The sequence below is a fragment of the Macrotis lagotis genome, chromosome 6 (assembly GCF_037893015.1).
Source record: "Macrotis lagotis isolate mMagLag1 chromosome 6, bilby.v1.9.chrom.fasta, whole genome shotgun sequence".
Classification (NCBI taxonomy): domain Eukaryota; kingdom Metazoa; phylum Chordata; class Mammalia; order Peramelemorphia; family Peramelidae; genus Macrotis; species Macrotis lagotis.
The window spans coordinates 67669195-67791090 of record NC_133663.1 but is presented as its reverse complement, the minus strand read 5'-3'; the positions used below and the strand labels follow the sequence as shown (position 1 = coordinate 67791090).

The 121896-nt window shown below is 49.4% G+C and overlaps 8 protein-coding genes and 2 long non-coding RNA genes across 19 annotated transcripts in view; 6 read left to right on the top strand and 4 right to left on the bottom strand.

Annotated features, from left to right (window-relative positions):
* Positions 1-309: 309 nt before the first annotated feature.
* On the top strand, positions 310-5879 carry GMPPA (GDP-mannose pyrophosphorylase A). The gene is made up of 12 exons (XM_074191290.1): positions 310-490; positions 602-699; positions 974-1077; positions 1301-1487; positions 1786-1845; positions 2170-2300; positions 3319-3453; positions 3581-3678; positions 3828-3874; positions 4099-4191; positions 5046-5214; positions 5580-5879. Exons 1-12 carry the CDS (start codon positions 451-453, stop codon positions 5678-5680), a joined length of 1263 nt encoding a protein of 420 aa, XP_074047391.1. The 5' UTR covers positions 310-450; the 3' UTR covers positions 5681-5879.
* Positions 5880-14534: 8655 nt separating this feature from the next.
* On the top strand, positions 14535-38860 carry ASIC4 (acid sensing ion channel subunit family member 4). The gene is made up of 11 exons (XM_074191289.1): positions 14535-15026; positions 15340-16258; positions 33361-33505; positions 33882-34009; positions 34395-34557; positions 34760-34816; positions 36120-36273; positions 37473-37564; positions 37716-37795; positions 38081-38185; positions 38330-38860. Exons 2-11 carry the CDS (start codon positions 15677-15679, stop codon positions 38441-38443), a joined length of 1620 nt encoding a protein of 539 aa, XP_074047390.1. The 5' UTR covers positions 14535-15026; positions 15340-15676; the 3' UTR covers positions 38444-38860.
* A 737-nt stretch (positions 38861-39597) lies between these two features.
* Positions 39598-42857, bottom strand: CHPF (chondroitin polymerizing factor). Its single transcript, XM_074191288.1, has 4 exons — positions 42486-42857; positions 41653-42226; positions 41374-41556; positions 39598-41278 (listed from the first exon to the last, which is right to left on the bottom strand). The coding sequence occupies exons 1-4, from the start codon at positions 42779-42781 to the stop codon at positions 40019-40021; spliced, it is 2313 nt and encodes a 770-aa protein (XP_074047389.1). The 5' UTR covers positions 42782-42857; the 3' UTR covers positions 39598-40018.
* Positions 42858-43134: 277 nt separating this feature from the next.
* Positions 43135-50597, top strand: TMEM198 (transmembrane protein 198). 2 transcript variants are annotated; one of them, XM_074192554.1, is made up of 6 exons: positions 43135-43466; positions 43975-44185; positions 47911-48080; positions 48171-48486; positions 49617-49819; positions 50168-50597. In XM_074192554.1, the coding sequence occupies exons 2-6, from the start codon at positions 44020-44022 to the stop codon at positions 50303-50305; spliced, it is 993 nt and encodes a 330-aa protein (XP_074048655.1). In that variant the 5' UTR covers positions 43135-43466; positions 43975-44019; the 3' UTR covers positions 50306-50597. The 2 variants fall into 2 exon arrangements, with proteins under 2 accessions (XP_074048655.1, XP_074048653.1); XM_074192552.1 differs by having other exon boundaries at positions 47911-48486.
* Positions 43671-44787, bottom strand: LOC141491683 (uncharacterized). Its single transcript, XR_012469705.1, has 3 exons — positions 44748-44787; positions 44001-44106; positions 43671-43844 (listed from the first exon to the last, which is right to left on the bottom strand). It is a non-coding gene; the product is annotated as an uncharacterized LOC141491683 (long non-coding RNA).
* Positions 50598-51248: 651 nt separating the features above from the next.
* On the bottom strand, positions 51249-76444 carry OBSL1 (obscurin like cytoskeletal adaptor 1). Of its 2 annotated transcripts, XM_074191286.1 has the most exons (23): positions 76122-76444; positions 74804-75956; positions 74208-74477; positions 73856-74116; positions 73209-73511; positions 72803-73099; positions 69455-69727; positions 66434-66706; positions 64264-64536; positions 63064-63336; positions 61586-61858; positions 59040-59315; positions 58669-58956; positions 58201-58476; positions 57417-57686; positions 56443-56715; positions 55359-55625; positions 54986-55098; positions 53706-53862; positions 53328-53489; positions 52865-52969; positions 52178-52447; positions 51249-51410 (listed from the first exon to the last, which is right to left on the bottom strand). In XM_074191286.1, exons 2-23 carry the CDS (start codon positions 75939-75941, stop codon positions 51403-51405), a joined length of 6099 nt encoding a protein of 2032 aa, XP_074047387.1. In that variant the 5' UTR covers positions 75942-75956; positions 76122-76444; the 3' UTR covers positions 51249-51402. The 2 variants fall into 2 exon arrangements, with proteins under 2 accessions (XP_074047387.1, XP_074047388.1); XM_074191287.1 differs by lacking the exon at positions 58201-58476.
* Positions 76445-76897: 453 nt separating this feature from the next.
* On the top strand, positions 76898-86232 carry INHA (inhibin subunit alpha). The gene is made up of 2 exons (XM_074191285.1): positions 76898-77300; positions 77699-86232. The coding sequence occupies exons 1-2, from the start codon at positions 76898-76900 to the stop codon at positions 78505-78507; spliced, it is 1212 nt and encodes a 403-aa protein (XP_074047386.1). The 3' UTR covers positions 78508-86232.
* A 607-nt stretch (positions 86233-86839) lies between these two features.
* STK11IP (serine/threonine kinase 11 interacting protein) lies at positions 86840-97265 on the top strand. Its single transcript, XM_074191284.1, has 24 exons — positions 86840-86977; positions 88127-88332; positions 88517-88591; positions 88831-88926; positions 89045-89152; positions 89247-89318; positions 89519-89645; positions 89744-89847; positions 89984-90082; positions 91302-91343; positions 91552-91698; positions 91888-91972; positions 92432-92785; positions 92903-93117; positions 93246-93353; positions 93456-93624; positions 93860-94087; positions 94382-94485; positions 94580-94677; positions 94802-94980; positions 95237-95318; positions 95655-95725; positions 96246-96493; positions 96888-97265. Exons 1-24 carry the CDS (start codon positions 86926-86928, stop codon positions 97035-97037), a joined length of 3219 nt encoding a protein of 1072 aa, XP_074047385.1. The 5' UTR covers positions 86840-86925; the 3' UTR covers positions 97038-97265.
* An 11444-nt stretch (positions 97266-108709) lies between these two features.
* LOC141490897 (uncharacterized) lies at positions 108710-113713 on the bottom strand. The gene is made up of 3 exons (XR_012469388.1): positions 113499-113713; positions 109432-109546; positions 108710-109313 (listed from the first exon to the last, which is right to left on the bottom strand). It is a non-coding gene; the product is annotated as an uncharacterized LOC141490897 (long non-coding RNA).
* SLC4A3 (solute carrier family 4 member 3) overlaps positions 112555-121896 on the top strand; it is a 17127-nt gene continuing 7785 nt past the window's right edge. Inside the window, exons 1-10 of one of the 8 annotated variants that reach the window (XM_074191277.1) lie at positions 112555-112793; positions 113118-113239; positions 113527-113689; positions 114353-114642; positions 114873-114988; positions 115737-115936; positions 117575-117723; positions 118832-119045; positions 120599-120734; positions 120877-121060. In XM_074191277.1, the coding sequence (XP_074047378.1) occupies positions 113189-113239; positions 113527-113689; positions 114353-114642; positions 114873-114988; positions 115737-115936; positions 117575-117723; positions 118832-119045; positions 120599-120734; positions 120877-121060 (1503 nt within the window). In that variant the 5' untranslated portion in view covers positions 112555-112793; positions 113118-113188. Of the gene's footprint in view, positions 112794-113117; positions 113240-113526; positions 113690-114352; positions 114643-114872; positions 114989-115706; positions 115937-116825; positions 117211-117574; positions 117724-118831; positions 119046-120598; positions 120735-120876; positions 121061-121896 lie in introns of those variants that run through there. The other 7 variants (XM_074191278.1, XM_074191276.1, XM_074191281.1 and 4 more) reach the window with 7 other exon arrangements.

Below are 121896 nucleotides of genomic sequence, written 5' to 3'. Positions count from 1 at the left end.
CGAGGCTCTCCCGGGCCCCGAGGCTCTCCCCGGCCCCGAGGCTCTCCCCGGCCCCGAGGCTCTCCCCGGCTCCCGCGGCTCCGGAGGCCCCGCCCTTCTCCGGACTCGCCCCGCCCCCTCGGGCTCGCCCTCCGAAACTACAACTCCCGGCAGGCCCTTCTCCCGGAGTTCTCGCGCAGTCCGAGAGGACACGTGTGCGGAAGCATTTGGGAACCGTCGAGGGCTCTGGGGCGGCGAGTGGAAGTGAGGGGCGGCGGGGACCCGGGAGTCGGGCCGCGGCCCTGCCCGCGCGCGTGCGCGTGCGCGTGTGCGTGCGCGCCCCCTCCGCGCTCCCGCGCGGGCGGTGGGGGGAGGCCGGGACCCCCGAGCGCAGGGTCTGTGGGGTTCGGCCCGCGCACCCCGGGGCCCGCCCCGTCCGTGTGCGGCTTGCGGGGACCAGGCGGCCCCACCATGCTCAAGGCGGTGATCCTGATCGGCGGCCCCCAGAAGGGTGAGGCTCCCCGGGCTGGGCCGCCTGACCCCCCGGGGGGACCCCGGCGGGCTGGGCTGGGGGCCGAGGGGGGGGGGCGGGGGGACCCTAAGCCCCTTTCCCCCCACCCAGGCACGAGGTTCCGGCCCTTGTCGTTTGAAGTCCCCAAGCCGCTCTTCCCGGTGGCGGGCGTGCCCATGGTCCAGCACCACATAGAGGCCTGCGCCCAGGTACCCCCAGCCCTGCCCCGGGGGGCCCGGCTAACGTGGGGGGTGGGAGCAAATGAACGAGGAGGGTCTTTCCTGAAAAAAGGCAAATACACAGCTTCGAGACGCCGCCAGCTGTGTGGTTCTAAGGAAATCACGTCGTCTCTGCCTCGGTTTCCCCAACTGTAAAATGCAGATAACAGCAGCATCCGCTTTAGAGGGTTGTGGGAAGGGCCCAACGACATCATTCCTCCCCCAGAACCCTAAATATTTCTCTTCCTCACCTTATCCCTCAAAGGTTCAAGGGATGCAGGAAATTCTCCTCATTGGTTTCTACCAACCAGATGAGGCTCTGATGCGATTCCTGGAGGCTGCTCAGCAGGAGTTCAACCTTCCCATCAGGTGCCCGGGGAGGGGGTGGAGGTTGGGGCTCAGTGCCCTTCAGGCGGGGGCCACTTAGGTATCTGTAAGTTTATCACCCTCCGTGGGAACCTTTCATTCCGTTGAATTTCCACAGTCTGAATAGGAAGGGGTGATTTGAGTGGAGATGTCCCAGGCATTAAGATGGGTCAGGGGCTTAGGCCCAAGGGAGGATGCGATTCTCATTGTCTCTTCTGGGCTTCAGGTACCTGCAGGAATTTGCCCCTCTGGGTACAGGGGGTGGTCTGTATCATTTCCGAGACCAGATCCTTTCTGGGGGTCCGGAAGCCTTCTTCGTCCTTAATGCAGATGTCTGCTCAGACTTCCCATTGAACGCTATGCTAGAAGCCCACAGACGTCAGCCCCATCCTTTCTTGCTCCTGGGCACTACGGTGAGAGAGACTTGGGAAATGATTTAGGGAGGTGCCAGGGTCAGTAGCACTGGGGGGTGGAGGGGAAGGGCTTGACTTTGTTTAAGAAATTGAAGAGGCATTCACTTGGGGAAGTCACTAGAGAAGCCACTCACCCCTGGGTACTCTCTTGTTGTTCTTCCTTGGGCGAGGTATGCGGAAGGCCACAGTTAAGTAGCACCCTTAATCTGGCGGTTGTTATTGTGGAGGTGTCACAGCTATAAGGGATGGCAGACAGAGTCAAGGCCCTGCCTGCTGCTCATGGGTCTTTGTCTCCTAGGCGAACCGGACTCAGTCCCTCAACTATGGCTGCATTGTGGAGAATCCAGAAACACACGAGGTAAGGAGTTCCTTTGGGGGCTCTCTGTCGGTACCCTGCAGGAATTTTGTTTGCATTTTTTTCTTGTAGGGTGTTCCCTTAACAGTCAGTCTCTTTGCTGCTAATCATAGCAACTACCCCCAGGGGGAGCTCTGCTCAAACCTGAACCCCAGTGGCACCACCAAGGTCTTTAGGGGAGCCTGGCAGTCAATCCTTCTCACCATTTGTTCTAAAGTGAAGCCCTTGGTTTCTGAGCCTCGTTGATTCTGCTGCTTTTCAGCAGGACATGACCATAAATCTTGGGAGCAACTCTTCCCCTGCCTCATTTCTTCTCATCACCTTTAGGTTTTGCACTATGTGGAAAAACCAAGCACATTTGTGAGTGACATCATCAACTGCGGCATTTACCTCTTCTCCCCAGAAGCCTTGAAGCCTCTGCGAGATGTCTTCCAGCGAAACCAACAGGACCGACAACTGTGAGATGTGTCCCAAGTCCAGCCTTTCCAGCCTCCTGCTCCTTTTCTTTTTGGTCCATTCTGTCTACCCACTTCCAGCTCCTGTTCCCTCTCCATCTTGCCCACCCTCTTCCCTTTTGGGTTTACCTCCTCTTGGTCATGTGGCTTCAGAAAAATTGGTACCTTAGAGCCCCACCTCACCCCCTAGCCATCCCTGGGATTGTTCCTGAATCATACTGTTCCCTGATCTCAGCACCCTAGGGTCCCTTCATTCTCTATTGGATTCTTCCATCCATTTTCTCATCTCATGTAGCCCCTGTTCATGCCTCATTCCTTCACGTTTACCATTCTTATTCTGCCTCAGCTTGTCGTTCCATCTTCTTTTGCTTCTCTGTTTATTTCTGGTGTCTTTTGTCTCTGCCATCTCCCTCTTCATCTCTTTCTGGCCTCACCAGCTGCCTTGATCTGGGGTGAGTGTCTATCTCTGAATCAAGGGACAGGGGAAGGGATAGAAATTGAGTCTGACTTTAGGGCCTGTGAGTACATAAGGAAAAGAGTAGCAGAGGCAAAGGGGAATCCAGCTTTTTTGGTCATTCCCACCCCAGGCTTTCCCAAGGGTTGGGGCTGCATGTGATGGGAGGAGAAGGATGGAGGATAGTGGTGTGATGACCTCATCTCCAACATATCCCCAGACATGCTATAGGGCAGCGGGTGTCAAACTCTAATGGAAATGGGGGCTAGTATACCATATGGAAGCATCTCTGTGGCTGCAACTGACTAAGAAAACCACATATGAATATTATCTATGTAATATAATATTTTTATGTATTTTGTTAAATTTGGGAGTCTTTTGGGCCACAGGCATGTTTGACACATCTGATGTATGATTCTAGGCCATCAGATTTTTGGAAAGTGCCCAAGAATGTGGACAGTTCACACTGGGGCTAGAGAATGTTCTTGGAAGGGTGAAGGGCTTCCTCAGACATCACCACCAAACCCCCACATCCCCTGAGCCCCACTCTCCCTTGATTCCCCTTAGGGACGGCTCTTCTGGCAGTTGGCCTGGGGCAGGGACTATCCGGCTAGAGCAGGATGTTTTCACAGCACTCTCTGGACAGGGCCAGATCTACGTCCACCTCACTGATGGAATCTGGAGTCAAATCAAATCTGCAGGGTATGGAGAGACTAGGAGGAGAGATGGCAATTGGAGTATACCTTGGAGATGTCATATGGAGAGAGCTTGGGTGGAAGGGGATGGGGTCAGGACTTGTTTGCTTTTGAACTCCTTTCTTTCACCATAGTTCTGCCCTTTATGCCTCTCGCCTCTATCTGAACCGATACCAACTCACTCACCCTGAACGGCTGACCCAGCTCACCCCTGGAGGCCCCTGCATCCGAGGTATATCTTTTTCCTCCCTGGAGTCCCCTGTTAAGTGAAACATAACTCTTCATATCTTTCTACATCAGAGATCCCCAGGTTTTCCCCTTCCCCCTCCTTAGGGCTGGTTTGGTATATTTTTTTCCCCAGGCTTTCTCTTTTGTTTGTAGGAAATGTTTTTATCCACCCGACAGCTAAGGTGGCTTCAACTGCAGTGGTGAGTAGAGTCATAGTTCCAGGGAGCATAGGGAGAGGAAACAATGGGAGAGACCACTGGACTCTGTTTCCCCTTATGGTTTTTGTCTCTGCCCCTACCTAGTTATGTGACTAGTTATGTGATTCATCTAAGCCCCCATTTCTCTTGGTATTAGTTTCTTCATATGTAAAATTAAAAGCTTGTCCTAGATAATCTCCAACTCTAACATTGTGTTCTCTCCATAGCTTGGTCCTAATGTCTCCATTGGGGAAGGTGTGACCATAGGGGAGGGGGTTCGACTCCGAGAGTCCATTGTCCTCCATGGAGCTACTCTTCAGGTATGGGCTGGGGACTGTGAGGAGTAAGAAAATAGGGCATGGGAGGGCTGAGTATTGCCGGTGGTAGAGAGAGGAGAGTTGACCATTGGAAGTCACAGCCCTTTAGTTCTTTAGTCCTTGCTTGATGAGCTTGGAAGGGATCAGGGTCTGGACCAGAGCCTCCTTTCAGTCCTGGTTACTGCTCCTAATAGCTACCATTTACACGGTGTTTTCAGCTTGCAAAGTGCTTCACACATATTATCTCCTTTTATCCTCACAACCACCCTGTCAATAGGGTCCTATTATTATCCCCATTTTACCAATTTAAGTATTAAGTGGTTCACCTAGGGTCCCTCCCACATGGCTAGTGGGTATCTGAGGCAAGATTCAGGTTTTCCTGACTCCAATCTATGGTGCCCTGGCTGCCTCCCACAAGACTGAAACCTCAGGAGCTTGAGGTCAAAGCTGAAGATTTGACTTGAGAGGAGTCAGGAAGAAAGGTCCTTAAAAAGTGTGAGGCCTTGCTATTGACCTGGGGCATTGGGATTTACCCTTTTTGAAACACTTTCCTATATGTTTTCTTGTCCTTTCTATCAGAAAACCCTTAAAAAACAACCATGAAAGGTGGTGTGCTGTTTTTCAGGGAAGGAGGATAAATGGTTGTGACTTCTCTTTCAGACTGAACCTGGTGGTGTGACAGTAGACAGAAATGTCCATAAGAGGCACCAGTGAGCAGAGTTTTTGGCCTCAGCATTTAGGAAGGAAAGAAGGGCTTGGGAGGGGTCCAGGGGGTCAGGAAGCTCTCTTGGGTTGGAGGGCTGAGGCCTTTCAGTCTCCTACCCCGCTCCCTAATCTTCCCCCCCCCCCCAACCCAGGAGCACACCTGTGTACTGCACAGCATTGTAGGTTGGGGGAGCACAGTAGGACGATGGGCCCGAGTGGAGGGTACTCCCAATGACCCCAACCCCAATGATCCTCGGGCTCGGATGGACAGTGAGAGCCTCTTCCGGGATGGGAAGTTGCTGCCAGCCATCACCATCCTAGGTATGCGAATTGGTGCCCTGTGGTGGGGAGGAAGGGTTGGTGCTGGGGGAGACTGTCTAGGATTGTGGCTGTTTGCCAATGTCCTGATGAGATAAGAAACTGCCATTATTGTGTGTGTCACCCATTCTGTGCTGAAGAGGTGGCTTAGTGGGAGCACCCATAGAAATGGCCCTGGGCATTGCCAACTTGTAAGGGACACTTCCTCTAACAAGCCTCCATTGCCTTCTCTGCCCAAGCTAGGGGAAGTAGACTGGGGCACCCAAGATAGGTGTCCCTCCCAGAGGCCAGTGACCTCTGGCTCTTCCCTGAATCCTTCTTCCTTCCTTTCCTGATGTCTTCTGGTGCCCATTTTACTCACCCTGCAGGTTGCCGGGTTAGAATCCCTGCTGAGGTTCTGATCCTGAATTCCATTGTACTGCCACACAAGGAGCTGAGCCGGAGCTTCACCAACCAGATCATCCTCTGAAATGGGGGACTTGGGGAAGGATGCCCCCTCCTCCCCCATGAGCCTTGCTGCTCGGCCTGACTCCTGTCTCTGGAGAGAAGAAATGGAGTCAGTTGAGCTGAACCTTCAACTGACTGGTACTCTGGGGTTGTGGGAGATATGTGGGTGGCCAGGGCACTCCTCCCTCTCCACCTCCCAATAAACCCCGATGAACCTCGGAGCTAGGACTGTCTCCCGCCTATGACTGGAGTGAGGGGGGCAGCTGAGTCAGGGCCCCCCCCACCCCCCCCCAAGCACATTAGCATTTAAATTGGAGTCTCTGGACTGCAGGCTCATGAATAATGAATCTGGATTCGTGGTAAATCTCCCCCCCTTCATCTTCTTCTGCTGCTCAGGAGGGAGATACACATTGCCTCTTATCCCATCCTGTCTTCCCCCCCCCAAAAAAAACTTCACCCAGTAAACATTCCACTCTCAAACCCCAACTGTTGCCCTCCCCCCCATTGTTGAGCCTCTCCTTTGTGGGTGGTGTCCTTGCTTTCCTCAGGCTCTGATTAGGAGCAGAAGGATTCCCAAGGAGAGTTTGAAGCATCTAGGGTGGCTAGTTGGTTGGTATTGGGGAAAAGCTGGGACTGGAGATTGGGGCCTGGCCCAGTGTGTTATGGACAGGCTCCCCCTTCTTGGGAGCTACACTCCAACCCCCACCCTTCTCCGCTTTGCTAGCTCCATCTGCTACCCAAGTTGCACTGTTAGCAGAGAAGAGAGCTTGCTTTCTAACTCCATCTCTCTGTGTCCCCATCTTCTGCTCCTTGGACTCGGGGTGGGAGATGCTGCCATGGCTGGGTGGCTCACTGGGGAGGTACTGCTGAGTACGGGGTGGGGGCAAGGAAGTCTATTGGCCAAATTTCAGCAACTATTGTGATTAACTCTGGTCATCACCCTCTTCCCTGCCCTGACCCGTCTTCATCTCCCACACCAAAGGACCTGAACTTGGGGGAAAAAAAACAAAAAACTTTGTCCCCCACCTTGAGTGCCTGTGACCCCTATGTGCTCCCCCCTCCCCCTTCCCCCAGCTGTGGGTTCGGAGCTTAGTTGCCAGATGAGCTGGTAATGATCGTAATCTGCTAATTGAGAGGAATCTAATTACCCGAAGAGAATGGGGGGGGGGTAGGGAGTGGGGAGGAGGAGGGGTACTAGCAGCAGGAGCCTGTATGTTTTGGGGAGGGTTGCCAACTGGAGAGCCAAAGCCTGGGCACGAGTAGGGTTGGGGAGACTCAGAATATGGGCAACTTTGAGGGACCCATTTGAAGGCCAGCCACTAGGCAAATGCAAGATTCAGGGGTTCAGAGAAATTAGATTGCTGTGGAGAATGGAAAATGTGTTTTCCTGGCCCTTAACCCCTACAGGCTGCTCCTGAAGGGAGAACAGGAAATATCCACCACTTTCCCTATCACTGTCTCTACCTTTCTGTCCTCACTGTTGCCTCCCTTTCCCTCTAAAACCTAAGGTTTTTCTCCCCATTTGGGAATGAAGCTGTAGTTTTCAGCTTGGTACTTGAATTCCCTCCCAGGTGCAGCCCACATCCTTATGTATGGAGGGAGTTGAGGGGGTGCAGTCTATGGGACTGGGGTCTTGCCTCCCCTACTGACCCCGCTGTTCTTTGTGACTGGTAGAGGCCATGGCAGCTCCATCATAAATATGATAATTTAATTATTTTCTCAGCAAAACACCGTGAAATCCAATAAGTCTGTGTCAGGCCCTGGCCTCCGGGACAATCCCACCCCCCAGCCCCCACCACACACACACACACACACATACACAACACAGTCTCACTCATTGGTGGAAGGGGGAGAGAGGGATCTGGACATTTTGAGTTGGGGGCTGAAGGAAGAGAATAGGAATGGGAGGGAACCTCAGCTCTTTTCCTCACACCACATCTCTCACTTTAGAGTGGGAGTTGGGGGGGCGACATTATGTTCCTGTGGGGGCAGGACAAGCTCTTCAATGGAAGAGAAAGGCATGGAACAGAGGGGAGAGCGTAGACTAGTATGGGGAGACAGAAGGAGAGAACTGAGAAGAAAGATTCTTTACTGGGACCCAGCTTCCTTCTTGTTTCCAACCTGGGGTGAAACGACCTCCAGGACAGAAGAATGTTGGGGTGAAGGGAAGTTACTAGGCCATAGAATAGGAGGGAGTGGGTGAGTAATGGAGAGTAGAGAGACAGAACACAAGATCCTGGGAACAGGGTTTGAAGATGGGGATGGGTAGATTGATGAGGGGTGGAGGAGGGGAGAGCGGTGCGGGGGAGGTGAGCGATCTTGCCATTAGAGCTCTTCTCCTTTTCCATAAAAAGATTATTCTGTAAAATCAGAGAGGGGGAGAAAGTACTAGTGCGGGAGAGAGGGATGGGGTGACACATGGGAAGAGGTAGGGACAGGATTCCACAGGGAGGTAGATTTGGACATCACTGCTCTGGGATGGAAGCAGACACAACCCAGAAGGTGGGTCAGAGAGAGCCTGGGCTCAAGATGAAGACAGGAACCGAGGTCCAGGCTGGAGGATACGGGAGGAGAGGGGAGCAGAGCCTGGCCTGAGATTCCTCGGACCCTACTCACTGAACAACTAAGTTACTCAGAGCCTGGCTCCAAGTTCCCTTCCCCATCTCCTTCCCCCAAGCACTTAGCAGCCATTAGCTGGGGAGCAGATTGCAGCACCCCCCTTCCACCACCCTATGGAAGCTGGCACAGCTGGGCGCTCCTCCACATCTGCCACATCAGCACTGAACACAGCTGGATGCACCCAGAGCAGCCCCCCCCGCCTCCCCCAAAGGAGGGAGGAAGCTGGGAAGGGACAGTTCCGGGGCCATCCCTCCCCTTAAGCTTTCTCCCCAAGTCAGAAAGAGACACGTAGAATCACACTGTGACACAGAGGCATACTGACACACACACAATGAAACACAGATACACCCCCTGACAGACACACAAACGTGATGTACTGATAGACACAGACGTGAAAACTGACAAAAACACACAATTACTCTGACAGGCTCACACACCTTCATTTTTCTCTCCCACTCTTTCTCCTCCTTTCCCCTATGCCTTCCTCACTAGTCTGTTCCCTGCTTCAGCACCTTCTTCTTTCCCCTCTACTTCTCTTGGGACCTGGGTCCACAGGGAAACACAGTATACCCTGTTCCTAAAATTAGCTTCTTTTGTTTTGGGGCTGGGGGGGGAGGCAGCATCCCAGCTAGCTCTCAAACCCCAAATTGCTGGGTAGATGTGCTAGAAGCACTGAAGAGGGGAAGCAAAATGGGGTAACAACCACTTGCACCCTCACCTTCACATGTCACATGAAGGCCAGCCAACCCTCCTTGCATAATCATATTAAAGACAGATTCCCCCCCCCCCCCAACCTTTCTGCACCATCCCCATCGGTATTGACTACATCTCTGGCCTCACCTTGGGTCTGCCCTTGACTCTTGAAGGAATTGGTGGGAGCCTGAATTAACTTATTTCTTAGGTTTCTCTGTTTCACTTTTCTAGCATGTCCCCTAAGGTTAAGCACCTGCCCCTCAGCAATGTAGGTTCTGTTATCCTTCTTCCTGAGCAATAGCTGCTCTCTGGAGTATGAAAGAGTTCTGGGCTTTGAGCTTCAAATTGCCTCCCTTGTCAGCTGCCCTACTCCCCAGACCCTTGTGGTTCTCTTTTCCTTAGGTCCTTCTCTAGCAGTTCATCCATCTATCTCTGGGACTCTATTTTATTTGGACTGAAGCTTCCCTGGGAGGTTGGAAGAGGCAATTCTCCAATTGATGGGGAGATTTCCCTCTTTTTTCCCTTTTCTGAAGGACTCCCCATTCCATTCCCCCAAATCACTACAGATTGATTGTCTAACCGCAAGCATCTGGCTCTGTCTTCTCTCCTTTTTCTTTTCCTGTCCCTTATGTTCTCTCTTCCCCACCCCTGACCTCCCTGTCTACACACACACACACACACACACACACACACACACACACACACACACACACACACCACACAATCACCACACACAGATTAAATCAAGACCCACTTCCCTCCCCCACCATTTTCCTTCCAGATCTTCACTTGGTTTTCCATCCTTCTCCTCTCTTCTCCCTCCCTCCCTTTATCCTTTCTCCTCCCTTCTTCTCCCCTCCCTTTGCTCTCCTGCCCCTTAGAGCTTTAATCCCTCCTGCTGCTTTGCTGCCTTATCTTCTCCCAGCAGCTTTCACTGCTGCAAAGCCCTCTCCCCCTCCTTCTCCATCTCCCTCCTCCCCCACCTCTTTCTCTTTTTTTGCTTTCTTTGACTCCCTTTTGCTCCCTGACCTCACCTCTTTTCCTTCTTTATTTCTCCACCACTTCTGACACTCATCTTTTCCTTTGTCACCCCTAAATTTCATTCCGTTCTCTGAACCCTCATCTCTCTGCGACCTCCCCCCTACTTCTATTCCTTTGACCTCTTTGCTGCACCTCAGCTCTTCCTCCACCCTATGTCTTTGATTTCAGCTCTGCATCTTACCCCATTTATGTGACTTCTGCACCTCATCTTTCTGAACTTCCCTTTCTGAACCCCATCTTTTTCTCATCCTCTCACTTCTCTCTTGTGCTCCACGTTTCCCTGTGTATCCCATCTGTCTTTCCACTCCATCTCTCTGACATCTCTGCTTTTCTATTTCTCTAACTCTTCCCATCTGCACTTCTCTCTAACCTTCTCCTTCTGCACCCCTACTTCATAGCTCTGACTTCTTCCTCTGCACCCCATCCCTCCCTCCACATTTCTGTGAGCTTTACTCCCTTTGAATCCCCTGATCTCTCTCCCGACCAGATCTGACCTTTCCTTCATCTTCTCATTTCCTTCTGACCCTTCCCTCTACACCCCTTCTCTCTGATCTCCATCTTCTCCAATGTTTCCCATCCACTCCATCTCTATTTCTGACCTCTTTCCAGCTGGATCCCTCTCAATAATATCTCTTGCCTCTGGTCTCTCCCCATCTCGTCGTCCTTGCTTTCTGTCTCTGTCCATCTATGGCTGTCTTTCTTCTCTCCCTCCCCCCTTGCCCTGGCTCTTCTCCCCAGCTCAGTGTGGTAGTTCCCTCCCCCCACTCCCCAAGTCTTGGCTCTAACCCCTTTCGACTGAGTCACTGTGGAGTGGATTTGGCTCCTCGGGAGGCTAGGGGTTGGGTGGGGGGGCAGCACCGGTCCCCAGAGCAGGGGATTGGGGTGTTTGGGGTGCTTAGGGAGGGCTGTGCGGGACCCGGGAAGGGGCAAGGCGGGGTGCTGCCAGGGTGGGTGGGCTGGGGGGCAGAGCCGCTCCTTCCGGGACTCTAACCCTCTTCAGTCGCCTCAGATCACGTCCCGGCCTCCCCGCCCTCCCTCCCCGGGACTCTCATTAACCGCTTCTCCTGCCTCGTCCGCGGCATAAATAACCCAGATAAATCAGCCGCCGTCCGCCCCCCGCCCCCCGGCCCCCGCACCGCCCGTTTGTCACCGCCGAGCTCGCCAGCCCCGCTCACCAGCCCAGCCCGAGCCTGTCCCCCCCATCCCCTCCCACCCGCTCCCCACTCCAGGGCACTGCCTCAGCACCGCCTCCCCCCTTGGGTAGGTAGTGGGGATCACTAGGGGCTGGTGGGGAAGGGAAGCCCTGGGGGAGGGGTGTCCTGAACGGGCGTGGGGGTAGAGGGTGGGAATCCTTGGAGGTGAGGAATGAGAGTCGGCCTGAAGAAGGGAGAGAAAAATGAAGCCCTGCAGTGGAGGGGCTTTTAGAGAAGTGGGTTGTTTTGTGGGGGGCGGGGGGATGACGATTGTTCTGCCCTTCATTGTGGGGAGGCAAATACACCTATTGGGGAAGAGATCAGTTCTGTCACACCAGAGGCTTGGGGCCGGGGACCATAGTCCATGGGAAGGACTGGGGTGGTGGTGGTAAAATAGGCTAGTATGGGGTGGGGGAGGAGAAAACCCCATCAGTTCTGAAGATTGGTGGAAGCTCTTCTCCTAAAAGGGGGGGCAGTCCCAGGGAGGAGTCCTGCGTGGTCCCTGTGACGGTTGGTGGGGTGTAGCTGTGTGTAAGGGGGGCAGTTGTAAGGGATTGACATGGCTCAGGGGGATTGAATAGAGCTCTTTGCAGCTGTTTCTCAGGTCACAGGGTCTTCCTTTCAGGCAGCTTGCCAGAACTGAACCACAGGTTTTCAGATGGACCCCATTCCAACTGTGCTGAACCTACCTACCTGCTTGTCCCCCCAACATGAATTTCTCTGTCCCTCCCTCCCCTTCCTCTCCCCACCTCCTCCGATGCTCCCAGTGCTGTCACCCAGCCTAGCTGTGCAGATGTCCCTCCTCTAATCTCTCCCTCTCCAGTCCACCTTCTATTTTTCTTTAATCACTGTCTCAGAGCCCAGTCCATCATCGGTGGGGGGGGGGGGGCTTCTGGGAGGTGGGGGTAAAGGGGAGGCGGACTGGAATGTCTGCCCGCTTCCACAACAGGGAAACATACCCTGTGGGCTTGACGCTAACTCCCAGCAGAGCCAGGTCATCTCTCAGGAGATGCCTTCTTCATTCAGAACCAGGCTCTTCAGGGTGCGCCCACCCCTCTAAGCTAGTCCAAGGCCACACCAGTTCCAGCTGACCCTGGTGCCCCTCAAAGAGGACTTCCAGAGATGGGGGGCTGTATACATGGATGTGGGACAAGCCTGCATTCATGTAGGGGAAGCGAAAAAGGGACTGGGGAGGGGAGGATGGGCTGTAGGGATTGGGGAGGGGGAGGAATCTGGGCTGGGCCCCAGGGACCGGCTGGGCAATGAGCCGGGGAAGCAGCCGGGAGGCTAAATGAGGGAGATTATCACCCAACTGCAGCCGGGCAGGGAGAGAGCAGAGAAGAGGCAGGGAAGCGGAGAGGTGGGGGGAGAAGGAATGGGGGCTACAGGGAAAATGGGGGAGCAACCAGGGATGAAGAGTTAAGAAGATGGGACTTGGGGAGGGTAGTTTTATAGAAGCAGTGGGGGTATGGTGGCAGATGAGGTAAATAAGCAAAAGGCATGAGGAGTTGAGTGTATGGGGACATTTCCGTGGAGCTGGGAGACAGGTGATGGGAAGACTGGGAAATAGTGGAACTGGTCTGTGGTGCAGAGGTTGTTGGGTGGGTAAGAACTGTTCATAATTGCTTTGTGTTCTAAGGATCTGAGAGCTGTCCTTCGGTGGTACCAACTCCTCTCCACCACAGAATCCCCCCCTCAAACACGGTGATACCCCCTCTTTCCCATCTGCATGTGGAATTTTACAGACACATTACTGTTTGAGATAGAACTTTTTGCTGCTTTTCCCTTAGGGGAAAAGGGAGGGGTGACATGGACTTAACTATGCATGCCAATGGGGAGCACGGAAAAGGGGATCTGAGGTTTTGGCAAGACTTGAAATCCGGGGAGCAAGTTAAGACTATGTAGGTAATTGGGAATTAGGTATGGGAGCCTGTGGGAGTTTAAGCTGGAGATGGGGAGAGGTGGCCAGGCCCCTCATTTCCTTGGCAAAGACCCAGACTGAAGTAACCTTAAAAAAGCAATTAAATCACCTTTAAAAAAACCCAGTAAAGAAAAATCAATACTGGGAGAAAGGGGAGGAGGAGAGAAGAGTGTGTGTGTGTGTGGGGGGGGGGGTGGACTGGAAAGGAGAGGGAGAATGGAGTGGAGATAGGAAAAGAGGGGCAGTTGAGGACTAGAGAGAGTCGGGCATTGCCAGGGAAAGGGAGGAAAGAAAAAGAGGGAGATTACCCCATCATTCGGTCACCTTAGCAACATTTTCATTTTCCACAACGCATCACTTCCAGTTCTCTGAAGTCCCCGTGACGGACCCCTCCCCGCAAAACCCCACATTTAGCCCTCGATAGGAAGTTGAGGCCCATGGATGCCGAGAGTCTTATCCATAGGGAGCCTCCAGCAAGATGAGTTGGAGAGCCAGGTGTCCAAGTCCCCGGCTACCTTCTGGGGACATTGCTCAAGATCAGCTTCTGGCTCCCAGCCTCCCCGCCGGTCGGGCAGGGGAGGTTGGACCAGGACTGGGGTCACAGTGGGTAGAAGGGAAGACGCAGGGTGGGCATGCTTCTGCATGATGTCCTCCACCTGGCGTCTCCAGGGAGGGTCGGAGAGACTCAAGATAGGCGTGGAACACGGGCCATTTCTCCGACAGGGACCCCCGGGGAGATATTCTCTTCTCTCCCTGAAGGGCTAAAGCAGGGCTTGAGTGCCCCCGTCCCCAGAAATGCCCGGGCGGGGGTAGGTAGATGGGCAGGCCTGGCGCATGGGAGGAGGGAGGGGGGTGGCGGCAGGCGGGCTTTGGGCTCTAATCCCCAGCAGCTGCCGTTTCCCTCAGATCGATTCCCTTCGCACTTTTTTTTTTTCTGCTGCTGGTTGCGCGGCGCTGGATCGATGGAGCGGCCTCCCCCCCCCCCGCCCCCCGCCCCTCCGTGCTTCCTCTCCCTGCTGCTCATTAGTGCTCCGATTAATCACCCCCCCTCCCTCGGGACATGTGCTCCCTCCCCTCTGAAGGCACATGCTCCCACACACCGCTCTTCCTCACCCCCAGCATCCCCTCCCCAAAGCGCCCACCATCCCCGTCCCTGGAGGGCCCATGCTAGTACTCCCAGGCCAACCCGCGCGCCTCTCCCTGGCCACAACCGCTGGCGTGTCTCCCTCACCCCACCTCAAGACAGTCCATGCTGTCGGGGGTTCCCCGGCTAGGATTCGGGCCAGGCACATTTCTGAGCTCGGCCATCTGAGCCACACCAGCCCTCCGCCCCCTCCCGGACCCGCCTGGCGTGGCAGGGAGCTTTCCACATCTTAAACTGCTGGGGGAGTCCCCAGTTGTGAAGACAGCACCCTTTCCGCCCCCCCACCTTACAAAAGCATTTTCATCCTGCCTCCCTCAACCCCACAGCCCACAGCACTCTCTCTCCAGAAGTTTCTCCTCACTTCCCCGAGGAAGGCCCGCCAAACCCTTGCACACTCACACCTTCCTCGCCCAGGTCGGACCCCCTCCCTCCCCGCCTGCCTCCCCGCCTGCCTCCCCGCCTGCCTCTGCTTCACTCTCTACCTGAGCCCAGGCAACACTCTCACCAGCCTCGCCATACCATCTGGGGAGGCAAGGGAGTCCCAGCTGCTGCCAGGCAGCCGGGAGGCCCCCCTCTGCTGCTGCTCCCTGGGAGGGTCTGGGGACTTGGGGTGGGGGGAGCTGGAAGAGAGAACAGGCTCCTGCCTCCTGGAGGCAGAGGCGAGAGGGAGCCCGAGGGAGGCGAGGAGGAGTTGGCTCGGCTTCGGTGCCCTCTTCCCTTCTCACAAGTTCAGGAGCTATTCAAACAAGTGGCTCAGGTAAAGCAGCTCGGGAAGCTGCACATGGGGCAGCTGGGGCGGCGGAGGAGTGGGGAGGGCGGAGAGCTGGGCGGGGGGCGGCGGCCTCGAGTGGGGCCTGCCGGCTGGTGGGACCAGCGTGGGGGCTGCTCAGGGCCACGGCCTCAGGCCCAGCGGGCACCAGGAGGAGCAGGGCAGAGCCGGGAACCCGCCACGTGATGGGCAGTGCGGGTGGGGGAGTCGGGGGGTCCCGCGTGAGGAGGGGCGGGCGGGGCCCCCCGGGCCGGCCGCCGCCCGCCGGTGCGAGGCTGTTGACACGTCCTGAATTATTCAGCGCGGGGTGGGCTTCGGAGCACATGCTGAGCGGCGCGGGCTGAGCGGCGTGGCGGAGCGAGCGCTCGCAGGGACACACGCAGGGGCTGACAGCTGTGCTGCTGCTGATAAGCGGAGCCACAAGGAGACGATCGAGGAGAGAGACAAGCGGCGGCGGCGGCCGGGGCTGCGGAGCTGCCGGGGCCGCGAGCTGCTCCCCTCCCTCGGGCCCCCCGCCCCCTCCTCGGCTGGAGTTTGCAGGAGCGGCTGCTGGCAGCGCCACTTGGGGAGGAGAGAGCCCGGGCGGCCAGGCGGGGAGGGGACTCCGGGGCTGGCCAGCTCCGAGCAGCCGGGGACAGATGCCTATCGAGATAGTGTGCAAAATCAAATTTTCCGAGGAGGATGCCAAACCGAAGGAGAAGGAAGAGGGGGACGAGCAGAGCCTGTTGGGGGCAGCGTGCCAGGGGGCGCCCCCGAGGGACCTGGCCACCTTCGCCGGCTCCAGCACCCTGCACGGCTTGGGCCATGCCTGTGGCCGGGGGCCTCGAGGGCTGCGCAGGAGCCTGTGGGCACTGGCCCTTTTGGCCTCCCTGGCTGCTTTCCTCTACCAGGCGGTGGGCCTGGCCCGTAGCTACCTGGCTCGGCCTCACCTGGTCTCCCTGGACCCAGCCGGGGTAGCCCCTGCCCTGGGCTTTCCAGCAGTCACCCTTTGCAACATCAACCGCTTCCGCCACTCTGCTCTCAGTGACGCTGATATCTTCCACCTGGCCAACCTGACGGGGCTGCCCCCTAAGGACAGAGATGGCCATCGGGCAGCGGGCCTTCGATACCCCGAGCCGGACATGGTGGACATCCTGAACCGCACTGGCCACCAGCTGGCCGACATGCTCAAGAGCTGCAACTTCAGTGGCCACCACTGTTCCGCCAGTAACTTCTCTGTGGTGAGTCCCACCAACCGGCTAGCCCCTGGCACCAGCGGGCCCTCTGGGTAGGGGTGGTGGAACGGGGTAGGTGTCCTGCCTCAGGATTCCCCATTTCCTTGGCCACCAGAGTCCTTGCTTGGTGTCTCCCCTAGGCTCCACTCCCAAGCCCAGAACCATAGCCGTGGGCTCACCCTGTTCTTGTTGCTGTCGCCCCTGCCACTGCATGGGTTGGAGGGGGCAGCCTGGTGCCAGGGGACAGGCTTGCACTGAAGGGATGGGGCAGCTCCTGGCTGGAGTACTCTGGGAGATTTCCAGCTTCTACCACTCAAGAGAACATCCTCTTTCAGAAAGTCAGGGTTTGTGTCTTTTCTAGCCCCCCACCCCTCATTTTTACCCTTCTTAGACTCCTGCTCCCCACCTTGCCTTGGGCAACATTGTCAAAGATTAGGGGCTCAAAGGATTGAAAGGGAGCAGCTGTGAATGGGTTTAGGGTGGCATCTTGGAGGGCTGGCATAGGCAATACCTAGATGGACCTCATGGACATTTACACAGTACCAGTGTCTTCTCTTTTTCTCTCTCCCTCACTCCTTTCCATGTTGTCCCCCTCATGCTCAGCTCTGGCTTCTTCACTCTGGTTGCCACTGACAGCTCTTTCCCTCTTATAGTCTCTCTAGCTCTTAGACTCAGACTCACTCATTCATTCTTAGGTGTATAACTCCTCACCCACCCCCTCCAAAAAATCCCTTATTCTGGCCACAGCTTTTTACACAGACTGGTTCTTACTACTACATTCTTTAGAGCTGGGTTTGATGTGTATCCCACATGGCTTACTACTCATTCCATGCTCTTACTCTCAGGGTCTTGAAACAGGAACAGGGAGGGCCATTCTCTCACATGATAACCATGATCTCTCAGTACTCACACCTTACATGTCAGGATCTCTCTCTCAATCTCTCTCTCTCTCTCTCTCTCTCTCTCTCTCTCTCTCTCTCTCTCTCACACACACACACACACACACACACACACACACACAGAGAGACCACAGTAGGCTGATGGAGATGACTCTATATATACAGCCACAGACCCAGACACTCTATACTGGGAGTTTCGATTTTTGTTTCTTATGTACACATACACATCCAGACCCAGTAATGTCCCTCTGATGATGCACGAAAGCCCTTTGCCCACTTGTTCATATATGTGTCTCACATATGGTATTTGTGATGCTTCACATGGTAACTGACATTTTGGGTACCCGTGTCTTTAGCACAGTCCATGTTCAACTCACACCATGCTTTCTGTGTGTATTATTCTCCTGGGTTTTTTTTCCCTTACCCAGTGTCTATACAAATATAAACACACACACACACACACACACACACACACACACACACACACACACATACACAACCACATACAGAATCATTCTCCTGCCACTGAATCAGCCACAAGATGGAAATGCAGATGGTAGAAGAATTAGGGTTCCCTATGAGGTTCTCTATATAGACCCTGCTTCAGCATCAATGGGACACATGCCCCAAATAGAGTAATGTATTCTGTCATAGTTGCAGTCAAATTTGGACTCCTCCACTGCTCTCCAGAAGGAACTATGGGCTATAGGACAATTTTGAAGAGGGACACAGATCAGAGATGTCAATCTTCTTGCCCATTGGCAGAAGCAGAGGCAGGGTTAGGAGAGAAAGGGGCATGGGGTGGGGGAGGAGGAGAGGTTTGTGAGGAGAGTGGGAATAGAGTGGATAAAGGGAACATCAGTGCTTTGAGGTGAGGGATTTAAACAATGAGCTGGAAAGGGGCTGTTCAGGGAAATTGAGGCAACATGCTACTTCTCTCTCATTCCCCTTATCTTTTGTGATATATCCCTGAACCTCATCTCTCTGCAGAATCTGGGAAGGATCAGGAGAAGGTGAAATATAGAGTTGGGGGGAAAGGGGGGGTCGCAATTCCATGGGAAGTTCCCACTCATGTTTTTCATCCTCCTGGGATAAGATTACTTTGCTCTCTCCCCACACCCCCCTCAAATCAGAGAGGAGCAGAGACTGGTCCCAGCAGGTGCTGATGGGGGCCAGAAATCAATGGCATCTTTGTGCTACTGAGGGAGAGTTTGTATCTCAAGGCCTGAGGGGGATGGGAGGGGGGAAAGGAAGGAAAAGGAAAGGAGGGGGAAGACTGGAGGGGAGATAAAGTTGAGGGGGAGGGAGGCAACTAGAATAGAGGAAGGGGGGGAGAAAGAGGAGAGGAGTACAGTGGGAGGAAAAGGAAAGGTGAAGACAGAAGAGAAGAAGGAAGAAGGGAGAGAAAACTGAAGGAATGAGGGAGAACAAGAAGAGATTTCTTGCTGTTTTCTGGAGAAGAGCTGGCCAGAGCATTTGGAAGCAGGAGTATCCCCATTTAGGGTCAAGGAAGCCCCTGTGAGGAATTCCTTGGACTCATAGGTCTGGTCAGAGTAAGAGTTATTGGGGTGGGGAATGTGGAAGGTACATTTCTCTTAGGTCTTTTTAATACTGGATTAATTTGGTGATTTGAGGATGATGGGAGTTTTGGGGGGTCTCTTGCAGGACTGACTTCAAGACAGTAAAGGATTGGATGGGAAACAGCAGACATGTAGGGGAGAATATCCATTCACCTTTGGAGATTCATTGTCCCTTAGCTGTTTCCTTCCCACCCCGCCCCCCACTCCCATCCTTCTCTCTTAGAACTGGAAATTCTGACTCTGATGCTGTTTTTCACATTCATAGAAAAATTAGGGGATCTGTGATAGGAATTGATCAGTGATAAATATGACATCTAGAATGGGGATGGGTCCATCATGGGGATGGGGTCCACGATAGGAATGGACTTTTAATGATAAAGGGAGTTCCGATATTGATTGGGTACCAGGCAATGAGATGGGTCATCGGATTAGAGAAATGGGGCTGAGGAGGGGGTTATTGTCCCTTTTTTTTCCTCTTACCTTCCTTGATCTCTCCTTCCCCACTCCCCACTATGCTGTGACCTTTCCTCTGGAATCTAAGTTAATAAATGTCACATTTTCCAGCCTATTTTTACTTTGGGTAATGCTCCCTCCCCCAGTCCTCCTCAGATGCTGCTCTATCTAGCTGCTGCTACCACTTCAATCTCTCACCCCCACACCTTGTTACCTCCCCCACTCCCCCAACTCATTTCCCGTCTCCCCATTTACTTTTCCCCTACTTATCCCCTCACATACTTTTACTTATTCTCACTCTCACCCATTATCTCTGCTATTTACTCTCCCTATTCAGTCTTCTCCATCCATTATGAACATCCACTATTGGGATGGATGGGTCTGTGCCAGACACTCTGAGGGATTAAAAAAGAAGAGATGGTCCCTGCCCTCAGGGAGCTTACAGCCAAACACATCCCAAGTGAAATAACAATGAAAGACAACAGATGTCACAAGACAGCTGGTGATTAATCACCAAATGATGTCTACAATCAGTAAATGCTATAAGTTGAGAGAAGGGAGAGGTCCTTTTTAGGTTGGGGAGGCCTGGGAAAGGTTAATTGAGAAGGTAGAAGCACAAGCTGAACCTTGGAAAATGTAAAAAATTTGGAAAGGCAGAAAGGAAATGTCATTCCAGCTGGGGGGGCGGGGAATGCATTTTTCACCCCTCACACCCTCAGTCCTTTCTATTCTTCCCTTTGACTAACAAAGCACAATTCCAGTTGAATCCACTGTCTGTCCCTCCTTCAGTGACTCTTATTGCTTGCCAAATAATGGAATGAGTTTGAAATGGGACTGTTTTGAGTGGGGATAGGACTGAAATTTAAAGTATTATAATAATAATGATGATGATAATGATGTTTGTCCTTTGTTTTTGAAGAGCGCTGAGACATCAGGAGGTGATGCCATGATAAGCACGTGAATTGGATTTGAGTGAGGGGGCACTGTGCTAAGTCACCAGCCTCACACTCTCCTCTAGAACCATCTAAGGTTCAGTAGCCAGATATGGATTAGAAAGATTGGAGATGGCCCTGGATTTGAGGTAATCAGAGTTAAGTGATTTGTCTAAGGTCATACAGCTAGGAAGTATTTGGGGTCGGATTTTTAACTCAGGTCCTCCTGACTTCAGGGTGCTCTATCCACTGCACAAAATAGCCATATTATATTATTATAATAATACTAAACTTTGGACATTGGACATTACTAAGTTTTTTACAATCATTTTCTCATTTGATTCTCACAATAACTCTGGGAGGTAGGTGCTATAATTATCATCTCCATTTTACAGATGAGGAAACTGAGGCAATCAGGGTAAAGTAACTTGCCTCACCCAAGGTCACACAGCTAGTATCCGAGACTGGATTTAAACTCAGGTCTTCTTGACTCCAGACCTGTGCTTTCTGCATTTTGATTCCACTTCTCTGTCTCTGCACTCTGTTCTGGGAAGGTGGGTTTATTTTGTGCATGCCAGTCTCTCAAAGGACATTTCTTGCAAGAAGTGGGACCCAGCCAGGATTCAATTGGTATTTTTTAGAATGAATAAATCAAATAATAATAATACCACCTTTTCTTTCTATTGTACTTAAAGGTTTGCAGAACATTTTCCTCACCACAGCCCAGACAGGTGTGCAGGACACATATCATTAGAACCATTTCACAGATGAGGAAACTGAAGCTAGATAGGCACAATGACTTGCCAGAGGTCCCAGCATTAAGAAGAGGTGGAGACGGGATTGAAACCCAAGTCTGCTGACTTGAAGTATAGTTTTCTTTCTGTTACATCTCACTGCAAGAGTAGCTAGGTGGTGTAGTGGATAGGGTGCTCAGCCTGGAGTCAGGAAGACTCGAGTTCAAATTCATCTTCAGGTACTCACTAATTGTGTGACCTTGGGCAAGTCACTTAACATTGTTTACCTCAGTTTCCTCATATGTAAAATTAGTAGTATATCTGTCAAGAAAACCCCAAAAGTGTGTTACAAAAGAGTAAGAAATGACTAAGTCTTCACAGGATATATGAGTTCAAACCTTTTAAGGAGCCTAGTCTGTGACTGGATCAATACTCCAAGCCTTTCCAGCCAGAGTTTGAGATCCATTGATGTCACCTTCAGGAATTTAGGGTAACTCCTACCTCTTGTTGCAACGTCGGGGTAGAACTAGAAGTTTCAGCAGTAACATACATCTACAGAGCATTTTACACTTAGAAACGCTTTACCTAAGTCATATTATCTGATTCTCATAGAAACTCTGTGGTGAAGGACTAGGTTCTTTTGTAGCTGAAGAAACCCAAGATGAAGATTGGGTGACTTGCAGGGTCCACACCGCAACAGAACAGGCAACAGGTGATGGAGATTTAGGCCTAATCTGTGTCAGTCTTTTAAGGAGACCAAAAATCTTCTTGGTGTGGTTGTGAACTCTAACATAGGGAAATCCTGTAAATAAGATTCTGTGGGGATTGGGATGTGATTGTGTAGGCTGAGAATATATATGGGCAGCTAGGTGGTACAGTGGATAGAGTACTGACCCTGGAGTCAGGAGAACCTGAGTTCAAATGTGACCTCATATTTATTAGCTATGTGATCCTGGGCCAATCATTTTACCTCAATTGAAGAAAACACATACACACACACACACACACATCCAGATTGTGTTTTATTTCTACCTCATGGTTAGGATTGTCTGGAGGGTGACACTGCTTCATTTTGGAGTCAGAAGATAGGGTTAATTCTCTACCTCTTTATTTCTTGGCCTCTTTGCCTCATTTCTCTCTTACCTAAGCTTAATAACTGAAAGGGCAATGCCTTAGCCAAACTGTGACCCAGGAAAGACATATCTTTAAAAAAAATCCAAGGTCACCCAGTGCATCCAGGGCCATTTCCGGTCGTCCTGATCCATATCTGACCACTGGACCCAGATGGCTTGAGAGGAGAAAGTGAGGCTGGTGACTCAGCACAGCCCTCCTCACTCAAATCCAACTCAATTGCAAGTCATGTAATCATCTCCTTGATGTCATCGACTTCTTCAAGAACAGGGGATAAACATCCCCACCTTGGAAACTGGACCTCTCTAGATCTTAGTTTCTATAGCCATAAAATGAGGTGGCTGACCCAGTCAGCTTTAAGGTCCCTTTTAGTTCTGAATAATTATTTTCCTGAGATGGGGAAACCGAACCTGAGAGCAAAGAAAATTTCTCAGGAGTAACAGACTCACGATGCTAGAACCAAATGGACTCTGGAGGTCCATGGATCTAATCCATTTTTACAGATGAGAAAAATTGAGACCTCGGAGAAGTGACTTCTTTTGCCCAAGGTCAGCTGGAAGGTATCCCAGCCAGGATTAGATTTCAGTTCCTTGGGATTCCCAGAACTTTGTTCTTAGTGTGGAGGCTAGAGCAAGAGAAAAAGTTCCCTTTTCTCCTCTCACCAGACTCATTCCAGCACCCCTACATCCCCTTCCTGACCAGGCCCCAGCCCGACCCTTTCTACCTACATTCTTTTCCTATGCTCCTGTGACTGGCGTGACTGTTAATCACTCACCTGGCTCTCCTTCCTCTCTGCTAATCAGGCACAATTAGACAAGGCCACTTCCAGCTGGGCAGTCCCTGAGACTCCCCCTCTTCCCACAGATTATTTCTCTCATCTTTCAAGTCAGCTTCTGGACAGAGGGGACTGAGCCTGATTTGGGGTCATTCTCCCCCAATGTTGAGGCCCCCCCAAATCTCAGTTTCCTTCTTTTTTCTGTATATCTGGCAGCTCTGGACCCCTCACCCTTAGACCAACACAGATAATCTGACTGAGCCTCTGTTTCCTTTTTACTACCCCAGGACTTCTCCTGGTTCCCCCAATACTCATCTCCTTTTTCTATTGGGGCCTGTTAGATGCCAGCCTGAGATGCAGGAGGCTGCTGGGTCTTGGTTGGTCAACCTGTCTAAGCTGCAGCTTTTTGTCCAGGTCCCTGTTTTCTATTGGATTCTGTCCCCTCCCTCCCCAGCCTGTCCCTTCCCCCCTTTCTCTCCAGGGATGCTGCCTTCATTTTCCTGGATTCTTCTCTTTGCTCTGACACAGCTGTACTCACCCTTCTTTTAAGGGGCTCCCTGCCTGAGTGGGGGTAAAAGGGAGTTAGACTTGAAGGGTGACCCAGTGAGGTCTGGGCTCCTTATTGTTGGAGGAGATCAGGGACTGAATGGGGACCTGCCTCAGAGGGTGGGAGGGGGCCCTGCAGAGCCAGCCGTGACCCGGCCCCACTCTGCAGAGGCCCCCACCGGCCTCTTCATTAATCAGGAATCAACCGGGAGCCCAGCTCATTATCAGCTCAGCTCTATGGAGCTGCCGGAAGACGCTGATTAGTGTTTGTAGCAATGCTCCCTACTTCCCCCCTCCTGGACCCCCACCCCTGCTCCTTGTCACTCCTTGCACTGCTCCCCACCTGCTTCCCCCCTCCCTCTGCAACTTTCCTTCCTGTGCAGCATTAACTCCCCAAATTGTCCCTCCCACCCCCACCCCACCTCCTCCCACTGCAGTCCCAGGTCTGATGGGCTACTAACATGACAAGATCGGGGTTTGGGGCAAGGAGGACTGGGCTGGGGGATTGGGCTGGTGGTGGGGGAGATTTGGCTTGGAGGAAGGAGCAAGGTTTTGGCAGGGAATACCCAGGTCCCGTCTGTGATTTGGTATCCAGTGACGCAAGGCGGTGAGGCTGCGGCCGCTCCGAATCATGTCTATTGGGGGCTGAGGGGGTGGGGTGGCCAGTGGCTTCCAGGAATGAGGGGAGAACCCCCGTGGTTCCCCCTGAATGACGAGGATGTTGGGGCTTCCTCAGTCCATCTCTGAGTCTCTCTGATCTCTACAGCCCCCTGCCAGGCAATAACCAGAAAGGAAGGAGGGTGGTAGTTTGAACCCTGGAGGCTGGCCTAAGGAGGGGGGTGGGGACCGAGTAGGGAAAGACCTACCTGTCATCTCCCATGATCAAGGCAGGGTCAATTTTGGGGGGGGATGACACCCAGCAGGTACAGTCAGTCTGGGCTTTTTCTTGGACCCACCATCCTGAGGGAGGGAGGAGGAATCTGAGGGAATGAATGATGGATCTGGAAACCAGAGGGGTGGGGATTGTGTGTGTGTGGTTGTGTGATTCTGTGATTGTGTGTATGTGTCTGTGTGTCTCTGGGATAGGGTCTGGGGATGGAATATAAGGGACCCCAAAAGGATGGAGAGTTGATTCTTCACACAAGGAGGGCATCTGTGAAGGTTTTAGGGATGGGGAGGGCTGGAATGTTTTTCCCTCCCCAGCATGAAGGATTGGGGAACTGGCTCTCCCCCAGCTGAGTGTGGAAATCCCTCCCCCACTTGCCCCAGCCTTTCTCCAGGTCTCCCCTGGCCCTAGGATGCCCCATTCTGGCCATTCCGGTTGGTGGGGGGAGCAGCCCCAGCCTCAGTGAGACAGAGCCAGGGCTGCAGTGAGTGAGTTCAGGGAAGAGCCATGGGATGATTAAGGGGAAATGGAGGATTGATTTAGGAGGAAAGATTAAAGCAGCTAAATCCGTGGCGCTTGGCTCAGCGGTGACTAAGCGTGGACAGGATAATAGCTTACAAATGTGTGAAAGGTGTAAATACCAGGCAGGGGGAGGGGAGGGGAGGGAAGACGGCTTGGCTGGGTGGGGGGAGCAGAGGGGCTGGGGAGCCATCTTCTAGGGGCAGGAGGCCCTGCAGCCACTGGACCTTTGGCCTGGAGATCGGTCAAAGGGGAAGGTGGCTAGGGGATAAGACTAGCAATCAACCTGTCTGAGAGAAGGAAAGACAGTTCTCCAGGCTGGGCTGGGGAGGTTGGGAGAGCCCTGCTCCGACCTGCTTCTCAACAGCAGGGTGGTCAAGTGATCTCAGCTGTCCACCCCCTTAGCCTCCTGACCTCATGAGCAAAGGAAAGGAGTCCTGGTTTGAGAAGCTGGGTGAAAATCTGTGTCTTCCCACTTCCTTTGTCCTTCTTGTCCCTCAAGCTCCCTTCTGAACCCCAAGATTCCCCTGTTCCTTTTCTCTAGTCCTGGCCTACCTCTTCTCCCCTTTATGGAAGACCCCTCCCCCAACACATCCATTTTGATGTCGGTCCTGGCCATCATTTCCCAGTCAAGGCCTCTTAACTCTCTCTCCATCCACCCCCCCACCCCCCCACTGGCCACCTCCTCTTAGAGTTCCCCTCCCCACTTCCCCCCCCCCCCCATTGGTCGCTGTGGAAGCCTCTGGCGCTTCTTGAGCGGAGGTCACTTTGCTGAGGAGCTGGGAGCCTGGGGAATGCAAATGAGGCAAACCCAGAGAGGAGAGAAGAGGAGAGAAGACAGGAGGGAGGGCGCTGCATGTGTGATGGATGTATGCCAGACCATGGAAGTGTTCAGGAGAGAGGGGCCCAGTGAGTGTGTGTGTGATTTTGTGTGTGTGTGTGTGTGTGCGCGTGGACTTGGATGGGTGCAGGGCTGAGGGGATGGATCTGGGGAGGATGAGTTTGTGGGGGTATGAGTGTGCTTTGGGAATGGATATCATAGCTAACAGTGAAGTGTGGGGCTGAGTGTAGGGGGTGCAGGTAGGGATGGGTGTCATTATGCAGGACTATGGTGGTCCCAGATCTCAACTGGTATTTTATGGGTGTGGGTGTTGCATAAGGTTGAATGAATGTAGGGGTGTGGGGTTGTATAAGTGTAGTTGTGTAGAAAATTGAGTGGGTACTAGGGACCTGGAAGTATGTGAGTGTGGTTGTTGAGGCTTGTAGGAACTTAGTTGTACAAGGCTGGGTGAGTTGAGAAAGTAGGGCTAGGTAGGTGTGGTTGAGTTAGTCCTGGGTGCCTTCAGGAATGAGTAACTGTGTGGATGCAGAGGTATTAGGGGTTGAATGGGTGCTGAAAGTTCTGTGTGTAAGTTGAAAGTTTAATGGATGTGGAAGTGTGGAGAATCTCAGGAATGTAGATTCCCCAGATGGGAACCTGGCACTCCCACCTTGCCTTGTATTCTTGGATTCACTTTACATACTATTATCTCTTAAAATGTGGGCACTTTTCTCTCTTGAAGGACAAACTAGGTCCTACCCTGGATCCCACAGTCTCCCCTTCCTCTCACACATCTCACTTGCATAGTCTGACACATACACTAAAGATGGTTGATGAACAACCTAAGTAGGGGTGAGTGAATTTCAGGGTTTCATTTATACGAGAGGTTGATGTGAAGAAATTTCTTAGCTTAGTGTTAACTTTGAATTTGCAAGGAACTCCTCCCCCCACAAAGCCAATCTACTTCTCTACCCCAATCTGTGAGTTCTCTTCCTGAAAGTTTCTCCTTTGGGTTCCATCCACCTTAGCCTAGAATACCTCATCCTCTCTTCCTGGGGCACCTTCGTTTCTTGGCTGGCTCTACTTGTTTTTCACTAGAATTAGCTTTGTTGCAAACCCTACCCCCACCACCATCTTTGTCATCTTCATCCCCTACCAGTTTTCCCCTTCTTGGCTTTCCAATCCCCCACTGCTCTTTTCTAAAGATCACTTTGCAAGTAACAATAGTGATCCCACAACAACTCATAATTTACATGTGCATGAAGACAAAGACAACTTCTTCCAAGATACAATTACCCCCATGGGGGAGAGGGAGCCCATCAGGAGGAAGAAGGCAATTCTTTTCCTTCATATTGGGGTAAAAGCTGAGAATGTATGTAGGTGCATGGAGCTGTGACTATAGATGGAATCCTCCCCTGCCTTGATGGATTATGAAAATGTTGCAAAAGGAGTTCCTCTCAAGGATTGGTGTCATTTAAACATTAGACCCAGATGTATCTTGGGAAGGGTGTTAAGTCCTCTCACCGTGATTAAACACCTCATCCTTTATTCTGATCAGCCTTGTCTCGCCAGTTCTCCTGTATGTTTCTAGAGAAGTGATAAGAATGAATTGGGGATGAGGAGATCTGAGGATTTGGAAAGCTCTAAAAAGTCTCAGGTCCCCATTTGCCCAGTGTCTCAATTCAAAGGTGTTTAATGCCTTCATACCAACCCAAAGGACAAGGGTGTTGGTACTGCCACCCCTCCTTCAATATCTCTCCTTTCTATACCTCTCAGGTCTAAAGGATTTGGGCCCCAGAACTGGGGAGAAGGAGTAAGGGTCAGAAGCCCAAATGGAAAGCTCAGCTGAATCCTTGATGGTGGCACTGGGGTTGGGGATCATTGGAGTTGGGGGCAGCTAGGGAAGAATGAGCTCCTTGGCTGAGGCAGAATGCCCAGAAGGCAGCTGTGATAAAGCCTGGCCAGAAGATTAGCTCTGGGATTAGTCCAGTCTCTGCAGCACCCTGGCTGCTTCTTATCTCCCGGAGGCTCAGCCCCCTCTCCCCACCAAAGCTCTGAGCCCTGGCCCCACTAATTGCCTGTTAACCCCGTGGGCACTGTGACTGAAGGGAGAGAGAGGGAAGGGGGGGCATTAGGAGAGTAGAAGTAGCATTGAGGGCACAGTGCAGAGAGAGCTTTCCTGGGAAATGGGAGCCCAGTGAATAGATGGAGCCCGAGGGACTGATAGAGCCTCGAACTGAGTTTAGCTCAGGACAGATCTCTCCACATCTCAGATTACTATCTCTTATTGCAGAGTGGGGAGGAGGGAGTTGGGAGGCTGGAAAATGTGCCTGGGCTGTCAAGGGGAAGGAGAGAGGAGTGGCAAAGACTGATAGGGCTTGGAAATTAGGAAGGTGAACAGGCCAGCAGGTCCCACAAATAGCCAGAGAGCAGAGGATCAGAGGTCTGGGAGGCAGACAGAGCAGAATGTCATTAGACAGACAGAGAGCAGAAGGTCAGAAATCAGGGGACAGCAGACTGATGTAGATCAGAGGGTCAGAATTCATGGGGACAGACAGAAGGCAGAGGGTCAGAAATCAGGGGGAACAAAAGACAACAAAGTCAGAAATCAGGGGGCAGACAGATGGAGATCAGAAGGACAGAAATCAGGGGCACAGAAGTCAAAGAGTAGAGGGTCAGAAATCAGGGGCACAGAAGTCAGAGGGCAGAGGGTCAGAAATCAGGGTTAGGGACCAGAGAGAGAGCAGTGATATGCCTAGGCAAAGGAGAGAAGCAGAGGAGAGATGTGCATATGTAAAAGGAAGGAGAAGATGGTCCATACTAGAAGTATAGAGATGAGAAATCATGGCAAGTAAGGAGGTGATGACAGTGTCCTGGAACCTGGTGGGGAAGCAAGAATCCCCCTGGACTTGGACTTCATTTGTTTTTCATCCCATAGTGCAGGACTTCGTGCCAGTGCCATTGACTCCTTTGCTTCACCTCCCCCTCCCCAACCCCCACCTAGGTCAGTCTATGTCAATAGGAGATGTGGGCAACCACTGGGAGCTTGTGGGACAGTGTGGCCGTGCCGTCTCCATGGAAGAGGCGGCTGGGCTGTGCTGCCACCAGAGTTCTGCCACTTAGGAACTGGCGGCTGCACCCGCTGCCCGGCCACCCCGGGGGCTGTTTCCGGGGCAACGATGTGCTCTGCCTGGCAGTTGGTGTCCTATGGGGGGGGGCTGGACAGGCAGCTTGGCCTGTCTAGCTCCTTCCCTGGGGAATTCCTCTCCTGGTCCCTCTCTATCTACCCCCGTTTCTCCTTTTTCAATTCATTTCTTCCACGGTAGAGGGAGGTGCTGGGGATGGTCAGGGAGGGGGAAAATGCAAAAATATATAAGATCATGGGTTCCTGAGGTTTAGAGCTGAAAATCATCAGATCTAACCCAGAATTTTACAGAAGAGAAAATGGGAGTGGAGGGAGGACAAAGGTGATGTAACTAGCACGAGTAGCAGAGCCCAGACTTTCTTTCTGGTCCTTCTGACTCCAAAGGCTCCAAATCCAAAGCCTTTTCTTTTTAAATTGATAGATCCAGTTCATCAGAGGCACATGGAATGGGCAGGGTAGGCTGGGGTGATGGTGATGGTGATGGTGGTAGTGACTGGGAAGAAGGAACTCCAGAGTCCCTGGGGGAGGACCGAAGACTCAGGTTACCCATTCCTCACTGTTTGTACAGGATGCTGTTGCTCTCAATGTTTGTGTGGGAAGGCCCCTCCCCTCCTCTCCTGTCCTCTCCTTTTCCTCTTCTCCTGAATTCAGGTAGCATTTTTGACCTTGAGTATAAAATATAGGCTCCCTATATATGCCTTGACTTCTTGGAGGGGGTCATAACCAATGTATATATTCCTATCTTGACTTCCTGCCACCTACCAAGTAAAGTCCAAAACCAGTTTCCCATTCAAGGCCTTCCCATGCCTTTGGGTGTCCTTCCTGCCATCCACTGTAGACTTTAGTCAAATGGAACCAAAGTAGCCCAGGAGAAGGTTGATAAGAGCTAGAATTCAGGTGGAGGAACCACAGTCCTGTGCTTTCTCCTTTCTTTGCCTTCCCTCATGTTGCTTGTTCTTTATACTTAGTATTGCCTCCCTGATCCAGTCTATTGAATTCCTGCTCATTTTTAATAGCCTGATGGTTTTGCTGCCTCCTCCAGGAAGCCTTCCTCCAAGTTGGTAAAGATCCAACCTCACAAAGCACTTTGAGTGTTTCTAATTCACTTATTGTACTGTAGTTATTTATCTAAATTTGCATGTCCTCCAGTGTCTAACATAGGGCTCTTTATATGTAATAAAGATATATAATCAGTTGAAGGTCCACCTAAAGGAAAGGGGAGAAGAGCAAGGAAGGAGGGAAGGAAAAGAATAATGGAACTGATTAGGGTAGGGAGGTGATTCAGTGGATAAATCTATGGGCCTGGAGTCAGGAAGACACATCTTCTTAAATTCAAATATGGCCTCAAACAGTTACTAGTTGAATGACCCTGAGTAAATCACTTAACCCTGTTTAACTCAGTTTCCTTATCTGTAAAATGAGTTGGAGCAGGAAATGGCAAATCACTTCTGTATTTTTTTGGTAAGGCAATGGGATTAAGTGACTTGCCCGAGGTGATACAACTAGGTAATTATTAAGTGTCTGAGGCCACACTTCTGTATGTTTGCTAAGAAAACCCCAAAAAGGTCAGGAAGAATTAAATATGACTCAACGGGGAGGTGGGGTGATCGTGATGATGAATCTGGATAGGTGGGATATATGGTTTACCAGAAACTGGCAAAGGAAGAACAATAAGAAGGGATGAAAGAGTAGGATGAAGAAGGGATGGACTTAAGGTTAGAGGGAAGGGAAGAAGAGTAATGATCAAGATTTCATCCCCTCTCTTCTCACTATTCCTAAGAACCTACTTGAGATGGCACTGTTGGCCATGGTTGTAGCTCTCCATTACCTCAAGGGCAAAATATAAATTGGCATTTAAAACCTTTTTTTTCAATCTGACTCCATCTTATACTTCCATGCTTATTTCATGGAATGATTCCATGCTGTGGTTGAGTGTAGCTATCCTCAGTTCTTGGTTTGGTTTCTCCCACCTTCATGCAATCATGTTTAGAATGGCATCTCTGTATAGCTCTGCCTCTTGAAATTCAAGGTCCACCTGAGGGGCTGCCTCCTCCATACAGCCTTCATTGATTTCTCCTTCTTCATCCCATTCCTCAGATGGTCACCTTACTCTCATATATTTCACACTATTTAGAAGGTTCTCTACTGCCATCTGAATTCAGATTTGTTGCATGTTGAGTGGCCTTTGCTAGAGAATAGATGTAAAGCCTTTTAGCAATCATAAAGCACCATATAAATACCAATTGGTGTTGCTGTGGATGTTATTATTATGTTTCAACAACAGCCTACTCCAGGCCTCCAGTCTGATGATGACTTCACTCCCTGATTCTTGCTGAGCCCAAATAATGTTTACAGTTGATATAGGGGAGTGCTGATAAATGTTTAACATTTTATATCCACTGGGGGAAAATGTATGTGCACATACTTTTAAGATTAATTGGTATTATTAATATTTTCTCCATTGCTGTCTTGTCTTGACAATCAACAAAATAATAAATCAGGCCCTAATTTGTAGTGATTTTCTTTTGAGGTATAACTGCTAGCATGGAAAATTTAACAATGGACTCTCACGCTGGCTAAAATTGATTCCAGTACACCCCTAAGCTGTGGGATGGAATCCAGTGGCAGGCTGTGTTGTAGGGTGGTCATGGTTATGGAAATAGAGAGCCTTCCTCCCAATAATCAACTAGTTCAGTAAAACATGGCAGCCTCATCTTCCCCTGGGTACCTAGGAGCCAGTTCTGGGGAAGATAAAACTGCCATGTGTTATTGAACTAGGCTGATTATTGGGAGGAAGGCTGTCTTCTTCTATAATCATGACCTCCACCTGAATTCTAGCTCTTATCAACCTTCTCCTGGGCTACTTTAATACCCTCCTAATTTGTCTCCCCGCTGCCAGTAGCCTCCCTGTTCAATCCATCCTTCATACGGCTGCCAAAATAATCTTTGTAATGTACGAGCAGAACATATCACTTGATTATTCAAAAATCTCTCTGACTCCCCATTACCTAAAGGGCAAAATACAAACTGCTTACTCTGGCACTTAAAGCCCTTTGCAATCTGACTCCTTACCTTTCCATGCTTATTTCATGGGATGATTCCATGTTCCAGGCAAGCTAGTCATTCTCTGATCTTGCTTTGGTTTCTCTCACCTTCATGAAGTAATGTCTAGAATGCCTTTCTTTATATTTCTCTGCCTCTTGAAATTCTTCTCTAGATTCAAGACCCACCTGAGGAGCTGCCTTCTCCAGAGCCTTTCTTGATTCTCCCTTCTTCATCCCACTCCTCAGATAGGTCTCCTTTCTTCATATTTTTTTTTTTACACTATTTGGGATTCTCCTCTGCACTTATCACTTTTCTTATTCTGCCTTTTCTTTTAGAAGTAGGTATCTGATCTCCTCCCCTCATGGCCATTATCACTTGTAATCACTTGTCCTTTGAGGACTCGGACTGTGTCCTCTCTCATCTTTTTATTCTCAGCTTCTAGCATAGTGCTGAACTTAAATGACCCAGCATGTTCTGAATGCATTTTTGTTGAATTTGTTGAGGCCAGGGCTGTGATTAGAGCAGACCTTTCCCTTGGATCCTGGGAAGGGGGTGAATGAGGGGGATTTTCTAAGATGTCCCTACTCCTGAATACAAATACTAATAATACCAGACAGGGTGATGGCCAAGGGAAGTATGGTGGTCTCCTCTAAGCAAGAAGACCAGGAGCTAGGGGATCGGAACTGGAGCTGTAGTTTTATTGTTATAGGGAAATCCTAAACTCCCTCTTGCACTGCAAGCTCATACCCCTGCAGCTTAGTGTTTTAGGAGAGTTGCTTCTTGCAGAGGTATGTCCCCTCCAGCATAATATTCACCATCTACTGGCTTCCTCTCTTCTTCATCCCTCAGTCTAAGCTCATCCTTTCTCATCCTTGACTTTCCCTTCTCTTTGTCTGTGCTGTATCACTGCCACCTGGTGGATGCTGGGATAATTTCTCAAGCAAGGAGAAGAAGGATGCAGAGAATGGGGTTGGGTGCAAGGAAATCTGGAGGACAGATACAAATGTGGAGCAACCTGGGGGAGTGGGTCTTTCCCAAAAGAGATGTTGACTTCTTCCTCCTTTTCAACAGTTTGTATTACCTGAGTCCCAAATGCTCAGTGAATAGAGCATTGGACCTGGATTCGAGAAGATCCCAATTCAAAACCAGTCTCAGGTGCTTCCTAGCTGTGTGACCCTGGGCAAGCCATTTAACCTCTGCCTTAATCCACTGTAGAAGGAAATGGTAAATTGCCCCAGTATCTTTGCCAAGAAAATACCATGGACAGCATGGTTCATGGGGTCACGGAGAGTTGGACATGACTGAACAACAATAATGTTTCTCAAGGGGGGTTGGAATACAGAGAAGCCCAGGGCTTCTGGATCCTTACTGCATATCTTATTGTTTATGGCACGTATGTGACAGAGTGGATAGAGTACTAGAGATTCATCTTCCTAAATTAAAATCTTTAGACACTGGCTGTGTGACCCTGGGCAAGTCCTTTAACCCTATTTGCCTCAAAAATCAGATAGCTGGAGAAGGAAATGGCAAACCACCCCATTATCTTTGCCAAGAAAACCCTAAATGGGGTCATGAAGAGTCAGACACAACCAAACTACAGTATACTTTTAATGGCAATATCCCTTTCTCACCTTTTCCCCTAGGTGTATACTCGTTATGGAAAGTGCTACACTTTTAATGCTGACCCTCAGAGTCCACGGCCCAGCAGGGCAGGGGGCATGGGGAGTGGCTTGGAGATCATGCTAGACATTCAACAGGAAGAATACCTGCCCATCTGGAGAGAGACTAGTAAGAGGAGATGATGGGGAAGTTTGCTCCCCACCCTTGATCCTTGCATTGTTGGTTTTATCTAAAATGGTTGAATGCTGTGTTGGGGATGGGGATGATTGAAAATGATTCAAGAAAGAAAAAGATTGAAAATTGCTATATTTACCAGAGTATCATTTGTAGCTAGGAGTTTATGGTCAAATGAAAGATTTTTTAAAATACTCAGAGCAGAGAGAATATATTTATTGAAATTTCACTTGAGTGATGATTTGGGAAAACCTCTTTGGAGGCTGATGTGGGGGATTAAGGAGGCTGTCCACTGAGTCTGGAACCCTGAGAACCCCAGAAATCACAAGAATTCCTTGTATTCCCCATCTCTGGGGTTCTTTCCCTGCAGATGAGACATCATTTGAGGCTGGCATTCGGGTTCAGATCCACAGCCAAGAGGAACCACCATATATCCACCAGCTAGGGTTTGGGGTATCTCCAGGCTTCCAGACATTTGTATCCTGCCAGGAGCAGCGGGTGAGCATAATGGGGAAGTCAAGGGCAGTCAATGTAGAACATTTTTACTCTGAGAATCTTCTGAGCATTTTGGATTCTCCGAATCCAGTTTGCATCTGCTTGTTTAGGTAGCAGGGTCTAGAATCTGAGGACCAGATGTAATGGGTTGTGAGCTGTGTTTTAGGGATTGGGTACAAATGAATTGAGCTCCTGGTTTGGTCCCTCAATAGCAGAAAGACTCTTAAAGTCAGTAGACCTCAGTTCAAATTTCACCTCTGATCATTGCTGTCTGTGTGACTGGAGCCTCAGTTTCCTCATTTGTTAATAGCATCAAATTAGATCACTTCTGAGGTCCCTTCCAGTCTTAGCTCTATTGTGACCCTATGATCCTTCTTTTCTTTCATAGCTGACATACCTGCCCCAGCCCTGGGGGAACTGTAGGGCAGAGAGTGAGGGAGGGGAGCCAGAACTCCAGGGTTATGCATCCTACAGTGTCTCAGCCTGCCGGCTGCGTTGTGAGAAGGAGGCTGTGCTGGCGCGCTGCCACTGCAGAATGGTTCACATGCCAGGTGGGTGCCTTGCTGTTCTTCAGCCTGCCCCCCCATGAACCACCCTTTCTCTGGCCTTTCAGGAATGGAGGGGGAAGGTCCTGGATTTGTGCATGCATGCATGCTATACATATGTTTTTGTGCTTGTGTGTGTGATCATGAGGGTAGGGCTTGGATAATGGGAAAGGGACTGCACTTCAGGGATAATCTCCTCTCCCTTTAGGCAATGAGACCATCTGCTCCCCCAACATCTACATTGAGTGTGCAGACCACACTTTGGGTAAGTGCTGCCTTCTTCCTTCTTCCTCTCTCTATCTCCATTTCTCCAGTTCCCCATTTCTCTCTATCCTTCCTTTCTTTCTCCTCATCTCACAGATTCATGGAATTGGAGGTAACTCAGAAATCATCTAATCTAATCCCTGCCTGTTGGAGAAATCTTCTATAACTCTCTTGATATATCAGCTTTTGCTTGAACATTTCCAGGGATGGGGAGCTTGCCATAGGATAAGGCAGTGCATTCCATTGTTAGATAGTTTTAAACATTAAACAGAAATGGTCCTCCTTTTGCATTCTCCTTTTTAAATTCTATTTTATTCTCTGGCTCCAAGTAGAATAAGTTTTATCTCTCTTTCACATATTTGAGGACAGACACATGTCTATTCCTAGTTAGTCATCTTGGTCACCCTATCTTCCTTTCTTCTCATTCTGTGTCCCCCCCCCCCCCATCTTCCCTTCTATTGTTTATCTCCCCATTAGCCTAGTACCCTCTCTCCCAATCTCTTCTCCATTCAATCTTCCTCAATAAGGTTCTTCCTGGGGATGGGGGGTAGGTCCCTAAATCCATGGGTCTTAGGGATTTGGACCTCTGGAATAAGTAGAGGCAGTATAGAAGGAATACTTGACTTTGCAAGTCAGGAGACCTGGGCTTGAGTCCAGGCTCCACCATTAACTTATTGTATGATTTTGGACAAATATTTAAGTCTTTCTGGGTAAGTGAGAAATCTACTGTTGGAGGCATTGCCCAGGATCCATATGGGGCAAACTCCACCTGCCCAGTCAGGTTCCTCTTTTTCTTTTCCTAGCCAACTTTGTAATATGTGATATCATCTCTTTCCTGGCTCTGGCTCCCTGCATACACTAGCTCCCTGAGTCTTACTTATCCCCTTTTCACACAGTCTGGCCTTAACCTGTGTCTATAGCAGTTCATACAACAAATCTGCCACAGTGGGTGAGTCTTGACTTGTCAATGAAATCTAGCCTCCTCCTATGCTAGCTTGGGGGGGACCCAGACTAGGGTACATTTGGAGGGAGAGAGGATCCAGACTGCACAGAAGTGCCTTAGGGTGAAGCAGTCCTAGATTGACTCCAGTGGGAAGAATCTTAGACCACCAGGATTAAATTGAATGGAATTGTTAGATTTCCTATTCCCTATTCAAAGGGACCTTAGGAGTACCTTTGTTTGGGGAGGTCTTTTTCTTTTGACTACTCTCTGAAAGGACTGGTGTACCCCACCTCTGCTGATCTGTTCTCCTTTGAAGCTCTTACCTTCTCTAGCCCTTCCTAGATGAACTGTTATGTTGCAGATTCTCTGGGTGGGGGATCTGGAAGCCGTTGTGCTTGCCCCATGCCTTGCAATCTGACACGCTATGGGAAAGAGATCTCCATGGTCCGGATCCCCAACCGAAACTCAGCCCGATATCTGGCCAGGAAGTACAACCGAAATGAGACCTACATACGGTACAGGGGTGGTGGTGGGGTCAGGTAGGATGAGGAGGCATGGGTTGAGGGTACTGAGGGTGTGGGGGAGGGGTGGAGGAAGCATGGGGGTGCTGCAAGAAGACTTATACTATCCATCCTGGGTGGGGCAGGGAGGGAATATAAGGGTAAGGGTAAAAGATGAAGCAGTGCTGGGGGAAGGGAAAAAATAAAATTACTGGATGTGACCACTTAAAGCCAGAAACATAATAGACATTTGATATAGAATTAATTAAAATAACACATTTTGCAAGTATTTATCAAACACCTGCTCCATATAAGACAGTGTGGTAAGGGTATGGATGAATGAATGAATGAATAAATGAAAATGCGGAAAATACACAGGTGAATAAGACACAGCCTCTGCTCTCAAAAAGTTTATCATCTTGTTGGGAGGACAAATCTAAATTAAATGCTAACTTCCCCAAACTGACTAAACACTAGAGAAAAGAGATCATCATGATAGTCAAGGAAGGTTTCACGGAGAGGGTGCGACTTGGGCTAGACCTTGAAGGATTTAGATAGGCAACGGGAGGGCATTCTAAGGAGGGGAACAGAATAAGCAATGACTGGGATGTTCATGTTCATGCTGTATTTGTGGGACAGGCAAGAAGGGAGTAGAGGGTTTATATTGGAGTACAATGGGAAGTATTGGCAAGGGGCCAAATTAGAGAGGAGCTTGAATGAGAGACTGAAGAGTTTGGATCTCATGTGTTGGGTGGAAGAGGGTCAATGTAAGTTCTGGAATGGGTGAGGTGGTATTTGAGACAGCAGGAATGAAAAGAACTAAAGATCATCCACTTAACAGAATTTAAAAAGACCTTAAGAGATCATTTAATCCAATACTCTCCAAGGGATAAGATGGGGAGGGGATTTTTTAAGATGTCTGAGTCTTTCCTCTGGAAGAACATGGAGAAATATACAATTTCTTTTGTTGCAGTCACATTAGGGCGATATAAGCCCCACCTAGGTGATCTTGAGAAGAAGGTGGTTTGCTTAGCACTCCTTTGGGGGCTGACCTACGATAACTCCAGGGGCATCCTAGATGAGGGATTTTGGGGGGTCAGTTTTCCTGCATCCACTCTGTCCCTTGTCAATTTACCTGGTACCCTGTCCACATTCTCTGTCCCATTTTGATCCCAAACTGCTACCAGTGCTGAAACTACCAAATGTTTCCACAGAGAGAACTTCCTGGTCTTGGATGTTTTCTTTGAAGCCCTGACCTCTGAGTCTGTGGAGCAGAGAGCAGCTTATGGCCTGTCTGCCCTCCTGGGTGAGACCTGTTCCCCCTGACAGTGGTGCCTCAGATGGTCTTGCATGTTTTGCCCCAGGCCTGGCCCGGGTAGGGTAGGATATGTCCCTTGGAGAGGGCAGGTGGAATGTGAGTAGACTAACTACTTAATGCTGTACATTTTTGCCCCCAGGTGACATTGGAGGTCAGATGGGGCTCTTCATTGGGGCCAGTGTCCTCACCTTTCTAGAGATCCTTGACTACATCTATGAGGCAAGGATGGGGTCCTGAGGGGGAGGAGTGCCCAGATCCTTCAGGGCTAGGAGGATGAAGGCTTTAGGGGAAGTATTGAGGGGGGAGGAAATCATTGAAGTGGGAGGATCAACAAAACCTGAGCTTTTTATCATGGGGGAAAGCAGGCCCTCTTGTATGTCTTTACTTCCCTGGGTCCTAGTTTCTTCATCTGTAAAATGAGGGGCCCTCTCAACTCTAAATCTATGATCCTGTGATTTCCCCAGTCAACTGAATCCACTCCTCTTTCTCCTGAACCCTAACAAGGTGTCCTGGGATCGGCTGAAGAGGACATGGCGCCGCCCCAAGCCACCCCTTAGGACCTCAACAGGAGGCATTTCTACCTTAGGACTGCAGGAACTGAAGGAACAGGTAAAGGGAAACTTCCAAGAGGGTCTGGCCCCTCCTTATCCTCTCTAGGGAATGTGCTATGGTTGAACCCCCACCTCACCAGACACTATGAAGGGTGGGCTGCTCTTATTCTGATGACTAGCCCTCACCCCTGTTGCCCTGCAGAGCCCATGCCCAGGACGAGGTTGTGCTGAGGGTGGGGGGGCCAGCAGTCTGCTCCCCAACCACCACCACCCTCACGGCCCTCCTGGAGGCCTTTTTGAAGACTTCGCCTGCTAGGACGGTGCTCTCAGAAGAGAGAGACAAGCATCTGGGCCCCTCCACGGCTGCACTTGGTGGAGCCAGGGAGCCTTGTACCCCTGCCCCTTCCCCCCTGGGGGCAGAAGACAGTGACTTCTAGGGACTGGGAGGGCCAGGGGGAAGTCCCAGGGAGTGGCAGGGAAATCATCAGCTGCCTCTCACCTGTCCAGTAGCCCAGGGGTTGGCCATCAGCTTCTTTCTCTCCTCTCTCTCCACTGCCCCTCAAATCCTCACTCCCCAGAGCTCAGACTATTCCAAAACCTAGGACCCAGCTGAGGGCTGGAGGGCCAGGCCTTGCTCTGGTTCAGGACCAGTGCAGGGAGTGTCCCTTGGAGAGGGCAGGTGGTATATGAGTAGACTATTTCTCCCTGGGGAGTAGTGCAGGAGACAGAACAAATCCCTCTGTATATTTGTAAATAGCTGGGAGGGTGGGGTGGGGAGCTAGAATAGGGGTGGGAAAGGATCAGTAGTGATCAGAAATAGGTAGCTGGGCTTAAGAGAGTGGGAGCCCTCAAATAGGACCCTGGGAATAAGTATGTATGTGGGGGAGGGAGGGGTCTGTGCCCCAGGGGGCTTCTGGGCTGGCCCTAGTTCAGGCCTCTTGGCACAGCCCTATCGTCTGTTAGGGTAAATGGGAATGGCCCCAGCTGGCCTGGTCTGCCCTCCCCCCCCCCCCAAGTGCCCCCTCTGCCCAGTTCCTTCCTAAGGATCTCCCCTTCCTAATGCCACTTTCTCTCATGCTCCCTTAATGTCCATTCTTGCTTCCTTTCAAAAGACCCTAATGAATCTCAATGGGCAAGAGGCCTGTCAGACCTTGGCTAAGTTTGGTTGGTAGTGATGGTGGGGTGGAGAGTCCTCCCCAGGACCTCTCTTTTACTCCCCCTGTTCCCAGTCTTGAGTCTGATTTTCTAAATCTGTGAAACAAATGGAAATAAAAAGTCACACACAAAAGTATGTGTGTGTGTGTGTGTGTGTGTGTATGTGTGTGGTGGCACAACAGTCAATGTACATGTGTAGACATGAATGGTTGTGGGCTGTGGGGTCTCTTGAGATGAAAGTGAAATATTGACTCTGTTTGGAGGAGACTGAGGTCCCTGGAGAAAGGAATAAAACTCAGAGCTCACATCTACTACAATTTCAGCTGGTTTATTAAAAGAATCAGCTTCATCAGGAGATGGGTGGGGTTTTAGGTGGTACATTCCTTGACCACCCATCAAACTTAATTTGTAACCCGGGCCCAAAAAGCCGAGTCACTCTATCCAGTCTTTCATCTACAGCTCCCCACTCCCCCTCTGCTGGGCCCCCCCATGGGGGGAGGGATGCTGGTGTCAAGCAGACCTTTCTGCATAAATACTTCAAAGGCCATGGCCCAAAATATTGGGAGGTGGGCAGGGCTAGGTGAGATGGGGGTGGGGCTCCAGCCTCTCCCCCAAGTCCCCAGTTCAGAGAATCCTCTCTTGCCCAGACATCCCTCTTTCCAAAATCCTGAGGCTCGAGGTCCTCCGGAGCTGGGCCCCCAGGGCTGAATGGAAGCCAGGGTCCTGAGAGGAGGGCTCAGGTGCTGTTGCCTTGCTCCTGCTCGAAGAGCAGCATGGCCAGCTGAGCCCGGGAGCCCAGGCCCTCCAGGACGCTCTGGCGGCAGTGCCGGTAGAGGTTCTCGCTGAGCTGAGCCCCGCAGGCCTGGGGGCGGTAGGGCTGCAGCAGGGCGGGCTCCACACCCCGGAGCACGTGCAGGCTGGAGAACTTGAGGAAGAGCTCGTAGAGGTCCAGGCCCTCCAGGAGCTCCTCTTCTTGGCCCCAAGCCTTGGCCAGCTGCCCGCGGGCCGCCGCGTAGTCCGAGTTATAGAAGCAGGCTTCGCCGGCCGCGTGACGGTCGAAGCGGCCCTTGTCGCGGGCCAGCTCGGGGGGTCCCGGGCCCCGGGGGGGCGCCACGGCCGGGTGGAAGGCTTGGAAGTGCATGGGGAAGAAGGCCTGCCAGCCGGCGATGGCGTGCATCCTGCAGCGGTTCAGGAAGTCCGAGGTGAGGACCGTGGCCGGGCCGGCCAGCAGGAAGAGCGTGTCCAGCGGGTGCTTCTTGGAGAGCAGGTCGAGCAGGCGCAGGGTGGACGGGGCGGCCGTCTGCACGCTGAGCCAGGGCAGCCGCGAGCCGGGGTAGCGGCCCTCCAGCGCCGCCACCCTGCTCTTGAGCGGCGCGAAGACGTCGGCGCGGGCCAGGCGCTGCGCCTGCCGCGGCTCGTACAGCAGCAGCAGGGTCAAGGCCACGGCCGGGTCGGCCGGCTCCAGCGCGGCCGCCGCGTAGGCCTCCAGGAAGCGCGCGGCCAGCTCCAGGTCGGCGGCGGCCAGCGGCAGCAGCACGGTGAGGCGGGCCGCCTCCGTCACGTAGGGCACCGGCAGGATCTCCACGCGGCTCAGCGGCCGCAGCAGCTGCACGCGGCGCCTCAGCGGCCGCCGGGCACCCTCGGGCGTCAGCGCCTCCAGCGCCAGGTCCAGCGTGTACTCCATGCCGCGCGTGGGGTCGAAGCGGCGGTAGCCGTTGAGCAGCTGCTGCTTGCGGAGCCGCAGGGCCGGCTGGTAGCGCCGGTTGAGCTCCCGCAGGGCGGCCCCCAGCACGTCGGCCAGGTCCTCGCGGTCAGCGCCGCGCAGCGGGCAGCTCGGGGCGCCGTCGGCGCAGGAGAAGGCGCGCTTCTCGGTGAAGTAGTCCCAGCCCAGCACCTCGAACCGCGACGAGGGCCGGAACGGGGCCGGGATGCCCAGCGGCCACGACGCCTCCCGCTCCCCATCCACCGACAGCCGGCTGGTGTTCTGGATCTCCAACTGGGCCGGGGAACATCGGGGTTGTCACGGGCGGGTCAGCCGCCCCCAGCCCCCAGCCCCCAGCCCCCCCAGGCCTCGGCCCCCCGGGGCCTCACCTGCAGCTCCTGGATCTCCTGGTAGGTGCGCTCCAGCTCGGCTCGGGTGAAAGCCTTGTGCAGCTTGTACATGTGCACCGGGTCCCTCACGGGGTGGGCGGTCAGGGCGCGCTGGAAGTGGGGGCTCCCCTCCTGCACCTCCTCCCCTGCACTGCCCAGGTCCAGGTAGTCGTAGCGCACGCCCTAGGGGAAGGAGTAAGGGCACTGGATCCCCACCCCTGGCTCTCGGGTCCATCCTCCCCTCCCCCCCCCCCCAGGCCCTCCTGCCCAGCTCCCCACCTGGTGCTCGCCCGTACAGCTGACCCCGGTGACGTCCAGGATACAGCGGCCCAGCCACTCGTCAGGCTGGGAGCTGACGAGGTCACTGCGGCAGCTCTCCAGGCGAGGATGCAGTTGGTGCAACAGCGAGCGGGATAAGAGCACCCCGAAGCCGCTGAGGCAGTAGCGGCCCGGGGAGGCTTCTTCCCCGAGGAAGTCTTGGGGCCGGCCCAGGTAGAGGTGCGAGGCCGTGGCCAGGCTGAGGTGCCCGGCCAGCCGGGCTAGCCTGTGGGCCTCCGTATAGGTGGTGTCCGGCACCAGGAAAAACCAGTCAAAATCTTCCCCGTACTTCTCCGAGAGGAGCTGAAGGGCCAGGTGGAGCTGCCCAACGGGCCGGTCCTCCCCCAGCTCCACCACCGCCATGCCGGGGGGCTCCCTGCGGCTCACGGTGCCCGTCAGGAACACCACCTGCTCCAGCCAGTGTCCGAGCGTCCGGTTCACGGCTACACCCAGGGAGGGCAGGGTCTCCTGGCTGGTGAGCACGGCCACCAGCAGCCTCTGCCGGATCCCCAGCTCGGTGCTGATGTACCGGGTCCTAGGGGAGAGGGAGGCCCGGCCCGTGACTCGCTTAGCGGGTGGACCCCTTGGCCGGAGGCACCTCCTCCGGGCGCGGGGCCCCAGGGTCTGGCCCTCCCCGCAGGCCCCCTCTCCTCGGGGACGCAGGGCCATAGGAAGTCATTGGGGACTAAAGACTTCCTGGCCCAGGCCGGCCCCTTCCTGCCCAGGCTGGGGCCGGGCCCCGCAGCCCCCTCTCCAGGCTGGGTCCCGGGTGGGGTGGGGGGGGGGTCTCCTACCTGACTGCCTTCCTGGCCACCTGGCTGGAGTGCGTGGGGCGGTAGGGCACCACGCGGGGCTCCCAGCTCCGCGCGTCCTCGGGCCGCTCGCGCTCCGGGCCGCTGGGCACCGAGTTGGGCCGGCGGGCCGCGTGCGTGTAGCCGCGCGGGGGCAGGTCGGGGTCCCGGGGCGGCCCGGGGCCGCAGGGCTCCTCCACCCAGGTGACACTGAGCAGGCTCAGGGTGAAGCCCAGCGAGATGCCCACGGCCACGGGCCCCGCGGGCCGCAGCACCGACAGCACCAGCGACGCGCGCATGGCTGGGCGCGGGCCCCGCGGAGGGGGCGCGGGGCTCCTCGGGGGGCCAGAGCCGCGCCTGGCGCCGCCGCCGCCGCCGCCGCGATCCGCCTCCGCCCGGACTCTGGCTGCGCCGCGGCGCGGGGGCAGGCGGGGCTCCCGCACCGGCCGCAGGCGCCCGCCGCCGTCCGACGTGTCACTGCCCCGGCCCCGCCCCGGGGGTGGCGCCCGCCGCTCCCGCGCCGGCCCCCCGGCCCCGCCCCCGGCCCCGCCCCGCCCCGCCCGGAAGTGCCGCCTCCGCGGGGCTCGGGCCGCCCCCCCGGCCCCGCCCCCGCCCCGCCCGGAAGTGCCGCCTCCGCGGGGCTCGGCCCGCCCCCGGCCCCGCCCCGCCCGGAAGTGCCGCCTCCGCGGGGCTCGGCCCGCCCCCGGCGCGGCCCGTGCGTGCGCGGCGGCGACGTCAGGAGCAGCCCTCCTCCGCCTGGGCGGTGCGCCTGGAGTGACGTCAGGAGCCGAGACCGGAGCTGTCCATCAGCACCAAGGGGCCGCGGGCGGGCTGCTGGGCATGGGGCCGTGGCGCCGGGCCTGCCTGAGCCCGCGCTGGAGCTGGAGCTGCTGCTGCAGCCCGGGCCCACGGGAGCCGCGGCAGCCGCGGGGCCTGAGCGGGGCCCGAGCGAGCAGCCGGCGGAGCGGCGGCAGTGCGGGCCAGGTACCGGGCCTCCCGCCGCTGCCCCTCCGCGGGGCTCTGTCGTCTCCGCCTGGCGTCCCTGCCGACCCGCTCCCGGAGGCCCCCTCCCCTTCCGGAGCTCCCGGGCCCTGCCTCGACCCCCTGCTCCTCCTCCTCCTCCTCCTGTCCAGCCCTAGGCCCCTCTGCCCTAGCCTCCTCCTTCCCCAGCCTGCCCACCGCCCCCGGTCCTCCCCGTCTGCAGCCGGGACCCCCTAAGTCCAAACCCTTGAGTCTCCCACCTCTCCCTACTTCTTCACCCCGCCGTTCTCGGTTCCTCTGTTTCCAGTCCCGGCGGCCACAGGGCTCGCCTCGTCTCCCTTGTCTTTGAAGCTGGAGAACTTGTGTGCCTGTCCCTTGGTCCTAAGAGACGGACTCAAAGGCCCTTCACAGTCATTGAGACTGTCCCACCTAGCGTCTCCCCTCCAGAGCTCAACCCTGACTCCCATCCCGGTGACCCGACTTCTCTGACCCCCGGCTCCCTCTCTGCCAGGCTGCCCCAGGTGGGTGACCCTGTACCTCTCCCCTCCTTGGCATCATGTCCGGCACTGTGGAGACGCTACGGTTCCAGCTACTGCCTCCTGAACCAGATGAGCCTCTCTGGGGCGTCCCCTGTGAGCAGCCCCTGGAGCGGAGGTACCAGGCACTGCCCTCCCTGGTCTGCACTATGTGCTGCCTCTTCGGTGTCGTCTACTGCTTTTTTGGTGAGACCCAAATCCCTGGGGAACCCCAATTCCTATCCCGGCATGGACAACCCCTTCACCCAGACCCCCTTTCTTAGGGTCCCAATGACCCTTCCTTAAACCATCATCATCTTAGTCTCTCATTTCTCACCTCACACTCTTCTTTCCCAGACATCCTCTCTCCCACCCCACTGCCCAACTATTCCCTGATGTCCCTGCATGGTATTGGAAAGAGAGGGATGGTGGGGAACTTTGGTGGTTGGATTCAGAGCTAGGGCAGGGGACAGGGTTGGTGAAAGCTTTCTGCATCTTCCAGTCCTAAGAGCAGCTGAATTTGAGAAGCCAAGACCATGGCTGCTTCTTGTGTATACCGCCTCCTCCTTCCCTTTTATAGACTCTGTGATGGAGTTGTAATGGGGCTGTAAGATGTTCCCCAATCTAGGGGTATATTTATGAGCTTGGCCAGGTTGCTGCTTCTAGGGTAGCTGGGAAAATTATAGCTGATGAAGGAGTTCACTTGGATGGGAATCCAGCCTATCTCCTTCCTCCCTAACCCCAAATCCAGATATTTGCTACCCCTTACCTTGAATGGTACATATTTGCATTAAGGACCTCAACATCACCTGCTTCTGGGTGCCACCTCACTTAATCTTTCTTTGGGCTTAATTTTCTCATCTGTAAAATGAGTAGATCAGAGTAAATGATCTCTAAGATAGTTTTCCAGGTCTGACACCTATACAATTTCCATATCTTTGCTTTCCCTGTGTCTCTTAAACTCTGATCTTTCATTCAAATATGAGAAGACCGATATTTTCTGATTTTCAATCCTTTCTTGATCTTTGATCCTTTTTATCAGTGGATCCAGACTTAATTCTCAGATTTTGTTGAATTCAGTCAGCTTCTAGGGATACGAACTTCTTTGGATGTACAGGGAGGGTATCTTTGCTCTTGGACCTAGGGCTTTTTAAAAAAGTTATTATTCTTAATGTACCAGATTACTGAATTACAGTTCAAGGCACCAGGCTTCCTCAACCTTGCTGGTTTCCAATATTGCTTAGTTTCTTAGTCCCTAAGAGTTACTTCACTCTTTAAGACTTAATGACTATTTCTTCCTTCTTTTGCAATTGCAACCATAACTTGGGGGCTCAATTCTGGTATCTACTTTCTCTTTCCTTTCTAACCCCTGCTGGTACAAAGTACAGATGAGTCATTTTCTACATTTATTTACAAGGGAAAAGAAGACATGGAAATTAAAAATATACATTGTTATTGTTTAGTTGTCGTCCAACTCTTCATGACCTCAGTTGGTATTATCTTGGCAAAGATACTAGAGTGATTTGCCATTTCCTTCTCCAGCTTATTTTACAGATGAGGCAACTGAGGCAAACAGGGTTAAGTGACTTGCCCAGGGTCACACAGTAAGTATCTGAAGTCAGATTTTAATTAAAATCTTCCTTGACTCTGAGGTCAGTTCTCTATCCAGTACTCTGTACCTAACTTTCCAAATTGCACTAGCACAGGGACAGCTAGATGGTGCAGTGGATAGAGCACCCACCCTGGAGTTAGGAGGACCTGAGTTCAAATCCAACCTCAGACACTTAATTACCTAGCTGTGTGACCTTGGGTAAGTCATTTAACTCCAATGCTTTGAAAAAGTCAAACCTCTCCCCCCCAAAAAGAATACACTAGCATGAGGTTATCAGAATTGAAACAAAAAACCCCTCAAAACCACAAAGCCCCCAACTATTCAGTCCTAATCTGGGTGGTGCTGAATGGTCAACTATTTTCCCCTAGCTTGATATACAATTTCATCTACCTCTTAGAGTGTCCAGCTCTCTTATGGTCTCATATGCCCAAGAGAATGACAGTTTATGCCAACAGAACCCTCTCTGCTTACTTAGAATTCATCTCCATGGGTGATTTTTTTCAGAGTTCCAAACTTTTTATTGTATAATCATTTATCTCTCTCTGTCAAACATAAAACTGAATGAAAGTCTTAGGAATATGACTTAGAGATGGAAGAGGTCTTAGAAGTCATTTAGTTCATCCTCTTTTCCCCTCTACCAACCCATACCCCCATTAAAAATACAGAAATTGAAGGCTAGAGAGATTAAGCTCAAGTAGGTAGATGGGAAGCAGCAGATGTGAAATTTGAACCCAGATTCTCTGATTGCAAATCCAGCCCCCTTCCATAGCTTCTCAATGCCCCTAAAGTACTGATATACTTTTTCTATCATCTCAAAAATCTAATATGCCACCACTCCAAAATACACAAAGATACATTGTCTGTCACATATCGTTATCTTCAGAACTCCCCAATCTGACCATTTTGTATATCTTCATTACCCCTTGCTTTGATCCCTATCTCTCTGACACTCCCATGGCCCCTGTTTTTCTGGCCCCAATGTGCCAATCTCTGATTCCATGACTCACATCTCTGATTCCCCCTTAACCCTTATATTTGAATCATCTGTAACTTTTCTCTTTGAACAACTCATTTCCATCTCTTTGAGTCTCCTATGAGCCCCATATCTCTGATTTCCTGGACCACTCTCTGATGTTCTATAACCATTGACCCTATCTCTGGTACTCTTTAAGAGAGATCTCCATATCTGGCCCTCCCTGCTTCCCATCCACATTGCTTAAACTCTAAGTTCTGTCTTTCTAACCTCTTATAAATTCTCTCTCTCAGATTTACCAATTCCATGTATCTCAGACCTTCATATTCCTCCCTTCATATTCCTGACACCCTCCCCACCCCTCAGTCAATGACCTTGATTTCTCTGAATCTCATTACTTCATTTCTCTGAAACTCCCTCCCCCCACCCAAAATGATCTCTAGATTTCTAATCTTTTCATAACCTCATCTCTATGGCCTCTCCCTATGAAGAAATACCACTACTGTTAGTGGTTTCAACCTTGATATTGAGACAAATTAAAGTTTTGGGAAGGATCAAAGGAGGCACTACCTTTTGGAGTGAAGAAACTGGGAAAAGGGAAGGGAGACCAAGGGAAAGATCTTCTCTAACCCTGTGGTGAGAGAAGGCCAGGACATGTAGCCAGGAGGCTACGTGACTAGATTAGCAGGACTTTGGGATAAAATTACTGTGATCTGTAGTTTGTCACTTACTCTGTGGCTAGGTTTTATTTCTTCCATTTTCTCCTTAAAGTTTAGTAAAGTCCTTGTTAAAAAAAAAATCCAGCCCCTGCCTTGGGACTACCAGAGGGGAAGGAAGGCAGGAGAATTTAGAGTAACTGAGATATCTTGGAAGTCAGATAAGGATTTATGACTGATAGCCTACATTAGTACTCAGGAATTAAGTGAGCTGTGAACTGGAAAGGTAAGAAAACTTCAGGAGTAGGTTTGACTGAGGAAGATAGTGTCTCGTTCCTGTCTGGGGTCTGTTTCTTAATATCATGTTTCATTGACCATTTCCATAAGCCCTCAGATTTCCCAACTCTGCTCCTCCTCTTTCAGTTTCCTTAATCTCTTAGGCTCTTCATGGCCTCCACTCTTCAATGCTATTTTCCTCGTTTACCTGATGCCACATCACTTATTCTGATGTCCCACTAGCCCATCATTCTGATTCGTCATCTCTTTGACCCGCATTCTCTGACCTCTGTTTATCATCTCTATATCCCCTGTCTCTGATCCCTTATGACCCTCATCTTTCTAACACCCCCATAACCTGCTTTATGACCTTGGTCTTAGCCCCTTTTCTGCTCCCTACCCATCTTCCTTACAGGTTATCGTTGCTTCAAGGCTGTGCTTTTTCTCACGGGACTCCTGTTCGGTTCAGTGGTCATCTTTCTGCTCTGCTACCGAGAGCGGGTGCTGGAGACACAGTTGAATGCTGGGGCAAGCGCGGGCATCGCTCTGGGCATCGGCCTGCTGTGCGGGCTGGTCGCCATGCTGGTGCGCAGTGTGGGGCTCTTCCTGGTTGGGCTGCTGCTGGGGCTGCTGCTGGGCGCAGCTGCCCTGATGGGCTCTGGTCCCTTCTACCAGCCAGGCTCCGTGTGGGGACCACTGGGGCTGCTTCTAGGAGGGGGACTGCTGTTTGCCCTGCTCACCTTGCGCTGGCCTCGGCCATTCACCACTCTGGCCACTGCTGTGGCTGGGGCTGCCCTCATTGCCGCTGCTGCTGACTACTTTGCAGAACTGTTGCTGTTGGGGCGCTATGCTGCAGAGAGGCTCCGGGCTGCCCCAGTGCCTCCACTTTGCTGGCGGAGCTGGGCTCTGCTGGCCATCTGGCCTCTGCTCAGCCTGATGGGCGTCCTGGTACAGTGGAAAGTCACAGCTGAGGGCGACTCACACACAGAGGGTGAGATGTTGCATTGGGGGGTGGCAGCTACTGGGGGTGGTGGAGTGGGTAGACGGGTGCTGGAAGCAGGGCAAGAAAATGAGGGAATTCATAGCCAGGATGAACAATTTAAGAGCGGGTTGGTACAGGGGTCTTTTATAGTAAGTGCTGGTGCATAGCATAGAATCATAGATTCAGAACTAGAAGGGAAATCTAAGGTCATGTCCAACTCTTTGAGTTCCAAATCTCCGAGAAGGTAAACTGAGGCCCAGAGAGGGAATACAGTTTTCCCAAGGTTATACAGGTAGTGTGACCAGACTCATTGACTTCAAATCCAGTGCTCTTCATTACAGACCAGGTGGGTTAGGGGAGGTCTAAAGTTCATTTTTTAGAAGTAGGTTCTCATGAAATTGGGGAGAAGGAAGATAGAAAACTTAAGACCCAGAAGAATTGGGATTGTATGCAGGAGGAGACAAAAAGGGTAGGAAGATGGAGGGCTGATAAAGGAAATTTAGGTTATATCTGTACACTGGGAGACTAAATATGGAGGGATCATGGGAGAGAGGTTGGGGGTAAGTGGGACTGAAGGAGGGCAGAAGCACATTGGGAGCAAGAGACATTAAAGGTTGGAATAAACAGGGAGGAGTGACCTAGGAGAGCCGAGTGTCCTTAGTGACCTTTTGAAGGATGAGACACAGAAATAGTGCTTTCTATGCTTATAAAGTGTTTTCTTCCTGACAATCATCTGAGGTGGGTAAAACACTAGAATCTGGGTGTTGAAATGGCAAGTCCAAAGCATCCTCTATTACACTCTTAGTTTATTTTTATTATTTTTGGGTTTTTTTTGCAAGGCTTAAGGATTAAATGACTTGCCCAAGGTCACACAGTTAGGTAATTAAGTGTCTGGGGTAGGATTTGAACTCAGGTCCTACTGATTCCAAGGTGAGTGCCCTATCCATGGCACCACTTAGCTGCCCCCCCCCCTTATCACACTCTTAATGAGAAAACATCAATGGTGAACAAATAAGGGGTAAAGGATAGAACTTGGGAGCTTGGAGCTCTTGACTTAGAAAGTGATGGGGTTCAGAATGGAATGAAGAAGAGTCTGAGTGCCCAATGGTCACTTTTCCCTCCACTTCCTGCCCTCTCAGTGGTGATTAGCCGGCAACAGCGGAGGGTACAATTGATGCGAATTCGGCAGCGTGAGGAGAGGAAGGAGAAGCGAAGAAGAAAGAGACCCCCTCGGGCTCCTTCTCGGGGTTCCCGGGCCCCACCAAAGCCTGGCCCTCCTGATTCTGGCTATCGACGAAGGCCTGTGCCAGTAAAACGCTTCAATGGAGATGTGCTTTCCCCTGTGAGTCTAGAAATTCCATTGGTCTTGACTTTGTTTAGTGAGGAGGGTGTTCAAGACTATTCATCTAGGTTAGGCTGATCTAGGTTTTGGATACCACAGGGAGATCTGGTTTATATAGACTACTGGCATCAGGGGTCTATATAGCTTCAGAAAGGAGGTTTCAAACTCACAGGACCTGTTAATTCAGGGTCTTCTGACCTTAGATTTGGAGATTGGAGTGTGGGGTCTTATGGTTGTGGAATTTAGGGGTGGAGTGTCCTAGGACTGGGGATTTGGGGAAATGAATGGGAAGGTCTCAAGAGTGTGGATTGTGGGGTGAGTCTCAGATTTGTTATTTCTTTCACCTAGAGCTACATTCAGAGTTTTCGGGATCGACAGACGGGGAATTCTCTGAGCAGTTTTGTGGCACCCCCTGTAGACCTGGATTATGAATGTGGTTCCACAGTGCCGCTGACAGCTGGTTCAGGACCCCCTGTTCGAGTATAGCTAATCCTCATCTGATCAGAGGATACCCTGAAACTTGACTTTGGACACTTCAGACACTGACTCAGCCAGCTGGAGGTTGGGCATGGGGTAGCTTTGTCTTTGTCCCATGGACTGGATGGGACCAGGATTTCCTTCCCCACCCAAGGGCTGGCCCCTGATCAGAGCTCCTTGTGGGGAACTGAGATTGATTAGCCTGATGGTAACCTACTCAGACCCCTTCCTCAGGGGCTTCAGAGAACTTATTTGGCCTGTATGAGCCCCCAAAGGAAAAGGATCTGCCTTTGGGGCTGAACTCAGGAGTCACTTGTTTGTATTTTTGGGGGGGGTGGAGGGGACACATCAGCCCCCTTGCCTTAGATCTCTGGTATGTAGGGCTTCCTTTGGGGGGGACACTCAGCCTTCTCTCTCTCAATGTTCTTGGTCCTAAAGGCCATCCCCCTGCATGCCTATGTTGGTGGGAAAAGGCCCACCCTATCACCTCCCCCACCTCCAGGCTGGGGCTGCTTTTTCATTCAGGCTGCCTCCCTTATGTCAGTGTCCTCCTCCTCTCCCCATCCTCTGCTAGATGCCAGCTCCAGTGGCGTTTGGTAGAAGGTGGGCAGGTGTCTCTGGAATTGTCCAGTTTGGAGTGGAGGGAGGGAATGGGTGGGGGAGAGACTGGGTGGGTGGGTTTGGGGAGCTTGTGCACGATGCATGTCTGGTGTCTTTTGTTCTACTCCAGACTCCTCGTGCTTTTGTCTCCTCCTCCTCCTCTTCCCTCCCTCCCTTCCCTTCCTCTCAATTTACATCTTTTATAAATGTGCCAAATTGCAAGGCCTAAACCAGGAGTGGTTTCCCAGCAGCCCTGTGGGGGGAGGTTGAACATTGAAAATGTGTGTACTCATTTAACATATGTGAATGGTCAGAGCAGTAACACAGTACCACAGAGAGACTGAGGGACAGGTGGGCAGAAGGACTGGGCCGTATTTATTTTCCCCTGCCCCGTATTTATTTTCCCCTGCCCCCAGCCCATCCAATCCATGCTCCCCAGACCCAGAGGTTGTTTTGGCTTCCCATCTGTCTGTCCATGGGCATCCATCCTGTGTCTGAGGCTGGCCCTAGCTACCTGCAGAGGAAAAGATTTCTTGTCTCCAGACCTCCCTCTTCCCCTCATTTATTCCCTTTGTCACAGTGTGCCATTCACATAGGAAGAGGAGGATTTTCCCTTTATATCCATACTTCCTGCCTATTGAGGCTCTAAAGAGAGAGAGAGAGGGAAGAGGCAAGGAGGGGGATATAAGAGAGAGAAGTAGCATGCAAGGAACTTGGGAAAGGGCAGAATGGGGAAGGCCCACATGGAGGGTTAAAGTAACACAAGGGGAACTTAGCTGCCCTGCAATTGTAATGCTTGGTTTCCCAGAATTGGGCTGGGAGCATTTGCAGCTCATACACCCCCTCCACACCCTCACTGAGAACATACCCCAAAGAGAGGTGTAAGCAGACAGACATAGGGAAGCAGAAACACTACAGAGGATACAGGTGGGAAAGAAACAATGGTTAGAGTTAGCAAGTTGGGATTAAGGGAGGAGAGATCACAAATCAAAGGAAAGGAGGTTTGGGGCTGAGGACAGAGGTGAGGGCTCTTCTCTAGACCTTCTGGAGAGCTCACATGCTTTCTTGACTCCAGGCTGACCTCAGTCTACATCCCTTATGCCACAACACAACTTCATAAGCAGACAGTCTTTGGAGACCTTCCACTATCTTTCTGTGATTCTCCTTTTGTCTGCTGCTTTCCCAAGATTCTCACAAGTCCAACCCCACTACCTCAGTCCTTTTCCCCCCCAGCCCAGCCCAGCCCAGCCCAGCCCAGCCCAGCCCAGGTCCTTCACTCACTCTCCACTAGCAGATTTGTATTGGCACTGTCTTCTCCAGCCTGGCAGCAGTAGGTGCCCTCATCAGTAGGCTGAACATTGTGGATGATCAGACTGTGAGTGACACCGTGGCTTCGAAACTCATACTTTGGCCCAGGTGGCAGATCGACCCCACCCAGCAGCCATCGAACATGGCCACCTGCCCTGGACACAGTCACTTCTAAGGCTGCCCTCCGGCCTGTTAACACTGTCTTTTCTCGAGGGGGTTTGCGACAGATCTGGAGAGGCAGGGCTGGGGGTGCAGGGGAAGAAAAGAAATAACAAAGAGGATGTTTTTATTGAGAGTTCCCACCCTAGGATTCAAGTCATGTTATTATCCTTTTGTTCTCTGCTGCCCCTTTCTGAAGATTCCTGCTCTGGCCTTAAGAATGTCCCATTTCATCTGCCCTTGAGTAAATTACCACCAGTTTTCCTATTTATAAAATGAGAGGACTGGGCTAGATTAGCAAGTTCTAACTTCTTAGTCTAGGGAGTGACCGCTTAGGGGACACCAAAGAACTCCTTTAGGGTAAGAAAATACCATTATCCTCTCCCCTCCCCAATCAGGGATATATCACAGCTACTTCCCCATCGGAAGGTCTGTGATTCTAGGCAGGTAGCAGTATAAACCACAAATCTTCGTCCTAAGCCCCAAATGGTCCCTTCTTACCCTCGACCTCTAGCTGAGTGGAGGACTTTGCTTGCCCAGCTTGGAATTGGATCTCTCCAGAATCCTCAGCCTGCAGCTCACTCAGCATCAGGGAGTGCAGGTTCCCTGGAGGAGGGGGTGGGGTTGGTAGGAGAAAAGTGGGGTCCACTCACCGTTAGGCACAAGTTGGGGGAGTTCTCTAGAGAAGAACACTGGGCCATGCGGGAGAATCCTGTTGGGTTATTGAGCCATCCAGTTCTTAGGGAAGGTGAGAACTGGAGATGGAGGGAATGGTCTTGGAGACAGGACCAGGGAGAGGGACTTTGGTAGGGGGGAGGGGTGTGGTGGAGGGGGATGGGAGACTAGGGAAAGAAGTTAGGCAGCGGTGGCTTTCCTGTTGCTGCAGGTGGCCTGTGTGTGTGTGTGTGTGGGGGGGGGTAGGGTTCTGGTTTGGAGGATCGGGGAGGGATGTCAGCTCTCACACCTTCCTGTCGAATTCGGACACGGCCCCCCGGACGCAGGACGCGGCCTCCCAGCAGCCAGCAACCAGGGATACCGGGCTCGGACACCGTACACTTGAACGTGGCGCCGTCGCCCTCCCGGGCTCTCACGGGTTTGAGTTCAAGCAGTACGGACACCTCCCTCTCTGCCAGGCAGGACCATGGGGGGGGGGGGTCGAGCTGAGACCAGGGCACCGCCCCCTCCCCCGCCGCCCGGCCAACCAAGAGGCACACCAAGCTGACCTCTCGGGGGGTTCCCAGGGGTCGGGATCCCAAAGCACCGGCCCCCATCCCCCTGACCCCAGGGCTCCCGCCCCAGCCCCCGACTCCCCGAGCAGAGTGGCGGGAGCCCCGGTACCCACTCCGCACGGTGAGGCGGGCAGTCGTAGCTTGGGCGTTCCCCACGGAGCAGCGGTAGGTGCCCGCATCCGCGGAGCTGCAGTGCCGGAGCTGGAGGAGCCTGCGGGAGCCCAGAGCCTGGATCCGGAGCCGAGGACTGGGTGACAGCTCCCGGCCGTCCTGCCAGCGGGAGGGGGCGCGGTCACTGGGGCGACGAAGCCTGCACTCTCCCCGCCCCCCTGAGCTCTTGGGGTCCCCCGCTCCCGCCTCGGGCTCCCGGTGCCTCCCGAGCCAGAGAGCCGGGAGGCGGCCTCGGTGACTCCTGCTGCTCCCCGCTGGAACAGAGCTCACCTTCCCACCCATGCCACCAGTCTGTAAACACGCCCCCGAGCCGGGGTTGGCTGGCTGCCTGGTGCTACGAGATCCCGCACCTCCCCGCCTTCACCCCAGCTTCTCTACCCACGACCCTTCTCAAGACCTCCTTTTACCCAGATTTCAGCTGCGAATGCAGGTATTTGGGGAGATGCAATGCACTTCTGGTGCCGAAAGGCTCCTTACCTGATACCCCGACTTCCTCCTCCTCTCACCCAGCTCCCCCCCCAAGTCCCCTCCTCCCACCCTTGATTCTGGCAGGGGTACCGGATTCATGCCGGCACAGCATGGAAGGGGGTCTTTACAGATTACACGTGCTCCACTCCCCTTCATTTTGCAGATGAGGAAACTGAGGACCAAACAAGGGAAAGGACTTCCCAGGGGGCAGACAGCTTTTCAACAGTATATAAAAGTATGAGAATAAAGAAATACACACACACACACACACACACACACACACACACCACACAACATATATGCACATGTACCTTTATAAACATATGAAGATAAGACAACTTTAAACATATAAAATGTGTATAAGCACAACATATAAACATAAACATAAATGGCATGCAAACAAGTGTCTGTAAATTTATAAACATACAAATGCCATAAAACTATACCTATATATGAATGAACATATAAATGACATAAAACACATATAAATGTTTAAACATAGATATGAGCAATACAAATATACATTTATGAAATATAGATGACAAGCACACATGTATGTAATAGAAATGGAGAAACAAGTGGCATATAAACACATAAAAATGTGCACTTGTAGACATATAAATGCCATATAAACAGATATGTATGTATACACATTTACAAACCTATAAAGACATATAATAAACAGCTAATAAATAGGTCCTTGGGCGGGGGGGGAGGTGTCAGAGGCTGGAAGCATGCTGATTCAGGAGCTGACCTTATCCCATGTGAGGTCGGCCTGGATCCTGGATAACTCACACTCAAATGTGACTGAGTCACCTTCTGTCACTTCTAGGTCCTGGAGTCCCTTCACAATGGCTAAAGGTACCTCTAAGGATAGACAAGAAAGGGGCAGACCGTCAGCAAATAGAAATGAAATGTGGGGGTGAGGCATGATCAGGAAGGAAGAAATGAGGGAGGCAGGGGGTGTGGGCCAAAGGAGACTGTCCATGTGGGATGGACACTAGAGGGCAGCAGGATGCTGAGGCAAATGTCTGAGAGTTGTTGGGGGTGGTAAACAGTGAGTGATGGAAATGATGAAGAGAATGGGGTTGGGGGTTTGTATGGGTTAACAGTCAAGGGAGATAGACCTTTCACTTCCAGCCGGGCAGTGCAACGCAGAGTGTCAGTGGTGAAGGACACAGTTCCAGTATCAGCTAGGCCCAGATCACTGAGCACCAGTGAGTGGTTGTGGCCCTGGACAGTGATTTGGCAGTTTCGACCAGGCTCTAGCCTGACCCCTCCCCTGGCCCATTCTCCAATCACCCCAGACTGAGACAGCTCCAGTTGGAAGGTGGCACTGCCCCCTTCAATGACAACCACATCCTGGAGATGATGCCGCACCTTCAACTGTTCAGCTATGGGAAGGAATGGAACAAAAATATGAGTAGATCCAGAGTCCCCAGCTGAGTGTGGATGGGGACACCCTCACCTCCCACCTAACTGAAAAGGAATCGTTAAACTTTGAATATGATACATGAGATTGTAGCTACCACTCCCTCTTGCTATGGTGCTATGTACGAGGGCACACTTAGCTGGCAGAGATTTGGGGATGCCCTCCCTACCCCACCAACATGAAGATTCTCATTCCTACTCCCTTCGGTCTCCTACCCTAAATTGATCTGGAGTAGACTCAGAAGGAGGAACATTCAGGCTTCAAAAAAATAATTTGTGTGGGCAGCTAGGTGGTATCAGAGTCAGGAAGACCTGTGTTCAGATCCAGCCTCAGACACTTAACACTTACTAGTTGTGTGACTCTGGGTAAATCACAACCTCATTGTTTTGCCAAAAAAAAGAAAGAAAAAGAATTTGTGGGGTTTCCAGGGGTGGGGAGGTTCCTGATAGGAGGGCTCTGTTTGTTGCCAGATAAACTAGGATTGGAGTGTTGAACAGACTTGGGGAAAAGTGTTTGGGAACAGAGATCAAACTCATATTTCACCCTGAGACAGGTTATCAGAAGACATGGATAAGGTTGCACTGGAATGGCAAGTTTGTTTGGCTATACTTCAGAGGAATGAAGGGATTCTGGGGGAGATATGATTCCATTTCCTCTACTGAACGAAGATGAGAAGAATCCTAGATAAGGAATGACATGAGCTAGGTCAAGAAAGACTGAATGTTTGAGGAAGTATTAAGAGGTGGGTATGGAAATGGGAATTTTGGTGGGGTACTCACGCCTCACAAGCAGCCGAGCCTGGGTACGGTCATGGTGGCTCTTGCAGCTGTAGATGCCTTGGTCACTCACCGTGACTTTGCGGATGATTAGACGATGCACTCGGCCATCCTGGACCACAGAGAACCTATCATCTTCAGGAAGAGGTTTTCCCCCTCGAAACCAGCTCACTATTCCTTTCCCCCCAACTCTGCTGGTCTCCACTTCCATACATAGATCCTGGCCCTCTTCAGTTCGAGCATCCTGTAGCCTCCGCAAAAACAGCAACTCAGCCTCTGAAGGAGAGGGAAGGGTAATGAATCCCAGGTGGGGCTAAAATAAGTGAGGAGGGGGATAAGGTAATAATATTCTTCATTTTCAAAGAAGACCACAGCAAAAGGGTGGCAATGCCATGACATGCATGTAAATTGGATTGGGGGGGGGGGTCTTGTGCTAAGTCACCAGCCTCCCTATCTTCTCTAGAATCATCTGGGTCCAATGGCCAGATATGAATTGGGACAACTGCAGATAGCCCTGGATGTGAGGCAATCAGGATTAAATGACTTGCCCAAGGTTACATAGCTAGTTAGAGTCAAGTGACTGAGGTAGGATTTGAACTCTCGTCCTCCTGACTTCAAGACCAGTGCTCTATCCACTGCACCACCTTGCTGCCCTAGAGGGTAAGGTGGACCAGTGAAGAGAGAGGAGGGAGGCAAGGTGCTTCTCAAATTTGTATTACCCTTTTCCAAACTTCTAAACTCTTTCTGATTTAGACTGACCTAGGAGTCTGGAGTCCCGGGATCTAGTCCAGGCTCTGCCATGTCAATTTTCTAAGTTTAATGTTCTCAGTTTTGTCATTTGCAAAATGAGAATCTGACCAAGAATGATTGAGTCTAGCTACAGTCTATGATTGTAAACTGAAGTTGGGGCAAAAGTGTTGGAAAATAAAAGAGACTCTGGAAGTAGTGGCAAAGATATGGGGTGGTTTTCCTATTACCTCTGACATGGAGCCTGGCTGTGGTCTCAGCCCCCTTGGTTTGGGCAGTCACCATGCCAGAGTCACTTATCCGGCAGCCCCGAAGGATCAAGGTATGGTTTGGGCCATTCTGGCTTGTTTCTACCCGACTACTAGGGGGAACGGAAGTCCCATTTAGAAGCCAGGTGAGCTCAGCATCTGGGGGGGAGACCTCACAGCGGAAGGTGGCATCATCACCCTCTTGGATGGTCAGTGGAGTCAGTTCTGAGACTAGCTTCACCTGGGGGGGTTCTGCAGGGAGAAGGGGGACACTGTTGGGCCAAGTGGTGAGAGAGGGAGAATTCCTCCTCCCTCCATTCCCTCTGACTGCCCTTCATACCACCCCAAGGCAATCCCAGGAAAGCCTACCTTCTCTCTCTCCTCCCACCCTCCTCCCAAACCCTTGGCTTCTTTCACCCTCCCCAGCAGTCTAGCTTCAATTGGTTGCATCTCTCCCCACCTCCCCAACTCTGGCCCCGTTTCTTCTCAAGATTCTTGTTCACCACTTGTGGTCTTTGTAAACAAAGCAAGTATAAAGTGCTTCCTAGTAAAATTTTTGTGATAATTCTTCCCACCCCCAACCCCTTTTAGAAAACTGAGCTGCAAATAGGAAGATGGGGAGAAAGGTTAGGATCAGAAGGGAGGAAGTAAGGAAAGCTGAAGGGGAGAACGGGATACTTAGGGATTATGAGAGCCAGTGGGGTTGGGGTGGGGAGTTCAGAGAGCATTGTGGAGGTCTGGGGTGTATGCAGGGGAGACTCATTACCTTCCACATTGACGAGGAAGATGCGGCTGTCCTGGGGGGCATCACAGAGGTATTCGCCGGCATCCCCGCTCCGTGCCCCCCTCACCCGAAGCACCCGCCGCGCCCCGGCCTCCTCCAGCCGCACCCGCCCCCGGCTGGCCAGCCGCTCCCCGTCTTTGTACCAGCGTACGGCCCCCCCAGGCCCAGAAAGATACACTGCCAGCTCCAGGTCCCTGCCTGGGGCGCATCGAACCCCAGTCCGGGATTCCTCCGGTGTCAACACTTTCACAGGGGGTTCTGCAGGGCCAGAGCCCACGGAGTCATGAGGAAGGCAGGGAAGGGGAGGGGTAGAGAGGATAGGACCAGGAATGATGGTGTGCATGGATGGATAATAAGTGTATGTATACGTGGGGGTGCCCACCCCCAGGGGCCTCTGCTCCCCCTCCCTCAGCTCTCCCCACTCCCCATAGACTGGCCTCCTCTACTCACCGGTCACCTGGACAGGGAAAGTGAGGCTGGGGGCTGCAGGGTGGGTCCCAGCCTGGCACGTGTAGTTCCCAGCATGAGAAGGGTGGGCAGCCTGGATAAGCAGCAGGCGCCGGGTACCCTCAGAACGAAGCTCCAGGTTCTCATCCTCTTGTACAGGGCTCCCGTTCAGACTCCAGAACACAGGGGCGCTGGCCCTGGACAGCTCACAGCTCAGGACCAAGGGCTCCCCCGCGGAGACGGACAGCAGAGAGGGAGCCTCCTCGGGGAGGAGGAATTGCACTGGAGATTCTGGTGGGGGTAAGTTCAGGGTGAGGAAAATGTTGGGGGGCCCCCACTTCTTTTTGTCTCCCTTTCCTGAGAAGTGCACTGACCAGCTAGGCGGACGTCAAAGGAGACCGCTTCATCTCGGGTCTCACAGACATACTCTCCAGCGTCTTGGGGCCTGGCATGGGGTAGGGTCAGGGTCCTCACAGGCCCCTCAGCTCCGAGTTTCAAATCTTCAGATGCCTCCACTTCCAGCCCGTCCTTGTACCAACATACACGGGCCCCCACAGGTGCCACCTCACAGCGAAGCTCCACTCGACTAGGGGACCTGAATTGCAGCTGAAGAAAGCGAGCTGATGGACGCACTATCCGTTCTGGGGGTACTGGTGGGAGGGAAAGGATGAGGAGGGGGTAAGGGCCTCCCTCCCTCAACTCCCATCAGGCATTGTGGCCCCTAGATATCTAGGTATATAAACTTTGACCTTGCCACTCTCTAGCTGTATGACCTCCAATAGGAGGCTCAACTTTCCTGGGTCTCGGTTTCTCAGTCTCTCAAATGGGAATAATATTTGACAACCTGAAGTGGTATTTTGGTAAATGTTTAACAACTGGCTCTCTGGAGGAATATATGTGTGTGTGTGTGTGTGTATGTATTATGTGTATACATGTACATATATGTAATACAATTATATACAAAATACATAATATAATTATATGGATGATGTATGTCCTTCATTTTTGAAGAAGACTATGACATCAGGGAGGTGAGGCCATGACAAGCACATGAACTGGGCTTGAATGAGGGTAGCTGTGCCTCACTTTCTCCTCCAGAGTCATCTGAGTCCAGTGGCCAGATATGAATCAGGACAACTTAAGATGACCCTGGATGTGAGGGCAGTAATCAAAGTTAAGTGACTTGCCTAGGGTCATACAGCTAATAAGGGGCAAGTGCCTGAGATCAGATTCAAATTGTACTCCTGAATCCAAGGCCAGGCTCTAGCTACTGCGCCACCTAGCTGCCCTATTATGAAACATATACTATAATTTTATACACACACACACACACACACACACACACACACACACACACACACTTTAAGTATAATCTGTATGTGAAGACCACCTGGTTCAAACTCATTATTTTACAGGTGGGGAAACTGAGACCCACTACACCAAGATTTGTAAAATAAGGAAGTTAGACTATATCTCTTCTGAGGATTTTTTTCTGGTTTTAAATAGATGACCCTATTAGATTCTAAGGTCCAGGGAGTCTACCAAAGTGGCACAGGTAGACAGTGCAAAGTCAGTATCTTTTAGACTCAGTCCTCTTTTTTCCTACCAGACTATCTCTCTCTTTAAGGCATTGCTGGGGTTTGGACATAGATAGGTAACGGAGGAGGACCTCAAAGCCTGGGCAGGTTCCTATTTAGTGTGGTAGATGGATAATAGTGGACAGAGTACTGGAGTTAAGAAACCTCAGACTCTAGTTGGGTGGCCCCGGGCATTGAATTTCCCTATATTTAACCTCTCAGTCTCAGTTTCCTCATCAGTAGAATAGGAATCATAACATGAGCTACTATATAAGGTTTGTTGTGAGGATCAAGTAAGATGACCTATGAAAAATGCTTGATAAACCTTAAAAAGCTATGGAAATGCTATTATTTTATTTCTCTTCTTTGGGGCAATTTGATCATGGGAATATTGGGATATGATTTCTGGGAACTTGAACTCTTTTGGTTTGTTGTTCTATTTTTTTTCAGTTGTGGTTGACACTTGGGGACCCGATTTGAGGTTTTCTTGGCAAAGATACTAGAGAGGTTTGCCATGAAATAATATTTTATAAAATATTTTGTGATCCTTAAAAAAGTATATAAATGTTTTTTGTTGTTGTTCAGATATTTCAATTGTGTCTGATACTTTGTGATCCCAGGAACTTTATTATTCTATTAATGTGGAGACTATAAACTCCATGAGGGCAGGGGTTGATCCTGTCTAGACTTTATATTTCCAGCATAGCCTCTTACCATACTTTTTACCCAGGAGGAATCAAGTTAAAGTGAATTGTATTGTTCCAAGTTGGTTGCATTTTTTTCTCTTTCCTTTAAGTGCTAGCCAAATTCTTTGGATTTCTTTGCATAAACCAGATTCTGCTTCCATGTGAGTTGAGCATACAAGGTTCAAGAGGTGGGGCAGTACCCCATTAGTTCTGGGTATCTCAGTGAGTCAAAGTGGAGCACTGAGTGAAGAAGTGACACTAGGCACTTTACTGAGGAAGCATATGTCGTTGGGACAGAGGTAAGGCTGGGGATGGTTGTCTGGGAAGGTTTGAGTGGCTAGGGACTCCTTCCTTGCCTAGAGAATTATATCTGGGTGGGGTTAGTAGGGGCAGGATAGCTTTTATATAGGTTCTGTCCTATAGATCTCTTCCTTCATCTCTCCCTTTCCATCTTGGTGACCTCTGAGATGCTCCAGAAGCCAGTTTCTTTGGAAGGATGTCTGAGGCTTAGCTGTGAGAACTGCTTCCTCTTCCCAACTGGGAAGCTTCCTTACAAGGGATGGTAAAGGCAGCATGAACCTAAGGAAGAGACCCCTCTACACCAGAGAAAGAGAAAGGTCTCAGGGAAATTTGCAGTTGCCTTCCCAGACCCCTGACCTGTGACAGTGACGATGAAGAAGGCTGAGTCATTCCCTGCATCACACACAAACTCTCCTCCATCCTGGGGCTGGGCTGCAGGCAGGACTAGACGATGGTGAGGTCCCTCACTCTCCAGGACTAGGGCCTCACTCTCCTCTACCTCCAGCCCATCCTTGTACCAGCGCACAGGGGCTTCGGCCCGGGAAAGCTCACACATCAGGACCACTCGTTCTGAACTCACAGCAGTCACAGATACCTCATCCTTGGGGAACAGGATTCTTACTGGAGGCTCTGTAGAGGGGAGAAACATAGTCATATCTGGAAATGAAACTGCAGAGGATCAATCGTAGAAACACTCTGAAAACCATTCCAGAATCAAAGACTCTCAAGATGGAAGGGACCTCAGAAGTCATCTATCTCAACCCATGTATGGGAATCCCTGCTGCCATATTCTGATAGATGTGGTCTTGAATAAGGGGTCTTCACAGATCTCTACTCCTATCCCTGCAACTCACTCTCCACTCAAATCAATCCTTTCCACAATTCTAATGGTGGTCTGTTTTTCTTTGAAGACTTGAAAGTGATTCAAGACAGTGAGATATCATATAAAAGACAAGTTGAAGTAACTCAGAATGTTTTAGCTGGACAACAGAAGATTCTCAGAGTCATGAAAGCCATCTTCCCATATGTAGAGGGGGATTGGAATTTTGGACTCAGAGGACAGAACTTGTAATAATGGATGAAGGTTGTAGGAAGGCTATTTTGGTTGCCTAATATAACTGTCCAAGGAGGGCATGGGTCTCCAGGCAATGGGGCCATTGTGGATACAGTTGTGGGCTGGACCAGTTAGCCACTGAGGTCACTCAACTCTTGAAATTCTATGAGCTATCCAAATTCAACACCCCCAGTTTCTCCAGCTGACCTTGTAACCACCTTGTAACCCCCTGCAAAAAGCTAGTCTCTCTAGCTAAACTCACACATACATTCTGCTTTTCCCAGACAAGCCACTCTGAGCTGACTACACCAACCCGATTATCACCATTTGCTTTCCCCAGGTGCTCCTGTAGAAGGGCAGATGTAACATGAGGCGGTATATTCAGTGGGGGAAAAATGTAGGATTTAGAAATCTTATGTAAAATATGAATCTGAAGCCTGGCCTTTCTACCTATGGGACCTTTGGTAAGTCATGTATATTCTGACTTTAGTTCCTCATCTGTAAAATGAAGGTAGGTAGAATAGTCTGCATCTAGGTGGAGGTCATATTCTCTGCCAGTTTGAACTCAAGATCCTAGGGTTATCTTCTCTCATCTTTAGCTGTTCCCCTCACCTTGGGTGTTGGGTTTGCATCCCAGGGAATTTCCCAAATGCTGAGCAAAGACCTTCTTGCCCAGAAGTACCCCATTTTCCCTATTATACTGAGAGTGGGAGAAACAGAAATCATTAGATGGATGGAGCTTCCCTCCGTTCTCTAGGTCCAGTCTTACTTGGTCCCTGACCTGTGATAGTGACATTGAAGAAAGCTGAGTCTTCTCCAGCCTTGCACACAAATTCTCCTCCATCCTGGGGTTTGGATACAGGCAGTATCAAGCGGTGATGGGGCCCCTCACTCTCCAGGACCAAAGCCTTACTCTCCTCCACCTCCAGCCCATCCTTGGACCAACACACAGGGACTCCGGCCTGGGACAGCTCACATTTCAAGACCACTCGCTCTGAGCTGAGGGCAGCTATGTTCACCACATCCTGAGGGGATATAATTCTCACCGGAGGGTCTGTAGTGGGGAGATACAGTCACCCAGAATCATGGACAGTTGACTTCACATGCATGATGGTAACAGATAAAGCTCTTGTTTATTGATGGGGAAGCTGTGCCAAACAAGGATTTAGCTAGGGCATCCCTTGCTCAATAGCTTTGTAACATTTGTCTTAGAAAAAGTAGCTGTGACAATGTGAATCTATAGTCTGCCCTCAGGAAGAAATGTAGTATCTCCAAGCTAGAAGGACCCTAAAATGTAATCTATTCTAACCATAACTGAACCCTCTTCACAGCATAACTAAAAGGGGTCATCTAGCAGGAACTTATTACTTTCTGTGTCACTCTTTTTGGGGTCAGGTCCTAGGGGGTGAAGTTAAGTCAACATTATAAGCCAGGCATATGCTACGATTAATATAGATATGTGTGCATGAATATATATATATATATGTGTGTGTATATAGTTATATAAAGATATATACACATACACACATATACATAAGCTATAAGATGTTCCCTGCCCCCAATGAGATGATGCCTAATGGAAGAAGAGAACACATAAGACAGAACTGAAAAGAGAGGAAAAAGCCAGGATGGCTGGCCTGACCTGTCTCTCGGAATGGAGAGTTTTACCTTTTATGGAATATCCCTGAAAACTGAACTCCTAGACTCAGTCCCTTCTATATTCCCTCCCATCCCTCTATGATTGGGATGTCTGAGAACAGACTCTTCTAAGCCCAGCCCCCCGCCCCCAGTCCAGAGTGATGGAGTAGGACTGACTAGCTCAGGTACCCCCCACAGGGCAACTTCAGCAAACCTCTTGCCACCAAAGTTAAGCGGCTAAATATATTTCATCTCTATTTCTAGGAACCTAGTCTTAGAACCCATTTTTCAAGAATTCCCCTTATTCCGCTCCCCAGAACCTGGCCACACTGGGCCACCTGACCTGTTACAGTTAGGGTGAAGAAAGCAGAGTCATCTCTGGTGCTGCATACAAACTCGCCACCATCTTGGAGTCTCACAGAAGGCAGCACCAGACGATGTTGGAGTCCCTCGCTCTCCAACACCAAATCGTTGCTCTCTTCCACCTCCATCCCGTTCTTGTACCATCCCACCAGAGCTCCGGGCCGGGATACTTGGCACATCAGGACCACTCTCTCTGAGGTCACAGCAGTTAGGAACATCTCATCTTGGGGTTGTGTGATCCGTACTGGGGGCTCTGAGATGGGACACATGCAATCATGGTCAGGGGGTGTTGTGAAATTCAAATGAGATCAACTGTTTTCAAACCTTCTAAGGAGATAAATGACAGTTATAATTATCATCATCATCATTATTATTGTTAGTCACCAGTCACCAGGCTTCCAGTCTGGGTATGACTTGATTTCCTAGGGCTTCTCTTGCTGTCCTACTAAGCACCAGCAATAAAACGGGGGTGTGTAAGTAATGTTTTACAACTGGGCTTATGTGAAAGACCCAGAGGTTTGAGGGGACTACAACTCAATGCACTGTGTATTCTGAATAAGGATGTCTCAAAGTCAGATCAACAAAGCTCACCCTTCTCAGCTGGAAGCCCACCTTGCTATGAATCCTTCATTCCCCAGTTCTAAATCTCCCTCCTTTCTTGATGTCTTTCCTCTAAAATTATCTCCCATTTACATGTTAGAGACTGTGTGTGTGTGTGTGTGTGTGTGTGTGTGTGTGTGTATACATAGTTGTTTACATACTCTCATTCTCCTTAGAATGTAAGCTAACCTTAGAATGAGGTTATTTCCTCAGAGTTTAGCAAGATGCTTGGGTCTTAATAAATAAAAATCCTTGTTGATGAATAGATATGAACATCTCCATTCACCATGAAAAAGACATGAGGCAAGAAGGAACCAGGTCCCAGTATAAAATCACAGAATTTCAGACATCTTGGAGGTCAGTCACCTGGTTTGATCTATACCTGAACAGTATATCCTCTTCCCTATCCATTCTGGGCAGTTGTTTGACCTTTTCTTGAAGAGAAGCACTAGAACCCACTAGCTCCTGGAGTCACTATTAGATAACTGTTTCAGCAAAGTCTGGATTGTATATGTGTGTGTGTTTGTGTGTGTGTGTGTGTGTGTGTGTGTGTGTGTGTGTGGTGTGTGTGTAGTATTTGAAGGCAATTCAAGATGATGAAAGCTATTAAGATCATGTCATGCAAACATGGGATGAAGGAATTGGAAATGTTTATGCTGGAGAACAGAAGGCTCAGGGGATATCCTTCAGTGTTTGAAGGATCCTCATGTGAAGGAGGGATGACACTTTTTCTGTTTGGATCCAGAGGGTAGAACTTGGAGCAATGAATGGAGATTATAGAGAAGATTTTGATCACCTAATAGAATTTTTTCCACTTTGGGAGGCATGGGTTCTCTTTTGCTTGAGATCTCCAGGCAAAGGCTGGGTGACTGACTACCCAATGGGACCATTATGGATACAACTATGGACTGGACTCTATGGTTACCAAAGTCATTCAGCTCTTGAGATCTTATGAGCTATCATACTTTTGTTCTTTTTTATCATACTTTTTTTTAGGTTTTTTTTTTTTTGCAAGGCAAATGGGGTTAAGTGGCTTGCCCAAGGCCACACAGCTAGGTAATTATTAAGTATCTGAGACTGGATTTGAACCCAGGTACTCCTGACTCCAAGGCTGGTTCTTTATCCACTATGCCAGCTAGCTCCCCCCATCATACTTTTCTTAAGGCTTCTTTCCAAATTCATCACCCCCAGTTTCTTCAGCTGATCCTGGTATAGTACAATTGCATCTTGACCATTTATCTGGAACCTCATCCAGCCTCCCCAGCTAGATTCATGTTATTACTTCTCACTACACAGCCTGCTCATCAGTGACATGCTGGTTTAATACAAATCAACCCCATTCACACCATTTGCTAGTTCAAGAAGTATTGCCCCTCTTCTCTCTTTAGCTACTAACCTCACCTCTGGTGTCATATTTATATCCCTAGACCTTCCCCTTGTATTGGACAAAACTTCACTGTCCAGAAGACCTCCCAATCTCCCTATTGCCCTGAAAACTGAGAAATAGAAGAACATAATCTAAACAGTTTCCAAGAAACTCTCATACCCACCTGTGATGGTGACATTGAAGACAGCCAGGTCATCTCCTGCCTTGCACACAAATTTGCCACCATCCTGGGGTTGGGCTACAGGCAGTATCAGATGGCAGTGGGGACCCTCAGTCTCCAGTACCAGTGTTTCACTCTCCTTTACCACCATTCCATCCTTGTACCAGTGCACAGGAACTCCAGCCCTGGACAGCTCGCATCTCAAAACCACCTCTTCTAAGCTCTCTGCAGCCACAGACACCTTGTCTTGAGGGGATATGATCCTCACAGGCGGTTCTGCAATGAGAAACATTAAAGATCATAGCATCATTGAGACTCAAGGTTAGATTTTGTTATATTCCTTAACAAACACTCACTAATGGGGTCATAGCCATCCTTGACTATGGACAGAGTCCTGGAGTTTGGTATACTTAACCCAAGTCTGAAGGGTATGGGGCAGGGAGAACATCTGGTCTGAAGCCCCTGTGAAATGGGACCCCTGATTTAGTGTTAGCCTGAATGTCTGCATGCAAACTGAGGGTTATTGTTATGGAATATTGACACCACAGAAATATTATTTAAGAGATGACTCTAAGACTGAAAAACAGAGCTACAATTCTGGGCCAAGGATAACATTTATTGAAGTAACCCCGAATTAGTTGGGTAAGCCAGTCCATTAAATGTAGAACATTTGGCCTCACAGAAGATGCAAAGATTTCACTTCTGATTTTTTGAAATAGTTAAAATAATTATTTTTTTCTCCTCCCCCTTTCTTATTGCTCCTGAGCCCTGGGGTTGCTCTCTGTAGGTACTCAATGTTTTCTGGGTCTTTCAGTAGATAAGGTCAAGTCCAAGCATGTTTTTCATCAGCCTTGAATCCTGTTAACTAGGAGTTCCCCAAGGTGAGATGAATTCAGTGGCAATCAGAATGAGTCAGTTCAAGGCCATATCAGCTATGTCAGAACAATGTCCCCAATGTGATTCAGTAGGAATGTTTATACATTTTTATAGCAATATATCAACTATGCCAGAATCAGGTCATTTCATTTATGGATGGAAGCAACCTCAGTGATGTCACCTTTATTAGAAGCCTACTTGGAATTTCCCCTGTGGCCACAGTTTATCAGTAGGGTCCACTGATAGGTCAGAATAAAAATGTAGGATTTGGAAACTGGAGACCAGATCATAGTCAATTCTGAGCCAGAGAAGAAGATGGAGACCACAGGTGCAAATAAATACAATGTTGAGACTGAGGGGAAGGTAATGTATTTGATTATCTGTGCAGAAAGGCGAGTCCCTAGAATGAGTTTGTGGTGCAGAAACTTCAGGGGAAAGTATTGGATTAATGGGACACGATAAGTATCAGATATTTTTGTAAAAGCTATGTTTGGTTTTTTTGAGCCTTTCTATACCACAAAGCTAGAAAGTCTCTTGGAGATCATCTAGTCCAGCCCTCTTATTTTTCACATGAGGGAAACTGAATAAACGTATCTATGCTCACACAAGTAGGATGTACAGGGAGGTAGATTTGGGTCAAATTATAAGCAATACATTTCCAACTCTTCTCCAAAGGACTGTAAGCTTTATGAGGGCAGTCACTTTTCTTTCTTCCCTTTTAGCATACTACTCTGAATTGCAAATCAAATTAACAAGCATAGAGTAAAGCACTATGTTAAGAGATAGGAATATTAAAAAAAAAAGGCAAAAACACCATTCCAGGGTTCAAATTCTAATCCCCTTTATAAAGGGGAACATAGAGCTGAAAGACCCAGAAAACAGTGAGTACCTGCAGAGAGCAGCCCCTGGCCTCAAGAGCACTGAGAGGAAGACAGGGGAGTGATTAGATATAGACAAAACATGTGCAGTTTAGATGAAAGATCTCAGAACAAAGGCCATAAACAGTGAGAAGAGGATTTATGAAGCAGTAGTGACTTCAAATGATTTTGAAAGAAGCCAGAGACTCTTAAGAGGCAGAGATGAGGGGAGAGAATATTCCAGGGATTGGGGAATAAGGTGGGAGAAAGACTGTCCACTGTGAGGACCAATAGCATAAATCAATCAGAGTATGTAGAGGATAGGGAAGTGTAAGAAGACCTGAGAGGTAGGACGAGGTCAGGTAGTGAAGGACTTTAGGTCAAAAAATGATTTTCTATTTTATACCAAAGAAAATGAGGAATCACTAGAGTTTACTGAATAGGGGGTCTGACATGCTTAGATTAGTATAACAGGTGGTAGGGATGGTTGACAGTGGGGAGAGACTCAGGCAGGAACAATGATTTAGAAGGCAATAACTATCTCCTGTAACACTGTAATCATCCAAACAAGAGTTGATAGTCTGTGTGAGTGGAGAGAAGGTGATATATATAGCCAAGACTATGAAGGTAAAAATGCCAAAGTTTGAGAACATACTGGATATATGAGGTGTGAGTGAGGAGTCAAGGTCAAAGATGACACTGAGGTTGTGATGAGCATGGGTTATTGGGAGGCTAGTGAAACTCTGGACCATAAAGGGATATTGTGAAGAAGGGAAGATTGGGGGAAAAGAAAATGAACATGGAAAGTTAAGAATAGATATTTGTTGTTTGTTGTCGAATGCAGTGGTTTCCTTGTTAGATGATGACCTTTCCATCAGATAGTCAAAGAAATTCTGCATGATTCTCACCCATCAGGTGTATTATGAAGGGAACCCTTGCATGAGAAATAACTTCTCAAGGCCCTTCAACTATAATGATTTTAGAATTTTTTTCTGTTAGCACAGAATAGTTAGAAGATCCTAAGCCAGTTTGTCTCCCAATAAGGCAGCCTCACTATCTGGTCCTGGGTTCTCTGTTTCAGTCAACAATCTAAATTCCAGAAGTGAGACAGACATGGGTGATGAGAGAGAGTGGAAAGAGGATGGGCTGATAACATGTACCTTCATCAGGAACTTCCAAAAGTGACCCCCTATCCTGGGTATGCTGACAGGTAGCTCCTACTTTATCTAGCTTGGGACCTTGAAGCTCCAGCCCTCTTGCTCAGAAGTCTTAGCCCAATCAGTCCTCTCACCTTTGATGGTGACCATAAAGAAAGCCAAGTCCTCTCCCACTTTGCATACAAACTCTCCCCCATGCTGGGGTTGGGCAGCAGGGATCACCAGGCGGCATTGGGGGCCCTCATTCTCCAGCACCAGGGCTTCACTCTCTTCTACCTCCAGGCCATCTTTGTACCAATGCACAGGTGCTCCAGCCCGGGACAATTCACAGGTGAGCACTATCTGTTCTGGGATCACGGCCTCGATGGATACCTTTTCTTGAGGGAGCACAATCCTCACGGGGGGCTCTGTGGAGGAAAGTACACATACCCCACATAGATACAAACACAGTCATAATGGCAGAGTTATAGGCAGTGGATTACCCAATAGGCACCCTAGACATGAATGGGCCTAGAAGAACCCCCACCCCTGTGTTAAGGGTTAATGCCACCTTGAAAGCACAGGTATCAGATGCTGCACCCTGCCTATCTTATGTTGTCATACGAACGTATCACCTACTCATACTACTGTGATTTGTAAATTTTTATGTATATAAACTCTCTCTCTCTCTCTCTCTCTCTCTCTCTCTTTCTGTATACACACTCACATATATTCCTATACTCACACACAAAGGGAACCTTTTATTATACATTTGTTGTTCAGTCATTTTTCAGTGATGTCCATCTCTTCTTGACCCCATTTGAGGTTTTCTTGGCAACAGTTCTAGAATGGTGTCTTTCTCCAGCTCATTTTACAGATGAGGAAACTGGGGTTAAGTGACTTGCTCAAGTTCACACAGCTACTAGGTGTCTGAGGTTTGATTTGAACTCAAGATCCAGATCGTCACTGTCTGCACTATGGTGCCACCTAGCTGCCAATGTTTAAGTAGTCTACAAAATATATAATTATCTAGACCAGAGATGTCAAACTTGTACTACATGTGGCCCATCAAAACTTTGAAGTGCAGTCTGAACCAGATTAAAATATAATTGTGTGGGGGGGGGCTAGGTGGCACAGTGGATAGAGAACTTGCCCTGGAGTCAGGACTACCTGAGTTCAAATCTGGCCTCAGACACTTTCTAATTACCTAGCTGTGTGGCCTTGGGCAAGCCACTTAATCCCATTGCTTTGCAAAAAACCCCCAAAAAACCCCAAACAAAATATAATTGGGAAATGTTTGTTAAAATAAAACAAAACATAGATAATGTTTAATTTACGGTTTCCCATGTCAGTTTGTGACCAACAGACTCCCTTTCTGTTTGATCTGACCCCATTGTCTTATTGCCCAAGATGGATATAAATTTGATTGGCCCTTGAATAGGTCCATCACTATTATATCCATCTTGGACAGGTACTGCAGATGGACAGGGGCTGAGTCCACCGAATGGGACAAAGATAGTGACTTGCTTTGGGGAAAAGGTACAGCATTTTCAACAGCCTCTGTAACAAAATCTCAATTTTTTAACTCCAACATCCTTCTGATGATACCATATGGCAGTGAGTCATGGGAATGACTCTACCTCTGAGGAATCATAAATGTGGGTCAATGAAAGGGTGACGAGGAGGAGGTTTGTGTGGTGGGCATCAGTACCTAGGGTGAATTGTGCCAGTATTAGCATAAAAGACACTGTCCAAGACATGTATGACTGGAAAAGGAGGGGGTGGGTCATGTGGTAAGAATGAAAAATAGCCTTTGGACAAACCAGTATAGTATAATACAACACCCTCAGGACCCCTGGAATGTTAGATCTCCTAAGGGAAGTCTCTCAGTTATGCTGAGTGAGTCTCCCCTTCACCCCAAGAAAGATTTATGGGAGAGCCTAGACAAAGGGTCTCCCAGGATAAGAAGGTATGAAAGAATTATAATCTGTATTGTTGGACCAAGCTCCAACATTGATCAGAGAGCTGACCCATGGAAATATTGAAGCCTGATAACAGTATAACGAATGAGTTGCTGAATTCAGGCACATTGCCAAGATGGAAATCATTTGCCTTTACTGAACTGAGATTTAGACGATTATGAAGTCTCTAGCCTCCAATATTTAGGTTTCAGAGCAGGATATTTAGGGGTGGAAGAGGGAGGGGCTCCTCCCTCCTTCCTCCTCTCTCTTTTCCAATTGACTTGAAAGTTGGTTGGAATAAATAGGTCCTTTGGATAATTTGGGATTCAACCTGACCCCCTTTGTAAGTTGGGTTTCCTGGCACAGATATAGAAGTGCAGAGAAAAATGAGAATTTACTTCAATTTGCCTATTCTCTTATTAAGAACCTAATTTGAGGCCTTGAGGCCTGAGGACTGACCCCTTTTGTCCCTGTTCCTTGTTCTTGCCTTGTTTCTCTGTGAGGACCTCTGCGAGGAAATGATGTCCATTGTCACAGGTGAGGGCTGGACAGGTTGTAATTGGACCTGGTCAGAACCAGCCAGGTGCCTTCCTTTTCTATTCTATACTGACATTTACTTGACAGCCCCCTCAAGCTACTGGCTCTGCACCTGTCCCAAAGCTACGTTCAGTGGCTGTGAGCTTAAGGATGATCTTTGCTCATCTGTCATTCAAGAGCAAACCCATGCTCAGGGGGTGCTGGGGGTTAGGTCTTGTAACCCAGAAACATCAGTGATAGTGATAGTGATACCTCCATCAACCACCACTGGTCTATGACCCTCTTGGCCTGGATGTCGCCTTCTCCCCACTTGGCTCTCCTGCAGATGAAGGCTGAGTTGTTTTTTTTTTAAAAAAAACTTTTCCCATCATTTAGGAGAAAGGAGATGAGGGATTGCACCAAGTTCCTGTGTGGGCCCTATGTCCTTCCTATTGCTAAGCTGTGCAGACAGAACTTCCTGCTCAAGGTCTCCCTCAAGGTCACATCACAATCTCTGAATAAACCTTCACCATGTCCACTCTGCCCCGCTTTGGTTGCACATGCAGCTTGCCCATCCCACCATTTTAATAATGGACCTCAGTTTCCTCATCTGTATAATGAAGAGGGGAAGAGACCTCTTACCCAATTTATTGGGCTGTTGTGAGGAATTTCAAAGCACAATGGGGATTGTGGGCTATTGAGGTTATATTATTCTTTCCCAGGAACATTGATTTGGAGCTGGAGCAGAACTCAGAGGCTGTGTCTGGCCCCTTTGTAGGACAGATTGAAAACTGAGGTCCAGAGACCTCTAACTTCCTCCATCCTCTTGGCCGAATCACCCAGTAATTGAGAGACAGCAGGTTCTGAAACCTAGTCCTTTGACTCCAAATTCAGAGATTGTTTCTATTGAACTCTACTGCCCCAAAGTTGGGCAGGTAGTAAGGGTCTGAGCCGAGACCATTTATGCTCAGGTAATGCCTTGCTGCCTCTTCTAGTAGCTAAGGGGTCCTTTATTTACATACCCACCTTGCACATGAAGCATGGCAGAGACGTGTACACCAGGGCACTGGAAGGTGATGAGGGCCCCGCTGTCCTGGAGCCTGGTGGCTCGGAGAAGCAAGCTGTGATGGGGGCCCTCTTGTTGCACCAGGTACCCTTGGGCTTCTCCACTGGGACCCGCCTCTGATCCCACTGCCTTGAGTTCTGTTCCCTTCAGGAACCAGATGCCTTTTACTGAGGTGGAGAGGTCGAGGGAGAAGGTGGCATCATCCCCTTCCTGTACACACACATCTTGGAGGCCCCTCTGCACCCGAGCCGTGGGCACTGGGAAGGCAGGAGGTGTTCATTAGAGTCAGAAGGTGTTTGTGGTTTGGGCTAGGGTCAGTGGAGGGAGGGGAGGTGAGCCACAGAGAGCCGGCAGAGGGGGACTCACCCAGGTGGACTGAACCCGGAAAGAGCATGTGTGGGCTCTGGCCGTGCTCGCTGACCACAGAGAGCCGGAAGCGGTAGTCCCCCTCATTGGGCACGCTGTCTCCAGGCACCTCCACGACACCAGCAGCTTCTGTGGTAAGGCACTGCACCCAGGCATCTGTGCCAACCTCTTGCCGTTCTATTCGGTAGGTATAGGCCGTGTCAGGGGCAGGCACTGGTGGTTTCCAGCTGAGCAGGGCTGTATTGCTACGTCCTGCTCCGAGCTCAACCGCCACTGGGGGTCCTGGGGGTACCTGCTTCACACCTAAGATAAAATGTGTCAGGCTCCAGTAATCAGCCCCCTACCCACCTGAGCTCTGCCTGGGTTGTAGGCTGGCCTCAGGCCCGTCCAACAACCAACCTCTACCATACCTAGCTCTAACCTTGCTTCCAAGCTGCCACCCTCATGCCCTCCATGGCTCCTCCTCTCATTCCCTCAGGATTCTGCCCTGATGCCAAGTCATGTCCACCTTCTCTAACTCTCTCTTGTTTCCTGTTCTTGATACTTGGCATGCTCACTCAGCCGCTAGACCCTGCCCTACCCAATGGCCTCTCACCCTCCTCCCCAGTTTTCTTAGACTCTTGCCCCTTGGCCATTCCCATCCTTACATTTGACTCTCAGCCTGGAGGAGGTGTGAGAGGAGCCCAAGCTGAAGGTGACCACACCAGCGTCCTGGCGTGTGACCCCCACCAATACCAGGATGTGTGTGTGGTTGGAATTGGTCTGGATGATTCGAGGTGAGGCTGGCAACTCCTGACCATCTCGGGTCCAGTGCCCAGGAGCCTTGGCTTCTCGAACCTCCACCGACAGCACTGCGTTTTCTCCTTCCAGCACGTCTAGCTTCCTGGGCAGCCGCCTCTTGATGGGTCCTGGGGACACAGTGGGGTGAGTGTGTAATCCTGGGTTCAGCTTCGCTCACTCTCCCACCAGCCTCTATCAACCTGGCCTGGTCTGGCTGACCTCTGACAGCTACAGTGGCTACTGTCCGCACACGGCCCCGCATCTCACACAGGTAAATGCCGTCATCGTCAGCCTCCAAGTCATGGATGATAAGGCGCCGCACAACTCCTGCCTCTCCCATCTCATACTTGGGGCTGGGCAGCAGCCGCTGGTCTTCCCGGTACCAGGTTGTGATAATGCCCCGGGAAGGCACCTGGCATTCTAGAACGGCATCCTCATGCTCTTCACCCTCCACATTCTCGAGGGGAACTGAAAACCGAACTCGGGGCTCTGGGAAGCAGGGATGGGGAGGAGAGGGAGAGGGAGAGAGAGAGAGAGAGAGAGAGAGAGAGAGAGAGAGAGAGAGAGAGAGAGAGAGATACACACAGAGACAGAAACAGAGGAGAGAGAAACAGTCAAGAAATGTCTGGAAAGAGAGCTCTTTCCCCAAGATGAGATGCCTTTCCCCATATAATCTATCACTTTTATACCACAGGGATAGAGTTTCAAGGGGACAGCCTGGTTTCACCAACTAGACTGTAAGCTCCTTGAGGGCCGGAGATTATCTGGCCCAGAGAGAGGGGGCCTATGCTAGGTGGCCCCCACTTCTCCCATACCTCGGACATGGAGCTGGACAGCGCTGAGAGTGTGTCCGGCGGTGTTGCGGGCCGCGCAGATATAAAGGCCACAGTCAGCGGGCTGGCAGTACAGGACCTTCAGCACGAAGCCTCCATCGCGGTCCCGGTAGAGTAGGCGCCGGCGCCCAGGGCTCAGGGGCTGGCCTTCCCAGTGCCACTCGGTCTCGGGCTCTGGCTTGCCAGTCACGTAGCATCGGAACTTGGCATGTTTCCCCTCGCTCACCCAGAAGCTTTTGGGGGCAGGAGGACCCTGGCCTGCAGGATCCCTCTGGCTATGCTGGGGGGAGCTTCGAGGGGTCTCCCATGAGGGCTGGATCTGGAGCAGGGCTGCGGCCAGCACGTGCCCATGTGTGTTGCTTGCGTGGCACACGTAGACGCCTGCATCTGGAAGTCGAATGCCCCTGATCCGGAGCTCATGGCCCCCGGCCCCAGTCAGGCCGTTGGTCAGACAGAAGTGACTGCTCTCCCAGATCTCCTCCAGGAGCCGCCCGTCCTTCTCCCAGTGGATGGCAGGTTCTGGCCACCCACCTACTTGGCATGTCAGGATTACTTCCTCACCCTGCTGCACCCACTGAGACTGTGGACCTTCCAAGAACATGGGGGGACCTTCCAAGGACTCAGAAAGTAAGTCTGGGGACTCCTGTGAAAGGGTGGGGGCCTGGGCTGGGGCTGAGGAGAGGAATGTAGAAGCTGTGTCCAGAGGACTCGGGGTCCTGGATGTAGGAAGGGGACCTTGCAGAGGGATTGGGCTGGGAGACTCCTGGGCCCAGTCAGAGGACCTCTCTGGGGGGCTGGGGGCTGGAGGCTCTTGGATAGTGAGGGCTGCCGCGGCATAGGCCTCCCCAGATGAGTTTTGGGCCCGGCACACATAAACTCCAGCGTCTGGGACCCCAGCTTCCCTTACCAGAAGGCTATGTTCAGCCCCCTCTGTCTGAAGACACAGCCGGCTAGATGCCTCCAGCTGTTGCCCATCCTTCTCCCAAAGGACGGTGGGTGGAGGGCAGCCTGTGAGGCAACACCGCAGGATGGCATCGGTGCCGCGCAGGACCTGGACGGGCCTTGGGAAACGAAGGAAGCGAGGGGCACCCCCAAGAACACCCATCCCTTCCATGGCCATGTGGTCCAGCTAACGCTGTGGTGGAAGAGAGGTCCAAGAAAGGGGAAGGGGAAGGTAGAGAGGCATAGTGAGCATGGGCAGCCAGGGCTGGTAGGAGTCAAGGTCTGCCATAGTCAGCTGGGCAGCAGCTCCTATTCCCTCACCCCCGTCCCTCCAACACCCTCCTCCTTTCCTCCTTACCCTCTAGGTCCAGCGGGAGATGATACTCAAGGGAGGCTATTTTGGGACCTTCCCACTTTATCTGCAGCCTGAACCTGAGAGGAGCTCTGTCCGTCCACCCGTCCGTCCAGACAAGGTGGTCGGCCCTCCTTACTCACTGCCCTGCCTTCCGCTACACTGATATGCTCTTCCCTCGGCCCCCTCCCCACAACCTGGGCCTCCTCCCTCCTCCACTTCCAGGCCTAACCCCCCGTGGCCGGGCTTGGGGCCTGAGTGTCACAGACGCCTGCAGCTGCCAGCCCCAAAAATAATCTCTGATGACACAGCTGGATGATAAGACACTAGCCTGGCTCCTCCAGGCTAAGTATAGAGCAACAGAGACCACCCCACCCCCCAGCCCTGCCCCATAAGCCTGGGGAGCAGCTGCAGTCTGAGAGGGGCCACAGCTGTCTTGGGCCATAAGATTTTCTAAGGGACTGAATAATTCTTAAGGACCAAGAGAGCCCCTTTTAGGGCTGAGAATTCCCCTTCCATCCCTGCTCCCCAACCTTGCCCTGAAGAAAATAAAGTGGCAGACTCAGTAAATCTACAGAATTGGGGAGGGGGTGCCTATGTGGGGGAGGATTAGGACATTGGGGCAAGACATCCCCCTTTACCCCACCTCCAACATTCCAGGCGGGGGTGGGTGATAAGGCTCAGGGCCACAGACATCTGCGTCAGAGATAGGCCTCAATGCCAGCCAGGACCGCTGGGCGTGGGAAGAAGTGGAGAGGGCTGGCAGGGGAGAGAGGAGGTGAATGGGGTGGGGTGGGGAGGGCAGGAAGGAGTGGAGCACCCGCCCTGAGTGGGCACTAAGAAGAGCGACCCGGGAGTGGAGGGCAGCAGGAAGCTCGGGCTGGGCCATCTGGATGCAGCCCCTTGCCATGCTGCCTCTGCTGTTCACTCTGCAGCTTCTGCTGCTGATGGACATGAAGAGCGGGCAAGCATGCCAGGGTCCAGAACCAGACAGGGAGCTGGTGCTGGCCAAAGTGAGGGCCCTGGTGCTGGATGCTTTGGGTCCCCCCTCTGCCTCCAAGGATGGTGGAGAGCCTGGGGCCCGGCGCCTGCCCCGCAGACATGCCCAGGCTGGGGGATCCACACGCAGAAGCATGGAGAATGAGGATGAGGACCGATCACAGGTCATCCTTTTCCCAACCACAGGTAACATGAGATGGGAAGAAGAATGGGAGAAAAGGACAGTGGGCATAGGGATCATGCCCTCTCCTTTCCTATCCTTTTCATTCTCTCTCTCCCTGACCCTTTCCAAGCCCTAGCCCCTCTACCTCTGGGTGATGATAACTCTACAAAATGTCCAGTATGCAAGGAAGAATTTGGGGGGCATCCTTGCTGCCTTTTCTCTGAGTCTCTGAAAGATTTTCTCTTTTCTCATTCCCACTAGAGACTTACTCATGAAAGGGCATGGATATGGGCACTTTCTCCTTTATGTATGTAGCTGGTCTGAAGGGGGAAAGCAGTAGAAACCCATGTCCCTGTTTCTCTTCCCTCCCACTCCTGCCCCCTGTAAGCCCCTCTCCCCTTCAGCTCTCTGTCTCCTACAGGTCCGGGCTGTGAGGATGAGGCAGAAGCCGGAGACGCCGAGGGTCTCTTCACCTACTCGTTCCGGCCTTCCCTGCACACTCGGAGTCGCCAGGTGACAGCCGCCCAGCTGTGGTTCCACACTGGCCTAGACAGGGTGGGCACCGGAGCCCACAATGACTCAGGCCCCACTGTGACCCTGTTGGCAATGTCTTCAGGGGGCCCCACGGCTGTGCCGATCTTACTGGGTCCAGCCCCACCTCAGTGGGTGGTCCTTCATCTGGCAGCCCCTGCACTCACACTGCTGACCCGTCCTCTCTTTGTTCTGCTGCTTCGATGCCCAAATTGCCCCTGCCTGGCCCGGCTGGATGCTATGCCTTTCCTAGTGGCACATACCAGGTCCAGGCCCCCCAATGTGGGGGAGAGGGCTCGTCGCTCCCCTCCTCCACCTCCCTGGCCCTGGTCTCCTGCTGCCTTGCGCCTGCTGCAGCGTCCTTCAGAAGAGCCGGCTGCCCATGCCGACTGCCATCGGGCGGCCCTCAACATCTCCTTCCAGGAACTTGGCTGGGACCAGTGGATTGTTCACCCGCCTAGCTTCATCTTCCATTACTGCCACGGGGGCTGTGGGCTGATCCCCTCCCCAATCCTGCCTCCTGGGGATGCCCTCACCCCTTCTCAGCCCCTGTCCCTGGGCTCAGGCTCCCGGCCTTGTTGTGCGGCCTTGCCTAGCACCATGAGACCCCTGCGTGTCCGTACCACCTCAGACGGAGGCTATTCCTTCAAGTATGAGACAGTGCCCAACCTACTCACTCAGCATTGTGCCTGCATATAGGGAGGACCCCCCTTCCTCCCTGTGAGTGTTGGTGCTGGCCAAAACTGAAGCCAGAGCACCCCAGAGAGGAGACAAGGTCAGAGGGCCCCTACTCTGGATCCTCCCTGCCAAGGTCACCCTCATCGACTGTAAACAGATTAATAAACAGTTCAGCATAAATGGCTAGAGACGATGGCCTGGAGAATGACCCCTCCCCCCTTCCCAGAGGTATGTGGGGGAGAACTAGAGCAGAAAATTCTAGGGAGTGTGCAGTTATAAATCTAACTTGGAAATTCCCAAATTGGGAAGTACTGATTGTGGAAGCAAAGATCAGACTATACAGAGTTTCGAGGACAGGTCTGCCAGAAAGTCACAGTTGTTTGAGATGAGGCAAAAGTGACCCTCTTAGGGTCTCTGAGATGACAGAGAACATCAGTCTTTATGGTAATGCACATTTTCCAAAGGGTCCCCAACTCAACTGTGGGGTCTCTGCAGCAGAAATGTTCAAGACTGATGAGAGAGTCAGAGGGAAGGGAGGGAAGAAGCATTTATTATTTTTAACTTTGTTTTTTCTCACATGCAAAGGTGGTTTTCAACATTCATCCTTTTACAGGCTCTCTCCCCTCCCCTCTCTCCATGGTAGCAATCTGGTGTAAGTTTTACATGTACCAACATAGGAGCAAGTATTTATATATGCCTTCTATGGACCAAGCATGAGTATCTCATTTTACCCTCAGCAACTCTGTGAATTGAGTGCTATCATTCCTATTTTACAGTTGGGGAAACTGAGGTATACCTCCAGAGGTTAAGTATCTTGCCTAGGGTAACCCAGTTAGCAAATATCTATGGTGGGATTTCTTTTTTTTTAATTTTCTTTTTATTTAAGGCAATGGGGTTTAAGTAACTTGCCTAATTTCACACAGCTAGGCAATTAAGTATCTGAGGCTGGATTTGAACTCAGGTTCTCCTGACTCCAGGGCTGGTGGTCTATCCACTGTGTCACCTAGCTACCCCACTATGGTGGGATTTCAATGAAGATCTTCCTGACCCACTGGGCTACCTGTCTACAACATCACTGAGTCAAGGTGATGAACTCTTCCATTTCTTGGTGCAGATTCTGACCAGGAGGCACACTGAAGAATTATAAAGAAGAGGGAAGGGAGCAACAGTTAGAGCTGAAAACCACTCTCTGGGGTCTTTAGGACTTTAAAAAATGAACCCACTTTCCCTAGAGCTTGGGTTCTAATAGTCCCAGTAGTCACCAGTCCTTACTTGGGCATTAGGTTCTCTGCAGTGATGACAACCCTTTCTCCCTTTACACTGAAGAACTCAGATTTTAGATTCTCTCAATAAATAATGGATGAATGAACAAAACTCAGATACATGACTGAAGTTGGAAAGGTAGAGCTAAAAATTCCTTAAGCCTGTCTAAGCTGGTCTAACCTGTCTCAGAGCTCAGCCTTTACCTGTTGAACCACAGGATCACAGTATTTAGAGTAGGAAGGGGATGGGAAAGTTCATCTGTCTAAAAAGCTCCTCAGTTTTCTCTTGCTAGTACCATGTTGACTAGACATATCCTCCAAAGCTGTGGTAGAAAAACAGACCCACCAAGGGAAGGAGAAATGGCCCATCAAAAGAAAAACCACTTTTTTACCTATTCTACTAAATCTCTGGGATTCTAGAGCAACAGATTCTAACTGTTCCTTCCCCAACTTTAAAGCCTGGACCATTAGATGACCTCAGTTTCCCAATGAACAAGTGAGGTAGGGAAGACACCATCCAACCACCTCATTTCACAGGTTATTTCTAAAATTTTATTTGATGTCCAAGAAGGTGAAAAGACTTGTCTAATTAGCATCACTTCCTATTTGCTGCTTCTTCATTGTTAACTACCGTTGATGCCTTCCAAAGACAGCCTACTTCTAGAACAGTCTTCCCCTTCTAGTTAGTGCAGGCTATAGTAGGGGAGTTCAGATGGAAAATAAGTGACATAAAAGCAATTCATCAGACCTATGCTCTAAAGTGAAAGCCTTGGGGTAGTCATGATGTCCAGACATAAGGTAATGGGACATTAGTTACTCTAATAACCCAATTACTCTCTGTGGGTCATTCTGTCATCCTCTTTGCTAACCATAACAAATGACCACCTGCCAAAAGAGTCTCTCCTGGAGTTGATCACCTCCCCTTCCCATAGCCCTTCATTCCTTTTCAAATCTGTTACCTGATCCCTCTCACTACTGCTAGTACCCCCAACCCTCTCTTTCCTTTCTTTTATCATCATCATCATCAAAGATAATGTAGTCAGAAATTGAGGCTCCACAGTCACTGGCAGTGACTTGTCCTCACATTCATGTGGACTTTTCCTTCCCCTGTGTGACACCCAGAATCATTTCAGGGAACATTTAAAATTTTACCCTGTGGATTTTATTTAAGTCAACAGGAAACCATCAGACAGAAGGAAACCCCAAGATTTGGGGATTGGCCAAAAAAAATGACCTCTGAAATGGAAATTAATGAGAACAGATATAAAAGAATACCCCATCTCCAAGTTTTGGCTGTCCCCCATGTCCAGAATTTTCCCCTTCCTCACTTCTGTCTCTTGACTTCCTTCAAAACTCATCTCCAATCCCCCACTCCCTAGGAGGCCTTTCTCAGGGTCCTCAGAGGTGACCTGTCATCTGCATTGTCAACATCTTGTATGTACTTCATGTGGATATGGCATGGAGTCCTTGGAGGACAGGGACTGGGTTCTGGACTTTCTTTGAATCCCCAGAGCTTAGGACAGAGGCTGCCAGATAGTAAAAGTTTAATTAAATAAATGCTTTGTTGACAATGACGCTGACAGGAATCAGCTGCAGTAAATCATCTAAGAGCTGGTTTGTGGCTGATGGAACAAAAATACTTCCCAGATCTCGGCCAGGAAACGATGGATGGACAAATCAGTCTCTTGGGAGTTGACTTATGTTTACTGGCTTTCCAGAGCTTGAAGTGTGTAGGAATTGTAAAATGCTGAGAACGGGAAGCAGGACCCTGGCCCTGGAGTGGCAGTCCCCCCCCAGGCGCCTAAGTATAGCTCCCTTATTAAGGCTCCTCCAAGAGACGGCCACCAACTTTTTTTTTTTAAATCACTTTTTAAGACACTAAAATCTAGACTTTAAATCACTTTCTGACTGTTACAATAGTCTACGAGGGCATCAAAGAATTAGAGCTAGGTCCTAAAGGAGAGCAAGGCAGGTAGGAATGTTTCATTCCAGAACAATTTATAATGGAGAATGGTCTGCAACTGGTATTTATCATTGGGCTTTTAGGATATCTAGTTTTATTTTGAAGAACACATATTCTACTTTTGCTATGACTGAATCTATGATGAGCTATGTAATCGTGTCTTAACAGATTAGTATAGTTTTATCTCTTTTGAATGATAATATCCTTTTAATTTCTAGAAAAAAATACAACTTGAAGGATGGAACCAGGGACTCCAGGTTCAAGCTCTGATTCTTTTATTTGCTGTGACCTTTCTGCAAAATACTTCCCTTTCCTAAGTCTAAATTTCTTCATTCTTGTTGTCTGCAGTGCCTTTAAATAGAATTTCTCTTTCACTTCTTCTTGCCTTTGGACTTTATTGCTCATATATGGAAATGCTCATGATTTATGTGGGGTTATTTTATATCCTGCTGCTTTCCTGAAATTGTTAATTGTAAATTTCTTCATTCTTAAAAAGAGAGGTGGGATAGGGCAGGAGTTGATCATATCTAAAGCCCCCCCCACCCAATTATGATTGGACTCAAACTTTAATAACTTGAAAAGAACTGAAGTTGACTAAAGGCTTAGATGAGTTATTTCAGTTAATAAATTCAATTAAAGTATCTCTTATCATAAGCCTACCATAACCAGCATGAAAGGCAGGGCTGCCTGGTGGATATGGGGTATGGCCTTGGAGTTAGGAAGATCTGGGTGCAAGGCCTGTTTCTGATATGTACTATGTGACTCTGGGTAAGCTGCTTAATCCTCTCGTGAACACCCTCTATGACTAATGGATGGAGGTTGTTTTCCCACAGTGAAATCACAGATTTGGATCCTCAAAATGTGCTAAGGCAGTTGTGGGAGTGAGGTAGAGTAGTTACAAAGAAAAATTACCTTCACTTAAGGAAATGTCTATGAGGGTATTAGAGGATCTGAGCTAAGGTCCTAAAGGAGGGAGAGTCAGGTAGCTAGATTTTATAAAGCAGTAATGATTATCCTAGAATGGAATATAATCACAACTGTCATTTATACAGTGCTTTAAGGTTGGAAAAGTACAATTTCTGATTTTTAAAATTGTTTTTTTCCAAATCAATCTCAATCTACCTTTTCCCTCTCTTCCCCATATTGAGAATTTGAGTAAAACAAAAATATACGAGTTGAATTCAGATTTCACAACAACCACCTTGAGACTGATGCCTTTGATTGTACTGGAGACTCAAGTGTGGAAGGGGCAAAGGTGGCCCTTTCTGGGTCAGTGCCAGAGACAGGACTCCAAGACAGGTTCAGTATTACCCATTCTACCACCTTCTCTCTGCCCATTGGTGCTTTTCTGCCCAGAGAATATATTAGAGAAAAAGGAACTAGCATTTTGAACACTTTCTATATATGACTTGTGCTGGGATATTATTATCATTTACATATTCAAACTTGCAAGTCTGGCCTGCTGGGAGGCCAATTACTAACTCTTTTCCTTCACTTAGGCTACACCATTGAGGAGGTGGCAGTGCTTGGCTCTGGGCAGATTATGGTTTCTAAAACCCAGTTGCAATGGAGGTGTGATTACTTGAGAGATTAACATGCTTTCACACTCAATTATCCTTTTTAAAAAACAAACAGAAACACCAGTCTATTAAAAATTAAGCATGAATTTTAAATAGTGAAGCAGCAAGTCCTAAGGAAACAAGTTTTTCACGACAAAATTTGGTACCTTTCCTATGATCCCATTTTCTGCTATTTATTGATTCCAAACCTATTTTTATGTATAGCATAAATTAGAATGTTCTTTGCTAGCTTAAATCATTCTCTTAATTTAAGAGTCAAAATATGCAGGCTATACTGGGGCTCACTCAGCAGTTTCAAATTTCATCATAATCTTTAAGAGGTTTTTTCCTCCTGTAGCTATTGATTTTCTTTTCCCTAAAGAAAGTCATTTCTACATCTTTTTCCAAAAATTCAGAAGAAAAAGGTTGGATTTTTTAAAATGACTTCTTGATTCCTGCTTCTTCACAATCATTGGAAGCAGACCTGTTGTTCACTTGGGGTTTTCCTGCAGAGATACTGGAGTGGTTGACCATTTCCTTCTCCAGCTCATTTTACAGATGAGGAATTGAAGGAAAACAGGGTTAAGTGACTTGCCCAGGGTCACACAGTATCTGAGTATCTGAGGCTGGAGTTTGAACTGATGAAGATGAGATTCTTGACTCTAGGTCTGGTGCTCTATGGTATCAAAACATGTCAGGAATCATAGATTTAAAGCTTGAAGGTCAACTAGTCCAACCTATTCATTGTTTTCACTCAGGAAACTAAGGCAGGAACAAGTTAGTGCTTACTCAGGGTCACAAGGCTAGTAAACAACTGAAGTGGGATTTAGACCCAGGTGTTGATGACTCCAAGCTCAAACCTCCACCCCCTAGGACATTCTGCTTCATAAAAAAACTCCCACCATAATCAAACGATGGTTGATAAGTTCATAAGTTCAGAAAGGGAAGGATCCTTCCAGGTCATCAATTTATTTTACAGATGGAAGGTGAGGGGACAGGACCAGGTTTCCTTCCTATTTCCTTAGATCCATTATTTCAGCTGAGCTGTCTTCCATGGGATCCCTGAACTTCTCATTATAGATTTTTTTCTGTAAAGTCCCAGGAAGAAGTTATTGAGGCTCTAGACAAGCAAACTTTCCTAGGGACAGATAGAGCAGGCTGCTACTGCTGTTGCTTGTCATTACTGTAGAAGGGAGTGAGTTCTCTCTTACTAGACATCTTCAAGCAAAGTCCAGATAACCCCTTGTGGGTATGCCATGAGAGGGGACTCTTATGCCTGCAGGGGTTGTCCTGGCGGGTAGCCTCTGACATTTTGTGATCCTTTTGGAGAAGGGAGTTTACAATAGCAGCTCCTCCAGAGCCATCCGAATCCTGTGAGCAGATATGGATCAGGATGATTGGAGATGTCCCTGGAGGCAGTGGAAAGGGTTCGGGAGTGAGGATAGACCTGAGTTCAAATCCTCCCCCAGACACTTAATAACTACATGGATTTGGCTAAGCTGACCTCTCAGTCTGTTTTCTCATCTGTGGGTTATAATAATACCTTGTGAGAATCTATCTATCTATCCATCATCTATTTATCCATTCATTCACCCATCCATCATCCATGTATCTATCCATCTAGTTATTCATCCATCTATGTAGCCATCCATCCATCCATCCATCCATCCATCCATCCATCCATCCATCCATCCATCCATCCATCTGTCCCATGTATTTATCCATTAAGTGCCTTGAAAACCTTAAATACAACTATGTAGATGTTGAAAATTAACTATTCCTGTTCTCACCTATTAAGTATTTGCTCAGGGTTCTCAATGAATTGTCTGCTTAACAACCTACAGCTTCTAGAAACTTCAAAAACAAAAATCTCAGTTTATAACTGAAATTGTTGATTGTTTTGCCTCAAAGACAAAACTGCTTCTAACCACCTTTGAACTGAACATTGAACAAGAGATTAAACCCATTATGTAAAGTAGCCTCCACAATGAAACAGAAGTAAATATTCTCTGACTTCAAAAAGCTTCCTGAGGAAACCAGGCATAATAGAGAATAATACTGGGGAATAAAAGGAAAGGGAATAGGTAATTATTTCTTCTTCACTTGCTCTGTTCCAGACATCTGACAAGTATTATCTCCTAGCCTCCTCACAGTTGAGGAAACCGAGGTAGGGAGCAGTGAAGTGGCTGGTCCAGGGCCACTCAGCCCGCAATGTCAGTGGTTGAGTTTAACTCTAGTCCCTGGCATTTTACCCCAAAGGGCCACCCAGGATATGAGCTGTCAAAATGGTGTGTTCTCAACGCTGAAAACTGGGAAAGGCCAAGGTCATCCCCAGCATCCTGGGTCATCCCCTTGGCTTGCCACTGGACTTTGAAGACTCGGGTGGAGAGAGGGTGAGGCTGGCAGAGTCTGTTCAGCTCTGCCCCCTTCACATGCTATTCACACCCAAGTCCAGACACGACTCCCCTGATGTTTGAGGGAAGCTTGACTCAGCGACTAACAGCTTGTCCTTCATCATCATCACCACCATCATCATCATCATCACCATCACCATCATCATCATCATCACCATCATCATCATCATCATCATCACCATCATCATCACTGGACAGTTAAAATGCAGCCTCAGTCACTTCCTAGTTGGATGACCCCGGGCAGGTCCCCGCACCTGCTGGCCTCAGTTTCCCCATTTGTAAACCAGGTCTACCAAGGGCACTTAGCAGAGCTGTTATGCGACAGTCTTTGTCCAGTATTTAGCAGAGGCCCCCGCACGCTGTTTATTAGAGGGATTAAACATAGTAAGTAGAAGTCTAGCGGCGGGGTGGAAACAAAACGAATAGGGGGGGCAGGGCATGGCAGGAAGAATCTGGGAAGACTTCCCGGAAGTGGTGACCCTAAATTGGGCGGAAAAAGTAAATTGTTTACACATTGAAATGTTTGATGACTTTTTTCACAATTAAATATTGGCAACAAATTTATAATCAAACGAACATTATTTATTTACTGTATTATTTTTAAAGAGGCGCCAATCCATACCAATACGGAAGCGGCGCAGAGCGCATGCTCCGTGGGAAAGGGTGGGGGTGGGGGCAGCGAATGAGTCACTGTTCAAACGCTGAGGTTTTGTGCTTTATTTTGAGGAATCTGGTTTCTCTGAATCGTGCCGACAATTAAACTCATCCTTGAAAACAAATCCAAAATACAGTCAGAATAAGCGCAGCTAGGCCACACGCCGAGAGCGCGGAAAAGCGAAAGACCCGCGCAGGCGCGGACGGCGAGGCAGGGGCCCAGGTGACCAGACGCGGCTCCGGGGTCAAGGGTCACGGGTCCGAGACTCCGCCCCCCGGCGGAAGCAGCAAGCCCAAGCGCGGCGGCGGCGGAGCTCGGGGCGCGGTTCTCCCCTCGCTGCTCGCCGACCGCTCCCCGCTCGGCGCTCCGAGGGACCAGGCTCGGCCCCGCCCCTTCTTCCTCTTCCTTGCCCGGGGAGCCGGAAGCCTCGAGGATCCACTTCCGCCTCGGCCGGGAGGCACTTCCGCGCTTCCGCTTTTTTGCCGCGGGAGCATCGTTCCGGAGTGGCCGGGGCGGGCCGCGCGCCCTTCCGGGGGGTGCAGTCCGGGCCTCCCTCCTCCGGCCCCGCCCCCAAGCTCCCGTCGCTATGGCGACGAGCTCGCTGGTGTGGCGCCTGGCGGGCCTGCTGCGGGAGTCGGGTAAGGGCGCTTCCGGGTCAGGGGGCGAGGGCCGGGGGAGGGGCCCCGGCACCCCGCTTCCCCCGCGAGTCGGGCGCCCCCAAGGCCCGGACCCCCCGAAGGCCGCCTCCTTGCAGCTCCTGCCTCCGCTTTTATATTCATTCATTCATTCGTTCTTTAGGTTATTTTGCAGGGCAGTGGGTTACGTGGCCCAAGGCCACATCATTAAGTGTCGGAGGCCGGCCTCGAACCCGGCTGCTCCTGACTGCAGGGCCCGCCCAGCCTCAGCAAGGCCACCCGGGAGGGTCTGTCCCCCTGCCTGGGGCTGCCTCCACCCGCTCCGGCCCCTGCCCAGCCCCCCAGCCCCCTTCTTGCCTGGCTGGGCCAGGTCCGCTTCTCCTGCCCAGGCCTCGCCTTCCCTCCTGGCTGTGACCCCAGATTCTCTCTGCCTCTGCCCGCTCGGGCACCTAGTGCCCGCCCTTGGCATCTCGCCCTCGGGCCCTTGGGCGAGCCCCACTCTGGCCCATCCTCCACTCGGGGGCCGCAGGGATTTCCCAAAGCGCGGGTCCGACCGTGTCACCCCTCGCCCAGGAAACCCCAGCGACTCCCCACGCGTGGGCTCGTACCTGGGGATCAGAGCCCCCAGCGTCCCACATCTTCACTTCCGACACGCCTCTGGCCCTGGTCGCCCCGAACCTCGGTTCCCGTTGCCTGGAATCTTCTCCATCCGCCTCCCTGGCCTGCCGGCGTCCTCTCCTCAGGAGCAGCGCTCAGCCCCGGCTCAGAGCCTTCTCTCTCCGTTATTTTCCTTTATGTATCATTATCATCCTTTATGTAGTTTGTTTTTACAGACTTGTTTGCCACCACCCCGTTAGACGGTAAGCTCCACGAGGATAGGGGCCCCCCGGGCCTCCTTTGGTGTTCTTAACGAATGTTGACCAGCGCGGCGGCAGGACCTGTTTCCTTTTTGTCCCATGTCTAGCTCAGGCCGCTGCCTTGTAGGGTCATGGAGCTAGAAGGTGACGTCTCATTTTGTAGGAGAGCCTGGGAGCTACTCAGGGTGGCGCAGGGAGAAGCAGAGTCGGGGTCGGGCCGGGGGTCCTAGTGCCCATCTTGGGGGGTATCATCCCGAGCTCACCGGGCCTGCCTTCTCCCTTGCCCTCCTCAAAGGTGACCTGGTCCTGTCTGGCTGCAGCACGCTGACCCTGCTGACCACCACCTTGCAGCAGCTGAATCATGTGTTTGAGCTTCACCTGGGACCCTGGGGCCCTGGGCAGGCTGGCTTTGTGGCCCTGCCCTCCCACCCTGCCGACTCCCCTACCATCCTACAGCTTCAGTTCCTCTTTGACGTGATGCAGAAAACACTCTCCCTCAAGGTGTGGGGATAAAAGGGCATGCGAGGGTATTGGGAGGAATCGGGAGCTCACTTGGCTACATCTGAGGGGCCCTGGGACCAGTTGGAACTTGCATGAGAGTAGATCTGGAAAAGGAATTGGAGGACCCTGCCCCCAGGGGAGAGGCCCAGCCCTCCCTCCTGTGCATTCTCTTCTTTCCTCTCAGCTAGTCCACGTCCCAGGCCCAGGCCCTCAAGGCCCCATCAGGATCTTCCCCTTCAAGTCCTTGAAGCAGCTGGAGGTATATGAGCTGGGAAGCCGGGGTTGTGGGAAGAAGTCCTTTGCAGGGTCCTGGAGGGGTCCCCTTCCTCAGCCTCTGCTGGGCTCCACTTGGTTGACCCTCTGGGGGCTCCCCTGAATCCAGCAGAAGGAGGCTTCTTCTGCCTTCTCACATGGGCCCCTCTTGTGATCATTCCTCTCTCACCATCTTCTCCCTTTTTGATTCATTTCTCCCTTCTGTTTGTGGAACCTTATCCTCAGCTACGAGCCGTCCCCCTTCACTGTCTGTGCGGCCTCCGTGGAATCTACTCTCGACTGGAGACTCTGATCTGTAGCCGGAGTCTCCAAGCTCTTGAGGTGAAGGAAGGTGAAGGGTGTGCTGCCAGCCTTGCATGGAGATGGGGAAGGAAGGGTGGGAAGGTTGCAGTGGACCCTTGAAGAAGAGGGCTAGTACTGCTGACCTTTTCTCTCTTAGGAACTTCTTTCAGCCTGTGGAGGTGACCTCTGTTCTGCCCTCCCCTGGATTGCTCTGGTTTGTGCTGATTTTAGCTACAATTCATTGACTGCCTTGGACCGATCCTTGGTGAGTGAGGCAAGAAGATGCCAACAGACCCTGAAGGGAGGAGGGAGGAAGTAGAGCCCTCCTGAGGAATTCTTTGCCCATTCGTCTCCCTCAGCACCTCTTGTCAGCTCTTCAGATTCTGAACCTGAGCCACAATCAAGTCAGGGACTGTGAAGACTTCTTGACTGTGAGTTTTAGGGTACTGGAGGCTGGGGTATAGAGGTCTGCCAGACCTGCATCCCTGGCCCTGCAAGGGCTTCCTCCTCCTCCTGCCTTCCTCTGAAAGTAAAGCAGCCACTGTGACCTCCTGCCTTCCTCAAACTTCTTGCCACCTCTGTGCGTGGCCATGACCATCCTTGCCTCAGTTAGGCTGTCTCTGTTCTCCAGGCATTGTCTGAGTTGTGGTATCTGGATGTCTCTTATAACCGCCTTCAGTCGGTCCCGATGTTGGGCGCCTCGGGGGCTGTGCTGAGAAGAGTGGTACTGAGGGGCAATGAACTTAGGACCTTAGCGGGTGAGTCAGGAGGTGGCACCAAAGAGGAAGCTGGGAGGGCAGTGTGGGAAGACATGCCCTCATGGACTCATTGTCTTCTACCGATTGTCCCCACTCAGGGCTGGATCAGTTGAGGTCCCTTCAGCATCTGGATGTGGCATATAATCTGCTGGAACAACATAGGGAGCTCATGCCCTTGAGGATGCTGACTGAGCTCCAGAGGGTGAGTGGTCACCTTGGCAGGGTGAGAACCAAGGGCTCATTTCCTAGTTGACTGGAAGAGTGAAGGCGAGAGAACTGTCTTCCTCCTCACTATGAGCTGTCAGGCTTGGAGTTATTTTAATCTCTTGTCTCCTCAGCTTCACCTGGAGGGGAATCCTCTATCCTTTCACCCTGATCACCGAGCAACTACTGTCCAGTATTTGTCACCACAGGCCAGGGAGGCTTCTCTCCCTGGGGTAGGTTATTAACCTCAACTGTTTTTTTTTTTTCCTTCATTTTCCCCATCTTTAAAAAAATTTTTTTAAACAGACTCTTTTATTGTTATATTCTGTTTTTACCTTACCTTCGTTTCTTTAAGCAAGAAAAGAATAAAGAAAAGAAAAATAATATAATTAACATGTTGAAAAAGGTCTGATGTTCTATTCAGTGATTGAGCCCTGACTTTCAGACTTCAAACTCTAAAAGGAGCAGGAGAGGTGTCTTCTAATTGCTCTTCTTTGGGTTGAAGCTTGTTCTCTTTAATTTCTTAGCATTCAGTTTTGATTGTTTTGTTGTTATTTGGATTTATAGTGTAGGCTTTCTGTCTGCTTACTTCACTTTGCAAGTATTCATACATTTCCCTGCTTCTCTGAATTCGTTATGCTTATTGTTCCTTGTAGCATTAGTCTTCCATTAAATTCAGGAAGCACATTCTTTCACTATTCTCCAATAAATATACATCTACTTTGCTTTTAAATTTTAAAAGCCTTGGAGCAGCTTGGTGGCACAGTTGATAGAGCACTGGCCCTGGAGGTAGGAGGACCTGAGTTCAAATTCCAGCCTTAGATACAATATTTACTTAGCTGTGTGACCTTGGACAACTCACTTAACTCCATTGCTTTGCAAAAAAACCAAAAAAAATAAATTTAAGTCTTATTAGTAATAACGACCTTGTTTTATTATGTCACCATTATTTCCCAGTGACTTCCTTTACTCCTCCATCCTTCCCAAGGAAAGTCTCTCCTGTTGTAAGGACAGTCAAGCAAAACAAGTCAACTCATTAACTCTGTCTGTGAAAGTGTCTCTCTTCCCACTCGTCGTCCACTGGTGGGACCATTGAAAGTCACAGTTGATCATTGAGTCTGCCTTTTTTGATCACCTTCTTTGAGATCACTGTGGTCATTGTGAGCAATGTTCTCATGGCAGACCTGCTGACTTTGCTCCACCTGACATCCCCCTTGTCTCCTCAGATAATAAAGTTACCTGTGACCTATGGAACGTGATGTTTGCCAGTTCTCTCTTTTTTAATTCTCATCCAGTATTGGGGACATTGAAGGAAACACTTGTAGCGTCCTGGGCCTCTCTTTACCCCACCTCTCCCTTCACCCAGGGTCAGGGGGCAGGATTAGGTGCTCACATCCTGTGTGTACTACCTCCCCTCCTCCCCAACACTCACACATACTTTTTTTCTTTCAGTTTCTTCTTGATGGGGAACTATTGTCACCTGCTGACTTGCAGGTCAGTCTTGTGGGAGAGACCAACAGGGACAGACAAGATGGGACGGGCCAGTTAGTAACTGCTAGAGAATGAGCTTTGGGAGGGCTGTGCATGTGTGTGTGTGGGTGTGTCTTCCTGCTTAATTGCCATTACTGTGGTTAGGCAGGAAGAGGAAGCCTTCAATTCTCTATCATCTTCTAAAAGACTTGTTCTTTTCATGTGCTTCCAGCTTCCCACAAATGCTGGGCTTTGTTCCTTGGCCCTCCCCCTCCCCACTACAGGTGGAAATGCCTCAGAGACTTCACATGGCCCTGATATGAGTGACAGTCCTTCTTCTGGGGTTGCCTTGGTTCGTCCTATCCCTCGCAAGGCTAAGGTGAGTGGATGCTACCTCAGAGTGGGGCTCAGGGTCCTGGCCTTGTTACTGGTCCAGTAATGAAAAGCATTTGTTCTTCCTCTTGGCAGTATTTTGGTTTGGGAAAAGGTGATGGTACCTAGAGGCAAAGGGTTAGGTGTCCTGGGGTCCTGCTTACCTCAGAAAGAAACTTCCTTTTATCATCCTCAGAGCAGAGTTCGTGTGAGGCAGGCTAGTATCTCAGAACCGAGCGATACAGATCCAGAACCCCGAACGCCAGATCCCTCCCCTGCTGGTGAGACCTGACTCTTCATTTCAGCTTTATGCCTTTTGACCTTTGCTTCTGTCCCTGCTGGCTGTTTCTACCTCCTTACTGATTTCTTCCTTGCCTTCCAACCCCTCTCCAGTCTCCTACTTAGGAAAGGTAGCCTCCACTAAAGTCCTTCTATGATGCCTTCCTTATTGTGGTGTGTGGTAGATCCTGATTCTCAGGTCTCATAGGTCCTAGCAAGCTGGAAGGGCTTTTAGGACCAGCTGAGCAATGCGCTATATTTGTCACCTAAGGACTGGCCACAGGGTGACACATTTCTCAGCCTTAGTAGCATCTTCCAAGGCACTGATGCTTTGATAGAGGAAGGGCTCCCTTCATTGAAGTCATAACTCCTTGAAGCATGGAAGAGTAATGAAGGGCATGGAAAAACGCTGGAAGACAGGTTGCAGCAGAGCTGCTCACTCCATATCTCGTCTCTTCTAGGCTGCTTTGAGCAACAGCAGCGGGAGCTGGAGTTGATGAATAGTTTTCGGGAGAGATACGGTTGCAAGTGGCTGCAGTACCGGAGCCATGTAGAGACCCCTGGGACACCTTCTTTGGAGAGCTCCAAGATCTCTGATGTTGATACAGTCCACATGGACCCCCCAAACCCTCAGATCCTTTCTAGCTCACTAGGGGAAGGAACCAGTAGTTTGGATGAATCCCTCCTTATTGGGCCAGAAGAGAACAAGGGGGAGGGGGAGCTGACTAAAGAGAAGGAAGAGGTGATGGAAGAGGGAGCTGCAGAGGAAGATGCCGAAGAGGAAGAGGAGGAGTCAAAAGATGAAGAAGTGGAAAGTGAGTGGTCTCTTGGTGTCTCCTCTTGGGAGGGTGTGGATGGTGTTGGGGATTGGGAGGTGGAGAACGCAGAGTAAGGGACCCTTGAGAGGACCTTGCATCGGGGTTTCTCCCTAGTGGATCTGTGTCATCCCATGTTGGTGTGTCCCCTGGAGGGGGCTGATGGAGCTCGCAGCCAGGAGAGGTTTCTGCGGGTCACATCTGACCATTTACTGGAGGTGGAGCTGCAGGCAGCCCAGACACTGGAGCGGCTGGATCTTCAGAGCCTTTGGGCAGCTGAATTAGAGACAGAGCATCAGAGCCAGAGTGGGCCACCGCCAGACCCTGCTGTGGTAAGAGCTGGAACCTGAGAGAATTAGTGGAATGGGAGGGAAAGGGCACCTGGGGGGTCCTATGGTGTGTCCCCTCCCAGGAGTGTGTGCTGTATCCCAGGCCCTCAGAGGCTTGCCTTCCTCCTCAGTCTCCTCAGGGTAACCCAATCATCGTCCTGCGCTTCTCCTACATCCGTGCTGACCGGCAGCTGCGGCGATACCTGGTGCTGGAGCCCAATGCTCATGCTGCCGTGGAGGTGACAGCCCAAAGGAAGGGTGGGCCATGTTGAGAGATCGGAAGTGGGGAAGCATGAGGGATGAGGAGGAGGACCCTCTGGTGGGATGCATTTCCATTTCAGGAGCTGCTGGCTGTGTTGGCCCCAGTAGCTGCGGCCTCCAGACTTCAGGCAGGGGCAGCCAGAGGCCTGTCAGGAGGCCGCCTTCGCTGCCTCCGCTGTCATCAGATCAGCTCAGTGATGACTCCTCAGGAAGAGCTGGATGTCCATAGCAAATGGACACCCCGGACCGGTAGGGAACCCTGGCCTTTGACACCCTGCACAGATCTGGGGGCTTTTCTTCCCTTCTGTCTATCTCCCAGCAGATGGGGTTGAGGAGGATCAGAACTTTGAGGGCCAGAGCAGGGAAGAACCAGGGGTGCAGAGGAGCTGGAGGTATAGCCAGCCAGAGAGTGGATGTGGATGCCTTATTGATGGAGGAGATGTGTTGATCTCACGGCCACCTTGGACTCCAACTCTTTCCACAGACTTCCCCCTTCTGTGTCCCATGTGTGGCAGTGACCACGTTGTTTTGTTGCCTCAACATGATGAAACCCCCCAAGGGGAGCAGAAAGAAGGGGAGCTGGACCCAGCTTCCTCTGTCCTCCCTGGCCTGCCTCCAGTCTCTCCAGATGAGGGGGATGATGATCATTCCAGCAGTCCTTCCCTCCAGGCCCAGGGACCCCATGCTGCTGACAGCTGGGACCTTTGTCCTCGTGAGTATTATGGGAAAGACTTGGGGGAAGTTAAGTGAGGAAAGGCCTGAATTTGGAGTCAGAAGACCCGTTTCAGCCTCTGACTCTGAACTAGCTATAGGATCACTAATAACGTAGTCTTTTTAAGCCTCAATTTCTTTATCCATATAAGTGTAAACTATTATGATTTATTACTGAGAGGATCCTCTGAGTTTTGGGGAGGGATGAGGGGAGAAAGGAAGCTATGTGATTGCTTGGTAAAGGAGAATCTAGTTAGTAGCTGTCTGCTGGCCTTGCGCTATCCCCGTGCTTTAGCTTCCGACCGCTCTGGTCTCCGCTCTGTGGATCACCGCCTCCGACTATTCCTGGATGTTGAGATATTTGAAGACGTCCAGGAAGAGTTTCAGTGCTGCCTCAAGGTGAGGCCTCAATTCTTCCTCTATACTCTGTGTATTCCTCATCTGATCTCTGAAGCCTCCATGTGACTTCCTGCCCCTGGTCCTTCCCCACCAGGTGCCAGTGAAACTTCATAGCCAGTCCAAGGAGTTTTCTTCCCTTGTTGTTGTTTCTGATCTCAGGCTTTACATATTAGAGGTGACTGGGGAGATACGGTGAGTGGGGGGGAAGACATGGTGAATGGGGGGGGGCGGAGATGGAAGCTCCACATGAGACTGCTGCAGGATTGTGTTTCTCTCCCTTGGTTCATCTCCTGGCTCACTGTCTGTCCCTCCATAGAGGTCAGCCTTCTAGCTGGCTGCGGCCATGCTCAGCCGTTTCCCTCCAGGACCTGAGCCGCCTTGAACTTTGCCTGGCTGGGCAAAGCCTTTGGCTGGAGTGGGGGGGAAGTGGAGGTGGCTGCACTCTGCTCCCCCGGGAATCCCGATGCTGCCATGCCTTTCTGGAGGAGCTCAGTGGTGAGGGGGCAGGGGACTGTGGAACATGGATTTGAGTAGGGAGTGGGGGTGTCTGCTCCCAAGGGTATGGTCACTCAGTGGTGCAGCTGAAAACTTGGAATTTGGGAGTGTGAATGGAGAGGGGTGGGGTGGGGCATGATGTTAATGGAGGAGACCAGTGATTACTGAAGAGGCCTTCTTAGAAGTGAGACAGGGGCCTGAGCCTAAGATCCCATTGCCCACACTCAATCCCCCTATCTCCCATGTTTCTCTCCAGCCATCCTACAGCTACTGCCTCCTGGCCGAAGACCCCGAGTTACTCCCACCAAGGAGAAAATGACTCCTCAGCACCGGCTTTGGTGAGTCTTACACAGCATCTTCCAAGTATTCTCCATTTTATTTTCACAATTATGAAAATCAAGATGGGGTGTGGGGTTAAGAATCATTTTGTGAAATGATTTCTCTATTCATTCCTTCCAAAGAGAAAAAGCCTTGGCTAGAGCAGCAGTCCTGCTCCCTGCCTTCCAGTTTACTCCTGCCCAGCCCACCCTCCTCGCTATTCATGGGTTGTCTTCTTCCATGGGCCCCTGTCACTGCCCTCCACCCCTCTCCTCTCTTCCAAACCCATATTTTCCTTGTCCCTCTATGTAACCTGCCACTGATACCCATTCCCTCCCATGACTCCTGCCCCCCAGGCCATTGCTAGATACTGACTCCAGTCCTGAAGACCCCCAGTTCTTCTACTTGCAGGCATTTCTGGTGGAAGGTACTAACTCTGGTGGGGGGTGGGGGGTGAGGGGAATGGATTTCTAGGGAAAACCTTTCTTTACTCTATGGACAAGGTTTGGGGAATTTTTGAATAGGAGTTGAATCATACTTTGTGGAGATGGCTGGTTCTCTACTTGCTTTAAGTTTGTATTGTTACAGTGACCTGGTGGACTCTTCCCCCCCGCCCCCCCCCCCCCCCCCCCCCGCCATCCCAAGGGAAATGGAGAGAAGAGACATCTGGCTACTATTTACTTAGCTAAAGAAAGATGGATGTGGCTGCCCCTCATCTTATTTGTGCTTTGTGGTGGGGGGGGTGGAGGTTCTAGAAGCTGAGAGCTGCTTGAATTTTAGGATGAGGGCTATAGCACCAAGGGAGAGATTGATTAATGACTGGTAGCACACTATTGTGTCCCCTCTCCCCCACACTGCAGTGCTGGCTTCAGTCCTTTTTCTCCCTTTTGGGGCAGGGAGCTTTTCACAACTGTCTCAGGACTCATGTCTCTTGGTCTTCTCTTCAGGCTCCATTTGCTGCCCAATGTCCCTGTTGGTAACTCCATCCACCTTGTATCTACTGGATGAAGATCCCATGCGGTCCCAGGTTGGACCTTCTCCTCCAGAGACAGCTGGAGAAACAGCCATTTTGACCCTTCCCTCAAGACTGGATCCTTCTGTCCACATCCATGAGCAGCAACCCCTTAGTAGCCTCAACTCCATACAGGTTTATCGCACAGCCCCGAAGTACTTTCGCCTGGCACTGTATGATGAGGTAGGTTTATTTGAAGGGGAGTTCTGAATGGGTTAGGGAGCTAATAGGCAATCTAGAAGGGAAAAGGTACCAAGACTAAAACAGTAGGGCACTTGGGGAGAGCATGGCAGCAGGAAGGAAAATGGGGGGTGGACCAGAGCAAGTAAAGAGAGTGAGAGCAGGGGCCTGGGAAGAGGTAAATAGAATCTTGGTTGAATTGTGGGTGATGTAGAGGAAGAAGGAACAGAGGATGAGGCCCTAGGAACAAGAGGAAATGACTGTGGGATGTACAGAAGGCTTTGAGATGGGGAAGGGAGAGAGATGTTGGGGCGCAGATCTTTCCCCATGGCTTCTCCCCACTGGCATACTCTCAGCCACCTGTGGAGCAGAGGTCATTAACTCCTTGGCCCTGTAGGTATTGCGACTTGAGAGTTTTTGGTCTTTTCGTGTCGTGTGTCCGGAGCAAGTGACTGCCCTGTTGGCCTGGATCCGAGGTCCCTGGGAGGAGCTATTTTCCATTGGACTTCGAGTGCTGACCCAGGAATCCCCAGACCCTGAACCGTGAGACTGAGAGCCATGCTCTCTGGGAACTGAACTGTCCTGTTGGGCCATTCATGGTCTCATCTCTTGGCCCAGCTTTTCCTAAGGGAAGGACAAGAGTGTGCTGCCGTGGTCCCTGGGCAGCTCTGAGCTGTCAGCAGAGATGATGGTACAGAGATCAGCCCAGTTATGGTCTTTGACAATGTGACTGACTATTTCTCAGGTGCCAATAAAGTTTTTTTCCATTCCTGTTGTCATGGCCACAGCTGAGTAAATGAGGGCTGCCATGCTCTTGGTTGGAATTTTGGATTCTTGGGCAAACAGCCCTTTGGTATAGGCCCTGTCTGCCAGATCCCCAATGTCTAACAACTTGGGGTTTTGGAAATTGAGATAGGGAGATCCAGCTTTTCTTTTCACTTTCCAGTTGAGGTAGTGATGGCAGGCTACATGGAGGTGCCATCTCAGGAGGCTGATAAATGAAGATGGATGGAGTTTCTCCAAATTTCCCATTTCCATAGTGCTGACTCACTACAGACTTTGCATCTCTTAAACTCCATCCTGGGAATCCCTATTCCCATCATCTCAAGCAAAAATCCTAAAGGTTAGCGCTGGAAATGCCCTAAGAGATCATTTAATATAGACTATTTGTTCAGTACTTTGTGGTTTACAAATATTATCTCATTTGAGCCTCACAACAGCCTTGGAATATAGGTGCTATTATCCTCATTTGAGGAAATTGAGGCAGGTAGCAGTGAATTGACTTTTAAAGAGTCACATGGTATCTGAGGTGGCTTTTAAATCTCGTCTTGGCCCCAGTACCAGTGTTCTGGGCCACAGAGAATGGAAGAGGTTAGTTGGGACCAAACTGAAGAACTTTAAAACCAAGTAGAGAAGTTTATATTTCATCCTCAAGGCAATAAGAAGTCATTGGAATTTAATGAATTAGGGAAGCAACATGGACTGTCCTGTGCTGTAGAAAAATCATGATGACAATTGTATGGGAAATGAATTGGAGGGAGACCAGTTAGGAAGTCATTGGAGCAGACCAGTTGAGAGTTGAGGAAGGTCCTACCCAAGATGGTATGAGAGGAGGGAACACTTGTAATTGTGGAGGTCAAAGCTTCTGGATTTGGCAAATAATTGTATGTTGGGGTGGGGAGAGGAAGGAGGAAGTGACTTCAATGAATACTGCAGCAAAGGAGAGAGTTATGAGATGATGTAAATAATCACTTCATGGGAACTTGGATAGGCTGGTTTTAGGGAATGGGGTTGAAGGGATGTTGAAAGCAAAGGGATGGATTGTGAGAAGCTCTGATGAATGAGGGTACAGGGTCATATGACAGAACAGAAGGAAGATTGAGATGTACCAAAAGGAAACAACACCTCTCTGGCTTGGCCTAAGACAGGGCTTGAATGTTCCATTTAATTTTTCTTTTTAAATTTTAACCTCAGTGAAAATAAATAAAAGTATTCCTAAAATATTAGCACACATTTAATAATCTGCATGGCTAGCACTTCTTTTTCACTTCAATGATTTCATAGGGATAGGGACTGGCCCTTAAATTTTTCTGGGATATTGTCTCCCTCTGCCCATATAGATCAGTTACCTTGTCTAGTCTTCGAGGGTTACCTAGAGAGCATGGAGAAGTTCAGCTGCTTCTCAAGGTCACACAGCCAAAATGCAGTTAGACAATGACTTTATGTTATTTAGAAACTAGAGCATATAGTTTTCATTGGTCTCAGGCTTGCTCTGCCTCTCAAAGATACATTTAAAAATAAATTCATTTGAAATCTTGTGATAGTCTGCAGCTTGTAGGATTCAGAGGAAGAAGCCTTAGAGGTCATGCAATAATGTCCTCTCTTTTTTTACAGATAAAGAGAACTGAGACCCAGACAGGATAAGACTTTGCTCTAAACCGAACAATGAATATCAGGATTAGAAGCTAGGTGTTCTGTCTCCAGGCCTAGGATGCTTTCCACACTATCCAGTGAGGCAGGTAGGATTAGAAAGACTAGGTGACCCTGGACAAATCATTAAAACTCTGTGTGTCTCAGGATAATAATGGCCCCCACCTTATAAGGTGAATCTGAGGATTCATTGAAACATACATATGTGGTGCTTTGCAAACCTTAATGTGTTAGGTAAATGCCATTTATTATTATTGTTATTGTTATTATTATTATTATTATTATTATTGTGATTACACCATGTTGCTTTTCAGGTGTTGAGTTTGAAGGAAGAGAATAACTGATCTGATGGGGCAGATCTAATGCTGGGACTCCCAGGGCAGCTTAATTGCTTTTTTTTTTTAATAAGATAAAAAGCACATATATTTTAATTCCTCCTCAAATAGAGGAGGGGGTAGACTTTTCCCTCTCAACTTGATCCTGGTGAGATCTGTGACAATTTCTTCATTATGTTCATCCAATCAGGTTTACCTCTAAATGAATCATGATAGCTAATTGCTTTTTAAGGACCTTTCCCCTTCTTGGTCAGATTCTTTGCAAATGTCTTTAGTTTCTTTAAGGTTAGGAATTGGCCTTCTTACGTTTGCTTCTTGAGGCATCTGCTCTGATAGGGGTGTGCCAAGAAATGGTGAACAGCCAGATTCCTGGAAGAAATGTACGTAGGACATACTTTGCAATTTAATCTGCATCACTTTCTTAAGTCCAGTCAATGGACTAAATTGATCAAACCCTGATTAGTAGCTTTTAAAAAAAATTTCCAGAGAGGGTAAATGCTCACATTGAAAGTTTTATCTGAGCACCCCCAATTCCTTAAGATTCATACACATATATGAATGTAAACACACACAATATATGTTTATATGCATACATGTACACAAACATGCATCCTCACATATATGTACACACAAATACACATACATAATCTATGCAAACAAATATACATACATATATATGCACACATATACACATCTGCACACATATACATCTTTATTTACATGCATACACACACACGCGCACACACACACACACACACAACAATTTATTTTTATGTCTAGGGCCAAGAAGACTACTTCTCTTGTTCTAGCTGACATAACTCTCTAAATGCAGCCTGGGTTGAGTCTGTCTTTTCTAGATGTAATGTCAACATTGTTGATCTATGTTGAGCTTGGAGTCCACTAAAACCTCTAGATCTTTTTCACATACGCTGTCATTTTGTTGTGTTTCTCTCAAGAGACTCCATTTTGTTCTTGAGCTACCATTTACCGAGTGTCACCTTGGTGCTCAGCCTTGGGAGAGGTTGGGGAAACATGAGGAAGTAGACCAAGGGGCCTCTCGGCTGGCCAGGACACCCACAGGAAAGTGCCACATCACCAGGAGGGAAGTGGGGGACCAGGGCAGAACCAGCCAAGCCAGTTCTAAACCCTCTTGCCAATTCTTGCATCTTACAGTTGAGGATTCAGCTGGCCAGCCAGGAAATGTTCAGGGAGCATCAAGGACCCAGGGAGTGACCCACAGGCTTTTCTCAGCTCTAGGTCCCTGTGTGGTCTCAGAGACACGAAGTGTTCAGGGAGGCATGACGTTGCTGTGGCTTCCACCCACTGTCATCCCCAGACATTTTTAATGACTGGAAAATGAAATCCCTCATTTGGTTTGTTGCATATTACAATTCTTCTTTATTAACTTGTAGACAGTCCCAACCTAGGAGACTTGCGATGGAGTGACCCATGGCCATAGAACTCCATTTCCTTTTGTATGTAATAATCATAGGGTTTCAGAGCAGGAAGGAACCTTAGAAATCATTCTTTAATGATTTTTTATTTTATTAAACATTTTCCAATTACATTTTTAAATAATTTAACATTTAAAAAATTTGAATTTTTAGAAAAAGCTCCCCCCTCGCTTCCATTCTTCCTCTGTCCCTTGAGAAGGCAAAACAATATATCAATTGTACATGTGAAATCATGTGAAATATGTTTCCATAATCTACCAGTGATTCTTAATGTTTTTTTGGGTGATGGTCTCCACTGACAGTCTGTTGAAATCTATAGATCCCTTCTTAGAATGGTTTTAGGGCATTAAATAAAATATCTGGAATTTTCAAAGGAAATCAACTTATATGTATATAAATATAAATATATATATGCATAAATATCATATATGCATATATCTTATCCAAATATTCCTACTTTTTTTAAAGAAAGGTTTTATTTATTTTGAATTTTATAATTTCCCCCCAAATATTCCTACTCTTAAAGACTCCCATTTTGTCCCAGTGCCACTCTGGAGCTTGTTCAGATAACCATTCATTCAATAAACATTTTTTTGCAAAAAGTATTTTATTTTTCCAATTATATATAAATAATTCATTTTCAGCATTATAAGATTTGAGTTCCACATTTTTCTCCCTCTCTCCTTTCCCCACCTCCTCAAGACAGCAAGTAAGTCTGACCTAGGTTTTGCAGAAGCAGTCCTGTTAAGCCCATTTCCACATTAATCATGTACACCCAAGCAATTATTAGACTTATGATGTGCCAGGCTCCAGTGTGAGCACTAGGGAAAGATACAATGCCCCGACTAGAGGAGAAGAGGGACGATCTCTTCGGTTACTTTTTCTCTCCTCCCTGCCTAGGACTGATCCCAAGGCCAGAATTTTCTAATTTCCTTTATGCCTTTCACTCAGAACCTCTCTTTGAAGATGGTTTGAGGAGGGCAAGAGAGACAGAAGGTGGAGCTTTTCACTAAATGTAGGCTGTTCAGTACTTAGAGCAAGACTGTCCCTGGTCTGTTTTTTCCTTGGTTGAAAAAGGCAAACCTGAGGGTGGGATGGGGTAGGGTAGACGTGATATGAGGTAGGGGCCAGGAGTTAAAACCTTTAGGAAACCCCTAAGGGCCCTGGGCTTACTTTAGGGACTAAGACCCTGAGACAGTCTTCATTTCTGCAGTGGGCCAGAGACAAGAAGGGTAGATCCAAAATAACAGGTGACAGCAAGGGACAAAGAAACAAGTGAGACAATCACTTTGGAATCAACTCTGATTCCAAATTAGGAAACTGCTTGTATGTTCAAGATGATTTTGTAGGTTTCTAAAACTCCTAATCCTGATGGTTAACTCATATTTCATTGAGGAAGGACCCTTCACTGCTATAATAACGTGAAGCAAGGTCAGTGAAAATTTATGATGAGCTTGCTTCAGTGGGAAAAGCAGAACAGGCGGGAAGAGCTAAAGTTGGTTGGAAAAGAAATTGTGAGAATGTTTGCACTTGTTTGGACTGGAGATTGATTTTGGAGAAGAAAAATTTGAAGAACTTAATTTGTGGAATAGTCTCTGGGTTCAGATGCTACTGTTGACATTTAAAAGAGAAGGTTGCAAGATTGTTACTGTTTTAAGACTGGGGAAAATGTAGCCATGTTGTTAGCTATGTACCAATATTAGGGAGAGATTGAAGGTGTTTATGTGTGTGTGTGAAAAATCATTGTGGTGGGAGCAATTTGATGGGAACATGGGAAGGCAGTATTAGGTACACTACATCCCTATTCAAGAGCTTCTTGTTCCTATTGAAGCCACAGTTCTCCTTACTTGATGCTGTATATCATCCATGTCTGAGAATAGGACCAACCAGCTTCCAAATCTGTCCTTTTTTCTCAATCCTTTGCCTTGGATGAACAGTAATCATGAAAAGACTTTCTAGGTCCCCAGGATCTTCTATTTCTTATCAAAAGCCACATAATATTTAGTAATACTTGTAGGTTTTTTTTCCTAACATGTATATGTCCATGTGAATCTTTGGAAAGAAGAGGGATTTTCATCAGATTTGACATGGTGATTCTCTGTCATGTCTCAGATATATACCCTCCATTATTTTCAGGTCAGCAAATGTCTACCTTAATACCATTTATTAAAGACTCACCCACTACTACCTTCCCTTACTTTATGATCTCTCAAATGAGAGCATGTATAGTTCCACAACATCCATTTCCTCAATCTTTAGATTCTAATATCCATTTTTAAACTTCAGATTTCTGTGCTTTTCCTTTTCTACTATGCAACATTTCTTCTTTCCTACTTCCTGACACAAAGATTTCTCCTTTACTTCCTTTTTCATCTTTATTATAATGTTGAAGACCTTATGTTTTTTCAAGACTAATTCATTCTCCCTGATAACTTGGAAAATGGAATACTGTTCCTGTACACTTGAGCATAGTTAACAGGCCATAGGTAGCATGATAGAAATAGAAACATCCCACCCTCAATTCAGGTTACTAAGTTTTTTATATTGTCCTTATGACTGGAAATGAGTGAAATCCTTAGGCCTTGACTTTCTTGTTAGTAGTTTCTTTAGAGAAATGGATTGGTATATTGTTTGTTGGAATTTTCAACTCTGAACAACCTTGTTCACATTTGTACTTTCTTTTTCTTCTCCAAGTAACTCTTTATCTTGTTTAACACCAAATACCTCCTTTTTTTTGCTTAAATCCCACCCCCTTCCAATCCTTTTATCCTTTGGCTTATGCCATTCTCTTTCTGTATCCTCTTATCTTCACCTCTTCTGTCTTTGCATCTTCCATATTTTACTTTCCTGAATTCTTGCTTTTTTTAAAAAAAATTATTTTCAGGCCTCTCCAAATCACCTTCACAAATCCTTCTGTTTTGGTTCTTTGTCTCAATACCTTCTACTCTTTCTCCAACACAAATTTTACTCATGGAAGCTAGAAGTAAAATGGATTGGATTCAGTCCAGGGTGTCTTCTACTTTGGACAAGTCACATGGTGTCCCTGGCTCTCAATTTCTTGCTGTACAAAATGAGCAGGGGGATGGATGAGATTCTCAGGTCTCTCAGCTCTAAGTCCGCTGAGCTTAGGAATTCCCCATTTTCCCCTCTTGTCATGAACTACCTCATGACTTGCCCCATCTGAAAATTACACTTTCAGGCATGTAATATCTCCTCTCCCCTACTAAGAACAGTTGTAGGACTGGAATGGTAAATCCTCAGAATCCCAAGTATGTGACTGTGGACAAATTCCTCCTTCTCTCTGGTCTCAGTTCCCTCATTTGAAATTAAAAGGGTTTGAATAGCTGACTCTCTAAAGTTGCTTCCTACTCAAAGAGATTCCCCAACTTTGAATCTATCATATTTGTGCTGTCTCTGGTTGAGTCTTCATCTTATCTGGAGGCAATGACATTACACACCACAATGGAAAAACAAACCTCAACAACAACATGACCAAAGTACATATATAAATTCTGTGCTTTGAGAATAGAGCTGCTTAGTGGGGAGAGAGCTCACAGGGAGAGATGTTTTCCTACAACAGGATTTATTTCTGAAACCTGAGTGTGGGTTTAGTAAGTGGACAGACACCTCTGAGTGTTGTGGTGAATCAACTGAACTCTGTACCATAGGACTGGTGAACAGCAAAATCTTATGTTACTATTCTAGGCAAGTGGAGGCGGAGACCAGTCACTGTTAAGAATTGGGGACTCCAGCTCAGTTTGTTGTAGCAGAACCAGGAGCTACCTGAACACTTCCTCTAAGTGTCTCCTGACTGAACTGGGAGAAATATGGTCAAGTGGGGCAAAATTAATTGGCATATTAACCTGGAAACCACTAGGTCTACCCAGGGAGTGGCTGAGTGATGTTGAGAAGCTGATTCCTAGCCTGTTTCCCTTTAGACTCCTAGACTCCATTTTGTTTTACCATACATAATATTGCTTTATAGCCAATTCAGCAACTTTTTAGAAAGCCAGATACGGTGGTTAGTGGGGTTGTGTGTGTGTGTGTGTGCAGCAGATACCTGTAAGTGTCCATCCATTGGAGAAGATAGACTGGTGGGTCACCTGAGTCCAAGATTTCTGAACTATAGTAGGAAGTCAATCAATGGCATGCACTAAATCTTACATTAAAATAGGAGTCTCTAGAAATGGAGGACCCCTAGGCCACCTGAGGAATGATGAACCAGATCAACTGGGATAATTTTGTGCTGGTTAATGCTTCTGTGCTTAATGGTTTAGGGATTAGGCCAGGGAACCAGGGCAAGACAGCTAGAGAAAGGAGAAAGAAAAGAAAGCTAAATGGATGTGGTGAAGTAAGAATCAGATTTAGAGTCAGAAGATCTGAGTTCAAATCGTATCTCTGTCATTTACTAGTTATATGAATTTGAAACAAGGCATTTCACTTTTCTGAGCTTTCTATGAGTTTTCCTCTATGAAATGACTATAACAGCCCTTGTACCACCTACTATATAAAGGAGCAGAAAAATCATTACTCACATTTTTACAGACTTCTTTATGATTCACAAAGCAAAATCACCTTGTGAAGGAAGAAACTATATGTTTATAGGGTCAGCACATTAGGAACTAAAGGGTACCACTGAAATATGAATATTTTTGATATTATTGGTCTTATCTCAAGGGAGATTGCAAGCTGCTTGTTAGGTGCTATGGTATTTCATTTTTTATATCAGAAGGATGCAAATTCCTGTGCTTCTCTTGAACTTTATAGAATTCTTTCCAGTATTGGGATGTAAGATCCATGAGATCCATCCTTACGCTTATTCTAAACTTTGCATCTCTCCCAGTGCTTCTCTTAGACCACTAGGTCAGGAGAAGACCTAGTCATGCTTCCTTTCCCTTCCAGCTCTCTGGACTTTCTCTTCCTTCTCGCCAACTGCCTTGTTCCCCTCACATTCCATTTCCCTGTCTCAGTTCTGTAACCTGGAACATGTTCAAATTGACTCTGCCATGATTTCTTTATTGAATGTGTCCCTCAGTCCCTGCTCACCATCCCTGGAGTTTTCACTTCCCTTTATGTGTTGTTTCTCCCATTTAAGTGTGTAAGCTCTATAAATGAATGAATGAATGAATATGCTTACTACACCCTTACTGTGTTCAAACAGAAAAGTAAGACAGTTCCTTTTCTCAAGGAGCTCATGTGGAAATGGAGGAGAACTCATAGAGAGGCTTGTAGAAAGATCCCCTGGTGCTGAGGGTGCACTGGCAAAGTGGGCATCAGTTCCCTCTTTTGAATATTATTTCCTTTGATACCATCATATCAATTTCTGATGTCAAATGATTTGGCATTGTCCAGGACTTTGGTGAGGGGCAGCTAAGTGACCTAGTGGATGGAGCACCAGGCCTAGAGTCAGGAATACTCATCTCCTTGATCTGGAGACACTAACTGTGTGACCCTGAGCAAGTCACTTCATCCAGTCTGCCTCAGTTTCCTCATCTGTAAAATGTTCTGGAGAAGGAGATGGTAAACTTCTCTGATATCTTTGCCATACATGGTCACAACGAATAGGACACTATTGCAAAATGACTGAAAAACACCAACAAAAGAATTTGGTGGTAAGGCTTCTACCTGCCTCCTCCTCTCTACCTTGGGGTGGGGCATCAGAGTCTAGCCCAGTGATTGGTACACAGAAGGTGCTGAATAAATGCTTTTTAATCCATCCATCCATCCACCCACCCACTCATTTGTTTGATCTCATTGTTTTGCATGGAACTTCTACTTTATAAATCTTTTTTGAACTGAATTGTAAGCTTTGGGATTGATGCTAGGAGTGATAGAGAATTTCAGCTAAGATAGACATCAAATCTGTGTCCTTCACATAGGCACAATGAGAATTAGGTGGTGATGATGATCACTCAGTGATTATAGAGTTATGGATATTACCAAGCATCCCAAGAGGAGCCAAAACAGTTCATTGATAGGATGCCAAGGAAAGGAGGGAAAAAGAGTAAGCATTTATTAAATCCCTACTGTTTGCCAGATATTGTGTTAAGCATTAGATCCTCACAGCAACTCTGGGAAGGAAGTACTCATCCCCATTTTACAGTTGAAAAAACTCAGGCATATACAAGTGAAGAGACTTGTTCAAGGTCACCCAGCAAGCAAGAGTTTAAAAAAAATATTATAAATGAAAGGAGAGATCCAGATTTTTGAAAGTACCTTTAAGGGCTATACTTTTCTGGGGTTAGCTTTTGGTTTTCTACAATGATTTATTCTGGATCTCTCTTTTCACTTTTAATATCATTTTTTTGAACTCTCACTGTTTCCTTCATGAGTTCTAGTTGACCTGGAGACCTGGCCATGTTTTCCTTTGAGGTTTTGCTAGTAGATATCTTGGAATTATTCTGTCCTTTGGATTTGTGTCCTGGGGCTCCTGGATCTGTAACAACTTTATAGTTGACATCTGTTTTGATTGTTTATTGATTCTATCACCCTTTACGAATTTGGATATTTTGTCAGGACCAGCCTCTATGCTTCTGAAGGGAATGTTAGGACCTCTTGAGGTATTGAGACATACATAATACGTATATTATCTGGGGTCCTGCTATTGCTGTCTTTGGTCTGTTAGTGCCATATTCTTTAAGGATTTCAGGGATGGCTCAGACCAAGGGTCTACAAACTATTGAGATGCCACGTGGTCTGATTGCTGTCCTTGTTTGAGCTTTGCAGGCTCTGATCCCCAGTTTGGGTCTGAGTAATAGAAATTCAGGCTTCTCCCCTGGACCTTATAGGCAATCTCTGCAAATTCAGTGTGAAAGGACTGCAGATGAATTCTAGTCACTCTTCACTGCTCTGGTTACTCAGCTGCAAATCCAAGCTGAGGTCTGTTGGCTGAATCTGGAGTGGTGCTCTGGGGATGGAGCACTGCACCTGTGGGCTCCCTCATGTCCTGCCTTCCCTGCCCAGCTTCAGTCCGCCCAGCTTACTGTGGTGAGGTCACCCAGCTGCTCTTTCCCCCCTGCTGCTGCTCCTGTTCATTGTCTCAGCTGTAGCTACACCTTGAAGAGCCAGAAGGCTCTTCAAGCCCTTTCCCAGGGGGCTCACAAATCTATTGATTGTCTCTCCAGGTTGACCTACTCAGGTAAAATGACCTTCTATGGTTTCTCTGCCTTGGATTTCTGGTCCTCTTTTGTCTGTTGCTCTTCCCAGGTCTTTGCTGGGATAGTTGTGGGATGGGCCTGGGTTGTACTCTGCTGTCTTTTCTGGGGTCTCCCCTGATTTTCAGTGCCCTTCTAAATCATTGTAATCCACAGATAGGTACAATATTTCATATGTGATCTGACCATGGAAGAGTACAGTGAAACTATTGTGTCCTTGGATCCTGGAACCTCTGCTCCCTTTAATATAGATGAGATTATGTTAACTTTCTCAGTAGCCATATTGAACTGTTAACTCATAGTAATAATCTTATTGGAGTATTCTAACAGCTTTTAGCCAACAAACTACTCTGTAACCTTGCCTCTTCCAAAGGAAATCCATTTTTCTTTAACCCAAGTATAAGTTTGCAATGACCCCTAATACATTTTATCTTTTTAGAATTCTGTACAGTTTTCTAGCTTCCCAAGATAATTGTTTTTGCTAGGCAATGGAGTTTAGTGACTTGCCCAAGGCCACACAGCTAGGTAATTATTACGTGTCTGAGGCCGGATTTGAACTCAGGTACTCCTGACTCCAGGGCCGGTGCTCTATCTACTGCACTACCTAGCTGCTCCCTAAGATATTTTTGACATGCAGTATGTTGACATCTTTAGGAGGAATATCTTCATTGAATCATCAGAGCTTTCTGTAGGTAGCAGAAAAAAGTTCCTTCTCCCCTTAGAGAATATGGGATCTGGGATGCTGGTATGTTTACAAAGACATGTAGTATTAGTACTCTGAGAATCAGTTTCACATGAAGAAAGCCACTAGAATCCACCAAACAAAATACATAACACTCCCAAACAATATGTCAATCCTAAATTTAATTAAAATTCAACCTACCTGTTTTTTTTTTTTTTTGGTACTCAATAGGAGCTTTTTGATTGTTGGCTGATCAAACAGAATTGGTTATGAACAATTCAAACATGATGGTTATTTTAAGGAAAGGTAACCACATTGAAAATCTTCCTGTGTCTATCCAGAGTTGAGGCTTCATTTGCATCATTTGATTTTCTCTTTGTTAGGACCACAACCTGATTCCTACTATGAGGTCAGAGGCTATCGACATTTGCTTCTTTTGCTTGCTATTTATGTGGCAAGGCATCTTTTCCTTTGCTCTGCTCCACAGGATGAGAGGTTCTGGCTATAGATTGTATCCCAAGCTCAGCTACTTGTGAATTCAGAATAGAGACTGGTCTCCTGTCTTAGAAGAGGTACAACTTCAGGCTCTGTATCCCAAAGCATCAAGCTTGTACACCAGATACCCTGCCTTGGGGCAGACACCATTTCAGCTCAGTTGTTTCCAACGCGCAAAGACTCCTTTCCTGCAGGTGCAAATTCTGACCAAGATGCAAACTATTTTTGCAAGAAGGCAAATGAAGATATATTTGCCTACCAGTCTTCTTTGATCTTCAGTAGGGATATTAAAAACAAAATAAAACAATTTTATTTGAGCACTTGAGGGCTCATTACAAATCTATATGTGAATGCTAATAAACTCCCTGCCTTGGGATTAGTTCCAACTCACCCAAAGTCAGTGACTGAGGCCTCACTAACCACACTCTCAATAGGGCTTTGTCCTTGTTTGAACTCCAGAGCACATGAGAAGGTATGTCTTTTTTTTTCTTTTTCAAGCTATGAGGCTGTTAAATGAGAAAAGATTAGAAGACATGGTGGTGGGGCTGAAGCACTGATGGGGAAGGAAACAAAGAAGGGAACTACTATTTTGAACCTGATTCTACCAGAGAGAAACTAATTGCAGTACAGTTGAAGTACAAAGCAGAAATGAGATGAGTTTGGAGTATGAGAAACTGCCACTCTATCTTAGAATTTGTGACAAATGAGAGGGAGGTTTGGGCTAATTTGATGCACTCTAGGTCTTGTGAGAGCAAATTTCAAAACGATCAGAGAAAGGACGAGTGGGGAATCCTATGGTCTTAACATTCTGCAGAAGTCAACCAGGTGGGATGAGAAACTCAAGAATGAAATTCTGAAGACCCAAACAGAAATTAATTTCAATGAAGAAGGAAAAGAGGGGAACTGTTAACACATGGTTGTGGATTCACAAGGAACCATTTACCAAGCCAGATAAACATTTTAAAATCTAGAATTTTTTCTTATAATAAAGATTCAGTAAGCAAAGAAATTGATTGACCACATATATTCCACATCTCTAGAAAGATTAGAGAAGTGCTTCTCAGATTTAGATTAAAAAGTTGTATATAGAAAATGGAAGCAAAGACTAGTAATGGAAATTGAATAAAAAAAGAATGAAATAGTCCTTAAAGTTTCACTGAGATTCAAAATGAATCAAAGTTGCACAACTAAAAAAAACGGGTCAGTTGAACTGGTGTTGTAAAGAGGGTTAAGGAAGGGACAAACCCTTTTCTATTCTCTATTACGATACTGTGCTGAGAAGGAAAGGCAGGAAGAAAATGGAATGTAGGGAATTGAGACCCTAGTAAAGAGATAGTAAGAAAGCATAAAACTGCCTTCTCTAAGCTAACTCACAGGGTCTAGATGAATTATATCCCAGGGAATTGATAGAACTTGCCTGGTGTATTGGTACAGCCTCCACTAGGGATGGAGGCGATACCATAGGACTGAGGAAGGGTAAATATCCTAATTAAAAAAAAAATCAAAAGAAACCTGCAAACTACATCCAGTGAACTTGACTCTGATTGTTGGAAAAATTCTGGAATTTACTGTTAAAGAGCTGATTAGCAATTATCCAAGCAATCATCATAAAAGTCAGCAGCCTAGCTCCATCAAGGATGTCATGTCATGTTCTTTATCAACCTGGAAGACCTAGGGAATAATGTAGATAATAGATTTTAGCAAAACATTTGACAGAATGTCTCAAATTAATCTCTTGGTAAAAAGTGGAAAAGATTTGACCTAGATGATATTACGATTAAGAGACTCCAGAAGTAGTTGAATGACTGGACTCAAAGAGTAGTCATTAATGGTTCAATATCAATTTGGAAGGAAGTTTTTAGTGATGTGCCCTAGGGATGGCGCATGTGCCTACCTCTGTGATGATTAACATTTTAATGAGATATAGTAGTAATCTATATGTCTAGTAATCAGTATGACTAGAGGAAGGCAGCTGGGATGATAAATGGACTGGAGAGCCTGCCATGCACAGACAAGGATAAGTGGAAGAAACTGGGCATGTTTAACTTGGAGAAGAGAAGGCTTTAATAGGGATATGATACTATCCCTTCAAATATTCAAAAAACTATACTATAATGTGGTAAAGAGATTTTCCTTGACAGGGTAGCAGACTTATTTGGTCTCAGAGGCAGTCAAAAACTGCATATAGAAAGTTGATTTTTAATAAAAACTTCCTAATAATTAGAGGAACCTTGGGCTTGTGGCTACAGCAGTGTCCTCAGAATCCAGATTTAGACTTATCTAGACTCTTGACTCATGAATGGACTGTGAGGTCTGGGAAAAATCATTTAACCTCCTACTGTTCCTATATAATTCTCTAAGATGAAAATTTGAGGAAAAATTGCTAGTCCGGATTAGGAGAGTTTAGAAGTTTCTTCACCAATGTAGATTCTGCGCCCCAAATTGGGAGAATGAACTTGCCTTGGGAGGTGGAGTTTTTTCCCCCCGCCCTGGAAGTTTCCAGTGAAAATTGGATGATAATTTGTTGAGAATGTGGTAGAGGAGATGTTTGTTCAGGTTGAATTAGGTGCCTCTAATTGGTTGGGTTCCCTCCTTCCAAGAGCCCTCTCCAGTTGTCCTGATTTCAGTGTGACCACTGGGCCCAGATGACACTGGAGGAAAAAGTGAGCCTGGTGACTTAGCACAGCAGCCCCGTGCTTGTCATGGCACCAGCATCCTGATATCATGGTCCTCTTTGAGAACCAAGGACAAATCTCATCATCACCACCACCAAGAGCTACTGTCTTCAGAAGAATATAAAATTTAGAGCTAGCAGGGACTTTCTACGATCAAGGAGTCTAACTTCTCACTTTTCAGATAGGAAGAGAGCAGGAGCAACCTAAGGCCTCACAATTAGCTAACAGCTGAGCCGCCCTTACATTGGGACTATTTGCTGCTCTCAAGGATTGTGGGATGCATTTTCCCTGATTCCATAAAGGCAGGCAGGACCTGTACTGTTATCCTGATTATGCAGAAAGAGAAACTGAGACTCAGAGAATGTTTTTTTCTAAAGTGACACAAAATAATAGTAGAGGTGAAATGAGAAGCCAGGTTTTCCGAAGATGGTTTTTCTCTCTATGTCGAGTTTTTCAAGAGAACGACCCTGTGCGTTGGACAGCGGCAAGATGAAGATGTTGTATTTGATAAGAAAGGAATAAAGAAGTTTTATGTTGGTGGGGGGCTAGTATCCTGGTTAGGGGCGAGGCACGAGCTGGAGGGGTTGTTGATGTGCTATGTGGCAGTGGGGAACATAAGAGGGGGGCCTTCTGCAGTGGGCAGGGGGAAGGGGGTGTGTTCGGGGGATTGTGGGAACTGGAGGCCCCCCGATGAGCCGGGGAGGTGGGGCTTGCGCTCCGGGCCCGGGGGGCGGGGAGGGCGGCGGGGTCCCGGAGCCTGCAGTCGGGGAGCTGGTTCGGCCCGCGTGCTGTGAGTCACGGCCCCACTCCCGCTCTCATTGTGACGGGCCGAGGCTCGGCTGAGCTGCCGCGCCGGGCGGGGACTGAGGAGGTGGAGCCGCGGGGCTGCGGGTGCGGGTGCGGGGCTGCGGGTGCGGGCTCGGGCGCCTGCGTCTGTCTGTCCAGTGCTGCCCGGCTCGCTCGCCCGGCTTGTTGCGGTCTCCGCCAGAGGTTGCCCGGGCACCCGGAGGCCCCGAAGCGGAGCGCGGGAGGAAGATGGGAAGCTCCCGGCCCCCAACACTGGCTCCGGATCCCCGAGGTACCGCCGTGGGGGGCGGGGGGAGGGAGGAGGAGGAGCGGGGGCGAGGGGACCGGATGCGGGGCGTGGCGGCTAAGGTGGGGGGGGTCTGTAGGCCGGGGTCTGAACCTGAACCTGAACCTGGGATAGAGGGGGGACCGACTGCCAAGGGGGGGGCGGAGAAGGTCACGGGGATGGGGGAGGGCGGCCCGGCTTCCTTGGGCGGGGGGGGGGGCAGCGAACATCGAGAGAGGGGAGGGGTGTAGGGATGGGGTGGGGGGCGGTGGAGGAAGCAGGGCGTGGGGATGGTGGGCTTGTCCTGATCTTGCTCCCTTCACCCCCCAGACCTCCCCACTTAGATCCTGTACCCCTTCAGTGACAGAGACCGACAGGGACCCACTCCCAAGGCCAGACTGATGGCTAACGGATTGATCCCACCTCCCGGGGGCGCCTCCCCTCTACCCCAGGTGAAAGAGTTTGTCCCAGATGTGTATACAACAGTGTACGGGAGAGGAAGACCACCAGGTTGGGGACTAGGGGGGCCTGGGAAGGTCATCAGAGGGGTGATGCTCTGGGAGGAGAGCAAGGTAGGGGAGAGGAGTTCCGGAGAACTGAAAGGGAAGGAATCGGCTTTTAGGTCACTTGTAAGGAAGGCTCTGACTCAAGGGTGGATCCAGGATCCAGGCCCGAGTGTCTTCCAGGAGTGTCCTGATCAGGACTACTTACTTAGGAAGAGGATGTCTGGGATCTCTAGGTCCGGGTACCACTGAAAGAGCCTCCCCTGAGCCCTGATGGAGAAGAGGATGATGACTTGGGAAGGACCTTGGCTATACGAAGGTTTGGGGACCTGATCAGCAAGCCTCCTGCCCGTGACCCTGAAAAACCAATCCGAAGCTACAGCGAGAGAGACTTTGAGTGTGCGTAGCCCTAGGGTCCCCAGCCTGTTATCACCATTATCACCATCATCATCCTCATCACTGTTATCACAATCATCAGCATCACTGTCACCATCTAATCTCACTCCAGGCCATTATTTGCTAGCTATTGTGCTGGTTACTGTGTGGTGGTGATCCACACTGCATTCTCTACTGCAGGAGCTCTAGACATGGGCACTTAAAGTATTAGCAGTAAGATGTAGCCCTACAGTCTCTGTGGCCAGGTCCTCATCTTTTTAACTGCTCCCTTCTGTCCCCCATCTTCTTAAGCTCTTCACCTCTCCTTTGTCTCCTGCTGTCTTTATATACCTATCTCTCCTCTTCAGCTCCTCATTGGTTCTCCATCTTTCACCTTCCTGATACCCTTTCTCTCTCTGTTTCTCTTCTTACCTTTACTCCTGACCTGTTTAGTCTTCATCAGGTCACAGGGATCTGGACCCAACTGAAGGGGGCATGGTGACCTAAGGAAAGATTGTGGGGAGATCTCTTGAGTTAAGAGGGCATAGGTAGTGTTGTTGGTTGAAGAAAGATGGTAGGAACTTGGGAGGAGGGTCCTAGGAACTGTGCCTAAGGTAAGGTATATGGGGGGGTGGGGGTTGCTGTCCCAGGGCAGGGACCTGAGGCCAACTCTCCCTACAATCTCAGTTCACCGTCACACATCCCACCACACACACCACCCGCTGTCAGCTCGACTGCCTCCCCCACACAAGTTTCGCCGGCTACCCATCACCTCTGCCCGTCGGGCCAGGAGAAAGAGGAAGAAGGAGAAAACCTCTGCTCCCCCTTCTGAAGGCACCCCTCCCATCCAGGAGGAGGGGGGAGCTGGGGTAGAGGAAGAAGAGGAGGAGGAGGAAGAGGAAGAGGAAGAAGGGGAGTCTGAGTCAGAGACATTGGACCAGGAACCCTTGCCTTCAGGGTCCCCAAGCAGAGCCAAGGTAAGAGTGATGTCTCTCGAGAGTTGGAGATGGAGTGATGTGGAGGTGATGCTTTGAAGGGCAGGGTTGAATGGACATTACCATAGGGGTCATAATGGTTGAATGGTCAGGGAGGGGTAGAGGAAGTAAATCTTCAAGGGACAAAGGGAAACTGAAGGGTGTGGTTTTTGGGGCTAATTGGGCTGGCAGGAGGGCACACAACTCTAAAGTTTCATTCTTTTGATCCCCAGTTCTCCATAGGAAGTGATGATGAAGACAGTGTGGGCATCCCACGGAAGAGTCTCTCTACAAAGTCCTTGTCTCAGATTGGCCTGGGTCTTGAATGTGACTATGAACAGTTCAGCAGGTATTCATCACTAACTCGGCCTCTTCCCCAGAACTGCAGAGGGATCAAGCCAAGGATTTGCCACACTTCTATACCCCACCTTGGAGAGAGGTTCTTTCCCTGTAGGGTTGGTGACAGAAGCATTTGGGCCTCTTTTCTAGCCCTGTTCCCTGCCCAGTTGCGCAGCTACCCCTCCCCAACCCCCCCTCAAAATTCTCTAGGTCTTAGAGAAGCCAGGGGGAAGGCTCTGCCCTAGCACCAATCCCCAAACATGATCTATAACGTTAAGTAATGCAAGTAATAAGTAATACTGAACTGAGAGGACAAAGGAGGTGATAAAGGAGTGGATGAGGTAGAGTCATATGGGAAAGGAGTAGAAGGGGGGCAAGGAAAAGAGGAATAATGAGAGAAGAAAGTATAGAGAATAGAAGCTGGGGGGAGAATGATGAAGAGGGGGCAAGGAAAGAGGGGTGAGAAGGGGTAGGGGAGAACACTGACTGCTCTTCTCACCTTCCTTCCTTCACCTTTAGGAAAAACTTTTCCTCCCCAATACAAGTGGCTCCTGAGTGGCTGCTGCTTCTCGGGCCTGCCTTGTAGGGTGGGTGGGGGGAGAGATCAAGGGACCCTCCTGAGGGGACAGGGTCTGTGCTTTGTAGATTTCCACTCCAGGCTCTTGGAAGGGTCTGAATTCTCCCCGAGACGGCAGGGGAGGGAAGCAGGGGCCTCTTCTCCACCCCAGCTCCCTGCTCCAGCTGTCCTCTTCTCCCAGTCCCCCTGTGCCCGGGCCCCGGACCCCTCGAGGCACGGAGGAGAAGGCCAGGCCATGTAGTCCATCAGCAAGTTATGACCTGCGGGAGCGCCTGCGCCCTGGCAGTGCCTTGGAAAACCCGGGCAGCCTGGAGCAGCAGATGCCCACCGATGAGGCTGAGGCCCAGATGCTTGGCTCTGCTGACCTGGATGACATGAAGAGTGAGTGAAAGGTCCCTCCTAGACCTCATTCCTTAGACTCATGCAAGGATGCCTGTACTGGGCTTGGAATCAGGAAGACACGGGCTCCAGCCTTAGTCATTTAAAGAGCTCTTTGACCCTATCAAAGTCACTGAACCTCTTTCAGCCTCAGGATCCCTCTCTGTAAAATGGGAAGAATAGCAACATCCACTTCCTAGAACTGGGCAGCTCTATTGAGATGGTCTAAGTACAGCTTTGGGAACTTTAAAACACTCCATAGGAGCTAGTTTTAAAATATCTCTTTTCTCTTTCATCTGTAAGACGAGAAACTTGTAGGACTTACTTTTTAGGGGGCTTGTGATATCAAATGAGATGATCCATGGGAAGTGCACTGACACCTCTGTTCAGGATCCTGGCTTTGCTCCATTTTGCATGCTGTCCTTCACCTCTGCTGTCATCCTCTGTCTGTCTCTACCCATTTGCCCTTTCCTCTTTCCCCCTTCTCTCTCTGTGGCTGCTCCTGGGCCTGTGTACATTCTCTCTATTATCAGTCGTCTGCTTTCTGTACCACCTGTCATCACCCATGGAGCTCCCTGCCCTGGGGAAGGCCTCCACTGACCACACCCTCCCTTCTTCTCCCTCCCTCTCACAGCCACCACATGTAGGCGGGGAGTGTGTGTGCGTGTGCGTGTGCGTGTGCGTGTGCGTGTGTATGTGTGTGTGTCTGTGTGTGTGTGTGTGTGTGTGTGTGTATGTGTGTGTGTGTGTGTGTCGGGGGGGTGGCTGCTGTTGCTGCTTTGAGCAGACACGTCATGGAAAGTAGCCAGGGCCTGAGGACAGGGGCAGGAACAATCCGAGCGATGGCAGCAGCAGGATGGAGGGGGGCGGGGAGAGAAGGGCATGTTTAAAGGACCGGGAGGTGGTATTTGGGGGGGTCATTGGATTCAGAGGACCCACAACCTCCAGACGGTCCTGTTCGTCCTCCTTCCTCCTCCCCACCAAATTCAGTGTTTGGACCCTGAGAGGGAGGATTTGGTGCAGGCAGATTGGGCATGTGGTCATAGCTGTGCCCAGTCATCAGGGGGGAATGACAAGTATGGCGGAGGAGGCAGAACAGAATGGAGCTCCGAGCACTAAGACTGAAGCTAATTTGGGCCCTCTGGAGGGTCTGAGCTCCCCTTTTCTACAAGATCAGACCTTGGAGGACTTTGAGGCATTTGTACTGGAATTTGAGGATTATGATCTATGGGAGTTGATCCGGGGTCATCTGAGCCCCATGGCTGGGGGACTAGCTTGTAAGTGACCCTTGGGGGAAAGGGATAACCTTGTGGGGCAGTGGGCAGTGGGTAGGGGGTTAAGGGATGAGGTCAGTATAGGTCCTAGAGATCTCTTGATAACAGTCAAAGGTGACTGAGGCTGAAGGTCATTTGTGGATATCAAATGGGTCAGCGGGGATGTGTATACAACAAATGGATGGACAGAGGCAAGTCTATAGAATTCGACTGTGCTACTTTGGGGTATTCCTTCAGCCTGTGTTTAAAGGTTAGATTTGGGGGCTGCTGTTGTATCTTGGGGCAGGGTAACTAGAGTGGACTTGGCTGTACTTCCAGGATCTGATTTCCAGATCTTTCTTGAGTCAACAACACTTTTCCCACCTAGGTCATCGATTGGAGGACAACCCTGGAGTTCGGAGACATTTGGTGAAGAAGCCCTCCAAGATCCAGGCTGTGAGGAGTAGCCCTGGAGGCCTGGCTCCTATATTGAGGAAGAAAAAGAAAAAGAAGAAACTGGACCGGAGGCCTCATGAGGTATGGAGAATTTAGGATAAATGTGGTTGAAATGGACCCCTCCCCACCTTTTTTGTGTCCCCAGGCCCTCTTTCTCTTCTTCTGTTTAGCTTGTCAAGCCATATGCAGCCTGGCCCCAGTCTGTCTTTGCAGCCCGGCCCCAGCCTATTTCCAACCTCATTGGACATTATTCCCTGTCCTATGGCTCTCAGGATCCAAGACTGGCTTTCTCTCTTCTTCACATATGATGTTCTAGTACTGATTCTTTGCCCTTTGGTTGGCCACCCCTCCTGCCTGGATTGTACGCTGTCCTCACTTCCATCTCATGGAATCCCTCTTCCTTCAAGACCCAGGCCAAGCACTGCTTTCTACATGAATGCTTTCCAGACATTCCACCCTCTCAGCTTCCAGTGCTGACCCTCTCCAGGGATGACCTTATATATGGATTCTGTGTATTTATTCTCTTTAGACCTATTCTGCCTTTATATCTGTGTTCTTATCTCCTTCGTTAATATGTGAGCTCCTGGAGGGGATTGTTTGATTTTGTCTGTGGGTTCACAGTACCTAGCATGTCTTGTAGACCCCTATGAATTAATTGATTCCCTCCCCTCCCTCAGAATCCTAAACTCTTAGAATTGAAAGGGGACCTAGAGCCCCTCCAACCCAAGCTTTCCTTGGACAGGAATCATGTCCACAACATAACCAATAAATGCTTGGACTTTGAAGACCCTTAGTGAGGATCTTCCTTTCCCAATATCCTCTCCTCAAGGCAGCACACCTTCCTGGTACATAGTAGATGCTTAATAAATGTTGACTCTTGACCAATAGTCCACTTAGCATTTCAAGACTCAATTTTTTTTTTTTTTTGCAAGTTTCCTCCTCTTGTCAAGATTCCATTTCTCATGCTTCTCTCCCCATTTTCCATTTCCCTGGTGCTGTCTTTGATGATTCTTCTCTCAGCTCTAGTCCCCAACTCTACTCATGAGTCCATAGAATGAGAGCTGGGAGAGATCTCAGAGACCATGAGGAAACTGAGACCCAGTGACCTGCCCAAGGTCACCTGGGGAGCAAGCATTGGAAATGCGATCTGAACCCAATTTCTGACTACTGAACTGCTATTCTTTCCTAGAGGCCACATTGCCTCCTCTCTTTTCTTCCTCAGGTGTTTGTGGAACTGAATGAGCTCATGATGGACAAGGCCCAGGAGCCTCAGTGGCGTGAAACTGCTCGCTGGATCAAGTTTGAGGAGGATGTGGAGGAGGAGACCGAGCGTTGGGGGAAACCCCATGTTGCTTCGCTGTCTTTCCGTAGCCTTCTGGAGCTGAGGAAAACCATTGCCCATGGTATGAACCTCTCCCTCTCCTCCCACACTATGTGGGGAACCCTGACCTCATTCTCCTCCTCAGTACTTTCCATTCCGCCATTTGTTTTCTTCCCTATGTACCATCCTGTCACCTTTTCTTAACTCATTAGTTATTAATTAACACTGGAGGTCTTCTGGGAGGAGATAGATGAGGGGTCCCAGACTGAACTGATACTTGGATTCTAGAATCATCCATTTAGAACTGGAAGGGACCTCAATGGTTATCCAGTCCTACCCCCTCATTCTCCAGATAAACACTATGAGGCTCAGACAGACCAAGTGATTTGTCCAAAGTCACATGGTTGCCAGCAGAGTTGGGATTTGAACTCAGATCCTCCATCTCTAGAACTAGTTCCATTTCCACTACAACATGGAGGACCCAGGGTTATGTTCTTGCATATGACTGATGATCATACTGAGGACCATGGAACAATTATTGTAACTCTTCTTCCTTAATAGTCATGACACTTCTACACATTTCCATCATGCTTCATGGTGTTCAGATATACTCCTTTATATCATTTTCCCTTCCCACATAGCAATTACTTATTAAATGTTTATTGATTAAATGAATTAGATAGGAACTGAGCAGGTTTGACTTTTAGTCCCATTTTATAGCTGAAAAAACTGAGACTTAGAGACTCAATGAGCTGACAGAGGTTAAATAGCTCATTAATAACTTAACAAAAATTAGAATCCAGGTCTTCCATCATCTAACCAGATGCTCCAAGGAGAGGGCCATCACAGCCTTGGGACTGTGTCTAGGGTCACAGGATCACTGTCATGATAGATTCAGTCTGGGGTGGGAGGTAGGGAGAGATAGAATGACCTTTTCCTAAAATTGTGTGATGCTGTATTATTTATTTTTGGTTCTGTCCATCTAGCTCAGGCGATAATCTTCTTTCTCTCCTCTATCAAAAACTGCTCTCAGGAAAGAGTCTGATAAATTCATTCATAATGAGGTAGTGTAGTATTGGCCTAGGGGTCTGAGAAACTAGGCTTAAGTCTTGTCTCTGCTACTTCCTATCTTTGTGACCTTGGACAAGTTACTTAAATTCTCTGGACCTCAGTTTCCTTTTTCATAAAATGAAGGGGCTGGATTTGATGGCTTGAAATCTGTGATACCAAGAAATTCAGCATAATGTTTGATCTCCCTCAGGAACAATTTCTATTTTAATAAGGGTTAAAGCTTTCAGCCAAGAGAATGAAACTTGAATGCTAACTTAGCCAGTGTGTAGAGACTTATTTTAGGAGTGAGATTATCTTCCTAGTTTCCTTAGATTTTGTCTTTGGATAAGGTTAGTCCTTTCTCTTGAGTTGTTTATGTCTTATGCCCATTATTATAATTCCTGTTGTACTATAAAGCAGAAACTAGACTCTCAAGTGTCTGCTTGCCTCAGTGGATCTAGCAGTGGAGAACCCAGCTCTTAGATGCTAAGAGTCTTTCTAGGGGCAAATGACTAGGGCTAGTAAGGATTCAGTATTTGTGCTTTTCTTCCCATATTCTTCTTGCCCCACCATTTGTCCTCTTAGGAGCCACCCTCCTGGACCTAGAGCAGACCACCCTGCCTGGCATTGCTCACCTCGTGGTAGAAAAAATGATCATGTCAGATCAAATCCGTGCTGAAGATCGAGCAAGTGTGCTGCGTACTCTGTTACTAAAACACAGGTACCAAAGTCTGTGTGTGTGTGTGTGTGTGTGTGTGTGTGTGGTGTAAGGAAGGGAAAGGGGAGGGAAGGAGTAGGCAATAGACAACCAGAAGGGAAGGAGTCTTAGAGGATCTAAGCCTCTCTTCCTACCTTCTGCCCAGCCACCCTAATGATGACAAAGATGGAGGCCTTTTCCCCCGAAATCCATCTAGCTCCAGTGTGAACTCCATGCTGGGGAACCATCACCCCACTCCAGGCCATGTTTCTGACAGTGCCATCCCCACCTTGGGCGATGACCTCAGTGAACCAGTTCCGCTCTGGTCCCATGATCCTGACAGCAGAGAGGTTAGTGGTTCCCCTTCAAAGGCTGGTCTTTGGTGGAGTCAGAGACAAATGTAGGGATCTTCAATTCAGTTTGAATTTACTAATCATATTTTATGGAGAATAGTTCCTGACCTCCTAATACTTATTTTGTACTTGCAGATGGGGTAATATGTGAAATAATATGTGAAATAGTTAAAATGATAAAATGAGACCACTTGGGCCTGTCCAAATGGGGGCTGTGGAATCAGGTCCACTAAATGGGTGATGACGCCATCACCTGGTGACAGTTACTATGACACACTTGCAGATTGACAGAGAGCCCAAAGACCCTCCTCCATCAGGATTGCTTTAGGCATCTCAGGTGCATCACCAGGTGGACTCACAGGGGGATGAGTTTTTCAGCCTCAGCAATTCTTGAAAGCCATCTGTGAAGTCAGAGAGGCAGTTCTGTACACCATTGAGGGCCACCCCCCCACCATCAAAGTCCTGGATTTCTGGGGAGGACCCTGAAGGCCCAGAGAGGCAAAGGGGGACTGCTCAGTCTGTGTGACTACAAAATGGCAAAATGGGGGTCTGATGACTTCCATTTTCATAGCCCTTTCACATTTGAAATTTGCTTTCTTCACAATTCCCACTAATAACAGACAAGTCATTTTTCAAATGAAGAACCTGAAGGGACCTCAGAGAATTGAAGTGACTGGCCTCTTAGACCATAGAACTAGTGAGCAACAAGCTCTGATTAGAACTCAGATTTTCTGATGGCTAGGCCTCTGCTTTTCCTGTTATGCCATATGGTTGTTCTTTCTCTCAGTCTGCATACTGAATAGCAGGATCATTGAATTTCAGACTTGGAAGAG

Coding starts and splice junctions, on each gene's coding strand:
- INHA (XM_074191285.1), top strand. CDS start 76,898: ATGGGGTGGGGTGGGGAGGGCAGGAAGGAGTGGAGCACCCGCCCTGAG. Junction 77,301..77,698: donor CATCCTTTTCCCAACCACAG/GTAACATGAGAT, acceptor TGTCTCCTACAG/GTCCGGGCTGTGAGGATGAG.
- CHPF (XM_074191288.1), bottom strand. CDS start 42,781: ATGCGCGCGTCGCTGGTGCTGTCGGTGCTGCGGCCCGCGGGGCCCGTG. Junction 42,227..42,485: donor GTGGCCAGGAAGGCAGTCAG/GTAGGAGACCCC, acceptor CCTCTCCCCTAG/GACCCGGTACATCAGCACCG. Junction 41,557..41,652: donor GCTGTACGGGCGAGCACCAG/GTGGGGAGCTGG, acceptor TCCTTCCCCTAG/GGCGTGCGCTACGACTACCT.
- TMEM198 (XM_074192552.1), top strand. CDS start 44,020: ATGTCCGGCACTGTGGAGACGCTACGGTTCCAGCTACTGCCTCCTGAA. Junction 44,186..47,910: donor TGTCGTCTACTGCTTTTTTG/GTGAGACCCAAA, acceptor TCTTCCTTACAG/GTTATCGTTGCTTCAAGGCT. Junction 49,820..50,167: donor ATGGAGATGTGCTTTCCCCT/GTGAGTCTAGAA, acceptor TCTTTCACCTAG/AGCTACATTCAGAGTTTTCG.
- ASIC4 (XM_074191289.1), top strand. CDS start 15,677: ATGCCTATCGAGATAGTGTGCAAAATCAAATTTTCCGAGGAGGATGCC. Junction 16,259..33,360: donor CCGCCAGTAACTTCTCTGTG/GTGAGTCCCACC, acceptor CTTTTCCCCTAG/GTGTATACTCGTTATGGAAA. Junction 34,010..34,394: donor TATCCTGCCAGGAGCAGCGG/GTGAGCATAATG, acceptor TTTCTTTCATAG/CTGACATACCTGCCCCAGCC.
- OBSL1 (XM_074191286.1), bottom strand. CDS start 75,941: ATGGCCATGGAAGGGATGGGTGTTCTTGGGGGTGCCCCTCGCTTCCTT. Junction 73,100..73,208: donor TCCGGGTTCAGTCCACCTGG/GTGAGTCCCCCT, acceptor CTGCCTTCCCAG/TGCCCACGGCTCGGGTGCAG. Junction 58,477..58,668: donor TTTCCCTGTCCAGGTGACCG/GTGAGTAGAGGA, acceptor CTGGCCCTGCAG/AACCCCCTGTGAAAGTGTTG.
- STK11IP (XM_074191284.1), top strand. CDS start 86,926: ATGGCGACGAGCTCGCTGGTGTGGCGCCTGGCGGGCCTGCTGCGGGAG. Junction 89,153..89,246: donor CTGCCTTGGACCGATCCTTG/GTGAGTGAGGCA, acceptor CGTCTCCCTCAG/CACCTCTTGTCAGCTCTTCA. Junction 89,319..89,518: donor ACTGTGAAGACTTCTTGACT/GTGAGTTTTAGG, acceptor TCTGTTCTCCAG/GCATTGTCTGAGTTGTGGTA.
- GMPPA (XM_074191290.1), top strand. CDS start 451: ATGCTCAAGGCGGTGATCCTGATCGGCGGCCCCCAGAAGG. Junction 700..973: donor ACATAGAGGCCTGCGCCCAG/GTACCCCCAGCC, acceptor TATCCCTCAAAG/GTTCAAGGGATGCAGGAAAT. Junction 3,679..3,827: donor TGGAGGCCCCTGCATCCGAG/GTATATCTTTTT, acceptor TTTTGTTTGTAG/GAAATGTTTTTATCCACCCG.